This window comes from Paralichthys olivaceus, chromosome 7 (genome assembly GCF_024713975.1).
Source record: "Paralichthys olivaceus isolate ysfri-2021 chromosome 7, ASM2471397v2, whole genome shotgun sequence".
NCBI lineage: Eukaryota > Metazoa > Chordata > Actinopteri > Pleuronectiformes > Paralichthyidae > Paralichthys > Paralichthys olivaceus.
Window position 1 is genome coordinate 13997851 of NC_091099.1, and position 121125 is coordinate 14118975.

The 121125-nt window shown below is 41.0% G+C and overlaps 7 protein-coding genes across 12 annotated transcripts in view; 2 read left to right on the forward strand and 5 right to left on the reverse strand.

Moving 5' to 3' along the window:
• Window positions 1-15290: 15290 nt before the first annotated feature.
• On the forward strand, window positions 15291-36225 carry bnip2 (BCL2 interacting protein 2). Of its 5 annotated transcripts, XM_069528971.1 has the most exons (12): window positions 15439-16488; window positions 18995-19090; window positions 19233-19300; window positions 19401-19577; window positions 22105-22287; window positions 22494-22596; window positions 22675-22806; window positions 23726-23812; window positions 24270-24368; window positions 25121-25156; window positions 26879-26906; window positions 28131-28261. In XM_069528971.1, the coding sequence occupies exons 1-11, from the start codon at window positions 16121-16123 to the stop codon at window positions 26889-26891; spliced, it is 1362 nt and encodes a 453-aa protein (XP_069385072.1). In that variant the 5' UTR covers window positions 15439-16120; the 3' UTR covers window positions 26892-26906; window positions 28131-28261. The 5 variants fall into 5 exon arrangements, with proteins under 5 accessions (XP_069385070.1, XP_069385069.1, XP_069385071.1 ...); XM_069528968.1 differs by lacking the exons at window positions 26879-26906; window positions 28131-28261 and adding an exon at window positions 35361-35978 and having other exon boundaries at window positions 15429-16488; XM_069528967.1 differs by lacking the exon at window positions 26879-26906 and having other exon boundaries at window positions 28131-28748.
• On the reverse strand, window positions 29556-32465 carry LOC138410904 (beta-1,3-galactosyl-O-glycosyl-glycoprotein beta-1,6-N-acetylglucosaminyltransferase 3-like). The gene has a single exon (XM_069528972.1). The coding sequence runs from the start codon at window positions 32423-32425 to the stop codon at window positions 31118-31120; it is 1308 nt and encodes a 435-aa protein (XP_069385073.1). The 5' UTR covers window positions 32426-32465; the 3' UTR covers window positions 29556-31117.
• Window positions 36226-38250: 2025 nt separating the features above from the next.
• Window positions 38251-39418, reverse strand: LOC138410905 (beta-1,3-galactosyl-O-glycosyl-glycoprotein beta-1,6-N-acetylglucosaminyltransferase 3-like). Its single transcript, XM_069528973.1, has one exon. It carries the CDS (start codon window positions 39278-39280, stop codon window positions 38348-38350), a length of 933 nt encoding a protein of 310 aa, XP_069385074.1. The 5' UTR covers window positions 39281-39418; the 3' UTR covers window positions 38251-38347.
• Window positions 39419-42964: 3546 nt separating this feature from the next.
• Window positions 42965-44779, reverse strand: LOC109624454 (beta-1,3-galactosyl-O-glycosyl-glycoprotein beta-1,6-N-acetylglucosaminyltransferase 3). The gene has a single exon (XM_020079134.2). The coding sequence runs from the start codon at window positions 44514-44516 to the stop codon at window positions 43584-43586; it is 933 nt and encodes a 310-aa protein (XP_019934693.2). The 5' UTR covers window positions 44517-44779; the 3' UTR covers window positions 42965-43583.
• Window positions 44780-44867: 88 nt separating this feature from the next.
• On the reverse strand, window positions 44868-60610 carry LOC109624188 (proprotein convertase subtilisin/kexin type 5). The gene is made up of 16 exons (XM_069528974.1): window positions 59774-60610; window positions 57988-58191; window positions 57836-57904; window positions 57637-57679; window positions 54069-54214; window positions 52923-53117; window positions 49794-49880; window positions 49440-49638; window positions 49123-49346; window positions 48779-49021; window positions 48080-48325; window positions 47611-47806; window positions 46958-47163; window positions 46726-46826; window positions 46266-46437; window positions 44868-46192 (listed from the first exon to the last, which is right to left on the reverse strand). Exons 1-16 carry the CDS (start codon window positions 59958-59960, stop codon window positions 45810-45812), a joined length of 2901 nt encoding a protein of 966 aa, XP_069385075.1. The 5' UTR covers window positions 59961-60610; the 3' UTR covers window positions 44868-45809.
• Window positions 60611-61454: 844 nt separating this feature from the next.
• Window positions 61455-99506, forward strand: otud7a (OTU deubiquitinase 7A). 2 transcript variants are annotated; one of them, XM_020078480.2, is made up of 13 exons: window positions 61455-61589; window positions 78379-78508; window positions 81425-81578; window positions 84399-84584; window positions 84696-84914; window positions 85675-85776; window positions 87661-87788; window positions 88456-88568; window positions 90490-90617; window positions 90712-90861; window positions 96213-96327; window positions 96870-96954; window positions 97290-99506. In XM_020078480.2, the coding sequence occupies exons 3-13, from the start codon at window positions 81494-81496 to the stop codon at window positions 98844-98846; spliced, it is 2868 nt and encodes a 955-aa protein (XP_019934039.1). In that variant the 5' UTR covers window positions 61455-61589; window positions 78379-78508; window positions 81425-81493; the 3' UTR covers window positions 98847-99506. The 2 variants fall into 2 exon arrangements, with proteins under 2 accessions (XP_019934039.1, XP_069384791.1); XM_069528690.1 differs by lacking the exons at window positions 61455-61589; window positions 78379-78508 and adding an exon at window positions 81244-81320.
• Window positions 99507-106728: 7222 nt separating this feature from the next.
• The window catches only part of klf13 (Kruppel like factor 13), an 18799-nt gene continuing 4402 nt past the window's right edge, over window positions 106729-121125 (reverse strand). The window contains exon 2 of the mRNA XM_020079283.2: window positions 106729-113462. Coding sequence (XP_019934842.2) covers window positions 113140-113462 — 323 coding nt within the window. The 3' untranslated portion in view covers window positions 106729-113139. The remainder of the gene's footprint in view (window positions 113463-121125) is intronic.

Genomic DNA, 121125 nt, shown 5'->3' on the forward strand with positions numbered 1-121125 from the left:
TATATTGAAGCATGTTTTAACAGCATAAACATAAACATTACCATTCTGTGTGCTTGGGGTCAGAAATGACCCCACAATGAAGTTTTTGAAATCCAATAAAACTAAATAACTGTTGTTGCCTTTTCAAAACAGGACTCGGTTTAACACACTGTAAACTTGATTTCATTTTTTTTTACAGCCATATGGGTAATATGATCTATGTCACTCCCAGTGATATAGATCACATTTCCACAGAGAGGAACCTGAGGTGTGAAAACTCGGAACACGCTAAAATAATTCTGAAAAACTAAACTTATAATAGCGTAACACTACATACTTGCTCATACACACGCATGCATATTTTGGTTTTAGGAGACGGGGTCGTGTGTTTGCTGGTACAATGGTAGTAAACATCAGTATTTTTACATCTACTGTGGCTGTTTTTCCTCATCACGCTGACACTCACAGTACTGATGTCGGTATTGAAATGCTGATTGCATTCGTCCCGAATGAATCTCCAACTAGAAGATGACTTAATATACATCCTTTATCATCTTGAGGGAAATCATTTCCATTTTTCTCACTGAGAGTGGCAGATGTGAACCATCCCATTGACCATAATTAATCTGTGTTTAAAAGGACCAGGCCACATCGTAGTGGCGGCGTAGCCCAGGGTCTGAGGGCCTGTGTCACTGTGCTGTCTGTCTGGCCCCATGCATCTCAGTGTAATTATCCCATTGCCATGAATAATGGGACAAGGGGGATCCGAGTGATGCTTTGATAGAGATGAGATTAGTTTAATCAAGTTCATTGCTTGGGCTGGGCCACCGAATCTCATCATCCCTCCTCTCAAATCACCGGACCCTCACCCCACCCGCCAAAGCTCCCTTTACGCCTGCCACATTAGCCAGAAAAATTTATGACATCGTTAGTTTTAAGTGCTACCTCTGTTAGGACAATGCATACTTAAAGCAGAACCCTTGGTGACAAAAGGATTCATATTAGTCGGGGCAAAAGCAGGAGTCCTGGAACTGTCGGAGGTACTGATATAATATGTTCTATATAGGCACATATAACGCACAGAGAAAACTGTGTACATATCACAATAATCATAATTACACTGCATCATAGTTGTGCTGGGAGCCTATCTATAACAGTAAAAGTGCTCAATAAAACACTGTATTTACTTTCACATTAGACATGGCATATCTTACGTTCGTCATACATTCAGTTGTGTCCTTGGTCAAATAAGTGAACAAGTTAGCAGCATATTTAGATTCATTATGAATGAAAACTGTTGGTTTTCAATAGTTTAGGCACCTCTCATTAGTAAGTCAAACATGGAATTTATCATTATAATGTGTGGCACCCCTGAGGCAGATATTCAAGTGAAACAGAAAGAACATTACAGGCCGCTCTGTGTATTTGCAGACAACAAATCATGCTTGTCAAAACTGACAAACACAGTGTGAGACAAAGACAGTGGAGTCCTATAGTGATCTTAGCTCGGAGAAATCCATAAACACATGTTCCCCGCAACACACCATCACTCTGTGCAACCAGCCTGACGTCAGAGGACGGGGCTTAAACTGTCCACAGAGGACAACAACTTTGCAAACAAAACCCCAAGACCGGCCTCTTGGAAGTCTCGACTTTGACTTTCTCCTAGCTCAGTGTCAACACGCTGCTCCACAGCCCCTGTCCACAGCCCCCGTCCACTAAAATTAACACTATTGCAGCACAATTTGGGAGTCATTCATCAAATAAGACATAGGATTAATTAAGCCTGAGGACTGAATTAGCCTCCCCCTTCACTCATCAAGGTGTACCCTTGGCCTGCGGTTGGAGATGGGGGGTTGGGGGGCTTGATGCTGGTGGTGAGGGCGGTGGGTGCAGGGATTTCATATAAATAGCATGTGTTTAGACCACCGAATGTTCATGCTGGGACAAAAAAAAAGAAAACTCCCTTTATCCCCAATTTACATATGATGTATGACAATATGAAAAACTCCAGAGGGGAATGCACCGTGCTGTTCATTACATATTAGCTTTATGGCAATTTTATTTTTACCAGCCTGAAAGGCCTTGTGAAAAAAAGTTGGTATGTAAAAGACAGAAAGAAAAAAAATTCTGTCCCTGCAGGTAATTTTTCCCCACTAAAGCATAAAAAGCCATCTGTTTCGTGTATATATTCTCTGTTGAGTATCACATCTGATACATCACAATCACATTCTTATGTGAATGATCTCACATCCAACACAAGGACAAGCACGAGTTTGGGAAACAGATGAGACTTTTGTCTTTGTATTGAAATATACTACAGGTATGTTTAATGTGATGATGGCCTGTAATAAGATCCCCTCCCCTATGTGCAGATATGACACGGAGATATGTGCTTCACTCCCTGCGTTCATTAGTCCATGGCATCTTGTCCCTCACTGGAGAGGGTCATGCTTTTGATGAATGGACTGTGTACCACGTAGCTCCAGGCTAAGACTCAGCACCTCAAGAGGCAGCGAGGACCCAACTCTGGTTAGAGCGAAGAAAGAGAAGAAAGGAAGGAGGAAATGAGGGAGAGAGAGTGAAAGATGAATTTGGATTACCCAGGAGTTCTGTCTCCCCCGAGTCCTGCATCCGAGAGACATTAGGAATCTAATGCGCTATTATTCTCCATCACCCCTCTAAGCCTAAAACATCTGTCCTTGGGGTGTCTCCAGTAATAGACGAGGGCTTTCGGACCCTTCGCTAAAACAAGATAGCAGCTACTACAAGGGCCCTTGACGTCCTGCCGACTTAATCTGCATGTACTTCCACAAAATTGACATTGCCTAGAGAGTAAAGCAATCAGCAGACACAGTGGTACAGAGCATTTATATTTCAGAAGCGCTTGCAGGGACAGTATAAGCTGACCTTTAGGATGCCTGACAAAGAATTACATTTCTTGTCACTGGTTTTTCTAACTTTAAAAATATTCCTTTTTCAAGATTTGCTATTGCTGAAAGCTTTCAGGACACGTAGGATTGTGTTATATGTGTGGTTTTGTCACTTCAAGATCAGTTATAATAAGGTCCTGTGTATTTTTTTCTATATTGTCGCTAGATTAATATACCATTGCAAAGTATTGTGACAGCTGTATTTGTATAATAGGAAGGGATTTGTGCATTTAAATATACATCCAAAGTCATGTGGACACATCCATCCATCCATCCATAAGCTATAACCCTCTTATCCTGAAGGGTTGTGGCGGCCTGGAGCTGATCCTTCAGTGTTAAAGTTGCTAAAATGTTTCTTATTATGATGGGCATGGGGACTGTATGGGGACTGCATGGGTCAATTTCACAAATTTGTAAACAACAAATACAGAACTTACTATTGTCCCTAACTTTATTGTTTAACCACAAAACAATCAGATGCCATGGTTGTTTGTTAGAGATCCAGTATTTCCTACAAAATTAAGAGAGTGAAACACTATTTACTCTGCCATGTGATGCAGTATGTATACTTTTTATCGTATTATTATACATTAAAATTGATTGTGTTTCATATATTAAAACAATGATGTGATGAAGTGGACAGCACAGATCTAACTTACCCCCACCTGTGCAATTTTGGGAAATTACTTGCAAGCTTAAATTTTTTATATATCGTCACAGGGAGTAATCGTCTTCATATGGCCAAGAATGTAATATTCATGATTTTTAACATGAAAGATCGGTTAATGGAGGCATAGTATTTGATGTTGTATTTCTACTAATTGAATTAAATCTAGTCAAAGAGCAGAAATATTTGTCTTAAAGGCTTTTGCAGCCTCAGGCCCTGATTATAAATGTAAAATGAAAAGAATATATCTTGATTCATTAAATATTGATAAGAGCAAAGAAAAAATACTATGGGTACTCATTAATTTAAGAGAAATAATATCTCATCATTATGGCATAGAAACTACACGGCTGTGAGAAATACCCAATAGATAAAAGTCCCAATAATGTCCCGATAGAGCCATCACACAGGATAGTGGAAACCATGAAACCTGTTTAAGTTTCATTACTCAAGAGACCATGTGGGCTGAACAGATGGCCAAAGCTGTGCCTTTCACTACTGTTTCTGTTGAGCAATTAAAAGTTTCTGGCTGTTTTTCTCCCTTCCCCCCGAAGTACAGATTGCAAACATGACAAGAGGTCAAATATCTGCAAGGGAAAAAGGAGTGGAACAACTGTTCCACCGAGCGACTCTGGCCTCAGCTGGCGCACAAGCGGACGAGTATTCACCTGAACGAGGACTGGTAATCACCCCACACCGAAGTGAATAATTAGTGTAATAATTACCAGGCTTAAAATGAATCTGCTAGCTGCCCTCTCTCGCAATGCCATCAAGAATAACAGGTGTTGAAAGTGCCTTGAAGGGACAGAGATTAAAGATTATTTCGTTATCCTGGGTCTCCTTCAGGCACAACTGTCTCGTGTTTTATCCTGTCATCCGCAGTGAGGGTCATGTGGGGGCTCATTTTCCTCTGGCTTGGCAGTTTTGGGAGCTAGGCATTTGACAGAGAGTGAATGTTGTTTAATCTGGGAGTGTGAGCCGTCCTTGAGCTTCCTGGACTCTCCATGTCCACATAACCTCCAGCTAGATGGAGTTAGGTTGTACTAATGGCTATTATTAGCTGCCACACACATGGCTTTTCCATGGAATATAAAAAAAATAAATATGCAGAGATGCTGAAATAACATTTTTGGTGTGTATTTATTTAATGTAAACAAAATTGTGAGAGAAATGGCAGGGGTCCAATCCCAGTGATGATTATATTATTACACAATTACACTTTTATATATTGATATGAATGTATTGATTTTACACTATTTCCAACAACACATTAGCCAATATTTTCAGCAAGAATCTAAATTGCATAATTTACAGAGTGGGCACTATCTGATATCCTTGGCAGGCTGTATGTACTCCCTGTTTTGACTTAAGCAATGAAGCAAGTGAGCCTAGGGGTGTTTGTTCTTGTAAGAATTACTTAAAGACTTGTCAAGATGCCACAACTCGTGCTTCGGTTCCCAGGCTCTTTCGGTGTTTGTTATTCAGACTTCCTGTGTGTTTTTGAAATTGCTACAGCAGGTGTAACAGATCTTAGACACAAGCGAATTAAATATTTGTTTCCAATGCCTAACAAAGTGTATTTTGTGTTTTAATTACAGTGGAACTGGAATAATCCCCATAGTATTACAAAGCAATACATGGCCAATATGTTCCAGTGTAACAATGCAGCCGGGAATCTGTCCTGATGCTTCTACCACACAAAAGAATCCAGCGACATATATACAGCTCTTTATGGGATTCCTCAGTGTTTCCATTGAGCAATGACTAGAATATATGAATGTCTATGCAAAATAAAGACAAATGGATGGTTGAAACAGACATTGGTTGATTATAGTATGTATGACATTCTGCACTTTATCTTTCTGTGTGCCCTGTTGTCTTATAATGTTGTATCATTAGTTTATCTGACATTGATTTAGCATTCAGCCATCTACCCCATTGACCTGTGCTGTGTTTAAATGTAACCTTCTTTCAGCGCCGGCCGTCATTTGTCACCTCTGCGCTGTCAAACGCACACGAGCGGTGACAGTGAGACACAGAGGGGCGGCAAAACTGAAGCAGGGCAATCAGCTGCATCTATTGCATTTACATGGTCTGAGAAGGTTAGCAAGTTGTTCCTGAAAGATTACCACCTCTAATTTCTTTGGGGAGGATGGGACCTTGGTTCTGCTGCCAAGCCTGCTTTTCAGGTCAGGGCCCCCTGAATGTTAACTAAGACCCAGGAGCAGGTCAGCAGACAGGCCAAGGGACCGGAGGAGAGCCCGTGCAGTGCTCTTGCACTGGTGGCCAGCAAGTCGTGCAGAAAGTTGCCATCCATCTTTGGCACAATGCTAATGATTCATTCTGGGAGAGGTCTGTGGTATCCAGGTACGTAGTTCTCCACTGGTGCCTTCCTGCTGCTGAGTGCAACATCAACTCTGAAATCTCTGTCAGCAAGGAGACAGGCTCCCTTACCAAAAAAAAGAAAAAAAAAGAAAATCTGGAGTATTTCTTCAATAAGAAGACAGAACTGTTTGATGTCCTCACAACTGCTCATCAACCCTCTGGTTGTCTTCTTTAAGCTACGCTGCAGGAACATTTCATGTGGTGCCACAAAGGGCAACTTGTGCTTTCAGTTTTTAACTTTAACTTTGATCTAAATTATTAAACAGTTCCAACTCCATGTCAAAGTATGATGAGCACTGCAATATGAATCTGCAAGTCTTGTAACTGCAGATCACTTTTTGTGTTACTATGGTGGAGGCAGGCAAGGCTGCATAAAACACACAAGAGTATGACCAATATAGTGATCTCAAATACACCACTGAAACACACAAGCAGATAATAACAATAAGTTTGTGAAAATACTTATTACTTATGTTTTCAGACCCCTGTATGTCAAATGGAAGCTATAGATTTTGTGTGGAATTGTGTGGGAAATATACAATAATACATAATTAATCATTTTAAATAATCCCCAACCAACTCTATTTCATGTCTGAGGGAAACAAAAAATCCATGAAAAATTCTGTTAAAATTTAATTTTTTTAATAAGAATTTTTCACACAATATATTTCCTGACATATCTGAACATATAAAAATACATAACATAATATATGTGATATTATGATGAACAACTATGTTCATATAATATATAGTACATTCAGTACAGTCATGATGCCGAAAAATATCTTAAGCACACTGATGCTTTTACACCTTTAGGAAATGTATATGATTATTTGTCAGCACTGTCAGATCCCACAACCCTTTCTTCCGCCCAGAGTATATTTTAGATCATATCCCTGATGTTTGATGGGCAAAATATTATGTTATTTCAAATAAACATATGTCAAAGGTAAAGTAGACAATACTCTATCATGTTCTTCAGCAATGTGCCCCATGTCATTTTATCTAATTTGGTTTACAATGAAATGGCCAATTAAAAATAACTGCATTACTTTGTTAATAACCAGACGACTGACTCAAGGGAACATTTCATTGGCAGTTAATTATGCAGTCTGGTGTTCTCAGATGTTCTCAGCAGAATGTACAGTGAGACTATAAAAGCTGTTATTGTGCTGTGGCTACATTTCATATTTGCATAACTGAGAGAGCACCATGTGTTTTGTTGCTGCCGCCGTGTTGCAGAGCCTCAGTGTCATGGTCGGAAAGATGCCGCTGTTATTTGTATCTGTAGAGATGCATTAGCAGTTCGTCATACCTCACTGGATTCAGGTACTAATCCCTAATGTTTGATTTACAAAACATGAGTATAATTATATATAATTATGTTGTTGATGCGATGTAGTCCACAAGTACACAGTCACAAAGCAATGAAGAATTAATGAATGAGCTGCTTTAAATGTCTGAATGGTCCATCATATAAAAAAACAGATTAATAAGTAAATAATAAGATAATCTAAATCTAATTTCTATGAACTGAACTAACTGAGTTATTTGATATTTTTTACCACCTTTATTGAGTTGTGCTCTTAAACCCTCTGTTTTCATGTCTTTCTGAGGTAAATGATGCTTGAACAGCAGGGAGATCACTCACTGTTAACCATATGGTTTTGTGCGAAAGGTCACCAATGTTTCTGGGGGTTAATATCAAATGCCCAAACATGGACAAGAGGGACCCGTGCATATTAATAGCACTCTTATTCCCTTGTGCAAAGACGAGCAGGTAGATGGCAAATATGTTTTTCTTTCTTAAGACAACTGTGAATGGACAGTATTCACAGCAATGACAAATACTCTCAGTCTATTCTAATTACCTCACTGATAGATTTATATTAAGAGTATGACTGACTGCAGAAGCACTTCTTAATTAACTGTATTTGTTTGTGTGTGTGTGTTTGTGTCAGTTAATAACCAGACAACCGTTGTGTCATATTAGATTGAGATAAACTCGACTGACTCATAAACTTAAAATATATAAACTTCACTAAGAGTTACATTATTAAGTGATTTTTCTCCTAGGTATGATTTTGCCCACTTTCCTTTGTCGACATTTCTCTTTACATTGACAGCGAGTGGGATCAGTCTCCCCTAAGCCATAATATGAAATATTGGCTTTTAACAGTCACATTAAAGCATATGGACGCTCAAGGCCATACCAACATTGTGCAAAAGCCTAAAGGGATTTATACAGCGTGTAGTTTCCCTCACATATCTGAGATACGCACCAAAACCACTATCACTGTATGTGAGAATTAGCAAATTGTTATCATTTCTATGACATAAAACGGTCCATGCTAACATGCACTGAAATAATAAAATATTGAAACGCCTATAAAACATAAATGTGAATTTTTGTTACATCTGTCTCTTGCTAATTGAGTTGCTACCAAGAATGTTAGTACTCTGGAGAATAATTTGTCAGTGCAAAACATCGAATGGACCAATTTATTGGTTGCTGCAGGCTGTAGAGTTCCAACAGTCTTTGATCAACCTTTTTAGGTCAGTATCTCTCGAAATACAGAGAGGAGAATTACACAGCAGAGAAAATATTTCATCTTTTTTAAAAGACAAGGAAAAGTATTTTTGTAGTTACAGTGTTTGGCTGTAATGGTGAATAAATTCTTGAGGGCTTGAAGCCAAAGAGGGAAAAAGGAAGCTTTTGTGCACAATATTTATTGTTTTGTGTGAATGGTAACTTAAACATTTATCATAAAAAGTGACAGAAAGAGTAATTATAAGTTTTCCTTTTTCTCATCACTCACAGGATGTGAGCTGCATGCACTGACAGTTATCGGAAGGCTTTTTTGACACGACTAATTAAAAGGGAGGGTGCTTCAAATAGTTTGGTGTTGGGAGATGGGTTGATCAATCGCTTATTTTGAGAGATTCTTGGCACTTTGACAATGGATGGTTGTTTGATAGCTCAGTCGCATATCAAAATCCAATTTTGCTTAAATAATATGTAACTATGATAACTAGCATAGTGTGCTGATCACTGAGTGTCTTCAATGAACCTGATACCAAGGTGGCAAAAATCCCTGTTTATATCAATAACTCTGTTTTCAGTTATAGGCAATACCCATACCTCCTTAGGTGACTCTACCCTAAACTACAATACTACATATAGTCATACAGTAGTTGTGTTTGAAAACAATCACATAACAATGTTCCACATCTACAGTGTGTGGCTTCAGAGTACAGAGTAGGTTCTTAAAGTTTCTAATTACCTCCGCTGCGGAGGTTATTTTTTTGCCACCATTGTCCATTTGTTTTTTAGCAAGAATATGCAAAAATGACTAAACGTATTGCCAGAAAACCTGAAGGAAGGATGTGATGTGGGTCTGGGAAGACCCAATTCAAGGATTTTTTCTTTTAATCACTGTCTGTAAGGTTCCTGTAAGTATTTCTGTATTTTCTAGGGAATAATTAATGGATATTGAGGAAGAAGATTACACACATTTAGGGATCTGATATCTATGATTGAGTGAAATCTGGTGCCACGTGTCTGAATTGAAGGGAACTGTACTGAGTGCCATTCTAGTTAATTCATCAATCAATATTACCAACAGTATCTGGCAGCAGTAAACCACACATTCTTAAAACTACACGCCTCTGTGGACAGTTGAGATGGTAAAAACGAAATATGTATTCCTGTTTTTTCTGCATCTGAATTGAATTAAAGCTAATTTATTTGTTAATGAATTCACCATTGACCACCCAAGAACCTGAGCCGGTTCCTCCCTGGTAACCTTTGCTTTGGTTGTGTATAAAGAATGCGTTTGTAAAGACTCTGCTTTACCACCCAGCACCCTGGGTCTCGTTACCATAGAATCAGTAAACAAACCCTACAGTGACTTTTTATTACAGTGACAATCATTTTTCCTTTTTAGCCTCATGGTAAATTTTACTTTAGCAGATGACAGTCGGCTAAATCAAAATACATTGGAGTTGCTAATGTAGCTCTAATGCACATTGTGGCATTGTGCGTTTTCTGAAAATGTTGTAATGTGACATATTGTGTTGTAAAACGAGTACAGCTGGCCTTTCTCATATTAAGCAGATTTAGTTACTATAATGGCCAAGCATCTATCACCATCTCATCCTATTCATTATAAAGTGGAATAGTCCCTTAGTCACAATGCTGAAAAGTGCAATTATGCTGGAAGTAATAGGAAAATTGAGTGGTACATTCAAAAATGCTGAATAGCTTTAATTAATTTGGTAGTAGATTAAGTGAAGACCTTATCCTGCTGTGTCCTGTCGGGAAACTCTGCTTCAACACCAGATCACTGCTGTACACCATCAACCATAATACTATACAATTCATATTTCAACCACTTTCAAACCTTAATCAAAAAGAAATATTGAACTGATATTCAGTTTCTCACACAAATGCTAATTAATGGGGTAATCCCCCCCCCCCCCCCCCCCCAAAAAAAATGAATTACCAGTCACAATGAATTAAAATATGTTTACTTGGAATGTATCCACACTCAACAATAGTGAGGCCATATAATCTACTCAAAACATTTCAACAAGGCCCTCAAGATAAGATATCAGGTTGTGCAGCACGCAACATCATTAGCTCACACGTGCAGCATCTCAGAGGACCTTTAATTTGAGTAGGAAAAGTCTGTTCCTTCTCTATGAGGTTAAAGAGTGGGTGACAAGTGAAGAAAATCACAGAGGAATGCATTAATTAGGTAGACCTAAAAGCATATTTATCAAAGGCTAAGCCATATGGGAATTATCTTATGATCTAATAAAGAGAGGACAGGTTAATAGAATAAAAGGCCTTGAACAGAATGTGTGCTTATACATAAAATATCAACCTGATCTCACATGTAAACGAATCATTAGGATGTAACGATTAAATGTTATGGCAAGCGGATCCTTAACAAGTGAAATGACCCTCATACGTTTCGACAGTGACAATTGGCTTCTTATGCTCATTCTGATTAAAATGTCAAAACCTTGGACTTAATTCATCTCGGCATTTGTACGATTCCACGTGAAATGGCCCAATATTTGCTCAGAGTGAGAAGACTGATTACGTGGACTTGACTAAGCTGATATCAAAAATAAATATTTCATGAACTCCCTTTAATCAAAAAACAGAGCACTGGTCCAGAGAGGAAATAAACAGCCTACTGATTCTGTCTGAATCATCTAAACGGTGTCAATCACAAGTGAATACGAGGGGCTCCCGTCCCGGTTAGTGATGAATGATGGCCCTTCAGTGGCGATTGAGACAGACGGAGCAGATTGAGAGAGCTTATCTTTATGGTGGAGCCATGGAGTTGTTAACAGGATGTGATGGCTTGCATCCGCTGAGCTGAGCTGGGAAATAAAGCTGTTGGGCTCGGGCTGCCGCACCATCATTCACAGAGGTAATGATCTCTGTCTGGCTCAGAAGTAAGTAATAGTCTGCCCACAGGTTAGTAAGGGCAAGATACAGTGTCGCTGACAAAGTTGAACTTGGACAGATGAGCACAGGTCAGTCCACCGCTATATTTTTAATACACTTAACAGGCAATTTAATAATGATTAAAATACACTGTAAAACCTAAGGTTCATGAAGTTGAAGAAAGAGGTGAACTGCACTTCATTCCTAGACATGGAGGCTGCTGAGCAAGATGACTGTGAAATTAAAAAGACATATCTTAAAAAGTCTTATATGTCATTACTCTGGTATTTTTTAATACACAGATAAGTGTTTACAATGACCACATATTTGTAAATGATGTTCTTCTGCAGATCAAAAATGAATGTGTGTGTGTGTGTGTGTGTGTGTGTGTGTGTGTGTGTGTGTGTGTGTGTGTGTGTGTGTGTGTGTGTGTGTGTGTGTGTGTGTGTGTGTGTGTGTGTGTGTGTGTTGAGAGGAAGCAGTCAAAGATCCAGCTCCACTCAATTATCTTTAGCAGGATAATTAATCAATTCAGTATGCACATCCAAGTCTCAGAGGCATCTTTGAGATAATTGTTCTCATTGACTTGAATAATTATTTGTTTGCTGATTTAATTATTTTCGCATTTGGAAAACAAATGAACGTGTGCTGCTACATACTCCACATTCTGTTTTCTTTTGATGTGGGTAGGTGAAATTCACAAAATGCACTGTGGATGTGAGTTTAACACTGTGAATGTGTGATGTTCTGTTAAATCCTGCAACTGCAACCATATTCACAATTTATGTCATTATGTATTTTTTTCCCCATAACCCATAAACTCAACTTGAAGAAGGTCAATAAAGCATGAATTGTTTCTGCCTTGTGGCATCAATACAAACTACACTGAATCAAAGGCTAATATTTCACAGTGATGAGGTCAACCCTGGGTTACAGACACATTGTCTTCACACAGTGACTGGCATGTTGAAAACAATCGCAGAGTCCTCAGTTCACACCACGAGCATGAATAAGACCTTATGCCTGCTGTAGCAAATAGCACAAATTATGAGGGCCAATTTAAAGACACTCACTACTATTTATAATGCCGTTTTAAATGTTTTGCTCATTTGTTTCCATTAAATATTTCATCTTCCCTTAAATATTCATTTAACTTCCTCTTTAAATTTTTACCAGTCTCTTTGCGGTTGCTATCGTCTTGCCTCCCTTTTAGGCTTTGCAATCATGAATAATTATTCATCTACACCCAGAAAGAGATTGCATAAAACATGCACATGAATCCTTTTTGTCTTTTCTCATTAGTGATATACTTCAAGTAGCCTAAATACTTCCCGCTACCCCACTTATGGAAATTGGTTGGAGAACCTTGCTAATGATTCTGCTTCACAAATAGGTTATGCCTCCATCTCTGATCCTAACGTTCATCCCTCCTTTCATGATGAAATGAGGGGTCTACAACTGCATTCGCGCTGAGTTCTGGAGTTCACGTTTCACTTTCAAAAAGACGAGTTGGATAATTTCTGAATCAGAAAATAGCAAAAAATAGCTCTTTGGTTGCACTAGATGCACCGTGTTGTAAGGATATAACCTGAGAGCAACAATGAGAATTAATGAAACACACATTTTTAAATGTTGCATTGGCTCTTGCTTGACCATATACCTTTTTCTGCTTCTATTTTGCCCAAAAAGTCCTTATTACCTTTTATAAACATTTTTACTGCAACACAAAACATCTGGAGGAATATCATAAAAATGAAATAGAACAAGAAACATTTCAAATATAAAGTCATCATTATATGTCCACTCTATTTGTTTTATTTTTATATTTTAGAGTATAAAATGCTGTTAATTTTCTAGAAGTATTTAGGATTCTTCTATCCGTGTTTGATACGTTAATACCACAGCCTGGCTCAACAGATTCATCTCAGCTAAACAGGCAACATTTGTCTTAATTTGTTTGATAATTGCAACGACTCATTAGCAAACAGCACCATGGTGGAAGGTGGAAGGCAAGCACTCTCAATTTGACTGGATTATCCTTTTGTGATGAGGCCTAATGATCCCACAGAATAAATAGCAAGGTGTTAATTAGAAATCATGCAGAATGATCCGCTGCACACAGAGGAGGTATTAACCAAGCAGCACCATTATATTAGACCTATAGGTGTCTGTTCGGGTTTACAATGAAGTCTAATAGTAAAATGCCAATTAGCCTATAACTATCCCCAAAAGGGAAATTATAGGGCCTTTGTTAAAGTTGACTCACTTCAGTGTGGAGGCTCTTAAAAGTAAATAAAAACGGAACGGCTTCTTCTTATTGAAAATTACTATCATATCCACAATATATATCACTATTGAATAAATACTACTGATATATATTCCTCACTTAGACAGAAGACACAGCATTGCTGTTATTGCTTATTTAAGATAAATAATGTTTCCTACTAAAGATGCTTTAATTATAATTGCAATGCAAAAAATCTCTCATTACACTTCAGACCGTTTGCTTACCACAAGAAAACTCTTGTGCTCAAAGGAGCTTTGCCAAAGCCCCTGACTGCAGCATTTAAGTAAGCATTTGCCTCCATCTAGAGGCAAAGATTAGTCAATGATGGTAAGACTACAATCTATTCAAGTGATTAGTGTTACGAACAAATGAAGTGTAATCAATCAATTATTTTATATGTCATCAAGCTATTAAAATCGACATATGTTCCTCAATATATAAGTGCATATTAACCAACAACATCAGGGTTGTTTATGATGGCATAGTCTTTTGGACTGACGTTAATATAAGGCACCACTCATAGACCTATCAATAGTAATAGGCAATACTTATTGACAATTGGTGGGACAAGCACTCTGATATTTTACTTATATCATAGTGTATAAAGTCTGCTCCAAGTGAAACTAATTCACTTTTACTTCTGTAAAAATTATGTTGGAATTAGCAACTAAATTGACCTTAAGTATCAACAATGTAAGTAGCTTTAATACAAAACAGTACCCTTGCTACACTGTACATTATTTAATTTTTACTGATTAGTTGGATGTAAGCAGCATGTTAATGTTGTTAAAGCTGTGTGTGAATGCAAATAACAGTGTGTGTTGTCTTATAAACTGAGCATAGGTTTTGTGCAAACATAAAATGATGTTAATTTTGCATATTAAAGTATGCAATAACTGTCTCTGAAATGACGTCACCAAGAAAATAAAAATAACACAAATTAGTAGCCCACCTAAAAAATGTACATGTACTGTAAATGTTCAAATACTATCTTTCCACCATTGTAAGAGACAAACTACTATAATTTACAGGACATTAGGACAACATGTTTAATTATTGTGTGGAATGAAAATGATTGATGATTGATTTGCACTCTCAGCAGAGGGCAGTGAAGCCCTGCTGGCAGTGACACCTCACGAAAAGACTTGACAGGGGTGCCAGGTTTGCAGATTTTTCCATAGAGCAGTCTGAAACCTTATACCAACATACCATCTATTAAATTATGTAAAATCCTGTGACAAACATCTGAATATACTTGGGGAGCAATGCACTTTAGAAAATTGAAATGAATTGAAAATTTTAACCTGTGAAACACTGAATATATGTGAAATATGTGGGATATAGAAAACCTTGTATCACGAGGAAACTGAAAACAAACTATTATTTACAATAAAAATTTAAAAAAAAGTTTTGTATCAGAAGATGAGGGAGTTAAAAGCTTTATTACTTGGGTGGTGAGAACAAACTCTTATGTACAATGAAAATGTAAAGAATATTGTTTTGTATCGCAAGATGAGGGAGTTAAAACATTTTTAGGTGGTGAGTGCAAACTATTATATGCAATATTAATGTGAAGAAAAAATTGATTGCAATTTGAGGTTTACTCAAGTAGTGAAAACAGACTATTTTTACAATTACAATGTAAAGTCCATCCGTGAACTTTGTGCGCTGTTTCGGTAGTAAGATTAGATGGAGCTGATGGAGACAAACCTGGCAACCCCCGTTAGAAGGCTCGCTACGTGTAGCAGGAGACGTAACCACTGAATGCGTTAGTTACGTAGCTAGCGTTGTTAGCAAATAACAGTCTTCTGTTGATACGTTGCTTGTAGACCCGGTGAGTTAAATCCGCGGATACCTACTTTGTCTTGGACACAGCTCTGCGTGACTGTTGTGTCGTTGTTGACAGCTGTCTTGTCTTTTCAGACTGTAGCCGACGTCATGCGGACAACATTAGCTTGTATTTTTCTGCGGCTAAAGTAGCTAACTGTAGCGTGTAAGCTAGCGTGCAAGAAGAACAGTCTGACTTGGAGGAAGGAAGGAAGCTGATAAGTTGGATCACTGCGCAGCGCTGCTTATGCAAAGGCAGCGCACTTTTTTCCTGGACTCCCGAGTTCGCAGTGTGACGCATGTAGAAAAGGTGACTGTCTGCTTACCCCGTGTGGCATTTAACACGGTTTGGTTCATTAGAAATCGCTGTTAGATGGCGTAGCTAGCTGTCAGCATCGGTCATCCCCGGCTAGCTGTACTGCGGGGAAGAGCTAACACGCTAGCCTCAAACTTCTCGGGAAGTTGTGCAAGTCAGGCCGAGCTATCTGACTGATATAATCGACTATCAAATCGGTGTTGTAGACGTGTCATTGACGGACTCTTTCCGCTCCGACCCGCTCCAGTCACAGGACAGATTCATGGCATCGGACGTGATTGAGAGTGAAGTCGTGCTAAAGGGGTTAGGTGATATGAATTTGAACAATAGCAGCCCAGACTGTGTCACACCCAGGACGACTCACGATGAGCTGGGAAACAAACTGGCCTCCAGTCCCTCATCCTCTGGGGTGTCGGGAGAAGGCAATGAGGAGGAATTGGAGGATTCACCAAATAGCACGGTGTCACCAGTCAAAAATGGCGAAGAGGCACTTCAAGAGAGTCCAACCCAAACAAGAGGTACGCCACAGGAAAGGACGACTCCAGACAATGAGCAGAAACAGCCTGGAGCAAGAAGCTCGACCCCAGTGAGCCTTCCCCAGCCACGTTCACCACCTGGACCCATCGGAAGGTCTGTATATGTGGACACTTTCTTTTTCTTTCATGCGTGTTGTGCGACGATCTCCTCGTTGCATAAATGCTGCTCGTCAACACTCCAGCATCTGATCCAAATGACTGTGTTCAAGTGTTTTCCAATGCACTGCATGTGAACGTTATTTGACATGTCACCGTCATCCATCCTCCAGCGTTATACAAGTGTTAATTGCTAGTATAAGATATGCTGACCCCAAAAAGGAAGGACATATCCAAACCTTTCGGTATTTTCATGTCTCTAGACTGTCCAGAAGAGCAATAATATAGCGAGTTACGCTGAGGTTGGTATGATATTGACTTCTTCATCTTAATGTAGGGGGCAGAAACAAATGTGTTCATTCGCCTATAATTTAGTCTGACGAATAACATGACTAATAGAATCATATTACACTATAATGCAATTTAGTAAAATATCAACACAGGCCAGAACATCAAAAATGAAAACTTTTGGAATCAAAGCTTTAGAAATGGTGTGTTTTTGGCTTATCAATTTACTGTGTGACATTTTATAGATGCGACTTTAATTGTGTCTCTATAGGTAAGCAACATCTGTGGATTGAGCAACTTCACATATACAGCATTTGGCTGATGATGACTTCTTGATCCTAATTAAACCAGAATTACCATAATTCAGACTTTCTTTAAAGAGGTTAGCATTATATATGTTACATGTGAAATATCTTGATGTCAGCATAATCTAAATCAATGATCTCAAATCACTGATCTGCATCTTTATTGAGGTCACCATTAAGTGCATTATTCTTTAAATTTTTTAAACTGACTTATTCCATCTCTAGTCTCTAATGTGGCTGAATCCACTTCCCATGCAGCAAGGTTCCCAGCACACTTTGAGTTCAAAGCTTTTCAGGAAACCACATTCCTATGGCACTCATAACTGACTCATTTGAGTTTGAGATATAATGTGGTGTTTAGCGCTATACATAAGCAAACAGCTAAATAGATGCCTTAAGAAATGTTAAGTAGCGAATGCCCAGAATGTTTTAGTGTCTGGGAGCACAAATAACAGGCATGTGTGTGCTTTATGCATCAAAGGGAGCTCTGTACAGCAAAGATAAAGATACCTCAATCAGCATTCGTAAGGAGCCTTATGGTTTATACCTAAGCTCTTAACACAAGCTTGTAAGCTTTTCAAGAAGCCATTGATCTGATTATGTGGCCAGCAGCGAGCCTTAACTCTCGAGGAGACAACGGGAAAAGGACTGCATTTATATTGCACGATAGTCTTAAACACTCGCAGTGCTTTACACTGTAGTTACTTCGGCTGTATATGATGCTGCTAATTTACTCATCCATTCACACTATACGATGGCACAGCCGACAGGTAAATTGAGCCTGACATCCCTGTTAGTGAATGGCCCCCTCTGAGCCACAGAAAGTCAGGATTAAGAATCATGTAGTGATTGGCACTGCATCTGCTCAGTACCTGGTGCCATGGTTGTTTTTTGGAGTACTGTTCAAGGTCCAGTGTGTAAGATTTAGGTGAAAGGGAACTATTGGCAGACATTTAATGTAGAATTATCTTCATGATGTTCTCACTAGTTTGTTTCATCTAAATTGTATGAATTGTAGTTTTCTTTACCCCAGAAAAGGCCCTTTATATTTAAATACTTTATATTTACATCGAGGGGACCCTCTCTAGGGAGGCCGCAGTGTTTTTTTACAGTAGTCCAGACTGGACAAACTAAACACCTTTTGAGTTTTTATGACAACTGAAGGCTACCACAGGTTCTCGGTCAAGTTTGGAAGGGGAGGTTAAGTGAGGGGTGTTCAGCTGCAACATGCAATTTGCATTTGCACTAGATATCACAAAGTTCTACACACTGAACCTTTAAGAACCACATGCTGCTTGGTATGTTGACACAAGCAAGGGTCCTTCCTGACTTCATGTAATTTTAAGAAACGGACAGGGTTGGCCACAGCAGAATGAAAAGCAGATACTATCCTTTATTTTACAGTAGGCATCTGACGTTTGCAATTTTAGGCCAAACTTTTTTTTACATGTAAATGAGTTACACTTCAGGTAGAATTAAGACTGAGCATTTTTTAAAGTATATTATATTTATAACCAAATTTATGACCCAAAGCACCCCACTCTTGTTTGCACAGTATGTGCTTTTGTGCTGCTACAGGCAAGTGTGTCCATTATCTTTTTATATCCCATCATGTTCATGTTCATAACCAGTAACATCTTAAAGGTTTCTGTGGCAAAGAACAGAAATTGCATTTGACTCTTAGTAGATTAATAGGACTTCAGTGTTTTCCCCCATAATCCTTTTAGGATTGTACAAGTCACAAGCAAGTGCTGACAGATAACAGACTGTATAAAGATTTAGTTTGTTACAGATAATCTTTGCTTGCCCTGCTCTTGATCCTAATATATTTGTAGTACAAGAGAGGCTTTTAGTGAGTTTAGAAAGAAACCATTAAACATAAACATAACCTTTTTGTGCTTTCTTATCCAGTCTTGAGCGCCAAGAGTCAGTCGCCACAACAGAAGCCCGCTTACGCATGGAAGGAGTGGAACTTAAGGAAGAGTGGCAGGATGAGGACTTTCCACGGTATTATTTCAATCAGTAATAATGTTGTTCATTTTTTATGGCTCACGTTTCACAGCTTTTGTGTCGCATGTTTGTGTTTTAAAAATTCACATGAACAGTAGACCTACTGATGACCTGATCACACCTCCTGTTTTATTATTAGTCCCCTACCAGAGGAGGAGGAGCTTGAAGATGAACTTTTTGCTGGGACATCTGAGGAGAGAGACCCGGGTATTGAAAACAGAATAGTATCTCTCTGTTACATACAAGTGTTGTTTTATAATAACCTGTATAACAAAGGTGACTATTACTGTCTTGGTATCTACCCTAGACTATGTAATGGACCATGGCAAGAAGCCAAAGAAAAAGCTTGCAGCTCCCAACATCAGCCTGACGTTTGACCGCAGTGAGGGATCGCTTCTCTCTGATGAGTTGGATGAAAGTACAGAGCTTGACCTTGATGACATTGACACACCCTCAGATAACAGCAATGAGTTTGAATGGGAAGGTAAAGACTTCTTTATATCATGTGGTGACAATGATCAAACAGTATTAGTACTTTTAGAGTAGACTAACCCTGCTTGTTCTAGTTTGTTTAGTTTATACAAAAAAATGTCAAACAGCAAAGTTAAAATTGACGTGATGGGGTAGGAACTGCAAAGAAACCTTTAATCGTTGGACCCATAGGTAAAGTCAAAGGCAATGTCTTATTATTTATTAATGAAAAGGAGTTTATTTATTGCCAAGTAATATAAATATGAGTATCTTTTTTATGTCCCAGTTCTCTGAGCTATTGGCATTTTCCTTCCTTGGTTGTACAGGTTTGGGTAGGCAGCTGTCTGCTTAAAGCACAGCTAAAATATTCTTTGTTGTTTTTTTGTGTTTCCACAATGCTGCCTTCCTCTTTTTCTCTTGGAAGAATTGTTTCCATTCTCTGCCTGGATACAGGCTGCAGGCCAGCAACAGGTTTCTCTTATCCTTGTGGTAAGGTCTCTTGGACAGCAAATGTTTTTTTCTCTGCCAGTCATAAGTCAATCAACCTCTATTGTCCAGATTATTTTCCGTCTTCAGTCATTCAAACAAATCACGTCTCATGTCGTACCTTCTCATTTGCACTCAGTGTTTTTGTGCATGTTATTTTTCCTTTTCTTTTCCTGAAATTTCCCTGCATTTGAGAAAATAATCAAGCAATATCGACATATGGGTTAAATTGTGGTCATCAGATTGGCCTTTTTTATATTTGCTAATCTGTGCTGATTATTCGTCATTGTGTCACATTTTAAAAGGTATCGCACATCACAAGAAATGGCACAATAAATTAATACATTATCATCTAATAGAGCTATAACGATTCTTGAACCTGGTGTACCAGACATCCACGGTTTCGGTTCACGATATGTGAAGACAGCACGTGACGCATCTCCCTGCCCAATCCCACACGCTGCCACAGGTTCCTGAGTTGTTGGTTTATCAAGATCTGCGGTTGTATCTGTTTTTCGTTGTTTAACTGGATTGGACTGAACTATGTTGGGCTTGTGAGGGACACTGAAACAGACTTTGTAAATATACGGATTGAACTCTGGATGTTGGGACTATGGAAGATACACAGGCACACACACACCCACCCACACCTCTTTCCTTTTCTTTGGTTATTTTTGTTAAGGTAGTTTTATGTGAAGTCAAGTCTAACTCTTGTCTTTTCACCTTGGTGTTTTAATAAAACCAAGAAAATGTCCCCCCACTTTATCTTACGCATCCACTACAACCCCCCTCAAAAAAACCTGAGCTATGAACCGCACCATTGCTCAAAAACCGAGTTCCAAACTGAGCTGTGGATTTGAAGAATCGTTACAGCCCTATCATCTAATATAAAATTGTGCTTCATATTACATTTATCATTTTACCACTGAATCTTGCATTATATTATTTTACTGTTCAATTCAATGAAATTTTATCTGTATAGCACCAATTTATAGCATGCATTATCTCAAGGTACTTTACATAGAACTTAAAAATGATAAAGCCAACAGTTCCCGCAGTGAGTAATCACTCAAGCACTGTGGGGAAAAAAACTCCCTGATGAATCGGAGGAAACCTCCAGCAGAACCAGACTTAATGTGGGCAGCCATCTACCTCGACCAGTTGGGATGACTGGTGGGAGTAACTATCATATTTAAGTTCTGTCAGACTGGTTGTTATACTGAAAATGATATGTGATATCTACAGATGTAAAGATGTTATTAATGAAAGCAGAGAGAGAGAGAGAGACAAATTAGAATCCGATAAGTTACTTGAAAATGATTTAATAATTTTTTTTAAATTTAATTAGTACCTACTGGTAATGGTGATGACGTTACCAGTATGTCTGTCAACGCATCAATTTTTTCCCGTTTTTTAAAGCAGAACTTGAACGTCTCCTGATTACTCTTGTTATTTTCAGCTCAAATATATATACATTAACAAAGATTGTGATCTCAGACTTGTACGTTCACATACGTACGTGGAGTTTGCTCTACAGAAAAAAAATACTGATCAATGTGTGTATTCAATATATTTAGGGAATGTGCCGCTCACTTAAGAGCTACATATAAGTGTGGTGGTGTGATTTGGATGTATTTTTCCCTTTTTCCTATCACTGCCTGTTGCATGCTTTACATACATGATCATTTGAACGTAAAAGTTTATGACTTCTACATCAGAAAAGCTGTATATCCCCAAAAAAGAGCAGCAAACTCTCAGGGAGAAATTGTGGTTCCTACAATTGCTCCAAGTAAAAGGCAGAAATATAAGCATATAAGATTAAAAATAAAATAAAAAATGAAATATATACAATATAATGTTAAATATATATATTTAGTGCAAATGGATATGCATAGTATAATAATATTAATAGAAGACTAAACTAAAATTAATTTAACCACAAAGGGTAGCAATAATTTAACCAAAATAAATGGAATTTGATGAAACCAAGCAACTCTCAGATCCAGTGGCTACATTATCCAAGCTGTGTGTTTAAAATGCGTCTTCTCCTTTAGATGATCTCCCAAAACCAAAAACCACAGAGCTGCTTCAGAAAGGTGTGGAGTCGGTTCAGGAGTTATCGGCCACGGAGGAAAGGGAGGAGGGTCGACGCTGGAGGGTGTTTCGTATCGGAGACCAGGAACACAGAGTGGACATGAAAGCCATTGAACCTTACAAGAGGGTTATCAGCCATGGAGGTCAGTGGCATATTATATACATATACATTAGCACAGTCACCTAAAAACAGCAATTTAAATGTACGTTTATTTCATTTAGGTCGATTATGAATTATTAAATCTGCTCTTCTTTTAATATTAAGCAAACCTTTTTTACAAAGATTTGATACTGAAAATTGTATTTTGGTACTGGAACATCAATTTTTAACATTTGATTTTCACTGCAGGTTACTATGGAGACGGTTTGAATGCCATAATTGTGTTTGCAGTCTGCTTTATGCCTGAGAGCAATCAACCAAATTACAGATACATCATGGACAATTTATTCAAGTGAGTGTTTATTTGAATTCCTCCTGCCTTGTGAGCAAACATTTTAGAGCCATCACTAATGGGATTTTCTTGTCTCAGGTATGTCATTGGCACACTGGAGCTATTGGTTGCTGAGAACTATATGATAGTGTATTTGAATGGGGCGACCTCTCGGAAAAAGATGCCAACTGTCGGCTGGCTCAGAAAGTGTTATCAGCAGATTGATAGAAGGTGAGTCATAAGCCGTTTTCAGAGATGAACTCAGGATAGTGTCTGCACAATTAGGTCTTGCCTTTCACATAAGAACAACATAGCGTTGTTGCGAATGCTGAAACTCATTCACAACAACACAGAAATCCCCGGAGCATTCAGCTGTGGGGTGGCGGAGAGGCAGGGCGTAACAGAATCATTCTTTTGAGTAGATCACGTGTTTTTATTCACGGTACATTGACACCGGCGTCGGCTCTTATCACCAAAAGCTCTCTTCGCAACTTCATTTAAGCCACAGCCAGTGTCCAGAGGCATTCTGTATTCGGGGTTGTCTGTCAATCTGTCTGTCCATCCCTTTCTCGTGAACTTGAGATCTCAAGAATGCCTTGATGGAATCTATGTTTGATACAAACATTTACTTGGACTTTGTGGTCAAGGTCCCACAAAGCAAATTTTTTGCTTATTTGGTTTTGGTAGCCAAAGGTCACGTCGGCCTCACAAATTATGCAAGTAAAATATCCTCAAGTTCTGTACATACGCTCACATGGATTCAAAGATGAACTGATTCGATTTTGGTGCCTGGGAGGTCAAAGGTCAAGATCACATTGACCTCATGTTTCTGTGAATGTGATATATCAGTACTGCCCATAGGGAATTTCATTATATGACCTGATTGTTGGTCAATCCTTGGTTAATCCTCCAGCGAGCCCCTTGCTGTTTTCTCACATGAGCTAACATGGAAATTGTTCAGAGTTGTTACTTGGGGATGGCAGGAGAAACTCAGGAGACAGTCAGGAGCCTATCCTTCTGGATGATTTTAGGAGATTTAGGAGAGTTCAGCACATATCTGGAAAGCAGCTTTAATGGTCACTGGTCTCAACACGAAAAGAAATGGGAACATTATGTTCATGCTGTGATTAAATTTTTACTTTTTGTACAGGTTAAGGAAGAACTTGAAGTCTTTGATAATTGTCCATCCATCTTGGTTTATTCGCACCCTGCTGGCACTCACAAAACCTTTCATAAGGTAACTGTATTATTTCAGAATGATTCAATCAAGATCTATATGTGTAACCTTGAGGCTATGTTCATGCTAAAATGTTTTCATTTTTAAGAAAACCGTCTTTATCCAGATGAGCAGTTTAGCTCCATAACAAAGATGATCTCCATCCTTACTCCTCCCACCTGACAACGCATATCACATGACCATTCACGCACACTGGTCATATGTGTACTGGTGTAAACAGGAAGCAGGTTGCCTACTCCAATTGGGCGCTTACAGGGCTTGTCAATAAAACATTATCAATAATGATTGCAATTGATTTTCATCAATATAACATTTAAATATTTATCACTATAATTCTTATGCATTGTGTAAGCAAATTGAGAAGGTATAACACATAATTGATCTACCTCAGATTTATAAAATGTGTATTATTTTGAATATAGTCTTAGATTATCACATTTTCTTCTTCTCTTCACAGCTCCAAATTTAGTCAGAAAATCAAGTATGTGTATAGCTTGACAGACCTCGCAGGGCTGGTTCCTATGGAGTATGTGTCCATACCAGATTGTATCAAGCAGTAAGTATGTTTTACTCTACCACATCCACATTTTCTAAGTTTCTCTTCGTGGAGATTTAATGTACATGGCAATTAACATGTATATATGATGAATGTGAGTTGAACTTGTTTGGGTGATACAGGAAAAATATATATACTCTCGCAAACTCAGGGTGGTTCTCGACTGAGCGGTACGTGTCCCTGATAGTATCATATGTGAATCTAGTGATTCAGACCATTGTGCAGTGCTCACATGAATTAGAAATTAAAATTAGTAAAATGACAAAAAAAGATAAATAACAGAACAGGACCACAAAAGGATAGGCTGCCTTCATCTCTGTCTACAAAGAGTTTTACTCTCCCTTCTGTAAATTTAATTCACCAAACCTGCAACAAGTAATGATCCCTCTAAATTCATCTGCCTCATCACTGCCATTTTTCCTTTAATTGCTTCGCAAATTCTAGTAGGCATTGTTCCTTATGTGGCCTACACCCCCATAAATCGAAGACCTCTAATAACAAATTTTCTTTTGTAAAATAATTTATTTAGAGTGATTTAAGCAATAATCTTTGCGAATATGCACAACTATTAAAATTACTGATGCTGTATTCTTCCTTTATGTGGCTTAACCCAAGGCAGGTTTTGTTTTCTCGTTGAAAATGACCTCAGCACAAATAAATCAAAAAAGATTTTATGCTCTTTTGGATGTTTGGTTGCTGTTGGCTGTGTATTTTCTCTTTTCCTTAATTCCATTTCCCTGCCCCCTCTTAAGGTTTGACGACGAAAAAAACAGGAATAGCCGTAAAAGGTATTTGCACTCTTACCCAGGATCAGTGTCAGTTTTTTTTCTTTTCTAGAGCTCGACCGATTTACTGGTTGGCCGATGTGAGCCCTGCTTTGCTGTCAGCATTTTTGTTTGCTGACATAAACAAATATGAAAAATTAGATTTTACAGAATAAACAATGCAGAAAGTAATTGCATTTCTATTTCTGTTTAATGTCAGGAAAATTCTGCTCTAAATCAAGTTTTATATGTTTTCTTTTTCTTGTTATCTAATTTATTTATTTTCAAGCCAATAATATTTGTATCGGCATCTGTCCCCTAAAATTCATATCGGTCGGGCTCTTTGTTTTTTTGGCATTTCACAAAACTAACTATTTTTTCCATTGACTTTTGGAAAAGCACCGAGACATCTCATTCTCTCCACTCTTTTGTATTAAATGATAACTTTTGGCCAAAATCCACCTTCCTCTAATTGTACAGTATTTTGTATTGTCCAGCATTTTATTCTGAGTAGACTTAGGGCAGTCCTAATCAACAGACTGAGTAGCTGTTTGATTGCTTTTTCCAAAAATAGGTGGCTCTGTGATTGTTTAACTCAACTATTGCTTTAGCAATATCAACTCCCCGAACAGCTGTTTGAATACTATTAAACCTTACTGTTATGCAGACCTGAGGTGGGTGATAAATTGAATTTCAATTATGATTATGCTTTTGACTATGCGATTATGAAAACAAAGTAATTTACATAAAACAATTATTATCCCGTGCTTTGTTTTGCAATGAGGCCCTCCCTCATTGCCTGTCATGCCCTATAACCCGGGACACACTGCCTGCGGGAGCAGCGCTTGGCTGCGCTGCGCTCTGCTGTGTGATGTTTCTGGTATTAGGACTGTATTTCCTTTAATAAAAATAGGGTTATCCACTCAACTAAATGTTAGGACAATACAGTGACCCACCACTACAAAATTGTTGCTGCCTCTGCTGCAGGATTGCGGCTGATGCACATTATAGGCATAGTATTCATGTATCGTGCTGTATTACCATGCTGCATGTCCTCACTCCCTCGCTGACCTGCACTTTCTTACGTTAACAATAAAAACCAACACTAATCACAGTACTTAAAGTTTACTTTGCTCTAGAGTTTATGAGACATGTATTTAAACATAATGGGGAAAAACGTCCCAACATTTTTGGCATGCAATTTAACTTCCTTCCACACAACTCGAGATGAGACGTGACGCACACAACCAGGACATCAGGAAAAAAGTGACCGGAATGATCCGGTTTCATGAGCCAACATCATCGATAAATAACTAAATACACGTGATTGTCAGTTTGTGTGAAGAGCAACGGAGACGAGTAGACACACACACACACACACACACACACACACACACACACACACACACACACACACACACACACACACACACACACACACACACACACACACACACACACACACACACACTCCTTCAGACAGGAGAGAGGTTCTTCCTTGCTCACTTAGGCAGTTTAGACACTCTAATTTGTTAACACAGGCTCCAAAATGGTTTATTTCTTCCTTAAAGTTGAACAAATGTGTATTTTTTTCCAAAGTCAATGAGTTATCATGTTAAATAATCATGATAACAATGTTTACCCAAATAATCTGACTGAGTAAAATAAAGCAGACTGAGTTATTCATTTATTTCATGATACAATGTCAGTTAATTCACTTACTTGCATATGTCTTTTTAATACCAGGTTTAAAATTTGATGTTTTTGATGTTGGGTAAGTTTGATCATGCTGAATGTGGTGGACTTGAACTACAAGAAGTGGCTTGTCTTATTCACTGTGGTGTGGCATTGCACTGTAACCATATCCTCACATGGTTCACCTCAGTAACTCATCCTCAACACCCAGCTTGTTTACTCTCGCAGCTCTTTGCATGACTCACTTGCATATCCACTGCCTGTTGATGTTTGGTAATTGTCACAAACCTTTGTCACGCACACCAAGATATTCTTCTTATGACTGATAAGTAACAAATGTTCAATTGCTGAGGTTATTCATTCACAGATAGATCGAGGGATGTTAGAACATGAAGAGAGAATGATAACCGTGCAATTTTCAGTATTGTGTTTTCTCAAGGTGTAAAAAGAGCTACAGTGAGTTTCACCCCTGTTCCTAGTTTCCCGTTCCCACAGACAACGTATCTTTATGTTTCCTCTCCACGTGTCTCAGTCTCGCTGTGACAGCCCTCTCAGCTACCTTTATGACCAGAGAGAGTAATGCCACGTTCTATTACACCTCTAGCCAGCTACCCATTGTTAACAAAAACAGTATAATAACAAATTACACAGATACTAACACCACCAGGAATGATCCACCCACAGAAACCTTTGTTTCTCTGGGATGGGAGGAAACATTTGAAGGACCCTTTTAAAATGGGATGGTCCCCCCGAATTTAGACTTCGCTGGAGACTGTACATAAAGTTAACATGACAGCTCAGACAGTCTTGAACACCCCCTTCTGGCTGGCTACGGTATAGGTCATAAACCCTGCCTCCTGAAATAAACCACTTTTGAGGTGTGTTCTGCAGATAATGAAAACTGCATTCCTCTTACAAGGTTTCAAGAGAAGTGGGAATATCATAATGATATAAATTAAATAATGGTTTGTATCACCCAAGTGTGTCATTTAAAAGTGCATGAATAATAAAAGGTTGTTCAGAATGAAAAACAGACTTTTATTTTATTTATTATGTGTTCAAGAATTATCTCTGGTCAGTCAAACAAAATGAGATGTTTACAGAAATGTTCTCTTACAGAGGAAGAACTCCCTTTGTAAGGGTTGAACTGTAATGCCCTTATTTAAGGATGTGATTGTATAAAAAGTGTTTGTGGGAAGTGTAGTAGCCTGTTGTCACTGTGATGATACATGATCTTAAACCTGTTTGATATGGTGCATCCCAGCGACGCAGACATCTGATGATCTGTTGACTCTGTCTGCAGGATCGACCAGGACATGCACGGCAAAGTGGAGATTGCTGCTGCTGCTGTTCCAGAGTGACCCCCCCGTTGACACTTCGAGAGCGATGAAAAATGTTTGGTTCCACAGCCACTCTTAGGTTTTTGTTCTGGTCGACATGACTGGAGACTTAAATCCGAACGTCAGGAAAGTGCCTTTTTGAAACTGTGCTGCCTGTTACATGTGGAACTTATTGCTGAATTTCTGTGTCAAGCAGCTTGGTCTTCAGCATTTTCCCCACATGCTGTCTGAAATGGTTTTAATCCTTTTTACTTCCTGCCGGAGAATCATGTCCAACTTAGTGTATTAGTGTTCCCTAGTTACTGTTGTATCTACACTTTATTTAAGGCACTCTTGTTACAAATGGTTGATGCATGCTCTGCTTTATTACATTTAAATATATATATTTATATTCAAAAGGTGACAAAGGAGAGAAATTAATATATTTTTATGACTGCTCTGATTTTAAACTGCATTTTCGGTCTCTGACCCACTGAGTGGCATTTCATAGAAGCTTTGACGGCACCATTTTCACTGTTCACTGCTGATGTTATCTGATAAAATCCTGCCTGGGGAAAATAAAGTTTATTTTTTGCCCTTCACTTGAATGTGCCCTCTGACTTGTTGAGGGAGGAAGTTTGTGAGAGCAACAGACTAAAGCAAAGATGTAGGTCTTAACATTAGTTTACTCGTTGGCTCTGATCTTCATATGACTAAAATTATCCTGTTTACTCTCACCCATGTTATTGAGTCACGTGATCACAATTTGAGATTGGATTTGTTAATCCTGGATTAGTTATAACTGCACTTTTATTTTGAAATAAAGGCAAAATGAGTATGGAGTTGAAACCTTGATCACTGTTCCTATATAATATAATTGGCAGATTGCAGTCACATGATTTAGATGAGTCTGACTCTTCCAGCATACAATAGGGACATAAATTGCAAAAGACTTGGTAATTATTTGTTCCTGCATTTGTTAAAGGTGTAAATGTGTTCTACATTGTTTCCCGTAAGTGTTTCTGTTGTTTCAGCTCTGTGAAGCAGTGAATGTGGTTTGACTGGGTGTAATGTTGGTGCCTGATTGGTGGAGGTTCCTACTGGACATGTAAACAGTGATCATCAATGAAAAACTAAAATCTCTCAAGAAAAAGCTTTAATGCAAATTACTTGCAGGTTATTTGATATCAGCATTTAATTATAAATCTAAAGAGAGCAGGACACATTTCTGGACATGAATTCATGTTTTGATTGAATATATGAATATATGTTGGTCATGATCCAGCTGTCAGTACACTGGTGCACTGAAGGTGATTTGAGCTTAAAGACTTGTTGCTCTAATAACATTTATTTCAGACCAGCATCAAAGAACCAAAAGTCAAAGAGAACAGAGCCATTAAACCACATTGTTTTGTATTTTGATTCAAAATAGTTCCTTTTTTATTCAAATGGTGTTAACACGATGAAGTTAATCATACAGCAGCACCAAAGCAATACAGTGACCATTTCCTGAGTATGCGTGGCAGGATTTAAGTATATAAAAACACTGAACCCCATTTTTTAACAAAACTGTCAACTGGCAAAACAAGTTTATCGAATCAATCACACGGCTGGCAAAACTTTGAACACAGTTCATCTGGTTAGGCACACTTTGCAAATCTGAATCACCCATTTTGCAAAACTTTATAAACACATTTTCATTCACTAAACACAATGAGCAGTGTGGTGCACTTTGACCATGGGTGTCACACACAGGGCCCAAAGGTTTAACTTAACAACTAACACAATTTTGTAATTGTAAACATACCACCAATCAAAATTGAACACGCGTGTCCAATCATGTTACTTTAGGATCATACAACACGTCATCAATGTTTCTGGATGGTCTACCGGATCTGGATGCTTTGCTCTGACATGAGCAGAGAGGTCATGAGTGTGCAGAGCTTCCTGTTTCTGTTGTCATTTGGGACATGTGCTTTCACTGTGGTCAAAGAATATGTGAATGGTAAATCAACTAACAGAGTTTTTTCAATGTTTGCCTTTCATCATACACCCCCCTTCCTAAACTCAATGGAACCATATTTCTCAGCCAGTAAAGTGTGTAACTAAAACTCCTATAAACAGGAAAATCTCTCCAAGGCTGGATTCGACAGGCGATTGCCTGTGACGTATAAAGTCCTGTGGTCTGACCCGGCCCAGAGGCTTGATGCTGAGGCAAAATGAATGATGCACATTGCTTATAGCAGTGCAGTGCAGGTTATTTTTTACTTTTGCTTGATATTTCTGATTACATAAAAGTTTTCATAGGTGCAGGAATGTGAACATATCCTACAGTAAATATTTCAAGTCATTTTTCAGTATTTTGTTTTTCCTGCTATGCTCAGAGTGCAGTTTTTTTGCATTTATTTATTTAGTGTGTAATGATTACTGAGTAGTGTTTATGCATTAGCTGGCTTTTTGTGTTATCTGATGTAAGTGTTTGGTCCTGGGTAAAGATTAAATCGTTTTGAATTTTTGCAAGACAAGACAAAGGTTTTGTGAGTGTAGCTTGAATTTTTGTGTTTGTGTTTACTGTACTGAGAAAACAAGAGGAAGTTCCAGGAAATGTGTTTTAGCAATTCAGAAAAAAACTGTAATGACACAATTACTTCAGGTAACATAGTTTCACTCAGAATCCTCTAGATGGTGCCACAAAGCACTGAAATACTAAATAAAGGCATCAAAGAAGTTACACAAGAACCCTTGCTGTACACATTGTCTATCATATTTAATTCTGAGAACATTCTAAAACTATATAAGAAGAAAATATATATTCATAAAGTTAACATCCCATCACAATAAGTAATATTTTGAAAATACAACAGGAGCAGAATCTTTTAAGACAACCCAGTAGAAGACCCTTGATGATTTTATACTAGGCCATTTCTTAATGTCAATGCTTTAATATTATACATTTTAATGATCATTAATATTACAAAATGGTAGAAGATTCATCTGTTAGCAGTGGATCAAGACCTGAAGCTCTGAAACGCAATACTGTCTCCAAACATCTGATCGCAATCTCGTCAACCTCAACATCAAACTTATTTGCAAGAAGGTGTTTTTGACTCAGCAGCCACTGGAGGTCACCAGCTCCATACACACAAACGGAGCGTCTGTAAACACCAGTGCAATGAGGATACGGAGCTCCATTTTTTACATCACCTGCCAAATCAGCCCACTTCACCAAACGAGCGAAGGCCTGCAAGTCTGTTACATCATACTTGTGGTTGGCAGGCGTTGATCTGGGTACAGAGGGCATCCTCTGTAGAGTGGCCCACAAGTGCTCGTCAGGGCTGTATGTGTCCTTCACCCACTCCAGGAGTTTCTGAACCTCTGTGTCCTGCATCACATGTGTCACAAAGGCTCTTGAGACCACAACATAGGCATTCCCTGTGAACATCGGGCTGCTAATTGGTGGAGGACTTTTCATCACATCTGTCCTGATGACACCGTCTGTAACATTGTGATGATACTGCCAACGGCCTATCTTGTAGTCATTTCTTGCAGTTATCGACTCAGTTTCCAAACTGTTTCTTCCATTTAGAATCTTGAGTACTTTAACCATCTCTCCATTGGTTTTTATCGGGAAGTCGGTCCCACATGTGTTGAGCAGGTACCTCCACTTTACGGGTGACTTCAACAGATCTGTCATGCAGTTCAGATCTGCCTGCACACGGGACCATGAGGCATAAATCACACTCTCTGATTTACTAGCTATAAACACATTGGGGAAACAGGCAACAATAGCCTGCACGGCCTCCCGGAAATCTTTGGAGGACTTTTGGTCCACGTGCACACAGTAGATGTTCTGAGGTGCATAAAGTGCTCGAAGAAGTCGCTCAAACATTTCAATTTTCTCATGGATCACCATGGAGTAGGCAATGGGAAAATCATTCTCCTCTTCACTGAAAGGCACTGTAATGAAACCTCTCTTTTTTTTGTAAGCTGGACAGTCCTTTGTCACATTAAGGTAGAAATCCGCAGACAACAGGTTGTGCTTCGTCCTAGATGCCAAAAGCTCTTTTAATTTTCTCCTCTTCCCCTCTGTGTCTCCACTGATGATGGCTAAGCAGACGGGCAGGTCCGTATAGAACTGCTGTGGTATTACAAGATCAGCCGATGACCACCTGCCAGAGCCAGCTTCCCAAAAGACAAATGAAAGGAACATACCCATAAAGATGAGACAAAGGTCCCTTAACATAAGGCCCATGTGATGCGTCAACCTTAAAGAAGCCATCTCCTTAGATCACAGGTGATGCTGTCTTCACTGCAGGTTATTGACCAGACAAATGACACTGGCTTGTAAGAGGAATGACAGCAAACACTGTCAAGTCCTGTTTACTCTAGGTGTGTCTATTAAAGTTGTCCAAGGAATACAGCTATGATGATGTGATGAGGTTTTGTTTCAAGTTCTCTTTGTTTTCTCTCCACCTTCCTTTTCTGATCCTTATCCTGCATGGCATGTGTGTGGCAGGGGGCGTGGCTGGCTTATCGTTCTCTGCAGAAGACAAGGCACACATGCTCTTGCTCAACTCATCAACCTCCCAATGAAATTATGGTCTTGACTCTCCTGCTCAGTAATGCAGTACATGTATTTATTTTCTTTTTCAGTGAAACTTGTGTTCCCCGTGCAGAAATATTCATAGTGTAATCCTGATGTTTTTTAAAGAAAATAAAGACAGAACGGAAACTACAAAAATAATACTGGTAACAAAACTACAAAACTAAATGAAAAGTTCACCTGGTTGAAACACAAAAACTCAGCTCTGCCTTACGCAATGTCCCTTTAAGGGTTTGGCCCTTTGCTGTTTGCCTGAGTTGACTCTTCCCAGTCAGATCATCACACTTCTCTCATGGGGACCTCGAGCCTCCTCCTTTATACTGGCTGGGTCTTACCAAAAATATCTTTTGATAATTAATAATCAATTGTCTCCCAGTGCAATTACACTTAGTACTCATTACAATTATAACATTCTGTATTATATAATAATACACTCCAAACCACTTGTGGTGCAATATTATAAACTCAAAAATAAATAAATGTATATATACAAACTCTACAACAGATTCCACTGTGCACAGTCAACTGCTGTACACCAACTGTTTACAATACTGTTTGCACTGTTATACTCTTAATCCTGTTTTTATCTGCCATATTTATATTTATATTCCACTGATAATTCTGTTTATATTTATACCGTTCATTCTGTTCATCCCGCCATATCTGCCATATTCATACTCTCTATATCGTCTAGATTTGCCACTGCCTGTTTATATCGTTTAATTACTTATTTTTTTAATATTTTATATTTCATGTTTAATGCTGTTTGCACCGGGGATTAGAGGGAAACGCTTTTTCAATTCTCTGTATGTCCTGCACATATGGCATTATTGATAATAAAGTTGACTTGCCTTGACTTGAATATTAGTTCTCCAAAAACTAACTCTTGCTTCAAGTTGCAACCACAATAAACCATTCTGAACCGGTTTGACCTAGGCTTGGTTTCCCTAAACAGATGCTTGCACTAACTGTTCTCTATCAACATTCCTGTGATTCTGTGTTGCATGAAGCTCTGAATAAAATACACAAAGAAATCTTGGTGATTCAGCCTCTTTAATTTTCATGACTCAGGCAGGGTTTTAAAAAAAAAATTTCCAGCTAGGAGAAGTTTCAGGGTGAGGCAGCTACAACAGCTTAGAGAGAAGCTGGAAGAGAAAGAAAAGGAAAGTCAGACCCGGAAAGGAAAACATACATTTCAGGCAGATTGGCAGGCATATGGGATGTGGTAAGAAGAAGTGCAACGAAGGGACAGAAAACCAACACTGGCAGGGACAGAAAACTCCACACAAGTGTCTCAGTGTCTCAAACTTCAGTTGTTACGCCCGGCCCAGGAGAAACCTGAGCATAACATAAGTTGGCTCCCCTCTTTCCCCACTCCCAAGGATGACCAGTGCCACGGCAGATTTGCAGTCCAAAACAAAAGTGATTTATTTTATAAATCAGGCAGAAAAGGCACGAGGAAGAGCACAGCCAAAACAACAAGCAAAACATTTCAACTAACTTACCTATTTCAACCAAAAGTAAAGAAAATACAGGGATCTTACCCCTACAGCTACAGGGCTGCTCTTTTCAGAATATTATTCACAGACTTTTAAACAGAAGATAATCTAACAATATAGTGATCACAAAACAACTCAGATCAGAAGGATTACAACAAAGTCGACACGGTCGTGTTGGAGGAAATGCTGTGAGGAAACTGATTCGCATGGACTAAGGATCTCCCAGTATAGGTCATAAACCCTGCCTACTCCATGTCAGTTAATGGGACATGAACCCAAACTAAAAAGTCTGTGTCAAATGCCAATTTGTTGCAGTTAGCTTGGTTTTATTTGATGATATAAACATGGGGTAAACATAGATTGACATCTGAGAGTGACTTGTGTCAGTGGGATCTTGATACTGTGGGTCCACACTACGATCACTACCGCACAGAGTCTGACTCCAAATGATGTCAAAAGTGCAAGTTGACCACACCCATTTGTGAGATATTTTAGCTTAATCTAAGGAAGAAGTGGTGACATGTCTTTCACCTTTACGTATATAGTCTATGAACTTACACTATCCACAAAAAGGGACATTTTTAAGCCAAAAAGGTTTAATCTAATTCAAAAAAATAGATTACATTCCATAGTTTACAGGTTTGTACGAAAAATTACACTTGTTAGTATGAAAATTACCATTTGGTTTGCAGTGCGCTCTGCAGATAATGAAAACTGCATTTCTCTTGAAAGGTTTCAAGAGAAATGAGAATATCATAATAAAACAAATGATACAATGGTTTGTAACACCCACGTGTGTTTTAATTTAAAGTGAAAATAAAGGTTGTTCAGAATGAAAAACAGACTTTTATTTTATTTATTATGTGTTCAAGAATTATCTCTGGTCAGTCAAACAAAATGAGATGTTTACAGAAATGTTCTCTTACAGAGGAAGAACTCCCTTTGTAAGGGTTGAACTGTAATGCCCTTATTTAAGGATGTGATTGTATAAAAAGTGTTTGTGGGAAGTGTAGTAGCCTGTTGTCACTGTGATGATACATGATCTTAAACCTGTTTGACATGGTGCATCCCAGCGACGCAGACATCTGATGATCTGTTGACTCTGTCTGCAGGATCGACCAGGACATGCACGGCAAAGTGGAGATTGCTGCTGCTGCTGTTCCAGAGTGACCCCCCTGTTGACACTTCGAGAGTGATGAAAAATGTTTGGTTCCACAGCCACTCTTAGGTTTTTGTTCTGGTCGACATGACTGGAGACTTAAATCCGAACGTCAGGAAAGTGCCTTTTTGAAACTGTGCTGCCTGTTACATGTGGAACTTATTGCTGAATTTCTGTGTCAAGCAGCTTGGTCTTCAGCATTTTCCCCACATGCTGTCTGAAATGGTTTTAATCCTTTTTACTTCCTGCCGGAGAATCATGTCCAACTTAGTGTATTAGTGTTCCCTAGTTACTGTTGTATCTACACTTTATTTAAGGCACTCTTGTTACAAATGGTTGATGCATGCTCTGCTTTATTACATTTAAATATATATATTTATATTCAAAAGGTGACAAAGGAGAGAAATTAATATATTTTTATGACTGCTCTGATTTTAAACTGCATTTTCGGTCTCTGACCCACTGAGTGGCATTTCATAGAAGCTTTGACGGCACCATTTTCACTGTTCACTGCTGATGTTATCTGATAAAATCCTGCCTGGGGAAAATAAAGTTTATTTTTTGCCCTTCACTTGAATGTGCCCTCTGACTTGTTGAGGGAGGAAGTTTGTGAGAGCAACAGACTAAAGCAAAGATGTAGGTCTTAACATTAGTTTACTCGTTGGCTCTGATCTTCATATGACTAAAATTATCCTGTTTACTCTCACCCATGTTATTGAGTCACGTGATCACAATTTGAGATTGGATTTGTTAATCCTGGATTAGTTATAACTGCACTTTTATTTTGAAATAAAGGCAAAATGAGTATGGAGTTGAAACCTTGATCACTGTTCCTATATAATATAATTGGCAGATTGCAGTCACATGATTTAGATGAGTCTGACTCTTCCAGCATACAATAGGGACATAAATTGCAAAAGACTTGGTAATTATTTGTTCCTGCATTTGTTAAAGGTGTAAATGTGTTCTACATTGTTTCCCGTAAGTGTTTCTGTTGTTTCAGCTCTGTGAAGCAGTGAATGTGGTTTGACTGGGTGTAATGTTGGTGCCTGATTGGTGGAGGTTCCTACTGGACATGTAAACAGTGATCATCAATGAAAAACTAAAATCTCTCAAGAAAAAGCTTTAATGCAAATTACTTGCAGGTTATTTGATATCAGCATTTAATTATAAATCTAAAGAGAGCAGGACACATTTCTGGACATGAATTCATGTTTTGATTGAATATATGAATATATGTTGGTCATGATCCAGCTGTCAGTACACTGGTGCACTGAAGGTGATTTGAGCTTAAAGACTTGTTGCTCTAATAACATTTATTTCAGACCAGCATCAAAGAACCAAAAGTCAAAGAGAACAGAGCCATTAAACCACATTGTTTTGTATTTTGATTCAAAATAGTTCCTTTTTTATTCAAATGGTGTTAACACGATGAAGTTAATCATACAGCAGCACCAAAGCAATACAGTGACCATTTCCTGAGTATGCGTGGCAGGATTTAAGTATATAAAAACACTGAACCCCATTTTTTAACAAAACTGTCAACTGGCAAAACAAGTTTATCGAATCAATCACACGGCTGGCAAAACTTTGAACACAGTTCATCTGGTTAGGCACACTTTGCAAATCTGAATCACCCATTTTGCAAAACTTTATAAACACATTTTCATTCACTAAACACAATGAGCAGTGTGGTGCACTTTGACCAAGGGTGTCACACACAGGGCCCAAAAATTTAACTTAACAACTAACACAATTTTGTAATTGTAAACATACCACCAATCAAAATTGAACACGCGTGTCCAATCATGTTACTTTAGGATCATACAACACGTCATCAATGTTTCTGGATGGTCTACCGGATCTGGATGCTTTGCTCTGACATGAGCAGAGAGGTCATGAGTGTGCAGAGCTTCCTGTTTCTGTTGTCATTTGGGACATGTGCTTTCACTGTGGTCAAAGAATATGTGAATGGTAAATCAACTAACAGAGTTTTTTCAATGTTTGCCTTTCATCATACACCCCCCTTCCTAAACTCAATGGAACCATATTTCTCAGCCAGTAAAGTGTGTAACTAAAACTCCTATAAACAGGAAAATCTCTCCAAGGCTGGATTCGACAGGCGATTGCCTGTGACGTATAAAGTCCTGTGGTCTGACCCGGCCCAGAGGCTTGATGCTGAGGCAAAATTAATGATGCACATTGCTTATAGCAGTGCAGTGCAGGTTATTTTTTACTTTTGCTTGATATTTCTGATTACATAAAAGTTTTCATAGGTGCAGGAATGTGAACATATCCTACAGTAAATATTTCAAGTCATTTTTCAGTATTTTGTTTTTCCTGCTATGCTCAGAGTGCAGTGTTTTTGCATTTATTTATGTAGTGTGTAATGATTACTGAGTAGTGTTTATGCATTAGCTGGCTTTTTGTGTTATCTGATGTAAGTGTTTGGTCCTGGGTAAAGATTAAATCGTTTTGAATTTTTGCAAGACAAGACAAAGGTTTTGCGAGTGTAGCTTGAATTTTTGTGTTTGTGTTTACTGTACTGAGAAAACGAGAGGAAGTTCCAGAAAATGTGTTTTAGCAATTCAGAAAAAAACTGTAATGACACAATTACTTCAGGTAACATAGTTTCACTCAGAATCCTCTAGATGGTGCCACAAAGCACTGAAATACTAAATAAAGGCATCAAAGAAGTTACACAAGAACCCTTGCTGTACACATTGTCTATCATATTTAATTCTGAGAACATTCTAAAACTATATGAGATGAAAATATATATTCATAAAGTTAACATCCCATCACAATAAGTAATATTTTGAAAATACAACAGGAGCAGAATCTTTTAAGACAACCCAGTAGAAGACCCTTGATGATTTTATACTAGGCCATTTCTTAATGACAATGCTTTAATATTATACATTTTAATGATCATTAATATTACAAAATGGTAGAAGATTCATCTGTTAGCAGTGGGTCAAGACCTGAAGCTCTGAAACGCAATACTGTCTCCAAACATCTGATCGCAATCTCGTCAACCTCAACATCAAACTTATTTGCAAGAAGGTGTTTTTGACTCAGCAGCCACTGGAGGTCACCAGCTCCATACACACAAACGGAGCGTCTGTAAACACCAGTGCAATGAGGATACGGAGCTCCATTTTTTACATCACCTGCCAAATAGCCCCACTTCACCACACGAGCGAAGGCCTGCATGTCTGTTACATCATACTTGTTGTTGGCAGGCGTTGATCCGGGTACAGAGGGCATCCTCTGTAGAGTGGCCCACAAGTGCTCGTCAGGGCTGTATGTGTCCTTCACCCACTCCAGGAGTTTCTGAACCTCTGTGTCCTGCATCACATGTGTCACAAAGGCTCTTGAGACCACAACATAGGCATTCCCTGTGAACATCGGGCTGCTAATCGGTGGAGGACTTTTCATCACATCTGTCCTGATGACACCGTCTGCAACATTGTGATGATACTGCCAACGGCCTTTCTTGTAGTCATTGGCCGCCTCAGTCTCCATACTGTTTCTTCCATTTAGAATCTTGAGTACTTTAACCATCTCTCCATTGGTTTTTATCGGGAAGTCGGTCCCACATGTGTTGAGCAGGTACCTCCACTTTACGGGTGACTTCAACAGATCTGTCATGCAGTTCAGATCTGCCTGCACACGGGACCATGAGGCATAAATCACACTCTCTGATTTACTAGCTATAAACACATTGGGGAAACAGGCAACAATAGCCTGCACGGCCTCCCGGAAATCTTTGGAGGACTTTTGGTCCACGTGCACACAGTAGATGTTCTGAGGTGCATAAAGTGCTCGAAGAAGTCGCTCAAACATTTCAATTTTCTCATGGATCACCATGGAGTAGGCAATGGGAAAATCATTCTCCTCTTCACTGAAAGGCACTGTAATGAAACCTCTCTTTTTTTTGTAAGCTGGACAGTCCTTTGTCACATTAAGGTAGAAATCCGCAGACAACAGGTTGTGCTTCGTCCTAGATGCCAAAAGCTCTTTTAATTTTCTCCTCTTCCCCTCTGTGTCTCCACTGATGATGGCTAAGCAGACGGGCAGGTCCGTATAGAACTGCTGTGGTATTACAAGATCAGCCGATGACCACCTGCCAGAGCCAGCTTCCCAAAAGACAAATGAAAGGAACATACCCATAAAGATGAGACAAAGGTTCCTTAACATAAGGCCCATGTGACGCGTCAACCTTAAAGAAGCCATCTCCTTAGATCACAGGTGATGCTGTCTTCACTGCAGGTTATTGACCGAACAAATGACACTGGCTTGTAAGATGAATGACAGCAAACACTGCCAAGTCCTGTTTACTCTAGGTGTGTCAATTAAAGTTGTCCAAGGAATACAGCTATGATGATGTGATGAGGTTTTGTTTCAAGTTCTCTTTGTTCTCTCTCCACCTTCCTTTTCTGATCCTTATCCTGCATGGCATGTGTGTGGCAGGGGGCGTGGCTGGCTTATTGTTCTCTGCAGAAGACAAGGCACACATGCTCTTGCTCAACTCATCAACCTCCCAATGAAATTATAGTCTTGACTCTCCTGCTCAGTAATGCAGTACATGTATTTATTTTCTTTTTCAGTGAAACTTGTGTTCCCCATGCAGAAATATTTATAGCGTAACCCTGATGTTTTTTAAAGAAAATAAAGACAGAACGGAAACTACAAAAATAATACTGGTAACAAAACTACAAAACTAAATGAAAAGTTCACCTGGTTGAAACACAAAAACTCAGCTCTGCCTTACGCAATGTCCCTTTAAGGGTTTGGCCCTTTGCTGTTTGCCTGAGTTGACTCTTCCCAGTCAGATCATCACACTTCTCTCTTGGGGACCTCGAGCCTCCTCCTTTATACTGGCTGGGTCTTACCAAAAATATCTTTTGATAATTAATAATCAATTGTCTCCCAGTGAGATTACACTTAGTACACATTACAATTATAACATTCTGTATTATATAATAATACACTCCAAACCACTTGTGGTGCAATATTATAAACTCAAAAAATAAATAAATGTATATATACAAACTCTACAAACAAATTCCACTGTGCACAGTCAACTGCTGTACACCAACTGTTTACAATACTGTTTGCACTGTTATACTCTTAATCCTGTTTTTATCTGCCATATTTATATTTATATTCCACTGATAATTCTGTTTATATTTATACCGTTCATTCTGTTCATCCCGCCATATCTGCCATATTCATACTCTCTATATCATCTAGATTTGCCACTGCCTGTTTATATCGTTTAATTACTTATTTTTTTAATATTTAATATTTCATGTTTAATGCTGTTTGCACCGGGGATTAGAGGGAAACGCTTTTTCAATTCTCTGTATGTCCTGCACATATGGCATTATTGATAATAAAGTTGACTTGCCTTGACTTGAATATTAGTTCTCCAAAAACTAACTCTTGCTTCAAGTTGCAACCACAATAAACCATTCTGAACCGGTTTGACCTAGGCTTGGTTTCCCTAAACAGATGCTTGCACTAACTGTTCTCTATCAACATTCCTGTGACTCTGTGTTGCAGGAAGCTCTGAATAAAATACACAAAGACATCTTAGTGATTCAGCCTCTTTAATTTTCAGGACTCAGGCAGGGTATTAAAAAAAATGTTCCAGCTAGGAGAAGTTTCAGGGTGAGGCAGCTACAACAGCTTAGAGAGAAGCTGGAAGAGAAAGAAAAGGAAAGTCAGACCCGGAAAGGAAAACATACATTTCAGGCAGATTGGCAGGCATATGGGATGTGGTAAGAAGAAGTGCAACGAAGGGACAGAAAACAAACACTGGCAGGGACAGAAAACTCCACACAAGTGTCTCAGTGTCTCAAACTTCAGTTGTTACGCCCGGCCCAGGAGAAACCTGAGCATAACATAAGTTGGCTCCCCTCTTTCCCCACTCCCAAGGATGACCAGTGCCACGGCAGATTTGCAGTCCAAAACAAAAGTGATTTATTTTATAAATCAGGCAGAAAAGGCACGAGGAAGAGCACAGCCAAAACAACAAGCAAAACATTTCAACTAACTTACCTATTTCAACCAAAAGTAAAGAAAATACAGGGATCTTACCCCTACAGCTACAGGGCTGCTCTTTTCAGAATATTATTCACAGACTTTTAAACAGAAGATAATCTAACAATATAGTGATCACAAAACAACTCAGATCAGAAGGATTACAACAAAGTCGACACGGTCGTGTTGGAGGAAATGCTGTGAGGAAACTGATTCGCATGGACTAAGGATCTCCCAGTATAGGTCATAAACCCTGCCTACTCCATGTCAGTTAATGGGACATGAACCCAAACTAAAAAGTCTGTGTCAAATGCCAATTTGTTGCAGTTAGCTTGGTTTTATTTGATGATATAAACATGGGGTAAACATAGATTGACATCTGAGAGTGACTTGTATCAGTGGGATCTTGATACTGTGGGTCCACACTACGATCACTACCGCACAGAGTCTGACTCCAAATGATGTCAAAAGTGCAAGTTGACCACACCCATTTGTGAGATATTTTAGCTTAATCTAAGGAAGAAGTGGTGACATGTCTTTCACCTTTACGTATATAGTCTATGAACTTACACTATCCACAAAAAGGGACATTTTTAAGCCAAAAAGGTTTAATCTAATTCAAAAAAATAGATTACATTCCATAGTTTACAGGTCTGTACGAAAAATTACACTTGTTAGTATGAAAATTACCATTTGGTTTGCAGTGCGCTCTGCAGATAATGAAAACTGCATTTCTCTTGAAAGGTTTCAAGAGAAATGAGAATATCATAATAAAACAAATGATACAATGGTTTGTAACACCCACTTGTGTTTTAATTTAAAGTAAAAATAAAGGTTGTTCAGAATGAAAAACAGACTTTTATTTTATTTATTATGTGTTCAAGAATTATCTCTGGTCAGTCAAAAAAAATGAGATGTTTACAGAAATGTTCTCTTACAGAGGAAGAACTCCCTTTGTAAGGGTTGAACTGTAATGCCCTTATTTAAGGATGTGATTGTATAAAAAGTGTTTGTGGGAAGTGTAGTAGCCTGTTGTCACTGTGATGATACATGATCTTAAACCTGTTTGACATGGTGCATCCCAGCGACGCAGACATCTGATGATCTGTTGACTCTGTCTGCAGGATCGACCAGGACATGCACGGCAAAGTGGAGATTGCTGCTGCTGCTGTTCCAGAGTGACCCCCCTGTTGACACTTCGAGAGCGATGAAAAATGTTTGGTTCCACAGCCACTCTTAGGTTTTTGTTCTGGTCGACATGACTGGAGACTTAAATCCGAACGTCAGGAAAGTGCCTTTTTGAAACTGTGCTGCCTGTTACATGTGGAACTTATTGCTGAATTTCTGTGTCAAGCAGCTTGGTCTTCAGCATTTTCCCCACATGCTGTCTGAAATGGTTTTAATCCTTTTTACTTCCTGCCGGAGAATCATGTCCAACTTAGTGTATTAGTGTTCCCTAGTTACTGTTGTATCTACACTTTATTTAAGGCACTCTTGTTACAAATGGTTGATGCATGCTCTGCTTTATTACATTTAAATATATATTATACGTTTCTTTTATGGGGAGGACTACACATAGCATTTCAGACACCACAATATATTTATATTCAAAAGGTGACAAAGGAGAGAAATTAATATATTTTTGTGACTGCTCTGATTTTCATATGACTTGGTAATTACTTGTTCCTGCATGTGTTAGAGGTGTGACTTTGTTCTACATAATTTCCCGCAAGTGTTTCTGTTGTTTCACTTCAGTGAAGCAGTGAATGTGGTTTGACTGGGAGTCAACTGGCAAAACAACTTTATCGAATCAATCACACAGCTGGCAAAACTTTGAACACAGTTCATCTGCTTAGGCACATCTTGCAAATCTGAACCACCCATTTTGAAAAACTTTATAAACACATTTTCATTCACTAAACACAATGAGCAGTGTGGTGCACTTTGACCAAGTTGAAAATATATATTCATAAAGTTAACATCCCATCACAATAAGTAATATTTTGAAAATACAACAGGAGCAGAATCTTTTAAGACAACCCAGTAGAAGACCCTTGATGATTTTATACTAGGCCATTTCTTAATGACAATGCTTTAATATTATACATTTTAATGATCATTAATATTACAAAATGGTAGAAGATTCATCTGTTAGCAGTGGGTCAAGACCTGAAGCTCTGAAACGCAATACTGTCTCCAAACATCTGATCGCAATCTCGTCAACCTCAACATCAAACTTATTTGCAAGAAGGTGTTTTTGACTCAGCAGCCACTGGAGGTCACCAGCTCCATACACACAAACGGAGCGTCTGTAAACACCAGTGCAATGAGGATACGGAGCTCCATTTTTTACATCACCTGCCAAATAGCCCCACTTCACCACACGAGCGAAGGCCTGCATGTCTGTTACATCATACTTGTTGTTGGCAGGCGTTGATCCGGGTACAGAGGGCATCCTCTGTAGAGTGGCCCACAAGTGCTCGTCAGGGCTGTATGTGTCCTTCACCCACTCCAGGAGTTTCTGAACCTCTGTGTCCTGCATCACATGTGTCACAAAGGCTCTTGAGACCACAACATAGGCATTCCCTGTGAACATCGGGCTGCTAATCGGTGGAGGACTTTTCATCACATCTGTCCTGATGACACCGTCTGCAACATTGTGATGATACTGCCAACGGCCTTTCTTGTAGTCATTGGCCGCCTCAGTCTCCATACTGTTTCTTCCATTTAGAATCTTGAGTACTTTAACCATCTCTCCATTGGTTTTTATCGGGAAGTCGGTCCCACATGTGTTGAGCAGGTACCTCCACTTTACGGGTGACTTCAACAGATCTGTCATGCAGTTCAGATCTGCCTGCACACGGGACCATGAGGCATAAATCACACTCTCTGATTTACTAGCTATAAACACATTGGGGAAACAGGCAACAATAGCCTGCACGGCCTCCCGGAAATCTTTGGAGGACTTTTGGTCCACGTGCACACAGTAGATGTTCTGAGGTGCATAAAGTGCTCGAAGAAGTCGCTCAAACATTTCAATTTTCTCATGGATCACCATGGAGTAGGCAATGGGAAAATCATTCTCCTCTTCACTGAAAGGCACTGTAATGAAACCTCTCTTTTTTTTGTAAGCTGGACAGTCCTTTGTCACATTAAGGTAGAAATCCGCAGACAACAGGTTGTGCTTCGTCCTAGATGCCAAAAGCTCTTTTAATTTTCTCCTCTTCCCCTCTGTGTCTCCACTGATGATGGCTAAGCAGACGGGCAGGTCCGTATAGAACTGCTGTGGTATTACAAGATCAGCCGATGACCACCTGCCAGAGCCAGCTTCCCAAAAGACAAATGAAAGGAACATACCCATAAAGATGAGACAAAGGTTCCTTAACATAAGGCCCATGTGACGCGTCAACCTTAAAGAAGCCATCTCCTTAGATCACAGCTGATGCTGTCTTCACTGCAGGTTATTGACCGAACAAATGACACTGGCTTGTAAGAGGAATGACAGCAAACACTGCCAAGTCCTGTTTACTCTAGGTGTGTCAATTAAAGTTGTCAAAGGAATACAGCTATGATGATTTGATAAGGTTTTGTTGCAAGTTCTCTTTGTTCTCTCTCCACCTTCCTTTTCTGATCCTTATCCTGCATGGCATGTGTGTGGCAGGGGGCGTGGCTGGCTTATCGTTCTCTGCAGAAGACAAGGCACACATGCTCTTGCTCAACTCATCAACCTCCCAATGAAATTATGGTCTTGACTCTCCTGCTCTGCCAGATAATCCCATTTAGTTCCTTAGTTGCTTTACCTGTTAAATACTGGTTTTCAGTCAAAAGCCAGCCAGCTCTCTGCCTCCACTCCCTGCCCCTTGTTTCTTCTTTTTGAGCAATAAACTCTTATATTTATCCACACCTGTATTAAGTCTCTGCTTTGGGGTCCGAGCTAAATCAGAACATCACAATAGCAACAAGTCAAGTTTAACTGAGCGCATTAGTTGGACTTTATTTCATTTATATTTGTATGTACAAGTCGTACAGATTTTAGTTGTTTAAGTTACATCATCCGTCCACTGTTTCACAAATAAATATCAAAGTAAAAAAGGAAGCCATGTACACACATACTGTATACACAAATATATGTATTTATATCTCTTTTCCTCAGTCACAAATGCCTCATCTAAGAATGTGTATAATAAAGACCCAGGCACTTTGTAGGATGAACACCAGAATAACAGAAGAAACATACCACCACATTCTCATCTAAGGATTAACTAACTATTTTCAATTCACCTGTCAATGTTTGTATTTGTGTGCTTCACAATACATTCCTCACTTACTGTCAGTTCCAGTTTGGATGTATTTAAGATTGGTTGAGACAAGTGCTCTCATCCACATCCTGGTCTGCATCAGTGTCCTGCTCATGGATGAAGCTGTAGCGTCGATAGACTGATCCACCTCTGCTGGTGTACACCACGTCTACCTCATCACCACTGTCTGGCTCAGGTACACCGTGGGGCATGTTGACACTGGCAGTGCCGCTCAGTCTTTCGTAGCTCTGGCCCCAGCAAAGCCTTTTCCAAGAGTGAGCTCTGACCAGGGCAAAAACGGCCAGAGCCAACGCCAGAGCCAGCAACAGGGAAATAGGTAAGGCGACTGAGGTGTGATTCAGAGGTCTGGAGGACATATTCACACCTGCTCTCTGGTCATCTCCTGACTTGGGTTGGGGGGCCTCCACACACAGAGCTAGAAAGAAAAAACAGCTTAAGCAAATTGTATCCAAAGAATCCTGTGTTTCTTATGATGGGCAGAACTCTACCTGAGCGACTGTCACAAACACAGCAATCAGTGTCATTCCCTCCAGCCTGACAGCAGCGGGCACAGCGGCTCTCCACAGCGTGAAGAGCAGAATCACGGTGACAAGTCAGACACTGGTCTGTTCCGGGGCCAGTACAATGCCAACATGAGCTGTCACATGGCTCACAGGTTTCCTGGATTGAAAAAGAGCATTGGGTTAGATATTAGTCAGGCACTGACTGCACCTGAAAGATTTGATATCTGATCTTAAGTATTTCTCAATGGCATCAAATATTCATTATAAGCTGAAAAACAACCAGGGATAGCCAGTTTTTGTTTGTTTTAGCATTTACTCTTTTTTCCATGGTGAAATTAATGCATGTTATTTTGCGATTTGGTTTGATTAGAGGGAAACACACAGATTTTGTTATAATAATTATAATAAACAATATATGGTACATGACTCGTAGCTCAGACTGCACCTCATCTGAAAAGTATCGTCCCTCCTCACAACGTGGATAGCAGACTTTATCCTTAAGAGTGCTGCCCCAGTCACACGTCAGGCAGCTCTGAGGTGAGGCATCTGCAAATACACATATACAGTAAGTATAGAGTGTCAACTTATGTAAATTGTAACACAAATTGCTCTTGTTGACAAATTTCTCTTGTTGACAAATTTCTACTTGGCCAGGTCTAAATATCCTTTATATGTACCCATGCAGGTCTGACAGCTCATGTGGCACTGTTTGCACATGTCATGGAGCTGATAGAAGTGGTGAGGGCAGCTCTCAACACACAGCTTGGTGCCTTGCAGCTCCAGGAGAGGAGGTGGACATGCTCTGCAGGAATTGGGCCCTGGTCCTGTACACAGCTCACAGGACTGGTCACATTTCTCACAGTGGGATCCGTCTTTGTAATACCTGAACAAATGCATCAATTTCTGAGTATTAACACGTCAGACACATACAACATTTTTTTAATTCTTGTAGATTTAATGTGATTTATAAGGTGAACTGAAAATTGTAAAAAAAACTCCATTTCACCCTATAAATAAAAAAAAGCACAATACAACAAAATAAATAGAACTTGAAAAGAAAGGGAATATTATCTTCTGAAAAAACATAAATACATGTCTTTTTGGAATCGTTTATTATGTAAAATTGTCTATCGATCTATCAACCAACCATAAATCTGTCACCTCTGATATTAATGCCAAAACTAGATCATGCCACAATAGTTCCAGAAAACATTTCTCTGCTGCTGAGAAAAATTATGGAGAAGCAGAGAAGTTGGTTTTGATTCAGTGAATGGGGTGTGAAAACCATTTATAAGGGGAATGGGTAATTGTTAATCATAAAAGTCATCACCCTGTGGGACAATGAGTGACACAGAGATGAAGGAGCCGCAGGTGTCCCGGAGAACAAGTTACACAATCTCTGGCTGATGCCCCAGTGCAGGTGGAACAAACATGTTCACAAGGCAAACAGAATCCAAGCTCCTGTCCATCAGCTTCCTGCCTTGTGTTGTATGAACCAGCCGGACACTCGCTCACACAGGTCCTGTCTGGAAAGCAGCACACAGATACAGAAGCCATCATTCTCAAAAAAGCCATCATTCATTAGCCAGTTCTCAAGGTCCATCAACTGCAAACACAAGTCTGAAAAATCTACAGTGGATTCCGAGAGGAATCAGATTTTCACATGTTGCAGCCCTGTGATAAAATAAAAATGATGTTTTCAAATACAAGGAAATATTCCATATTCCGTCTCAAATACCATACATACATCGAGATAATTATAAGACTGTTATCATAGTATGGAGATCTGCAAAGCTCACTGTGTAGGTATTTGGGGACGAGACATGTCTGGCATTCATAGTTGTCTGGCCCTGCACAAGAGTAGCAGTGTTGGTGGCAACCCATGCAGGTGAACTGGTTATCATGCAGGTAGGTCCCTGGTGGGCAGTCTGTGTCGCCTGTCACGCCACACAACAGTGTGTTTGGATCCAACACAAGTCCCTTCTCGCACTGTGTGCACTGGTTTGCATCTGGGCCGGAGCAGCTCATACAAGTCTGGTGGCATTCTGCACGTAATCAAAAGATATGTGTGAGTGAGCACGGCCATGTTTTAATGGTTCAGTGTGTAAGATTTATGTTACAGGGATCAATCGGCAGAAATTGATTATAAAAATAATCCTAGCAATGTTTTCACTTGTTTGTTTTATCAAAATTATAGAAATTGTTGTTTGGGCCTTTATATTTAAATACTGTATATTAACATCTGGAGCAGGTCTTCTCTGGCCGCCATGTTTTTTACAGTAGCCCAGACTGGACAAACTAAACACTTTTTGAGTGTCTATGACAACTAAAGGCTGCCACAGGTTCTCTTGAGTGTTTGGAGGGGGAGGGGGAGGTGAGGGGTGTTCAGCTGCAACATGCAACTTCACTACTAGATATCACAAAATTCTACACACTGAACCTTTAAAGGTAGATAGTGATCATTTTAAACACACAGAAGTGACACTGTTGTGGCTCACCTTGACATTCCAAAGCTTCAGTTTCATAGTAAGTACCAGTGAGGCAGACCTTGGAGCAAGCACCCTTGTAGAGTTTTGGGCTAAATGTTGAGCAGGTCTCACAGTCATCTGCCAAGGGCCCTGAACAGCTGGCACAGGTAGGATGGCACTGACCGCACCGGCCCTCCTCCATATCCTCATAGTAGCCCATGGGACAACTAGCTTTACACACACCATTCAGCATCAAGTAGAGGAAACTGCATTCTAAAATGATATGGAGGACAGGTAACAAGAGATTTGAGGATTTGATCCGAATATATTTTAAAATTAAGGATAATTAAGGATATTTTAAGATGACAACTCACTGAAACAGGTTCTGTCATCTGAGCAAACGTCACAGTGCGGTGGACAGCGTCTGCATGTTCCATCATCCGCAGGGTACGTCCGCAGTGAGCAGTTAAGTCTACACATACCGCTGCCTAAGTAGTAGCCATCAGCACAGGACAGACACTGTGACTTGATCCCATCACATGTCAGACAGGAGCTGTCACAGGCTTCACATGAACCCTCAGCTGTCCCAAAGAAACCTCTGCAAGTGACGGCAAGATACAGTTTACAAGAAATAAAGAGACAACTACAGTAAAAAGTACCATCATTACAAAACATCATTACAACAGCTTACTCTGGGCAATTAGACCAGCAGCGACCCTGGTGGAGAAAAAGTCTATAGCTGCCTTTGGCGCAGCTGACGCAGTTATCACTGGTGCCTATACAGGCCTCACAGTTTGGCGAGCAGTCCTGACACAGCTGAGATGCTGAGTTTGCATAGGAGCCAGATGGACACTGCGTAACACAAGAACTGTCCTGGTCCAAGAAATACCCTGTGACACACACACACAAACACACACACACACACACACACACACACACACACACACACACACACACACACACACACACACACACACAATGCCCAATAAGACCTGGAATAATGATTAAACCAAATGTCATGACCGACAAGAGTAAAGATTTGTACCTTTGAAACAAGAAGAACAATCCTGTGCTTGAGGACCAAAGCAGATCTTACAGGATGCATCACACGTGTGACATTCACTATTTTCCCCTGAAAGTGAAATAATAAAGACAGTATCCATCATGCATTTAATACATCTGCAACTCTGCGTGGGGTTTTGTAGTTTCTCAAGTAACAATGGGCCTCATTCATCAACTGATGCAGTTATGCAGTTTTACGAGGATTCTGAAGTCACCAGTGTTTTCTTAGGTAAGAAGCATAATTCTGCACTGGACTACTGACTGCATCATTTTGCAAAATAATCATTGTTTTCTGTAATTCTACAGTTGTATAATATGGGTTTTTTAAATTACCATAATATTTCATCGTTTTTAAAATGTTGTTAGAGTGAGGTTTTTTATTTACTTATGAAGAGATCATTTAAGCTTTTCTTCTTTTGTGTTTCATTGCACTGTTCCTTGCCACCTCCTGTCCATAGTTGCCAATGACCTTTTAAATTATATTATGAGATTTTAATATCTTATCTTAATTAGGTTTAAGATTAAGATACTTAGTATGTTTTAATGATTAACTTTTCATTTATTAATTTTTTTGCCTGATGAATGTGAATACTGCTGCTGACTGTACAACAAATTGCTCCTAGAGACTTCCTTGATCTTACAATTCTGATGATTTTATGACATATTGTTTGCTGTCATAACAGCTGCCTAGTGAAGCACTTTCTAATTGAAATTTTGAATTTTGATAGTGCTCCATAAATTGATTAATTAATAATAAATATAAGGACCCTGTATGATTGGACTATACTGATGATTTCTTAACACAGACGTCAAATTCTATGATAAGGTGACATTCCTAACCAGCTTTGTCCCTGGTTTGTCTTTGTTCCTTTGTTTGTCGATGTGTGTTTGTCTGGCTGGGTGTGTCTATATGACTATAGGTTTATTTGAACTTTTACAGTTTTGGCATTTGCATTATTCCTCACCCAGCACCTGACTGTCTATATTGTGTCTCTGTTTTCTTTAATCTTCTGCCTCAGCCTGCATTGCTCCTCCGTCAGCTCCGGCTCAACTTCCTGTACTCCAAGTTTACACTAAACCAGCCTCTCAACTGCTGGAGATAACTTGTCTGAGTGCTTTTGATTCAAAAGTGAAGATTTGTCATTACACCAAAGGGGTAAACAGGTGCTCAAGTCAGAGAAGCCTTTAGAAAGTGCTCCAAAAAAACGACTCTTGAATGGAAGGTGACGCAGTACAGTGGAAGGGTGACATATAGAGTAGTAGATTGTCCTTCAACCTATAGGTCCTAAAAACTATTGTCCAGATAGACACAACAAAAGAAACGCAACAGATTGCATCAATCTTTTTTGAGTTAGGAAAACTTATAAAGAAATTACCTTTAACCAACGATCAACATTGAGTTAGGGGAATTATCTTTTCCTCTGCAATCAAAGGTATTTTTAACTATACTTACTTAAGAATTGTGACAGTAAAAACATATTTTTAAGTGGATTACTCTTTAAAATGAAGTTGTTTAAACTACTTTTTTCACATTATTGAAAAGGAATTTCAAAGGTTTTGTTCTTAATTTGAATAATCATGAACACAAGTTTTTAAGCTCAAGCAAGCCAGTAAGTATCATTTGTAATGGAAATTTCTATCTATCCTTTGAATTCTTCCTGTGATTTCTATGACCCTCTGAGTTGCTGTGGCCAAACATAAATGCAATGAAATATATCTTTTTAAATTTCTTAAAAAATAGAATATTAAAAAATTCAAACCCCAGAGATGCTGGCCATCCAGAGAGTTTGGATTTGTACAAGAACTGCAGGCAGAAAATGTTCCATGCAAAGGCACTATATGTTTCAAATCAAGCATGATCTTCAATGAAGAGTCTAAGAAAGATGTGGAACCACTTGTTCTGTGTCACCTGTTCTGATCTGTCTTTTTCCCTCTGGTTTTGGATTTGGGTTCTGTTTGGTTATTCTACACTGAGTTCTCTGTTTCCTGTTTAATTTTGAAAAGTTGTTTCTTGTGTGTCTCTAACTTTATTTCCTGCCTTTGTCCCGTTTCCTCGCCCTTATGATTGTCTGCCCCTGTTCCTGATGTTTTTCACCTGTGTTCAATTCTCCCTGCCTCCCTTGTGTATGCAAGTCTCCATTTGTCAGCTTCCTGTGAGTTTCTCTGCATGTTGATTACTGGACTTATTTTGTACATTGCTTGTTGGAGCTGCATTCCTGTAGATCTTACTCAGCCTTAATAAAAAGACATTTTTGTTTTTTGACTTGAGCTTGTCTCCTGCTCTCCACTCAGTGTGGTGACAAATGCCACATGAAGAACTGGGGCCGTAATACGAAGCAAGTTCAACATACCCAGGATATCTTTCTGATATCCGGTTGAACTTAAGCCAACAATCACAATCAGGGTAAGCAGTCACATGAAGGTGGTTATCATTTCGGTAAGTCAACTGTTTAGGGAGAGTGTGCACCGCGCTACAGTGTAGTGTCATTTGGTGAGGGCTGTTCAAGTCTCAGTGAGGGAAGCTGTCAAAAGTAAATCTGTAAAATATCTATCCCCTATTCCAAATACATATTACATTTCATAGGATAAACCTACTTAAAGGGAAGAATAAAAGTATAAAACTATATCTGGTTATCCTGCTGCTAACACACCCAGTAAATCAATATCAGTAACTCCCACAAGTAAAGAAATGTCGATCAATGTGTTCAGTGTTACTGTGAGCACATTGCTCTTAGTGTCAGGTTGGTTATATTCAGCTCCAGCAGTTAACAGAGGTTTATCGTTCCCTCCTATGAGAATCTATATCTTTAATAAAGTTACTCATTGGAGTTGGCAAAAATAATTGAGTCGGTTTCTGAAGATGCTTGTCGTCCACATCCAGTTCCACAGGATCCTCATCATTTTTTTTTTGCTCCACAGGATCCTTTAAGAAAGTTGCTGTTGTGTTTCAGTGGAATTGAGTGATGATTGGGCTGTGCTTTTATACTGCTTGATCTCTCATCTCCAACTTGACCTGCTCCGGAGTGTAGGCCACTCACAAGCCTGTACATTTTATAAAAACTGTTTTTTTTTAGATAATTCAACAAAAGCTTAAAAAGGTTGTTCCTCATACCGTCAAAGTACTGTCCCAATGGGCAGTTAACCAGAGGGCACTGCCCGTGCAGAGAAGGGTTCCCACCAATACATAGCTCACAGTCTGTTGATCGGGGTCCATAGCATGTCTGGCATGAGCTTTGGCAAGGCTGACAGCGCCACCCACTGGAGTCACTGAAGGTTTGCTGTGGACACTGTTTGATGCACTCACCTCCTGACAGGGCAGAGCAGTACACAGAGTAAATTATTTTCCTTGTACAAATTGATTCATCAAATAGTATTCTTGGAAAACCCAGCAGACACTATATGGAAGAAAATATATAATTTATTACTTATTAATCTTTTCAACCTGTATTTCTAAGTGGTTTAAGAAAATATCTGATTTCCTCTTCATCCATCTCTCCTGTTTACCCTGCGAGGATCTCACTCTCTGTGACATATTAGCTCTACAGAGAGTGATTACATCAGCACAGAACATCAACAACACTCAACTACCTGCTCTCACCAACATATACAGAGTCTGATGCCAGCGTTGGGCCACAAACATAACCCAGGACTCCTCACACCCAGAAGGGAGGTGCTACAGGTGTATTAAGAGCTGCACCTCCAGATTCTTGAATAGTTTTTATCCATCTGCTATAAAAGAACTGAATTCACAGTAGAACTGTGAACTGAGCTCAGGTCTGTGCAGTATCACTGGTAATGTGTAATAATATTATATTATCCTGGTGCAAGTACTATACTAATTTATCTTATCTATGCAATATCTCTTTATTAACAACTGTTTTTTACATGATGAATTGTTGGTCGATCTTAGATCTTTGTTTTCTTTTAACTATTTTTATGTTTTTCTTAATTGTCTTTTTGTACCACTGAGAGGAGTTGCACATACGTTTTGTTGTACAGCTGTTCAATGACAATAAACACTTGAATTGAAGCCTATCTCACTGACTAATCTGACTAGCAACACTACTCATTCCTTGTTAACATAAACCAAAGATGTGCATACCTCATCTTATGGATTTGCTGACCCAGAATACCATCACTAAAATTACTTTAAATGCAAACTCATTTTGTTAGAGTATATTCAACAGAAAAAACATTGGCCATCTGAACCCTGTGATATGGTTGTAATATATATATGAAGAAGTGACTATTATGTTACCGTGGAGGAAGTAACCAGGCTGGCAGGCAAGGCAGCGTGTGTTGCTCCTGCAATCTGTGCACAGAGCTGGGCAGGATAAACACTCGCCCCTGCCCCAGTCCTCATAGGTGCTCTGGGGACAGTGTCTGCGACACTGGTGTCTGAAACTGAAAAAGCAAAGGTCTAATTCAAAACAAAAGCCAAGACCGTTCCCCAAGTCACTGGAACAGCTTCCAAGAGGAGCTCAGAGGAGCTGGATATATTTTTATTTATGTTTAAGTGTTATTATATATATATATATATATATATATATATATATATAAGGCACTTTTAGTTGCATTTTAACTGATTCTTCTTTATAAATATAGATTGATTGATTGATCTATTTTCCATTTGCAAATCGTTCAGGCAGAACTAGGTCTGTGAGAGTGAGAAATTCTAGTAAGGTGTGGACTCAAGCTGGACAACACAGTTAACAAAAACAAATAACTTTTTTATTTGGTTATCATCCAGAACAAAGCTCCTACTGTGATTTATAGGAATGCTATGTAGCTTTTACTGAGCAACAGCGACCTCTGCAGCCACAAGTGGTAATTTATTCTGTTGGCTCTGATGATTCCTGTCTTCCTGAATCAGAAGAGCTGCATGCTGAATCAAATATACCAAACTCAGAATTTTTAGTATTTTAAAGGTTTCCTTGCTGAATATCAAAGATAAACGCTGGGACTGATTCTGGCATTTAAAGCCATCAAGCTGCTTTCAAGATCCCATTCATGTGTGAAAGGCAAATATCGGAGAAAGTCTGGATGCCATTGTGCGGACCTTCTCCGGATGTCACACAGATCATACCTGCTCACGAAAGTTACATACAGCAAGAAGTGATAAGTGCATCATTCTCCCTGTTGCAGGTCAGTGAACCATCAACCTAATCTACTATTTCAAAGTAAAACATTGCATGATGCTTGAAGGATGGTGTTGCTGAATGAATCTTCTGCCCAAATGGATGAAAACAAACAGACATGCAAGAGGCAATCCCAACATGCAATGTGTCCGTATTGTTGGCTTCATTGCTTAAAAGTGCACTTAATCAATCATCAGTAAGGACGGCAAACAGACATAACAAACTGCTTTTCTTTCAGCTTATCACACTTCTGTGCTCCTCTTAAGGCAGAAAGTTAATTGGTGTTGTATTTGTAGCCCAGAGGCATGGGGGAGATTTAACCTGCCGTAACAGGCTTTTAGGGTTAACTGAGCTATTAAACAAGAGCTGACAAAAAATAATCTAGCCTAAAGCAGCTGAGATATTGAGTTGCAAAGATGTCACACATAAAACATTAAAGCAAGAATGACCTCAACTTTTAACACTTTAAACAAAACAGGCTGAACAGCCATAAGCTCCTAAATGACACAGTCCAACACCCTATGCTGCCTCCTCTGCCGTCTTTCTATATGAGAGAACCTGATCTGCCCCTCCGCCTGCGTTGCCGTGGATTTGGTGCTAGGATGTGGTGGTTGTTTGAGCAGGCGCAGCTGGAGGCGCCACACAGCATCCATCAACTCACTCACAATAGCAGCTGGCCTGGCAACACTACACAACTTAAGAATCTGCGGGATGTTTAAGAATCGCTCTGTGCAAATATCAGATGATCCATTCCAGGGAAGCACATCAGCATTTCCAAAGCAACTTTTGTTTGGAGCCTTTAATCCTTGAATTTGCTATGAAGAGGTGAAAATGTGCCTTTACTTAAGAACGCTTGGTATGAGCCATATTGAGAATGAATCACAGCAATTTATTTTTGATTTAGCTGAACCTAGCTCCTTGGAGAGGGAGCTAAATGTCAATAAATACCAAGCATCCATCATGCTGTGACTCTTTTCAAAAGGCAGTGTTCTATGCCAGAGTAACACTGGCCGAGTCCATTCACAGTTATGCCAGTGCTTTCTCATGTTAACATTTTTCAACCTCAAGGAGCAGAATTTCTGCAAGTGCTGAAAACTATCAAGATCTATCACAGTGAGGCTCTTCCTGCAGTTAATGATCAGCCCGTGCTCCGCATCGGATCTCTTTTATTGGTGTTTGCCTCTAGTGGAGGTTGAAAAGAGCACTGCAGCCACAGAAATGATTGAGACTACCTGTCCCTCCACATCTTTAAAATCTTGTTTTTGAAAACAGCACATTGACACCAGTGTTGGCCCTCATCCCCAAAAACTCTCTTGACATCTATGTTGATGTCTTCTACGTGTATGGTGCCACTTATGAATCCTGAGGTATTTGTATTCTTTTTGGGGTTTTTTTATTTTTGCAACTGTCACATGTTAAAAATGTCATCAACAGAAAGTCTCCAGAAAGTCCAGAGGCGCTCACTTAGATATTTGGGTTCACACATACAGCCCCTCTGGAGGCATGTGTGATTAAAATATCCATCATAACTAACAATTTACTTGAGGGGGTGCAGGCTATGCACAGTCATGCATTGTGTGTGTGTGTAAATGTCCGGAGGATCCCTGAGTTGAGTGAATGTCTGAAAGCAGCTTATTTCACTGCACTGATGGACAAGCAGTGAAGTGGTGTATTTTCCTTCAACCCCTCCTCTGCTGTGATTCAGAGAGCAGGCAGAGAAGTCAAGACCACGCACCCTATATAATTACACTTCTGTTCGCTGTGTGGCATTCCACTTATACTCGCTCTCTTCTTTCTCTCTCCTCCTCACATACAACATGGATCACACTCCGCTCAGTATCTCTGTGAGGCAGCCCACTGGTCTGTGCTCAAACCAGGGCTCAGGTAACAGGGTATGACTCAAAATTGAGGGTAACCTGAATCACACAATACCTCTCAGCCCTAACTCAAGGGAGTGGGAGCACAATTGGAGGTCTGTTCTTGCTCTGCAGCCGGCTTTACACACTGGGTCTAAGCGATAAGCCGGCATAAACAGGGATACAGGTGAAATGTGGCTCCTTGCAGTGTGGAGAATAACATACCAAATGCTGCTGTGCAATTGGTGGTATTATTCCACAAACTGCATATTGTATTACCCAACTCTTTATCTACCAAGACAATGGCAATGAAAAAAATAACAGAAAATTACAAGGTCACTTTGAGGTTAATTGTGTCCTGGCAGCATATTTAATGTCCATAAATTAAAACCGCTGAAAAAAATGTATTGAATAAATCAAACTTTATTCATTCTATTGAATTAAATAGACACTATCACTCAATTGACCGGCAATTCATCTGCAACATATTTGATGATTGTTAATTGCAAGTAATTTTTTAAGCAAAAATGCCAAATCACAGATACTGCATGTTTGTTTTGCTGAATGTCTTAATCTTCTGTGATTGTAACTTCAATGTTGTTGGGTTTGGAGCATTGTTCAGACAAAACAAGCATTTTGTTGTGCACGGTAGGACAATATAGGTTCAGGAAAACTGCAATTGGCATTTTGACAGAAAGATTAATCAGAATAAGTGAAGCTGCTTTCTGCAGCCTCATTACTAAATGTTAGGTTTCTAAATGAATACCTGAGAATACATTTGATAATACGGCAGTCGATAGGGGAAGACAGAATAATAAAGCAAGAAACTCACAGGAAGTAACCTTCAAGACAGCTGCTGCAGATCTCAGGGTCGTCTGTGTGCAAATGAGAAAAGGTGATTAATTAAAATTCATGGTGAAACAAAAAAACAGCAATGTGCATAATTTTTTCACTGAGGTTTTGACATACATTGTTGATTCCCCTCACTGTGCAGTGATGTTAGTCTGATACAGGAGTTATATGAAACGTACCTGTGGAACACGTTTTACAGCCCATCTCACAGTCAATGCACTCTCCTGTATCAGGGTCCTGCACCTGCCCTGAAACACACGAGATCCACCATAAAGAGCCTGAGTGTCTCTCAATTTACAGCCTATAGTCAGAAACTCTGTTTTAGATTTACCCGTGTTACAGGATGCCGTTTGGCAGACCCCATTCTGGAGTTTGTAGTTTTCCCGGCATTTGGCACATATGTTGCCATCTGTGCAGAGTTCACAATTGGTGATGCAGGGCAGGCAGGCATAGTGACCCCTGTCAGGATAGAGTCCCCGGGGGCAATGTGTTCGACAGCGACCTTGGTGGAGGAAACGTTCCTGTCCATCTTCATCTGAGGAGGAGGAGGAAGAGGGGGGCACAGAGGACTTGTTACCATACAGCCTGTTCATTTTCTCCTCTGATTAGGATGCCATTGACCATGTGGAACTCCTGCAATGCTTTTATAAAACTGAAAATCAATGAGCTTCTCTTAATAAATAGTGAGGTAGAGCTTGATGATTACATGGGATGGAGAAAAGATAAAAGAGCCTGCTGTCCGCAGTGTGAAAGTTCAGGGCCCAAAGTAAAGACACATATTGCAGAGATGTGGATCAGCACAATTATAACAATTATGAGTATTCATACAACATTTTACTGATCGTGCGTCCTTGACGGAAAAAACTGAAATTGTGGCAAAACGAGTGCATGTCAAACTCATGAACAGCATCATTAACTGATGGCTGCGGTCCAGCGTGTTGACTGCAGGGCCTGTAGATGACAACCTCGCCATGTGAGATCACCGACTGATGATGCTCCAAATAATGTAAACAAGGGCAGTCAGAGGCAGATGATGGATCAGAGCTGTGGGCAGAGACAGGGGCTTGTGTTGGTCCTGGTGATTAATATAGTGCCACTTGTCCCTAGCCTAGCTGTGGCACCTGAGGCACCTCTGGAAGCCGATGAGTTGCAGCATTGTCTCATCCACTCAGAAGATGTGTGAGACAGGGAAGAAACCTTTAACAGCACATACAGATAACTGTGGATTTTATATGACAACACAACACAGAGCATGAGGAATAGGGTGCAGATCTTTTTTTATGTGCCTTCACACAGGACATTGAACAGGTACACACACCAGGATCACACACTCTGCACAGAAATCTCAACAGCAGTGTACATTGAATAAGAATCAGCAAAAATGAATGTCTGTGGCTCAGTCAAAAAGAAAGGGATGTGTGGGTGAGGGACAGAGAGAAAAAGGGACTTACAGGTTCCATGGGTTGAGCCCAGTGAACTGCAACAGTAATACTTCCAGCCCGAGGGGATATTTTTTCCCTTTTTCCCTCAGATTAACAAAGGCCCCATTCTGACGTGATCAGATTACACGGGAGAAAATGATCACACCTTGATTTCAAAAGGTGCCCCTGTGACCCAAAAAAAAAAAAAATCAACAAGTTCTAGAGGCTGCACTCATGATTGTTTAAGAGTAAATGATAAACCAGAGCTGAATGCCACTCCTCTCATTTTAAAGCCTTTAAACAACTTTTCTTCCAGTACAGTGTTGCTTTGAAAGGAAAAACTCCACCTCCCTTTCAAATGGATTAAAGAATATTTGACAGGGTTTTGTTTTAATCTGCCATCAAAGGGGACATTAGATCAGCCAGTGGCCATAAATGAAGAGACAGACACATGAAATCCATCGTATGAGGATAAAAATGTTGTAAAGCCTTGCTGATTTATTTGTTGCTGGAAACTAAACAAAAACACATTTTTGAAACCCTATCAAAAGCATTATATTATATTATGAGCCCCTATGATTAAAATATCCATCATAAGCTACAATTTACTCGAGGGGGTGCAGGCTATGTATGCACGGCCATGCATTTAGGGTTGAAAGTGTGTGTGTGTGTGTGTGTGTGTAAAATAATGCTCACCAACTCCACAGGTAGTACATTCAAACAGCTCATGTCCGACGCACTCGGAGCAGGTGGGATGACAGAGGACACACTGGCTCTTCAGCATGAACCGTCCGCTCGGACAGGAGGGCGACGAGGCTGGTTTACCCACAATAAATCTCGCAGAGCAGAGGACGAGCAGCAGACAGGCGATCACCGACCTCATGGCTGTGCCCGAAGACTTTGGCTTGAAGTGAGGAGGAGAAACAAAAAACAGGTTTGTCCCCAAAGAGACGCAGTGTCCGTGCAGCAGCCTGAGCAGCAGCAGTGCTGGTCCCTCCTGATCCTCTGCGCTGCCAGCTCGATATGTGAAAGGCTACACCACACACCTGCCCAGAGAATAACTCGCAGGACCAGTTGGTCCGAGTGGAGACTGAACAATGAACGTGGACTGCGGTCAGCAGCAGCATTCAGCAAGTGATCCTGAAAGGAGTCCAGGAGCGAACAGCCACTGTCTGTGTCCCCGAACATCACAGTGTCTGCTTGCAAGGAGCGTCTGATGCCAGTGAATGAAAACAGGGAGGCTCCTGACCAAACACACTTTGACAAATATACCACCTGGAAATCTATAATATCTGGGAGGGGGAAAAAAAACATTTAAAAACTATAACAACCGGAAAACCAAAACCCCTGAAAGACCAACACACATGGAAAACCAAAAGACCAGGGACAAACATACTACCTGGAAATCTATAACACATGGTAAACCAAAACAGCAAGAAGACCAACACACCTGAAAAAAAAAAAAAAAAACACTTGGAAAACTTAAACAACTGAAGACCAACACACATGGAAAACAAAGAAAAACCCTCTAAAAACACCAGGGACAAAACACACTACCTGTAAATCTATAACACCTGGAAAAAAACATATTTAATACTACTACACATGGAAAAGCAGGACATTTGGACAAACAAAAAAACAACACACCTGGGAAACCACAAAACCTAAAAACCTTAACAACTGGAAACAAAATAAGCATTAAAACTATAACACTTGGAAACCCATAACAACTGGACAGACAAACAAAAGACACATAAAAACCAACACACCTGGACCAACATTATATATATTATATATTGGAAGTTGGACTGGTAGCTGAAGAGGTGCCAGTCCACCTCCTGGGCACTGCTGAGGTGCCCTTGAGCAAGGCACTGAACCCATCAATTGCTCGCAAGGCACTTCTCCGGGGCTGCCCATCACTCCACCATCTCTCTCCACATTTGCATGTCTGTGAGCCCTTTGTGTGTGTGGGATTGTGTTTCAGGGTGAAAAAATGCATGTACAAAAACGAGTGTAAAACGAATTTCCCCTTGAGGGATCAATAAAGTATCTGTTCTGTTCTGTTCTTATTTATTTTGTGATGAAGCGGCTTTTGAAAGTCTGAGGAACAAGTGCGGAACCTTAAACACTCCCTCTTCATTTCTTCATTTCAAAAATGTTGAATTATTTCCAGGTTTTCACGTGAAACTATAAAATATAAGTAATTAAGTATCAAGAGGCTCTGAGCTGTGATCCCTTTTTCTTCTCTTTTTCAGTCACAGTGGCCTCTAGCGGCTCCAGGCCGCACGTCAATGCGAGGGCGTGTGCACAACCAACGCTGCTCACCGGCTGACGTCACGCGGCTGTGACTGTCGGAGGGGGCGTGGCTTTGTTCTGCTGCAGCGGAGAAATATGACATGGGGATGAGCGAGAGAGAGAGAGAGAGAGAGAGAGAGGGGGAGAGGAATTAACGGTTCGTCAGAGGTCTGGACTGAAAACGCTACGATGGGGAGCAATGAGTGAAAACACCACGGTAAGACACTGAGCTGCTTTTATAAACACACTTATTTATTGCATTTCCCCACGCACGTACACACACGACAGGCCGATGCATGGCTCAGTGGACAGTGAACACAATAGGCTGCCGCTGCAGACAGGTGCACCTGCCTCTCTGTGCGTGTACGTGCCTCGATGCAATTCAACTTCAGCTTCCGTGCGAAAACCTGTGATTTAGGTCGAAGGCAAAGAAAACATCCAGGCCACATATCATCTCATCGACGGTTTCTGCTGAGACGTGAGCAGTGTCACATGTTATATGCTGTAAACATGGATGTGCTCTAGTATCTGTGTGCTTAGTCACAGACCTTTGTGATGTAGTATATATATATATATATATATATATATATATATATGATGTGATGGTAGCATATCCCAACAAAATGTTCCTTTAGCTTATTGAGGCTGTGAGGGCTGTAGTTCTTTTTACTGATATGGAATATTAATCATCACAGAGTATTTCGGGCCAGATGGTTTCACATAGCTGGAGAGGAAATCATGCATGTTTGAGTAAATCTCAGCAGTGTCTCTATCACCTATACGTCCATGATCAAATGTAGGAAGCCTTACAAAAGCCTCTGTCCGATTTCATTTTTTATTGCTGGCCTGGTTCACAGTATCTCCCTATTGTGTTTGTGTTGCAAAGGCTCTGACTCCAGCCTTATTGACATCGACATAATAAATCCTTGAATGTGTCAGGCATATCAGCTTATATTTGATCTGGGTATAACACTAGTGAGGTCTCTCTCGGTTTCTTTTGGGTCATTTGTTGGTCATTTATAACAAATCAGCCTGTTTGCTGTGTTACCCACACAACTTATTCACTCCACCTATTGCCCCTGTCTAAAGTCTTTGCTTAGGTCTTTGAGATGGGCAGCCGACAGTTGTCGAGTCTAATTTGGAGACGGCTCCAATAGACAGGGCAGAGCTACAAAGCAGGGCCCGTGGCTGCCAGGCCCCTGGCATGGCCTGGATGGGCCAAGCCATGCCAGCTCCACAGAGGGCTCCGGTGCAGAAAGGCACTGGGGAGAGGGCGCTTGGCACCTGATCAGTTACCACAGTGAATTCTGTTCCTGTCACTGGCATTTAGCTGCAGAAAAGCAGAGCAGAGATGACGGTTGTTGTTGAACTCAGTTGGGCTTTCATGTCACTGCAGCAGTGCCGCTTTATTGAAGTATTTTCAACTGATGCAAAATGACAATCCTTTGCAAACATCTGTGCAATTGCAGAGAAATTACCCTCATTATCATTCATTGGGAAAAAAAGAAAAGGAAAAAAAAAATGCGTAATCGAAACATTTCCCGTTTACATTTCTTCACATATTGTACCAGGGCAATGTGTTTTTTCCACTGATGCATTACTCAAAGAAATATCGATTTAAATCACCCCGATCCTGAAATGCACCTGTGAAGGGGGCTTAAATCTCCTATTTCCTTTCAAAAGAATTCCACATCTCCATGCCTGATTCCCCAAAAGTTTAGTCCTTCAGAGGAGGTGAAATGAGTCAAGTGCCCGTGGTAATCACGGCCCAATCACTGCAGGGCTTTGAAGTTGGCCCTGTTCCTCAGACATCTCTACAGGTGGGGAAGCAATGTTAAGTGTTCTGTCTGCAGGCGGAGGGAGGTCAGCTAGAGGCCATGGAGGCAGGCAGAGGGGCTCCTCCACATCATATTAGACGAAGGTGGAGGGCGACAGGTCACCTTCCCAGAGTCACTGCACTGTGGTGGTCACAGGCATTGAGCAAACCCATTCCTAAATTTGCGTTTGAATGGAAATATGAAACTGCACCTCCAAATCACAGACAAATGTAGTTGTAAACCTTGCACCATAAAGATGTAATAAAACCTTACACCAGTATTCCCTTTCAGGCTGCAGCCGCAGACACACTTTACACATTGACTGCAAAAACCATCCAACAATGATTTATGGACTTTTTTATAGTAAAGCTGGATTTGTGTGTGTTTATCTGCGAGGCTTAAGCTTGTGTTTCGATTCGTCTTATTTTGATACGTGGGTTGCAGGAGAGGAACATAGGGGATCTCCCTGTGGCTTGTGACCATATAGTCTTATTTGGATGACTAGACATTACCTGGCTCATATTGAAGCTAGAGAACCTGTGTTATAATCTGGATGGGCAGAAAGACATTTGGAAACGATGACCCACAAGCTCACAACATCTTGCTGATTGGATCTTTTCAATAACGACGTGCCTTAGTTGATTTGTCAGGTTCCTATCACATGACCCCAATCATCAATAGCCTCTGCAACCAGTGTCAAAGCAACATGGATATTCAACTACAAGTTGCGGACCCCGCTGTTATTCTTTCCATATACCCTAACACCAAACAACCTGTGTATGTGTAAGTGTATGTGTAAGTGTAGATGAGTGGTCATTGGATATGCGACAGAGATTGTTTGGATATAGGAAGGCTGAGGTAGGATAAAGAGGAGGCAACCAGTGTGGCCAGTGTGGCCAAGTGTGAGAGGCTGCAACATCTGTCAATCATTAAACAATAGCAAAAAAGACCTTTAATACTGTTCTAATGAAAGGAATGTTTTTTAATACAGTTGTCTTAAAACAAACATCTCACATTCATCCGATGAAATCTGTTTAAAGCCTTCAGCATAACAGCTGCTGTTGGATTTCAGATGTTGATGATGAACCTCTCAGAGCCCAGTCTGATCATCCTCATCTGATACTTGAAGATAAAGTTGTTGCATCCAGATGCTGAGGCAGACACATACCAGTGTAACACACAACTGAAAACCATTGGACTATAATTTAAATCTCATGATTGTGCTTTGCTATTCTTGAGCAGCTTTAATATCATATGTGAAGATTTGCTCTTGAAAACAATATCAAATGATATTGAGACTGAATTAATGTAAAAACGATTGTCATCGATATTGATGTCATCAGAATCAGAAATACTTTATTGATCCCAATAAAGTATTAATAATGTGTGACCATTATTTTTAATATAACATTTATCAGGAAACACCAGTCCTGAATTTAACAATATTGGTGAGTTTTAACAAAAGTTGGTGCTTGTTGGATATATAAACCATTTCAGTTATTATAGTTGCATACATAGTCTGATATTGAAGTTTCATCACCAATGAGAAAGTGTTATTGAAGTTAAGAGTGTGATGTTCCAATACCAGTGTTGGATATGCCTGCGATACTGATAAAATATTGGTTTGGGTATCGGTCAGTTCGCAAATCTATGCAAAGATCTGATAACACGTCATTAAACTATATTCATTCACCAAGATAAAACCAGAAATCTCTTCTTCCTCACTGCTCCCAAACAGCAGTTGCACAGTATAGCACAGCCACTGGTACTGTTTACAGAGCAGGAAGTCATAGCTGTACTGTTAGTTGGAACTAGCTACAATGTTAGCAATTTGGCAATATTTCACTCTGGAAAGTGCTTCAAGAAAAACAACAACAAAAGACTTCAGTTTCAAGATATTTAAAGGAACTCATTGTTGTGTATACCTCGATTTATTTTGTTCTTTCTCATATATCTGTGTTCTTTTTTAGTAATGACTGTCAAGCTAGATACTAAAAGAACTTCATTCATTTCATTCAATTCATTCTCTGTATGAATTTTCTTTTCAAAGGGTTTAACCCTGAGCCAGGCCAAACAACAATGATAGCAATCATCACTTCCCTAAAGCATACAGCTGTTAAAATACATTTTATTATATAAGTTATTATTTTTAATGCACTGGTATGGGATCAGCTCTCATTATTGACCAAAATACAAGGTCCAGGTTTTGGAAATGGTATCGGAACATGTTTAGTTGACACTCAAAGAAAGAGAGACCACAGGTTGTGTGTGCTCAGTCTGGACTGGCTGCTTGAGACGCCATTGTTACGTTCTCCCCACAAGGCCCAGTGGGCACAGCCATCCCCCTGTCCTTTCTTGAATCAGCAGGGGAGCAGTTTCCCAATCAAACAGAACTCTGTTGCACAGGATACCCTTGGTGACTCAATTTAGATTCATGCAGGTCCACTGTGTAGGTCATTTTCATTCATTCAGGAAAAGAGGTCGGTCCTCTTTTTCTTTGCTAAAAAGAAAAGGTTGGGGGGAAACTTAATTCGTTGTATCTCCATTTTGTCTCGCAGTCTATTTTTGTTGAAGGAGATTTTAAAAAGGATATGCAGGTTAGGCACTTCATGGAGAAAAGAAGATCAGTAGTGCCGTTCAGCTCGCCTTCTACGTCATTCATTTCCTTAAGTAGAGAAAGTAAATACTGTGCTGTCTTTCACTGCCACTGCACTTTCTTTCATTTTTACTCCATGAGATACAACACTTCTCATCAAGTATCTAAAGAAAACATGCATTTATGGAATATTGGGGAGTCATTGTGCCCTTTTCATCAACTAGTGATGAATCTTCCATCTTTGTTGTCTCCTTTCTGGTGAAATGAAGAAGAGATCTGAGATGACTCAAGAGGGCCATGAAGTAGAGTTGTTGAAGTGGACTAAATTTATCTTGTGAAGTTTTGCAGGGTACCTATTTGCAAGTTGCTCCCTGTTAGCAGTCATACCGTTGTATACATTAAGTTGTATTAATTTACACAAGAATATGAGCCAGGGGGTCAGCTCTGATAATTCACCCTGCTGCTGCTTTCCTCAGAGTTATGGTAAATGGTAAATGGACTGCATTCATATAGTGCTTTCCCAGTCTTATCGAAGCCTGGAAACTCAAAGCACTTAGCAGTGCAAGTCACAATCACACATTTATACAGCGCTTGCCATTCATGAATGTGGAAACATCAGAGGCTCAGGATTTTCTCCGGAGTCAGGGTGAGTTCACGTGTGAACACAGCAGGAGATCGTGTTGATGACATTTCTAACAGGTGATAGACACAAAACTGAAAAAACTAAAAGAATACAAATATGTCAGGATGAAAGAGAGGTGTCAGACATGTAGATGAAACAGACAAAGATGTCAAATTAGACAGACAGCGAGACTTGAGGTTTTGGTTATTTGGGCCGATGTGGTGTAAACAAAACATGTAATTTCCAAAGTGCAATTTATACACCCCTCCTGCATGCTTGTTCTAATCTTAACGCTCTGGAGATTATCCTGTTGCTTTGAACGCATCTGGCTGGAGCATCTCCTGCTGCGTTCTTCATATGTGAAAGAAAAAATCGAATAAAAGTCCCTTCTCAATTGTGTGGAACATCTCAAAAGTTCATGTCTGAAAATGGCCCTAAATGCTGAAGGTTTCAGTCCTGGTTTATTTACATTGCTGATTGTTGTCACTAGTTGTAACAGCAACTGCAGTTAAAGGGACAGTTCCCTAAAAATTGGAATATTCACTCTTTATTTATTCACCACTATGCTGATGGAGGGGTGGGTGAAGTGTTTGAGTCCACAAAACACTTAAGAAGTGTTAGGGTGTTGCAGCCAAGGTGATTACAAAAAACAAAAAACAACATGCCTCCACACTACTCGTATTTTTGCATGCCCGAAAAACATATTTGTCTCAAACGGCGTCATTTACTCCATGTCTTAAGCCTAAAAGTCCCCTACTGGAAGTAGCTATGCTGTGTGTGTGCTGTTTTCCGGTGTGGTGAGAACCTGAACGTGTCACCAAGGAGGACATCAGATGGCATTTAGGCTAAAAACATTGTGTAAATGACGCCGTTTCGAGTCGAATATGAATCTCGGGGCTTACGGAAACTTGCATGACACCACAGTAGCAATATGGAGGCGTGTTGTGTTTTTTTCTGTTGTTTTTTTACATCTAAAGAAGGAGTCACCAGTTGCTTCAATTGAATTGGATTTGGCTGCGACGCTGTTTACCCCTGAAACTCCAGAAGTGTTTTGTGGACTCAAACACTTCACCCACCTCTCCATTGTCATAGCGGTGAGTAATAAGTGCATTTTCATTTTTCAGTTAACTATCCCTTTAAGGTCTCCAACTCCTGCAAACAGCTGAAGTAGCTACTGGCACTCGAGCACAGTAAAAAGCATCACAAAGAGATTTAGAGCATCCATCCATCCATGATCTAAACAGCTTATCTGGTCGAGGGTCGTGGGTGAGCTGGAGCCAATCCCAGCTGACATTGGGTGAGACACCCTAGACATGTCACCAGCCCAACACAGGTCTGACAAAGAGAGACAAGCAACCTTTCACACTCACACTCACTTCTTGGTACGGACTGTCCAGATTTATGCCAGTATACATTTTTTATTTTATTAAAATTTCTCAGATCATAGGTTATACAGTGAAACATCTCATTTGGGTGTGAAACACATTCCTATAGTGAACATCCTTTAAACGATGAAGGGGAAACATTTTGCATGCTCACATTATCAGTCACCGCAACAATAATCACTCAAATGTCAGTTACTGTCTGGGTATGACACATCTTTCCTCCACAATGCAACCCCGCCCACCGAATGCCCCCCCCTTGAGTACAATTTTGAAGCAAACTTACTGAATCTTTCCAAGAGGATGATGCAAAAGTTCCTGTATAATACCTTTGTGGAGTTTGGATCCATTAACTTCTGAAATATTTTGTTTGTTTTTGGGCTTCAAAATCAATGGTATATGGCATGGTGGTGCAGCGTTAAGCACTGTCGCCTCAAGGCAAATGAGGTTCTTGATTCTAATACCAGTTTGGCCGGAGTCTTTCTGTCTGTCTGGGTTTTCCCATGACGTATGCTCACACATGCTGTTATTTTTCCACAGGCTATTGCATGCTCACGCTATGGTCCATAACATTTTTTTGTCCATGCAGTCAGACCTCATCGTTTCAGCTGCAATTGTGGCATGCAATTTCATTATTTCATTTGTTTAGCTGTCATTGGGAATTTGTTTAACAGGAAAGTGACCTTCATGCATGTGCGCCCTCGTTACCACTAAAGATTGAATAAATTCTGTGGGAAATGCAGTCATGATGTCACCGTGAAGCTGACCACTAATTTTTGTCAATCAAATTTTATTCAGTTCCTGACTGCTGTAAGGGACTTGTAAGAAGAAAAGTGAACACAATCACAGTGAGGCAGTGAGGATTTAATTGGTCAGTGTCATACCTGTCCTTCTGTTGACTGACAGGAGTTGCACAAGTGCATGGAAGCAGCCTGAGCATGGGGGGTAAAGACTCAAACTGAATCACAGGACATTTGTGCAAAAAGCTGGATATGTGAGTGCAGACAACAGTGTTGTGCAGAAGCAGAAAGAAATTTGCACACGAGCGGTTGCTGTTTTGAAGAAAGGGCAGCGTTTTGAGGGAAGGCACTGCAAAATGCAAGCGTGAAATGAGGAAATAATCCTCTCAAAATGAAAAACCAGGCTGTTGAATAACAATAGGAGAGAAACTCCATAATATTGCTTTCTCCACCTACTTGAATGTACACACACACAAACATGCAAACACCCACGCACAGAATCAATCCAACAGTGGTGCCATTTTGGACAAAACAGGTAGTGTGAGATATAACAAGCATCAACACATTTTAAATACAGTTTTATTTTCAATGGTCATAATAGGACACTCTGGCTGCTCTGTGATTAAAGCAGTTTCAGCTTAATACAATTATAACTTTACATTTTGGATGCTTGTTCAAAGCTGCAAATGGGAGTATCCTTGCTGAGATGACATTATGCACTGCTTTGCTCTAAATGCAATTTTTCTTGGTAGCAAAATTAAGTACTGTGTAGCTGCTAAGCTCACAAAAATGTGGTCGTATGTGTGTGTCTGTGTGTTTCATCTCCGAGAGTAGGCATTATAACCTTCTATGCTTAAGGATGGGATCTTGATTTAAATGATCCCGCATCAATTCACAAAATCAGTCTTTTATCGTATGCCTTTCACAGCAGCCATCTGTTTGTGTTCCGTACTTTAAAACTACGAAGACAGTGAAGAGGTGGACAAAAACCTTATCATCAGTTACATCTTAAATATGCAAGGATATAGACCTTTACAGCGTTATTGGAAATTATGGCATCTGAAGCCTCAGTTACACACCAGAACTACACCGCAAAAGACTTTGTGTGTTCATCACCTGAGAGGACACCCTCCCTCAGCACAAACTCAAATAGGAAACACCAGCTGGCTCCAGCTAGTTGGTCTGTTAATCTCACATGGGATCAGAACATTCAGATTCAGATAACAAGCAGTTCTCCATGTCTCTGTTCTTACGCTCGTCTTTATTACACCTATATGGCAAAGGATGTTTCCACAGTTCTCTCTCTCTATAGCATCAGCTTCAAACCAACAGAAAGTCAGTAACCCTCTGCTTTGGTAAGGCCTCAGTCTGTGGTCACAGCTGACAGCTTGTGGCGCACTGTCGAAAGGGCCCAGTCAGGAGAAGGGGCATCGGGGGAATGAGGGGGGGCTGGAAGGATTGACATTTTAAGGGGTTATGATCTTCTTCTGTGCCCTTCAGCAACCCGCTCTTTGTTTGGGTGCATGCTGCACACACAGCTGAGCTGTGTCTGCGGATCTGTTGGAACCAGAGATTTAACTTGACCGTCAGGTCAGACAGAAACCGTTACTTTGTTAAAATGATTTATTACTTGTTTTGAAAACACTGAACACATTCTAAGGGGGGCTATAAGATTCCTGTCATTTTCTAAATAATTAGTGTGTTGGCAAAGCAGTAAAAGTTATGGCTGTGATGGTCAATTAAAATTCTGTCTGATTCATATGGTTTATAGGCTGGGCTTTTTAGCTTTTTTAATGGAGACATATTATGTTGTTTAGTTTCTTTTGGCTTTTCTTATTCCTCTAGTGTGTCATTAAGTCTGCAAAGATTAACAGCCCGAAGTCTGTGCAGAGGGAACTCATCTCCTCCACAGAAAAACACTGTTCCTGAAGCTCCCAAAACACCTCGTCAGAAGTCTGGACCATACTTCCGCACATTTGCATAATGCACGCCTAGCAGCTAGTCCGGCATGCCTCAGGACAATGCCAGGTAAAGTAAGAGCAGAGGCTGACATGGTTGACCAATCACAACAGACTGGGGTAACCGGCCAATCATAGAACAATGGGCATTATCGGGAGGGGGGGCCTTAAAGAGACAGAACTGAACCATTTCAGTCAGAGGCTGAAAAGAGGAGCTGCTGCAATTGCCTCTATGAGGTTAGTGATTGTTTTCTGAAATTTTTCAAATTAAAATAATAAACCCATATTTGTCTCCTTAAACTAAAATAGAAAGTTTTCTTGAAACACCAGTGTCCCGCAGGTATATACACAGGCTGGTTGTGCTGGCCACTGCAGCGTTTATCAAAATTGACCTCAAATATTAATGTGATGATGCATTTAGAGCAAATTGACAACAACCCTCCACTCCGTGCACTGCTGTGCTAGCAGTGTGCAGTGCAGCAATGAGATGTAAAGTGACATTAATGCCTCCAGCAGCATCTTTCCCACAGCATGTGGAAGGCTGCTGCACAGAAGTTGGACTTCTTTTAAGTTTAGAGAAGGATTAGAGAGTGAAAGAGAAATTATGTGAGTGTTTGTGCACAGCCTGAGAAGCCCTTGCATGAACATGTTGCCCCTGGCAGTGATTGAAACACGTCACTGCCTATCATATTGTCTAGCATCTGTGTACACATGTAAACATTTGCTGCCACATGTAACTAGTGATGCACGTACACAATCACCATAAATACAAGTTTATCGTTGTGGCTGCAGGAGGAGGAGGAGGAGGAGGAAGGACAGGGATTGAGGCTGACTGACTGATATGAAGGCTGAATAGCGAGTGGTATGTCCACTCCCCATTGAAATCCACTCATTAAATCTTCTGCTCTCAAGCAGGGACTTTGAAATAGTCGAAGGACTTAGTGTGTAGTTCACTGAGACATTGTGGTGTCCCATTACATGAATTTCCCATGCCACTTAAGTGTGCTGTGTGATGAAGCATGCTAATGCATTGTGTTGATTTTTCCCTACTAATGCAAGGTGGAAATGAAAACTCAGTTTGACTGGAATTGTGCTCATTTATTTTATAACGTGCAATTACCCTAAAAGTCTAATATATTATTTAATAGTGTTTTCCATTGGTGTATCTTGTTTCTGCCTTTATTCATTGAACTAACATCAACTAGTGCAGTGGTTGTTGTAAACATACCAGCTTGGAATGGGATGTTCTATGGCCCTGCGTTATTGCTCCAGAGCTACTTCAGAATTATTCTTTGTCAATAGTGAGTCCTGCTCTAACAGTTCTACAATATAATTTCACTTTTTTATTGTTTCTGTGCTGGACGTTGTGTGCAGAGCTTTTTATAAACAGTCTATGGTGCAGAGTGAAGTTAGAAAACCTTTCATGTGTTCATCCTTCCTGGTCAATGTTTTTCATCAACTGAAATTGAATTTGCTTTATTACTGTTCACATAACTGGTGTTATCCTTTCATATATTTCATGTCAGCTATATCAGAGTCTGTTAAACAATTGCCATGATCTTCAGACCCAAGTTCAGAACTTTTTAATAAAAGCTCTCAAGCTCCACTCAGTATAAAGCATTGCTGCAACGTTGTACTTTCACTTTGAAAATAAATTGCAATGAGGAGGAAGTGATTTTATGAATTTTGTTGACATGACAGAAATCAGCAGCAGCCACTCCCATGAATGTCTGTCGAATTCTGATATGGTGAAAAACAAAAATCTAATTATTCAAATGATCTGGCGGTACAGTATTAATGGCCACAGGCTGCCAATTGCTAACCAGCTGTATTTTATCTCCGGACATAGAAGAAGACATGTTCAACTCCACAGACTGACACACTACCAGGCAGAGTGCCGGTTGCTTGTTTATTCAAATTGTATTAATATTGAACGTATCTCATGTTCAAATCGCACCAAATTTGACACTGCACTTCCTCAGGCAATTTAAATACACATGCCAAGTGTCAATTTGGTGCACGGTTTGCGAGATGTGTGAGATGGACATAAGACAGACAGACAGATGTTTGTGGAATTAGTAGGTTGATAACAGCTGTGCATCAATGCCATTCAGAAACTGTCTTGTGGTTTTAGTGTTTCCATTAAAATAGCAAAGCTGCTTCTATTGTTGTCGGAAAAAAACAGGCCCTTTTTTTCCTCTGGCCATAACTGAGAGGGTGGGTTGACATTTTGCTGTAAACAGGCATGTGAATAAGTTCTGGATAAGAATGAATCACATCTTTTATTAGCTGTCTTCAGTGTGTTGGCAGTCCTTGGTAGAAGCATGGATATAGACCTTTACCAAGGGCACACTGAATGAGGTGGAGGGTTTTTTTACACACACACACACACGCATGTTTATGTTCTCACGCTTGTCAGGATGTTGAACCTAATAGTTTCAGCCTGATGATGCTTGGCCCCTCTAACTGCAGCTCAGCTCACACACTGGCAGTGAAGCCACATTTGACCCGATGGAGTGTTGAGATTTGTGTTGAGATCCAAAATATTCCATCGATCAGGAGTCTTTGAGGATTCAGTAACTTCATTTGTGTTTAACCACAAGCTCACATCATATGCAAAACTATTTTGTAAACCGGGCTCAGGTTTCAGGTCTCAGACATCCTGTTGACACTTTGGATTATTGCCACCTGCTATACTGGAGCTGTGAAGAGAGTTAGTCCTCAAAAAGCAGGATGCATTGAATCACTCAATGAGATTAGGTGTCTTATTCATATATTTAGTCGAGCCTGACCAATTTATCAGCTGAGCCTTTCACAGATAACAGTATCTGCATTTATGTTTGTGATATGCACCATTATGAAAAGTTTTATTTTAGAGAATATACAATGCAGAAAATATATGCATTTATTTGTTTTTTTCATTAGTTATCAGGATTATGTGAAAACTACAGAAACTGTGTTGTTCCATGAAATTTTGTGAAGGAGTGGGACATCACCCAAGGAAGAAATCATTAGATTTTGGTGCTTTGGATCTAGGATTTTATTCACTTCATTGTGAGAGCGTGTTTTTCACCCTTTTTCTTGATTTCTCAGAGAATAGTTTCTGGATCTTGATGAAAAGTTTAGAGTGTGGGAAATTGATGCAGATCCAAATAAAAATCCAGATCTTGTGAAATTTTACGTGGTTTCAAAAGGGGACAGTTCTGAGTTCTGTTCTAGTTGTGTGTGTTTTCTTTTTATCTATAGTTATTTATAATGAAGTTTATAGTTACATTGTAAAATATCAAGCCTCGATACATTTCTTAAGCGTTTGATAACAACATTTTATCAATCGTTGCCAATTTTTTAAATATCTGCATTGACTGATATCAGTATTGGTAATTTGGCAGATGTGGCCCCAAAAAACATAAAATCCCTCCATACTGCTCCTGTCCGTAAGCACCGACATTCAAATTCAACTCGAAACAGTGTCACACACAATGTTTTTAGCCTTTCGTTTTTCGGTGAACTATCCCTTTGATGAGAACACATTAGTGAATTATGTGTCCATCATACAATTAATGATTAGATATTATGAAGATAAGCAGATGGATGTGTTCTTGCACAACAAATTGGCCAAATCAAATTGGCACATCAGAAATAAAGCTAGGCCTCCTCTCCTTTCCTCACCTCACCTCACCTCCCCTCCCCTCCCATCCACTCCTCTCCTCCGGGCAGGAGGTGGATTGGAGGCTGACACCAGATGTTCTGCCACTGGCAGATTCAGCAGCCGCTCGTCACAGTGTGACATCCAGTCTTTATAAAAAGGTACAATTCATCCACTATCATCAAACTAATCAATTTTACACTGTGTCAAGTCAAGATGGTCCTGCAGCAGGAGAGCTGCGTGATCAGACACCTTTATCATGAAAGGATTTACTTTGTATTCAGTCCGAGATTGTCTCCTTTTCATTCATCTTCACATTTTATACTTCAGTTACAGTCTTTTTACTCAACCAATGTGGATTGGGGATTTGGGGGCTGGAAGTTTGAATAACAATATTTTAGGCAAAAAACATAAAACCAAATGTAAAAACTTGAATGATTTATGTAAAATGATTTCTGCATTGTTTATTCTGTAAAATAAAAGTTTTGATGTTGGCACAGATTGGCAAACATAAACACAATTTTGGAACACTTTATTTTAAACTAACTTCCAGTTAGTTTAACTTTCAGGAATTATTGGCAGAAATTTAATGTAGAATCATCCTCATGATGTTTTCACTAGTTCATTTCATCTAAATTGTATGAATTGTAGTTTTCTTTACCCCAGAAAAGACCCTTTATATTTAAATACTTTATATTTACATCGAGGAGGGTCCTCTCTACGAAGGCCGCCATGTTTTTTACGTTAGTCCAGACTGAACAAACTAAACACCTTTTGAGTTTTTATAACAACTGGCTACCACAGGTTCTTTTTCATGTTTGGAAGGAGAGGGTGAGGTGAGGGGTGTTCAGCTGCAACATGCAATTCCAACACTAGATATCACAAACGTCTACACACTGTACAGTTAAGGTGTAACTTGATAAGTTTTGCAGTGAATTTAATTATTAAACAGTGTATTAAATAGTCCAATATTGATGTGTTTATGTTGCACAGTATACTCATGTTCTCCTTTTGAAGCAAAATAAGGTTGTTGAAAGGGGTCTGTGAAATCGAGGAAAATCAGAAGTAGAAGCAGACAACGCAGGATTATGGAAGGAAATGTCTTTATGAAACTGTATCATTTTTATTGCTCTCACTAAAAGCCAAAATAGCACCAGGTTTTGAAAGCTTATAACTACAGATCTAGTATAGGATTTACTTCCTGACCATTCTTCAGTTCTGGGGGAGCTGCAGTGTAAGAAAGGGTAGAGTGTAAGAGTGTTTGTACAATATATTCACCTCCCACCTGCTTGCTGTGTATAGCGGCCTCACATGTGGGCGATCACCGCTCACTATGGAGACAGTTATCTCAGCTATAACTCATCCTATTACGGTCAAACTGCTACGTACATACATTCACTTCATGGAAATACAACCTGTGGCACATTTGCATGGAGAGGAGATTCTGTGTTAAATGACAAATAAGCTTCTGTCTGTGGGAAAGAAACTGCATCATTGTTCCTGTGATTGTGTGCGTGGCACTCTGAAGTGTTCACAGAGTCGAATCCTTCATAAAGTTTTATAGATTCACACTTTCTAATCAGCCCACTGGTTTACTACTTGCTGTTCAAAGTAGTGGCGCTTCTAATAATGTTTAAGAGAAAATAAGAGTAGTGGGTGGGGAGCTGCTGTGCAGTATTACTATGCATAGTGTAAGGGGATTTTGCATTTAATTATAGTTTGAGTTGAGCTGCTGTATTTATAAGCTTTATTTATTGTTCCACAGGTTCAGAAGAGGTACTGTATTTTAAATTAAAAGGTAAATTAGATTTGAACATCTATAAAGCCTCATCTAGAGGAATTCTCTAAGGTCCATTTATTGTCCTGTGATTTCATGATGCAGTGTTTTGATCCAGCACTGTTTTGTTTTGAGATAACAGAAGCAGAGCTGGACGATTGAGAAACTACTGTGTTTTTTTCACGGTCTATGTGTTTTCATAAATATGTAGGGAGTGCTGGTAGAGCGCTCTTGGGTCAGTGGGTCAAAAGACATAAACAATGTAGTGTGTGTGTTAGAGTGTGTATGTGTGTGTGTGTGTGTGTGTGTGTGTGTGTGTGTGTGTGTGTGTGTGTGTGTGTGTGTGTGTGTCTGTTTGCTCAAGGACATTACAGAACTTTACTCTGTTGTGTTGCTGAAATGTCTGCACCTGAGATGCAAAATTATAAGAGACAAGGGTGGACAAACTTTGTATTTCAGAACTTCAGCTTGATTATTTTTCAACACTTGGAATCTCACTCAGTTAAGTAACTTCTAAAGTACAACCGGCTTAATGGTTGGCTGATAAAAGTTGGAAGATTTGAGCCTTTCACAGACATATTAAAATCAGTGTTTGTGTTTGTCGATATTAAAATGTTTATTTTACAGAATAACAAATGCAAAATATACTTTTTACTGTTGGACATTGTGTTTGTCCATAACAAACGTTATTATTGTTGTTATTATTATTATTATTATTTATTATTCAGATATTTGCAATGATCAATACAAGATGTTTATAATTTAGAAACAAATTTAGTTTACATTTTACTTGAAATAATCATTCATGTTTATTTTCTTTTTAAAGTTTTATATTTTTGGTTGTATTAATGTTTATTTTTGATGATTTATGTTTTAAGTGTTTATTTATGGTTTAGCTGTATATGTATATCCTTCTCAGTTATCAGCATCATCTCGTCGTTTATTGTTCCACAGTTGTTTTTTGTTAAACTTACTAGTTAAGGCTAAACTACAGCAACAAACATGATTATGGGTGTATCCACTAATTTTGAACCCCCCAGCGATGTGAATCACGTTGCTGTAAGAGATAATGTACAAATTAACAGAGGACACATACAGTAAATGAACCTTTTAAAGCTCCATGTGAATTATGCATGACACTGAGGGATACTTCAGCCCCACTTAGAGGGGCTTTGACTCCTACTGCTCAGCTCTTGCCAGTCTTCTACTGAAAGTGTGGTGCAATCCAGCGGAGGATGGCAGAATATCCACAGAGCTTCCATTGTGGTTGCTCTCACACATACATACATAATCACATCTGTGCCTGCTGCGTCATGCAGGATCATCCTGGAACACAACAACCCACCGGTGACCTTCTTTGCCTTACCCCCGCATCAGCATGTTAGCGTTTCATTACGTAAAAGCACAGATCGTGAGGCTAACGCTGCACTTTTTTTTACCACGTTGGTGGTGGTGTCACATTCACACCTGCATCTTTAGTGTGAGAACATGAAAAGTGTAGGTAGGATCTTGGGGAAGAAGCTATTTCTTTAAAATGTTGATACTATATAAACTCTAGGTTGTTTTAGTTTAAAGAAACTAGTGCAGTGCAGCTCTCTTTTTGTTCATCCTACCAGGTTTGTCTTCAATAAAGATATTATAGTCAAATGAAACTGAATTGACTTTGTTATTGTTCACATGTGTAGCCTATATATAAGTTTGAATGATTTACCCAACTGGTGTTATTTTTCATACATTGCATGTTTGCTATTGAGTTCAGCACCTCCTGTGCATGTCTGTGTCAGTCCCATATGGTGAAAGAAAAAAAAAGTGATCAAAATGATTTGGTGGCAATTTTCACCCGCTGTTTGACCTCGTAGCTGATCACTGCTGTAGTTTATCTTTTAGGTTGTAGGTGATTATTCAACTCAGTCCACAGACTGACTATTAGTACTCTGGCCCCACCCCCACTGGTTGCTACAGAGCGCTGGTCACCTGTTTGTTCCATTTTTATTATTATTGAACATATTTTACACTGCAGTTCCATGGGCCACTAAGAATACAGATGCCAATTGAGAAGTCCATGAGATGTGCGTCTCACAAACAGAGAGACAGACTTTTGTGGAATTATCGTTAGATATATTTGAGAAGAAATGATGATTCACTGTGACTATTCACCCACTGACAGGTGTCGTTACACAGATCACAATGCCACATTTTCTTAAAATAGATGGAGACTTAGGAAATTAATCTCTGATTTATTTAGTCACATAATAATGTGACAGCTGACAAACGGGCCTCTAAGTGACACATAATGAAAGTAACAGCTTGAGGGGTCAGTTTGGATAAGCGTATGAACACTGATGCAGACGCACTTCCGGTACAGTTGGGTGTTTTAGTAGCTTTAAACTGAATAGGCTAACCAGAACAAAGGGCTGTAACCTTCTGTCTCAGGATGATAACTTTCTCTTCTTCTCTCTGTGCTTCAGGGTCCTCTGCATCCCCAGGGTCTTCCTCTGCACTGTTGCCTCTGAAGCCATGGACTAGAGCTGTGTCTGGTCCTGACAGTCCTGTGGTCATCAGATGGCTCCTCAACCACACTCAGCGATAATACAGAAAGTAGGTTTGACACAAAAAAAAGTTCAATTGCAACCATCTGCTGCACATTTTCACATTTAAAGGCTGGAGGTATTCTCAAGTTTTCAGAGCAAACAATGAATGAATCCTGTTGTCAAGCATTGCTTATGTAGCCAAGGCCTGATTTACAACCCAACCTCCATTGTCACCCCAAAAAACCTTATTAAAAACACATAAATCAGCATCACTGCCACACTGAGTAACATCTTCCTTCATTACCATGTTCATGAGCACTGTAGTTTATTTCAGGTCAACCCTGTAACACCCTCCTGTCAGTATTCAGATGTTCAGCATTAATAAAAGAAACAATACAACGGTGTAAAATTACTCTATTATAAGCAAAAGTATTAGATTCAAAATATAGTAGAAGAAAATAATGTATAAAGTATTATAAATAAGTCATAGTTGTTATAGCAGAGAAATGACATGCACAATATCATATTATTATTGATTATTGATGCTGTTTGGGGCTGAGGGCCTCCAACATATCTGATGCAGGTGAGTCCGAAACTTTTATTAGAACTATTGGCATCAGTAGAATCACTTTAAAATGTCGGGCCTTGTCCTTAAAAGGAGTTCGTTTTCCCGTCTGATACGTGAAATGTGACAAATATGCTAATTGTAATGAGTAACAGGAAGCCGGACAGCCTCAGCTTCCTCTGGCTCACGTGGCTGTATGTCAAATAGAAAAACATGCATTAGTTTGATTCTGAGTCAAAATTACCTCTCACAGGGACACCGATCTAAACAAGGCTTTTCATGAGGGAAAATATGAGGTCATGGCTTTTAATATACAGCCATTTCTCTTACTTGCTCCACACCACTGGACTCAAAGCATTTTGCCCTGCAAAGCGATATTGTGATTTTCACTTGCAACCTATTATTCTGTATTAGGGATGGAGCTGAGTGTCCATCCTTAGAGGGTGTAATTATGCACATGTTGTCTCTTTGGTGCTTACAGAAGGCTAAAACCTCACAGAGCCACTTTCAAGGATTCTCAATTTCCTGCACAAAATTTACAACAATTTAAATAATCAATGCAGTGGCTGTTTTTAACATTCCTTTTTGTTTGCCCTGTGGTGATGCTGTTGCAGCTTTCTTTCTGATATTGTAAAGTGGCCTGCAGTATAATTTAGCCATGGCGAGCAAAGACCGGCTGCTGGACTTAGTCTGCAGGACCCTGAAGCTGCCACTGCGGCATGAAGACCTTTTGGCCTGTTTATTCAAAGTTCCTTGAAACTGGACTCAGTACACAGAGCCCCGAACTAGAGAATCAGTTGTTGTTGCCATTGTAGTGAATGCACTGTTGTGGTGATCAAAAATGTCACATATGCTGATGAATCCCAGCAGTCACTGCAACAGAGCGGTGGTCACCCTGTTAATTTTTATCCATTTTGAACGTATCAAGTGTCCAAATCGCACCAAATTTACTCTTGACTTTCTTAGGCCCTGAACAAAACACAGGCAGTGTGAGACCGATAAGACGAACGGTTCTGGAGCCAGACAGACAGGAAATTTTGGAATTAGGAGAGAGATTACATTCTCCTTGTGATATTAAGAGTGTCGATATCCAAATAGAGACAAGAGTCAGAAGCGAGAGATCCGCTGTGGTTCCCCTTCAATCTGATAACTTCCTATTTATCAAACATTTTCTCATGATCTTATATAAAGTCTGGTTGTAGCTGCTTGAACTGACCACCCCGTGTTCCCTGTGTTGAAATGATTCTCTCCGTACAGTAAAGCACATGCAACACAATACAAATGGCTGACAGTAAGTAGGTCAGCTAAACTACAGCTTAAGTGTGCTTTGGCTCATTAATAATACATATGATAAAGACTGAAGTTGCTGGGTTTTTTTTCTCTGATACTTTTCATATCTGAGATTGTTCCATCATGGTTAGAGGAAAATATGACATGATATCCTCCTGCTACAGTAATGCATAAATATTCCTCCACGTCAGAAACTGGAAACAACGGTATTTGTTTGGTGTTGGGCTCTATTTTCAGAGCGTCTGTCACTTCACAGTGCTGAGCCAAAACCTGGGCAGTCGTGTCATGAGGCACACTGTGAGCGGGGAGCCTTTCCTTATGTTTGCTGCTCAGAGACGTGGGCGGAGTTCTGTAGGTCTCCAGCATGGAGGTCAAATCCACAAACCTCTGGTCCGCACACAGAAGGCTTGTGTCAGAGCTGCAAACTTGTGGGTGTTTGTTTCTTCACGGACAATTCTGCGACCTCTGTTGCTGGAATGAAAGCTATGCGTGGACTCATTCATTCCATGGGCCGAGGGAGTGGATGCATGTGCGTCTTAGAAGTGCTGTTGACCTAACAAGGCGATGCTTGTTTATTAATTAGGGCCCTGGTGTTATATAGCCATGATGTAAACATGCTCTTCAGCTTGCATCACACAAAATACCATCACACTGAATCGGCCAGCTCCACAAGCAGTCACTGGCTGTGCTTCCTTGCTGTCCAGCTCAGAGTGTCGCTGTGGTTGAGGATTCTGGATCATACCCAGAGACCTCTGGTAAACACAGAGTCGCAGGAAGAGGGTCAGCGTTGTTATGATGGTGGGCGGTGGGCCAAACTCTTTAGAGATAGGCAGGTGTGTCCTGGTTACGACTACTGGCTGTGTTGTTGATATTACATGTGTAGCGCTGGATGTTATGTTATGACTGTGAGCAAGAGCAGGGAGGAGCACAGGGGAGTGGAGTGCTATTCACAGAGCTATGAACTATCAGCTCCATGAAGCATTGTACATCAGTACCAGCAGGGTGGGGACACAAAAAGAGAGAGGTCAGTGGAGTAAGTTTTCTCCCGGGGTTAGTGACTTTTTAGACTTTGAATTGTTGTGCTTAAGGCCTGTTGTGTTTCATCGTTGATGCAATTTTTTTCTCCAGATGAGAACGTGAAGGCTGGCGTCCACCAAGGCCTCCGCTGCACCTTGGGCAGCGCACACACATGATCACATGACTCTGGACATGGACGCGGTCCTGTCAGACTTTGTTCGGTCCACGGGGGCAGAACCGGGTCTGGCAAGAGACCTGCTGGAAGGTAAGAGATCGCTGCAATCCTGAGAGACGCTGGCCTGCTTCTTCAAAAGATCGTCAACTAAACTTTTTATTCAATACAAGACAACAAAGATGTTTGGGAATTTCTGTTTTGATCATTTGCTCCCTGTTGTGCCATGGCGAACAGAGGAGGAGAGGAAATGAGAGTGGAGGAAAATAAAGGAAATAAAGACGGGAAGGAGAGGAGTGGGGGCTGCAACAGTAGGCCAGCTAGCTGATTTAAAGGCCAGTGTGACGGTTTTACGAGTGCACTCCCCAGGGAGAGCTTTGTGCCCATTCATTGGAACTCATTGAGGAGCAGAGTGCTACTGGCACTTGTATATAGAGTACAAACAGTGCCACTTGGAAAAAAAACACAGGAGAGCAAAAGTGCACACAGCAACAGAACGCCAGGTCTGCTGGGTTGGCTTCAATATAGAGATGATAATATAGAGTTATGTTTTTTTGTGCTTTTTTGGCACTTTGACGTCCAAACACAGATACAGTTTGAACTGATTTTAATAAAAGCATGCACCACGCAGTCAGACTTCCATTTGTGGATGAAATCCGTGTAGAATGTTTGCAGCAACCTATGTGAAAACTTTTCTTTCTCTGTGTGTACATAATGCAGCTGATGTCTGGTCTGAAAAAAGAATTAAAGCGTTGGGTGTCTGCTTCTTCCTCCCACTCAGCCTCTTTTCCCCCCCTGATTCTGCCTCGGTATCGAGCCACAGGGGCATTCATGTGACAGACACCAAACAAGACACTGCACTCAAGACAAGACAGACAGTGGGCCCGGATGCCCTATTTCAGTATAACGCCCGCTGCTTTTATCCCATGTTAGCATTGCTTTCCAGATGAGCATCAATCAACTGCTCTGTTAACCTCTGCTCAGACAGGTGTGTTTGTGTGTGTGTGTGTGTGTGTGTGTGTGTGTATGTGTGTGTGTGTGTGTGTGTGTGTGTGTGTGTGTGTGTGTGTGTGTGTGTGTGTGTGTGTGTGTGTGTGTGTGAAGTGAGCAAGAGAGAAGTGTGAAAATATGACAGTGCCATATGTAGTGCTTCCCTCTAGAGGCTGGTTTGTGTACTGCAGCACTGAATGTACCTTGACCTCTGTGTTCAAATTCACTGAGACATTGAAATACAACATTTTCTGAGGGTTGTAAATAAATAATTTATATAAAATAATTTTATATAATATAATGAAATTTATATTTTGTTTGATTTTGTATTGTACATATATACATATATATATATATATATATATATATATATTTGTTTTACTATTTTACTACCTTTACTCTACTGAGTATTTCATTTCATTTTCCCTTTTGCTGCTGTAAATTTCCCCTTATCGTATTTATCTTAACACTGGGACTCTTGAATAGAGCAGAGCCATAGTTATGTTAACAGGAACATCTGGGATAAATAGAAATGTCTGCTCTCTCTACATGGCTGAGGGTTTTCCATTTTCATAGGAATTAATAGGAAGGAAAAAGAAGGCAAAACAAGGACTTTTTAATATTTGCGTTTAAGTGAAGAAAGATTTTTAAAGTGAAGCATGTTCACTAAGATTTACTTCTACTGTTCCTATATGTAAATCCTCTGAAAATGGTTTAATCCTATATGTTGTTATGCATAGTGTCTCTAACAGGGATAATATATGTTGATACTGCAGATGAATTCATCAGTGTTCCCTGTGCTGACAACAGCCATTACAGATGAGGGAGAGGGGATGGTGCTTTCCTTGCCACAGTGTAGTAGCAGCCTGATGTTGAGGCGTTTTAAAGACGTGCATTATGTGCTGAGTGGCTGTGTAGCTGGACCTTAAGTCATGTTCCTGGATGCATGTGTCTAGAGCTGCTGAGATCCATACAGTGAAATCAGTTTTGCATTGATTGGCTTGAGATATGGTGATTAGTGGTGCTGCGTTTCATGTTCAGACCGCCTAGAACCACCCATGGACAACTTCCTCCAGGTCTCTTACACAGGGAGTCCATTAATGGACCCTGACACAAAAACATGCTCAGGTTACACGCAGACAGACAGACCCGGCTTTCTTAATGTTTGCAGTTGAGGGCATTTAGGTGGGATTTATAAAGAGTGTTTTGCAGACAGATCCTGTGGCATTAGGAGAAGGCAAGCTTAGATATAATAAGACTGAGGTTTGACTTCCGTCTCATAAACGGGGATTGTGAGAGACAGCACCCAGAGGACAACTGTGTGTCTGTGTTCGTGTGTGTGTGTGTGTGTGTGTGTGTGTGTGTGTGTGTGTGTCCCTCCTGCACATCAGGATATTGTTGTCACTCTTTTGAAGTATCTGTCTCCTCTCACTATCTTCATTTTTCTGTGGCCCCAACCAACCTCCACCTCTTGTTATTCACGTTTCGATGCAGCACATTAAACACAGACAAAAGCACAGTAGGGCATTGTTTTATTGTTCTTTTTTTTATGATTGTTAAAATATCTAGAGATTTATAGGTATTTATTCAAAGGATTGAGGAAGACAGTTATCTTAAGATCTCGTTGAAATTTAGATTTTTCTTGTTGAAAATCATAAAATACCAAGTGCACTGTTTTTGTTTTTAGGAATTACTAGGAGGGAATCTGGCTCATTTCCCTCTATACTCTCTGTTGAGTAGTAATGTTGTCTCAGGTTTTCTCCAGGAGGCCATCATGTGTACACTAAACTCTAGTGAACACTGTCTTGTTGCATCAGGAAAACAACTTTTTGTGTGGGAACATAACAGAGATCCAATATCATTATTTCTCATCATTTCTTGTGTCTATGAACAATCAGCCTGACCTTTGTTTGTGTCCCACAGGTAAAAACTGGGACCTCAGTGCTGCTCTAAATGATTATGAGGAGCTCAGGCAGGTCCACACTGCCAACCTGCCACAGGTCTTCAATGAGGGCCGATACTACAAGCAGCCAGAGATACGTGACACGCCCACCCATGTCAGCAGGGTCGACAAGCCGTGTGCACAGAAGCAGGAGGACAATGCACAAGGTAGCAGGACCACCATCTGGAACATTGACTTGCCACCACCAATCACAAGTTCCCTTTGTCTCCACACGCTTCCCACTCATCCGTTCCATTCATCCCTCTTTTCCGCTGTAGAGAAGCGTCTGTCCCGAGGGATCTCCCACGCCAGCTCTGCTATCGTCTCCCTGGCGCGGCTGCAAGTGGCCAGTGAGTGCACCAGCGAGCAGTTCCCTCTCGAGATGCCCATCTACACATTCCAGCTACCAGACCTCAGTGTGTACAGTGAGGACTTCAGGAGCTTCATAGAGAGAGACCTGATAGAGCAGTCCACCATGATGGCTCTGGAGCAGGCTGGTGAGTACTGCTGGATATAATACAATACATTCATTTGTAGTACTCTCCAAGACATGTTACAGAATCATCACTGTACCCTTTATTCAGATTACATTGAGGCATGAGGCCAACAAAGCAGCAACAACGAGAGATGCCAGTGAAAGTGGAGACAGAGAAGTAGAGCATGAGACTGAGAAGAGACAGAGTAGATCAGACCAGCAAGACAACAACATCTAATTCAAACATCCCGGATCCCAAAGGGATTCATCTCCCTGCTGAAGCTTTGAAATAATGAACAGAAACTAGTTAGTGAAGCTTCCAAACTTGCAGCAGACTTTTTCCCTCACATAGACTGCAGAGTCTGCCAAGCCTTTCTCACCTAATTCTGTTCAACATCCGGGTACTGTTGAAAAAAATAATATTAAGTCAATTAACCATTAAAACATAAAATCCAGATCCACATACATGCACCATGGCAAGCAAACAGTTGGAAGGATGGATGGATGGAAAATGTTATAGTTCCCCAAAAGAGGAGAAAATGTTGAAATAATAATTCCATAGGCCCTGGAAATAATTTTTATTTTTGTTTCAGTTTGTGTTGCGGCCTCTTTCTTGTCGATCATATGCTTCTCTTCTGAGATGTTCAGCTGCATTCGAAATCGATGGCACATTGATATTGAGAGATAATATTTAACATCCAATGGAAAATGCAAAGAGTGTGTTTTCCTGGGTTTTGAGCAGATTCTGTGCATTTATTATTGTACTGTATGTGTGTTTGCAGGTCGTCTGAACTGGTGGTCCACCATGTGCACCAGCTGTAAGAAGCTGCTTCCTCTAGCCACCACAGGGGACGGGAACTGCCTCCTGCACGCTGCCTCTTTAGGTGAGCTACTCATGTACACTTCAGTATATTCAATACACCCTGTAACCCTAATTTTAAAATAATTTCTTGAAAACAACTTTAAAGTCCCCACGAAACAGACTTAAGAGTGCAAGTTGATTCTGCATATTTATGTGTTTCAGATAAAAACTACTAAAACTATGGTAGGTAAGCTTGATGTTTACAATAGCCGATGTACATGTGCTTTGTGCATCAGCGTCACTAGATGCTCAAAGTCATGACGATTTGACGCCTGCTCTCTGTTGGGGAAAAAGTCTTGCCACCAATTTTGGGTAACCCTGCAGATTTACCTGATGAATAGGAAACAAGAGGAAGTCGACGACTGTGATCAGATCACTTGATATAAGTGTTCGAGTCCAGATCCAAACCCGGCAGTGTATTTTAACTGGAAATAATAAAATAAGTAAACACCCCTCAGTGCAGAGTGAATCATCAAACAAACAGATAACACTGGGGATATACAGTATATTTGACAAATAACAAGGGATACATGAAAAATTAACACACAATCAAAAACATGTAAAACTTATTTTTCTAATCATGAAGCCTTTAAACATAACGGTTGGCGTGGAACAACTGTGCGAGCCAGTGTCACGGGTGTCAAATGAAAGTGTCAATGATGCGTCAGCGCTGCTGAATCCAGAGAACAGAGTGAGAGAGAAGTTAGAGAGATGAAGGAAGCTGCGGGAGGAGGGATGGAGATAACTGACCTATACATTGCAGGAAAATGAAAGCCGCAGCGTTAGCGGGGTTCAGGGAATGACAGAATACACAGGTCTGCGTTGGAGGAGATGGCTGACTCCCCAGTGTGAAGACTTGGAGCAGCAGAGGGTTAGAAGCACCACAGCTAATGTGATCTGCACTGACAATCAGACGACTGAGGCCCTCTGATGAGTGACAAAAGACATTTTTAGTTTGACAGCTGAGGTCATCTAGGAACGACTTATCAACGAAATTGCATCTCTTTTATTATGCCTCCGCACCAGCGACAGCCAGTGGCCCATTCCCGGGAACATGATATCTTAAGAATGCCTCGACGGAATTTCCTCAAATTTGATAGAAATATTCACATGTACTCAAGGATGAACACATTTGAGTTTGGTAACTAAAGGTCAAGGTCACGGTGACCTCACAAAGCACATTTTTCGCCTTTTGAAGGGGATATCTCTGGAAAACCATCAAGGAATCCTTTGACATTTGGAGCAAACGTTCACTTGGACTCAAGGATGAACTAATTTGATTGTGATAACTAAAGGTCAAAGTCACGGTGGTCTCACAAAGTATGTTTATGTTTTTGTTGAAGGTGATATCTTAAGATCGGCTTGAGGGAAAGTCATCAAATTTGATAAAAAACATTTACTTTGACTCAACGACGACCTGAATATAATTTGGTGGCCAAAGGTCAAGGTCACTGTGGTTTGCCTTGTGAATGCAAGATCTCCAAAACGACTTGAGGTAATTATTTCACATTTGGCACAAACCTTCACCTGAGCTTGGATTTCATCTTGGTAGCCCAAGGTCAAAGGTCAAGGTCACGTGTGCCTCGCAAAGTATGTTTAGGTTTTTCTTGAACATGATATCTTAACATCTGCTCGAGGGAATGTCTTCAAATTTGGTGCAGACTTACACTTGAACTCAAAGATGAGCTGGAGGTCACAATGACCTCATCTTACTGTGTTTCAGTTGTCAAATGTAAGTGACGTTTACTGTATATGTAAGAGAGTGTGTAGAAATATGTTCACAGAAACTGCACTGGTTGACAAAGGCAAAGAAAGCAGTGCGGTAATTCTAGTTTTATCTACATGCAATGGTGGTGTCATGTCTTTGAGCCTGACTGGCAGTAATGTTGTTGTTTGTGTTGATCAGGGATGTGGGGCTTCCATGACAGAGACCTGATGCTGAGGAAGTCCCTGTACACCATGATGAAGAGCGGAGCGGAGAGGGATGCTCTGAAGAGGAGGTGGAGGTGGCAGCAGACCCAACAGAACAAGGAGGTCAGGGAGAGCGTACATTCCAGCACACTGCACCTTCTAAAAGCATCACATCCTCTTTCACTAATGACACTTTAATAAATCCAGGGATGAGCCACTGGTAACCTCTGCTAATAGCACTGATTTTAACTTCCTTGCCGGGCCTCACATTTGGATTTTTGCTGCAAGGAAAAGTGTCTTTTTACGATACCAATTGTGGATTAGCAGCACTGCTTCTAATACTGTGAAATCCTCTGCACTTCCTCTCCGTTCTCTTGATGTCCATGGATTAAAGTATTTGTCTATTAAAAAAAATGTGTCACCAAAGATAGCTCAGGCAAAGAAGTAGTACAGATGCTCATGTTTTAAAAATGCCCGGGGCATCCTGGTGGCCCAATGATCTAAGATACAACCCATGTAACTGCAGTGTCCCACTTTGAGTCCAGACAGGGACCTTTGCTGCATGTCATCCACGTATTCTCTAATTACCCATATATCCTGTCAGTCTCATCCATTAGCAAGAAAAACATGCAAAAATTGCAAAACGAAAGCACGTGCCGATGCATAAAAATCGGGGCGATGACCCTATAGATGCAGATTGAAATAGTCAAAATGACTAATAACAGGGATTGTGTGGGTGAGCACCAGCACATGTTCATGAGAATTTCTATTTCTGTGTATGTTTCTGCAGTCAGGGCTGGTGTACACTGAGGAGGAGTGGGAGAGAGAGTGGAACGAGCTGCTGAAGTTGGCCTCCAGCGAGCCTCGCACTCACCTCAGCAAAAACGGCAACACCAGTGGAGGGTAAGCTGTTTGACTCACAGACTATACACAATTACTACATCCTAAAAAAAGCATCTCCCAAGACCTGCATATTACACTTTTTAAACATAATGCAGCAGCTTTTGCTCTGTAATTATCGTGGAAGCTGGAGGCCAGAGTGAATCACAGCAGCTGTACAGGTTGTGCAGATCGTCGCACATCACACATTACAGCTCTTGTTTCAATGTTTTGACCATTGAAATTCTGCTGAGGGCCAAACTGAAAGCAAAAGTCTCTGATTTAATAACATCGCTGAAGCTCACAAGTGAGACTGTGCCATCTACTGGCTGCCTTCAGCATTAATCACTTCTTCCTTAAAAGCCTCCCCTGAGCGGTGGGTTACTTTTAGCTGCTGTAGGTGATGTGATTCACACACACACACACACACACACACACACACACACTCTTACGCTGAAAACTAGTGTAAGAGTGGGTTTATGTCAGGCTACAGAGGCACCATGGAAACTAACCCTGGTTTCTTCCTCCTACGCACAGAAACCTTGTGGTTTTCTCTGTTTCCATTTTCTCTGAAATAAACATACAAGCGTTTTCATATCGTCGCTTCATGTAGCAGCACATTTGATGGAAGGGAAACTACGCTCTGTCTTCAGACTGAAATATCAGTGGTGGTTAGCAATGTTGCCTCACAGTGAAAAGGTTCCCGGTGGTAATCCCAGATTGGCACGACTTGCTCTGCTGTTTGCAGAACATGGATTTTCTCCAGCTTCCTCACTCACTCCAAAGTCATACAGATTTGGGTTAGGTTAATTGGAGACTCTAAATTGACTGCATGTTTGAATGTCTCTATGTGTCAGCTGGGATTGGCTCCAGCTTCCCCTTGACCTTCACAGGAAAAGCACTGTAGATAATGGATGGATGAGAATGTGAAGTGTGCAAACCTCATAACAATGGTATCATCTGAAAACAACAGAATTCATTTTAGATTTAGATGTCCACCCAAAAAGTGTTTTTGTGGACTCACACACTTCACCCACCCCTCCATCGGCATAGTGGTGAGTAGATAATGATTGAATTTTCATTTTTGGGTGAACTACCCCTTTAAATATCTCGCTGAGAATATCCCATTAATGACCATAATTTACTCATTTAGTCTGGTGGTTTTAACCTCTCATTGAGTCTGACTGTAGTACAGTAATCAGGTCAGGCATGTTTGATGGTCCTAGTGTGAGATGAGCCACTAAATGGGATGAGTGGGATTCACATATTAAGAGGCTCTTTATTAGAGTAAATGTGGCAGCATGGCTGTTTGTATGGCTGACAACTTAATTGTTGCACATCCTCCAGTTCCCTGGTGGTTGCATTCCTGAGAGCCTCTGCCTCTGTTTCTCTCCATCGCTCCCTCCCCCTTTCTCTCTCCCACTCAGTTTTATTCAAATATATGTATGTACATATGGATTATTACCAATACCTCCACCAAGGAGTCTGCATTTTTTTGTTTGTCTGTCTGTCTGGATGTGGTATTGGTGAAGGAAGCATCTATTCCATTTTGGTGCAGATCCAGGAACCCTTTTTTCACTTTCTTTAACATTAAGCAACATTTCCATTGCTTTCTCAGAGAATAATTCATGGATATGATGAAAAAAATCCATATATAATATACAATCAATGTGTGCAATCTGGTGCATATCCAAGTAAAAACCTGTATCTTGTTAATTTAAATGTGTTTTCACAATGGGACTGTTGGGTTCATGGCGGAGGTTTACTCTCTACTGAGTGTCACTCTAGTTTTGCATTGTTGTCCTGTTTGCAAAATGTACACAGTAGGTGTCAGTTGGATTAGATTAGGTTACACCGGCACATGCAGATGTTATTACACCAGTCAAATGTCAGGATCCTATCCCAAGATCCCACAGTGTTTCATGTGTTCCTTTCATTTCCTCAGTGTGGATAACTCTGAGGATCCCGTCTACGAGAGTCTTGAGGAGTTCCATGTGTTTGTGCTGGCCCACGTGTTACGCAGGCCAATCGTAGTAGTGGCTGATACGATGCTCAGAGACTCAGGAGGAGAAGGTAGGCTGCCTGCATCGTCTAACGATCCTGTACAATACAGTAGCAAAAGCTGTGGTAACTGACACTACATATTGTGTTGTGACTGAATCTCCAGCGTTTGCTCCCATCCCATTTGGAGGACTCTATCTGCCCCTGGAGGTGCCTCCAAGCCGCTGTCACTGCTCCCCTCTGGTCCTGGCATATGATCAGGCTCACTTCTCTGCACTGGTGTCCATGGAGCAGAGAGACCAGCAGCGAGAGCAAGGTAAATAACCACTTATCATTACGAAACCCCCGAACACTCTTAGACCGTTTTCAGACAACACCGGTTAACACCGATGTCGACCCTCATCGCCAAAAGCTTCTCCTCCATGTGTATGGCACTGCTTTTTCATGAAGCGATATTTTTTTATTTTTGCATCTGTTGCGTGCAGAGGATCTCCTGCTGTGTTTTCACATCAGCTCCCCCGGATTATCTGAAGACTTTACATTAGGAGCCAGTCTCCTCTCTCAGTCGGACATTTGAGTTCACACATTCTGCCCCTCCAGAAAAGGTCGGTAGGATCTCTGGAGCTCAGTGCATGTCTGAAAGCACCTTTACTCTTGGAGACAATAAAGCTGGTGATGTCTGCAGGTGTAAATCTGGGATGTTACCCTTTGGTTGACCTCTTGTTTTCTTTTTAATCTAAAGTGTCACCCACTGTAATGTGCAATAGTTAGGCAGTTTTTGCTTTTAACGTAAGTGCGTGGATTGTGGGAGTGAGGGCGAGAGGTCTGCCTGTCCTGCTAGAGGTGAATAATGTATGAGACAGCAGTCTAATTACCTGTGATCCATTATTAAAACTGGCTGGTTGGCAGCAGGGACCAGGGAGTGGCTGACATGGAGGGGGAGAGGAGAGCAGGCTTCTTCTTCTTCTTCTGCTTTTTCTTCTTCTTCTTCTTCTTCTTCTTTTTCTTCTTCTTCTTCTGACTTTCTTAATATTGAGCAATTCAAGCCTGTATGTTACATTACATATTTCCGTTTCTTCCTCTGAGGTAGAATTCAGCCTGTCTTAGAGGGTGTGTCTGTCTGCTCTTCTCACGCAGAAGTCTGTGATATGGTTCCTGTGCAGAACATTCTGATTGTGTTATGTTGTGGTCAGTCAGTGTTGATTTTCCATTGTGTTGAGTGACTCTTGTTTTTGTCTTGTTGTGCCCGTTCTGATGTTACCACTCCAGATGCGTAGCTTGTTTTCGAGGTCAGCTTAATCCTCACATGCAGGTCCTCTAATCGACAAATAAAGTGCTTCTCCTTGACAACCAGCGTTAGCAGTCACGGCACTCTTCTGTATCTGACTCAGTGGGTGGAACTCACTTGTCATTTGCGTGGGCAGCTAGCCAACTCTTCTCCTCTGTGTTTTTTCTCACCCTCAAATACAGATACACTTACGCAAACACTCGTTTTCTTCCTCTCCCTGTCTTCCTCCTCCTTCTCTTCCTCTCTTGTGCTTGTCTGAGTATGTACTATTCTCAGCCCATAAACACCAACCTAGTTATTAAGGCAGGGGTATGATCACTGCAGACTAGCAGACAGACATGATCACTAACCTGCCTCCCCTGCCCTGAGGTCATTCCCTTTTGTGCCAGTAGCACATGAAAGCCAAGCTCCTCCACTATTCTGCACTCCTACTTTTATATTGGTTGTTATCATGTGGCAGAGAGGGTTCTCCTTTTGTCCACCAGATGGTGCATATGTCCAGAGAACTCGCTGTAGCTCATACACAACACTACTGCATGACTGTACTTAATTATTCTGGTACACTGTGTCCTTAGACAGGATCAGAGTAAGGTTCTGTCTGCAGCCTGACTCCAGGACGTCATGAATACACTTAGGTTGATGCATGTGTATGTCATGTGATGTATCCCATGACACACTAATGATACAAGTCACTGCTGCTCTACATAAGTTTATCTGCAGTTGTAAGCATTTTAATATGACTCTTTATGACTTGATTAGAAATGGGTGCTCCTTATTAAATTGAACGAAAATTACAGTGTTGTCATGCTGCCTCATATCTCAGAACAGATGTCAGCCATACAAGCAAAGGGTCAGACAGGCAGACCTAATCGTCTACTGCCAATTAGGGCAGAGTAGCCCCTGTCTGTCTCTAAGCTCTCACGACATCGCCACATATGGGCAGGGTCCTGGGCCGCTGGGGCCCCAACAAACCAACCCTCTCTACTGACAGTCAGGTCACTGTGTGGACGTCTCAGGTGGAGGGCTGCTCTCAGTTTTCCCCAGCACAGCAAAGAGCATCCGAGGGGCATCTGGCCTGTGTGTGTTCAGGTGCCAGAGGCTGGGTTAGAATACTGGCTCTTTCTTCAGCCCTCTGTATGGAAGATTATAGCTGAGTCCCTCCCAGTAACCTGATTCTAAATCACACTGACACGTCATGCTACTGCCCCTTTTATGGCCGGCCTGCATGGTGGATGGTGAAAAACAACAAGGGAGGGGTGACTGAAGTCAGAGGTTATTGCTTATGGTTAAAACTTTTTGTTTTAGTTCATTAGGTGAACCCAGAGTCCTTGTGCACATGACTATACTTTCTATCAGCCCACTTACCGCTCACCTGCTGTGTGATAATGATCGGCTCCTCAGCAGATGCCGTTGGCCGTGTCTTTTATCAGCTTGTTTGTGCTCCTGTGGTTAAATTACGTAAGGAGTGGAACTGGCCCTCTGGAAAACTCTGAAACGATTTCAAGCTCTGGTCCCAGCACCAAAACACTTCCAGGTTTTCGTTGGCATCCCATCACCCACCCTCTGACACCCAGGTGAATTAAGTAAATGTTGGTATCTTTTTCACAAAGACTCCTACAGTACATAACATCACAGTGTACCCATCCAGCTCTGGCAAGCCCCATCCTCTATCTATTAAAGACACCCAGTGTATTACTCACCATGCACTCATTGTAATTAAACCAACATGGCAATCACAATTAAAATGTTATGTGTTGTGGTTTTATGTGTTACTTCAAATGTGATGAAATTACCACCACGCTTCCGCTGCGAAAAAGCTTGGGCTTGTTTATATGCATGACTGCTGTTTACTCTGGTGAATTGGGCCCCTTTAAATCTGCAGCTGTGCAGAGTGACCAAAGTCAGGAATTCAAATTTGTGTGTTTTCCAGACAGTACAAATTGTTCTTGAATTGCAAAACATAGGAAACATTGGCTCACTGTTCTGCTGTGAATCAAAGCTCGTAACAGGAGAGTTCGTTCACAGAAGGGAGTGAACGGGGGATTCACTCTCATTCTGCGCTCATGGCACATATAACTGAGGGGCTCATTTTGCACAGTAAAAAAAGAGATATTAAATATATATATATAATTATATATCATATCCAACCAATTCATGTGAGTACATTCGTAGAAAGGATATCTACCTCATTTCCAGCAGCTGTTTCCTCACTGAGTACACCCCCCCCATCGCTCAGACTGCAACCCCTCGAATCAGAGATGCAAACTGAGCAAGGCGAGGCTGGCTAGCAGCTATGTTGCTGAGTACACAGCTCACATACCACAGAGGGCTATGATGTCATCCATAAGCTATGGGAGTTGGGTCATTCAAGGACAACACAACAAGGCTGCCAACAGGGATAGTAAATACATTACAGCACACTTTAGTCCCCCAGAGCTCAATTGGCAGCGTTGAATATGTGAATCTGGACCAGGCCCAAAGCAGGAACAACAGCACACACAGCACTCTGGAATGGGGAGAAAGGAGGACAGCTGCAATGTGGGAGCTGGGACACCGACTCACAGACCTCCGCTGCCTGCTGCATGACCTGAGTGGGAACTGAGTGGGAGCTGGATAACTGCCGTGTGTGTATGTGTGTGTGATTTTGAATTAAACCGGCCTTGTGCATTCTAGGAAAGAACCTTTCTCCAAAAAAATCCACTTCTTATCCCTCCCTCTTTTCAGATTTTCCCCACCTATGAACTTATTCGTGTCTGTGGCTGCAGGTATTACTCCCTCCCTCTTTTTAACTAGATGGTATAAAAATGAATTGTCATTTGGCAAGTCTAGCATTCTAGGGCAGATATCTCTCTCAACAAGTCCAGTCTGTTAGCAGTGCCGCTAGCGATATGTGTTTCCTTCTCCTAAAGCAACTGATGGTGTCAGATAAATAATAATGTTGACAGTGTTAAATGTGCTAGCCCGAACGTGGCTGTTCGTAGAACAAAATACATGCTGCACCAGTATTTTGACAATGAGCATGCTTCATGTTGTGCTTTGCACCCAAACACAGGCCGTCAGAAAGAGACACGAGGGGGACAGAGAGGGGCTTTGACCTGCAGTTCCACCGGGGAAACAGTAGGGGCAGGTGTTGCTGCTATCCATGTCTGTGTGAAGCCTGCAGAGCAGCCTCTTGGAAGTGGAAGAATTGATGAGGCAGGGAGGAGACTGTATCTTCCATCTGGGGCTGAAAGGGAAGGCTGGAATGTCCTCGGCCTGAACAGCCTGCCCCTCTGCCGTCATGTGGACAACGGCCCCCACACTAGGAAGCCATGAGAGCAAGCCTGTGTGGGTGTATGATTAATGCTCTCCAGTGATTAGTGATGAAAACCTCTTCCTCCTTGTAAAGAGCCGATCATATCAGCAGAGGATGAATGAATTTGTTTCACATCTCCTGCTCTTAACCTGTACTCCTGTGTCTGATTGCACACTATTACCAGACCAAAGCTCCGATCAGCCGAAGACATACTCGGTTTCTATAAATCTAAGCTGCACTCTCATCATGCCAAGTTTAGATACATTTTTCCACTACCTCTGCCAAGGAGGTAATGTTTTCACCCCTGTTTGTTTGTAAACAAGATTACACAAAATCATTTGAATGGAATAATAGGTGTTAGATATATTTACTGTAGGTAGGTCTTGAATATAGTTTTTAATGTCTATTTGTATTGCAGTTCTTTCTTGATGATACAGATATCAGCATTCTGTAATAAAACTACAAACTAGACCAACGTGGAACTGATAACTGGTAGTCTGCACAACACCAAGGTCAGAATTTTTTGGAGTTCACTCTCCTTGGATGGAGAATGTCTCTGACTGTGGGGTTGTGAAATAACATTTCAAGGGTTATTGGTTGTGTAAGTCAATCTGGGACTCCAATATTCCTTCATATCTGTCATCTTTGACATATAGGGATGACATTTCATTCATTATGGTCTCAAAAGGGTCTTAAAAAATCTTAAATTGAACTTGTGGAAACCTGCAGAAAGCCTGATGACACCTAATCAGTTGTTTTTCTCACACTGACCTGACAAACATTCATTCACCCCAAAGAGACAACGTGAAGGACATATTGTCTTATTTTCTTGTCATGAGAATTGTTTTGTATTACTGACGCAGGCCGTATATACGGGACGGGGGCTGAAGGTTGCCCACCCCTGCTTGAACCCATACTGACAGGCATCTGGGATAATTAATGTGGCATCATTCAAGTGTGGCCTCATGGTGTCACCTCAGCCCTGACACCACAACGGTCTTGTGGGAGAGCGGGTTGCATGCGATGTAGTCTCTGTTGGTGAGGCGACACCAAAGTAACCTTTTGTTAATCTCATCTCTTCCAGCTGTTATCCCTCTGACTGACTCGGAGCACAAGCTGCTGGCACTCCATTTCGCCGTGGACCCTGGCAGGGACTGGGAGTGGGGGAGGGACGACAACGATAACACCAAGCTTGCTAAGTAAGTCCTGTATAGTATATCACAGCGTGTTGATGCTTATCAACAGAGCAAGTGACTACGAAAGCAACTCGGAGAGAAGGTGAGAGGGTAAAATCCGCAGGCGATGGCAGTTCTGTTCAGTCTACACACTCAAGGCTGTATATATGTGGGGGTTTAACTTTGATTATGGGCTCCAGATTCAGGTTACTTCAAAGAGTGAGCAGAGAGAGAACAAATTGTGAGTCACGTCAGTCATCCATAGGGTTTTCCAGGAATGGCCCCACTAAAGCAGCAACACCCTCTCTGAGTTTAGCAAAGGCTTTGTGTAAGGGTTTCTGTTTCACATTCCTGCCGGTCAGGGGGTTAGCTTATCCTTATACAAGCTGCACAATGGAGAATACAGATATACAGAGAGAAGATGCTCAAACTACTTTCTAAAGCCAACTCTTTGTATCACCTTCAAAAATCTAAAACTTCCCAAATAAAATATTGCACTGTTGATGCCATGAAGACTCCTATATGACACTGCTGGCTTATAATCATGAATACATCTTCTCCCACAGTCTCATCTTGTCTCTGGAGGCCAAACTCAACTTGCTGCACAACTACATGAATGTAACATGGATTCGAATTCCATCTGAAACAAGGGTAATTTTATTTTCTTGCTTGTGAGTCGTTCGTGGTGGTTAATTTAGCTCGGGAGAGACTCCTCCATTCCAGATGTTCTTTAAACCACAGAGTCCAATCAGTCAGTGTTGTTTACTGTCAGAAGGCAATAAACCTTAAGCATTTGTGTGTGCTGAATATGAATCTTCAGAGTACAGAAAGAGCTCTTTTGTGTGAATTTGCATTAGTTATAGACTAGAAATATTTTAGAACTCTCCAATAATCAAAATTTCATGAAATTGTCCCAGAAACATCATCACCTCTGCTCTGATCTGTGTTTTCTTCATTGCTGTGTGTGTGTTTGTGCGTCTCTGCAGGCTCCCTTGGCTCAGCCAGAGTCTCCCACAGCCTCTGCAGGTGAGGATGTCCAGTCTCTTGCAGAGTCCATGGACTCTGACCGTGAGTCTGTCGGCAGCAACTCTAATGTCAACACTGGCAAGCCCAGCAAAGAGAAGGACAAGGACAAGCAGCGCAAGGACAAAGACAAGAGCCGAGCTGATTCTGTAGCCAACAAACTAGGTAGCTTCAGCAAAACCCTGGGAATCAAGCTGAAGAAGAACATGGGAGGTCTGGGAGGCCTCGTGCACGGTAAAATGAACAAATCTAATTCTGGCTCAGGTCGTAGTGGGGAGAACGGAGGGGAGAAAGCAAAGAAGAAGGAGTCTAAGACTAACAAAGCAAGCAAGGAGGAGTCGGGCCAGTCAGCCAGCTCCACCTCCTCTGAAAAGGCCACTAGTCCCTCTCCGACAGACAGACCCTCCAGCTCCTCCCCCACCGAGAGACAGGACAGTGCAGGTAGAGTCTCAGGGGACAAGATCATGGAAAACTGGAAATACAGCACCGATGTCAAGCTCAGCCTCAACATTCTGCGGGCCGCCATGCAGGGGGAGCGCAAGTTCATCTTCGCAGGCCTCTTGCTCACCAGCCATCGACACCAGTTCCACGAGGAGATGATCAACTACTATCTAACCAACGCCCAGGAACGATTCAGCCAAGAGCAGGAGCAAAAGAGGAAGGAGGCAGAGAAGAAGCCTCCCACCACTAATGAGGTGGTCGTGAAGAAGCCCGAGCATGAGAGTGTCTTCCAGAGGGAGAGATCGGACAGCTCGCCTCCGGAGAGCTGCTCTCCTGTCCTGCCCCACCACACACACACCTACAACCACAACTCACAACCCCCATTGGGTCTCAAGATGCAGGGCAGGAACAGTCCCATTCCTGCAGCCCCCCTAGTATCTGTCCCAGTGCCTCCCCTCACACCGCCAACAGCTTCACACCATGTCTCCCACCCAACCCCAGCGCCTTACTCCTCCCCCAGTATTGGTGCTAAGAGACCTGGGCCTGTTCCTGTGTCTGCCCACTACAGCCATACACCGCCCATCCAGAGGCACAGTGTGATTCACATACAAGATGTCAACATGCAAACCTCCATCTTCCAAGACGACCCCTATAAGCCTGTGGTGGGCACCCTAAAGACATGCGCCACCTACCCTCAGCAGAACCGCACACTCTCATCGCAGAGTTACAGCCCTGCTCGCCTGTCAGGGGTCCGCACTGTTAACACCATGGAGACCCTGGCCTACAATATGCCTGGCGAACACAAGTCCCACACCTACACCAATGGATTTGATGCGGGAGACATTCAGGACTGCCTGGAGTTTGCTGATGAGAACAACTCGTCTCACACCTGGCTCAACCAAGAAAAAACCAAAGGGCGGAGCTCTGGAAGCCCTTTGTACTGCTTTCAGCAGCGCCGCTGCAAGAGGGAGAACTGCTCCTTCTACGGCAGGCCTGAGACAGAAAACTACTGCTCCTACTGCTACAGGGAGGAGCTAAAACGCAGGGAGAGGGAGTGCAAAGTGCAGAGGCCTGCGTAGCCATCACCGCCACTTCAGCCACTTGTCAGCAAGGCCACAGGAGACTTGAGGGAAGACACCATCTGCACTCTGCATCAAGAATAACATGATGGCAAACATTTTCCTATTTTGTTGAAGAATGCTCTTGTATTCCTGTCACCCTTCCCTTGTTGGTAAAGATTATTCCTTTATTATGGGGGATGCAGAACTTGAAACAGTGAGCAGCTTTGGCCAGATATTGTGCGATTGTTTTTTTTTTTTAATTTCTGTCTCATTGAATTTAGTCTTTTACTTGTTTTAGAGTAAAAGTCATCTCTGTGATGTAACTCTCTGTATGTGAGGGAAAGGTCTTTATTTTTCAAAGTTTAAAAAGATTTGCATCTTATCTGGAGGGAACATTTAGCTCTTTTAATCAGTTTTAATGCAATACCTCTGCTAGGTTCCTCAAAATCTCTGTGGACAATTTGTAGTTGTTTTGCAATCAAAATAAATTTAATGGGAGATTGATATTAGACTTTAAAGCAATAAATTGGTGATTTTTGCTACACCTTCTCCCAGTTTTGTCTATGCACCAATAATATAATTACTGTAGGTTATCTGTGTCTTGTAAATTGTAAAGGATTGTCACGGTGTGCTTTTGTAAACAATTTGAACTACAGGAATAAAAACGTGTAAGCATCATAGGTTGTAATGTTGGATTAGGATGACTTGTAAAGCTCTCATTTGTTACGTGTTAACCTTTGTTGTTACCACAGTGCAAGAGATTGCTATATCAGAGTTGGACGCAAAATATTGTGCAGGATTTCATTTCATATTTTTGCCCATAGTTGACCTCTTTAAGACCACAAGCACTGCCAAACTGGCTTCTTTAAAAAATTAGATTCAAATTTTCCAACTGTTTATTGTGCCAAATACTGAACAATGTGCATAGGACAAATTGCTTCCCAAATATGCAGTGTTTTCTGGTGTGTGTGTCTGTGAGTCGCCTATTAACTACTTTATTCAGTCGATGTGTTAGATGAGAAGAATTGTGGGTAGTGAGAGCAGGCCGATGCGTATTTGTCTGACGTGTGATTACGTGTCTCTTCCCCCTCTACACACGCCACACGATGTGCAATCATGCTATAGGCACTATGTGGTGACCTGCAGTATACATGTGTCACCCATCCAGTGTGAGACCGGTGTTCTTCCTCCATATCTAGAGGCCGTTTAAAAGAAGCACCCGCTGCTACGAGCACCTCAAGCCTTTGTGATCATCAGTGCTTTAATCAATCAGTGGGTTTGTGAAGCCCCGGCCCTCCAAGTGCTTTCTGCTCATTCGACATGACTACTGTAAAGACGCAGTGTTTGTGTTGCTGTTTGTTCTGGTGATGCTTGGATAATGTACCATGCTGTCCTTAACTAAGTGTGTGTCCTGGCCAAGGATGTCCACTGCTCCCTCGGTTCACTTCTGTCTCTCTCCTGTACACATTTACAGTGATGCTCCTCTTTGTTCCTATGTGACCAGTTCATGGACTCCCACCATGTTAGGACTGTAAGATATGATTTTGTATTCCGTTAAGAGTTTTACACTACTTTAAATTATTAATTTGCACATTAGGTACAGATGTAAATATGAAAAAAATAGTTTATTGTTACAAAAAAGGTGTGTCTGTGTCTTTTTTTTACATATTGTTAGGATTATAAGTAATATTTTTTAATCAGCACTGCACTTTGAGAGTTTTAGTGTATTTTATAAGAATCCAGGAAGATGTAAAAGCACTAGAATACACTTTTTACCATGGTCTTCTTCCCATCTCTAGCCTTCTTTTCTTTTTTCTAGCAGGGCTCTAAAGCAGATAATTATGGGAGACATTACTGTTAGAACTTTACAAGACACAACACACAATGAAGCCTGTAATTTTAACTGTTGTAATCAGGTTGTTTTACCCATAACAGAGAGTAACACAGCCTGTGAAAATAAACCAAGTGAACATCAGCGTTATCTCGAGGTGGATTACAGACATTATCTTAAATCATTGGGCATGGAGTTTGAAAGATAAGTTATTTAACAAGCAAGGACTGCCGTATAAAGGATGCCATGAGTTGCATATGAGGAGCTAATGAACATCTCACCCCCCTGAAATAATGGCCAAAAATCAGCTCTAAAATTCCAAAAAGGTTAAATCTCACAATTCCTGTAATGACCTTCTGAAATAGTGATGCCTTTTAAATGACCCACCTTCATTTTCCTGATGCAGGCTTTCCACCGAAAGTCTCTGCAAGCTGCGAACTTGTGTACACTCATGACATCACTATGACATCACTGGGTTTTTCTGTCAGACTACACAAAGCTCCTACTGAGCTTTAAAAGATGCTATAACAATGTTTTCACAGGCTGTGCAACACTCCCCCAGATGAAGAAACTGGGCATCATGTGTAAAATTTGGGCCAGGCCCCTTTAAGAGGCAGTCTGAAGTTTTGAATAGGACACTGATTTATAAGACTCAGCTTTAATGGGAGAAGGTAATTAATCTTTGGTTGGCTTGTTGAATGAGACAGAACTCAATGAGGGGAGAAATCCCACCAAATCGGGTCTGAGGTTACACAGTTGAGATTCTTTGGGTTTAACTGCCAAGTGGGACAGCATTCCTGACCGAGAGCTGCAACTCTACCTCATTCCTCCATAGATGCTTGTTCACCGACAAGAGGATTGACGCCTAGTCGAGGAACCAGCCTTTGAAATGTCCTCTTCTTCCCTCTGTTGGTTAAATCTAGTGAGGGCGTGTCTCACATCGAGACAAATGGAATGAAGCTTAGCATAAACACGATTCAGAGAATATTCATAGAGAGGTTTAGTGTATGTATTTGTCACTGTAGATATGTAAGGATTAATTTACTCAAAGCTTCATTTAATCTTCTAACGTGGAGAAACGAACCGCTCATGAGAATAACTCAGTAAGAAAGGTTTCATCCCGGTGCATTAAAGCTGTTTCCAAAGGCTTCCAGTCCGATTATCATCCCTGGTTTTGTACAAGGAACCATAATTTTATAAATATGGAAGGTCTGTATGGTGAGAGCTGTGAGGGATGTTTCAGTGCACTTTTGTCATGGAAATCTACCTTCTAATTCCATAAATGTCTGTCTGTCTGTATGTGTAACGCATTTGGCATATGTATTGTTATACGCCCTGAGAAGAGCAGTGTCGAATTTTGTGCGATTTGAACACGCGGTATGTTGAATATTAACAAAAGTTGAATAAACAATCAACCAGTGCAACAGTCCGTGGGGGGTCAGTCATACGTCCTTTGATAAACTACAGCAGTGGTCGGCAACTGGGTCAAACCACAGTCAAAATCACAGCAAGATATTTTGATATTTTTATTCCACCATATTGGAATGACAGAGACATTATCCGGTGGCTGATCTCCGTCAAGGCTCTGACCATCATAGAATCACTTCCTCTTTAGCAATTTCTCAACAAAAATTTAATTAAAAGCTGCAGTGCCTTATATCAGGCTGAAATACAGAATTTTATTTTAAGTGCTGAACTTGAGTCTAAAGAATGTATCTATTGCTGATATGTCCTCTAAAATAACTTACCTGTGCAACCACACATGTGAACAGTAATAAAGCAAATTCAGTTTCATTTTATGAAAAAGATTGACTGATAACATTTTCATTGGAGATAAACAAGATAAGATGAACACAAAGTATTCTAACTTCACTCTGGACCTGTTTATAAAAAGTTGAACCTGTCAGCCACATCTCTCCCTTGTGCTTAGCACTAATTTGCATTATGGTGAACAGAGTAAACATTTTAGTTGCGCCACATGTTAGCATGCAGATGTTAATGGTATAGTTCACCCAAAAATGCAAATTCCCTCATCACCACTCTGCTGATGGAGGGGTGGTTGACGTGTTTGAGTCCACAAAACACTCTGTTTCAATTTGAATTTGAATGTCGGGGCTTACAGACACTTGGATGACACCACAGGAGCAGTATGTTTGAAGAAGTGGTCACCACTTACTTCAATTGTATTGGATTGGGATGCAACGCTATTTACCCCTGAAACTAAAAGTGTTTCTAGACTCAAACACTCACGGGCCCCTCCATCGGCATAGTGGTGAGTGAACTATCCCTTTAAGTACTTCCGTACAGAGCTGCTAGCTTGGCTGTGGACTCTAAGGACAAGTTAAACAATAAAGCAGTTGCATATTTTAAATGTGAGGAGAAACAATGGTTAGAACACAAATACACTGATTAGCTCTAAAAAGATCCTCATCTCAGATTTTCTTTGTCTTTTCCAATAAAAAGAAAATGAGTATGAGGTAAAGATTGAGTGTTTACTTTGTGTGTCCACTGTCTGTACAGCAGCTTCAGGCTGAGACGGTGAAGTGAGAGTGAGGGGCGGTTTTGCTCTGTGGGCAGAGGCCTGTTATGTGTGAGATGACTTGCATAGCTCTGACTGAGAGTAGGGTCTCGTGGGTTAGACTCTCCTCCCCAACTGTTGCCCCGCGCTTCAGGTCACGGTTCTGGCTGCTAATAATACGGAGTGACTTGTTAAGTTTTGAAGATGAATTACAACTCCACGTGACACCTCATATTAGTCACACAATGGAGCACGAGAGTCTTTTTCCTCACAGCAATATGGGCCGAGCTCATGTATCCTGCATCTTCTGAGAACTGAATGGGAGTACATTGTCTAATTTCTTGGATCCCCTTTTCTCAGAATTTCCTTTGAATTTGCATGAGGGGACCTCCCTTTGCTTCTCAAGGCAACAAAGAGCTCTATCAGGCGTACAGCGACCATTTGGCAGGCCTCATGCTCCAAAACAGGATGGCGGAGCCGTCGTGTTGTCAAATTCTCACTCAGTTTTCAAGTAATACTGGAATTATGCAGGATGCCGCGGTTCTTAACTGCCTTCCCTTTCAGATGCATCTCTCTCCTTCCTCAAGTAATTAGAAGACATTACAGACCTTGACATAACGGTTCATAAATATTGATTGTTATGGTGAGCAGTTGGCTCATTAAGACGAGGAAATTAAAATGTGGGACAATTATGCCTAACCATGGGTATGTAAATTGAATATTCACATCCTCCTTGCACTATTCTCAACAAGCTGTTCTCATCAACTCGACTGTAAGCAACTCTACCTGACAGTATTTACAGTGCTGTCGGGTTTTAAGCAGGATTGCTGTGTTTTGAAGTCTGTGCTGCAGCGAGTGGTAATGCCAACCCCCTCCCCACCTCCCAGAGCTAAGCCTTGTTCTCAGCCAGTGCCAGCCTCCAATATCTGAGCTCATCCCACCCGCTCTGCAGGATCTAGCGCCAGCCCTGCCATGCACTGCACTTGAGAGTGGGTGGCATCACATGGCCCTTCAGCCTGCCTTCTGGGGCTTGGCATGGATGGAGACGGACACACACACACATGCACGGGCCTCTGTGTGATTAGGACCACTGCTGCTGCCTCTGCTGAACACATCTCTCTCTTCTTTTTCTGTGGATTAACTCCACTGAATCTCAAAGTCAGTGATGCCCACACACCCCAGTGGAGCATAGACCCGTTTTCCAGCCTGCAGAGCCTCCCACGCTCTAGACTGTGAGCGTGTCGAGCTTGCGTGCACCAATCAGCATTGGGTAACACCTCCCACCGGCCCACCCCCCCTCTTTATCTTCCATCTCTCTCACACACCGTACTGTACTTTCTCTGAGACAATGCCTTCAAAATATCTGATGGTTGAGGTCCTCGATGCTTCCACGTAAATATCTGAGATTGCTCTGCGTGGTAAATTTCACCTGCAGATAAATAAATCAGTCAAAGTGAAACCACCTCCTCCACATCCTGTCTGCAGGGTGACACCAGCAGAGATGAGCTCTCTAGGTTTTGTACTTTGCTGTGCATCTGGAGCGATGCAACTCACATGAAAGAGAACATGTGACATCTTGAAAATACACACATGATTGAAAGACATGCAGCCCAGACAGAACAAGTATCTCACATGCAACCAGTACAAAGATCTCTCTTGTGGTATGACAAGGACAAGGTATGTGCTGGTGAAACTCGTGACCAGAGGCTCTGCAGGATTTGTATATTTAGCATCTCGGCTTTCCTTGACAACAGTTCCCTGCCACTGTTCAAAATGGGTTAAATAGACACACATTAAAACTAACTAGGCATGTTAGCACACAAATATAAAAACAAGCTCTGGGAACATGCTGGCTATGATGGCACATCAAATTGTGGCAATGCCAGGGGCGGCAGCTTGTGTGTCTATGCAGTGTGGTGTGCTGGTGGCCTCAACCTGCCAGGAGACAGGAGGTGTACAGATTGAGCAGGGAGAACACCACGCAGGCCTCCTCATCAAGAATTTTAAAGCTGTCGTTCTCTCTCTTCCTTCCTGTCTCACTTCACATTGCATGGTTCATTGTGAGCAGGATAGGCCACGCCTGTGGTCTCTGCTGGTGGTGGGGGGGACTATAAGCACATGTCGGCTGCTGAACATGCAGATGAAAAAGTGCAGTTTTCAGGGTGGAGGCTGTATTTGTGGTGAATCGTTCATTCTTCTGCTTGCAAAGGCAGTGAGTATGTACAGGAAACTTCACACAATTTATCTGTTGATTTGACCTGAAAACACAATAAGGAAGGAAGGAGTACCCAGCACTACAATGCCCCACCCATTGTTGATACCCCAGCAGTTACTGTAAATATTTGCATGGGGGAACAAGGTGCACTTCCTCTTTCAGGAATAATACTGAAGTGAAAGGCAGGCTTGTGAGAAAAGGCTCTCTAAATGAGAAATGTCACCATTTCTATATAGTTCTCTGGTGTAACTGTGAGAGCACACTGCAAGGTTTTAAATCATCAAGTTAAAGAAAGATATATGAAGCATCGCGTTAGTTCATGCAGGACATAGAGTCATGAACTCAGCTGTCATAAGCTGTCAGCTACTGGTTTATGGGTGCTCGTCAATCACCTACCGATCACAGCTCATTCTCTCAACTAAGCTGTCCCTTTAAAATATGACCTTCTCCTCAATGGGTAAACCATGACAAAGTGTTGACTGAATTAACTTAATAAAATATCTTCCTCCAAATGTCCCAGTTAAATTCATAAGTAATAAAACACCAATGCTCAGCTCAGTGCAGTCAGGGATATTGCTTGTAGCCCTTTACTTGACTTGACTGAGGGCAGGTAAGATTATGGGAATGCCATGCACACCTGCCTCCCCCCAGGATTTTTTTGAGCAGTCCACCATAAGGCAGACCAATAGTATTTTATTTGACACATCTCATGTTTTGAATTCTGAAAATGTACAGATGAAGAGGTACAGAATCCCTCTGTGCAACCGGTACAGACACTCATATGGAGGATATATAGTGAGTGCGTGATTTTGCAGTGGTGTCTGAATGTTTTAAGATTTTTATTCCCCGTGGTGCACAATGGAAGTTGAGAGGGCAGCAGGAACAGCCCGAAGAGTCAGACAAATGTAAATAGGAGCAGAGCATCACAGCACAAACTGAGACTAGCATGTCTATTCCTACATTTATAGATTGTCATGCAACATGTTTTTTTTACCTAAAGGTATTAATACAAAGTGAGAAATAAACATTTGAAATGAATTGTGGGATTTTCCACCGGCCGATTTTATTGTCGTTGTACGTCATAATCCAGTGACAATGATGTCATTACCAGCGCAGAGAAAATGGAATGTCTCTGTCCCTCTGTCTGAATGATCTTGGTCACAGCCATGACATCAAAACTCAAAGATGGAGAAAAAACAATCGGCCAATGACTCTCATCTTCTTGCGACTAGCCTATGTTTTAGCATTTCTCATTGTCCTGTCATGTGTTCGTTCCTGTTTATCGTGGCCACAGTAGTTGTCACATAAACCGAAAAGGAATAGACCACAAATCAAATTTTTGAGCTGCTTATTTTATGAATTTATTTCCAAATGTAAACTTCACTATTTCATGCATACAAGTTATGACAACATACATTATTCAACAATCTGTTATTTTTCATATTTGCATAGGACATGGTCACAATATATTGTCTAACATGTAAAAAATAATGCCATAAAAAGGTACAGCAGAGCAGCTAAGACCAGCACATTAGAAGTGTGTAGAATCCAAGGAACTGTACAACTGTAATACTTGAATGCATGATTTTGGTTTGCTGAGAGAAAAAACAAAAACAATCAAAATGACACCTGAAGGTTAGAGTGAGGTCATATGTGAATGTACTGGCCATAGCTGAGTCGAGAGTTATTTACAGATTAGATTTTGTTGGTGCTGAGAGGGAGAGCAGCACCATGGAGTCACTACAACAGGCAACTGATGGTGATGGGCAGAGGAGGAACACACAGAGGTATCAAGAGAGCAACAATACACAAAGGAGGTACGTTGAAGACAAACAGGTTCGGAACCAACAGGCCCTTTGTAACCAAAGGGAGGTCATTGACAGCACTGTGTGCTGCGTAACTTAAAACAAGACAAATCCTTTAGGGGCAAATCTATCCAACGTGTGAGTGAAAGACTCAAGATCAACCTGTTTTTCAAGAGCAATTTCTGCACAGTGTCAGCTGTGGCAGTTGAGCGAGAGCTCTCGGTCAGTGAAGGGTACCGACAGATATGCTCTGCTAATCTGCCACGCTGCACGTTTCTACTCACTCAGTCTCTTTAGTCACTAGTCTTTTACTCGTTCGGTATTCCTTTGCTCTTGTATTTAAATGGATTTTGTTCATTCAAGTTAAAAGAAAGTTGAGGTGCAGAAAAAGGTCCATATGAAGCACAACATCCATTGATCAACACTTACAGCATGTAAAGTTGAACCCAGGGGTCCATGTTGGGTTGGGTTCAAAGTTACTGCAACATTCATCTTTCCCTTCAAAGCCTTTGGTAACAGTTTTTAACTGTGGAGCCGCTGAGAGAACTCAGAGACTCCTTCGCACCGGTCAAGAACCACTTTATCCTTTCATGGCTGCCGATTAAACATGATTCCCACCTTAAAAGCCTCAGGCCTTTGCCATGAGGGACGACATGCTCTGTCTTTACATGCTCTGTCTGAACGTTTAAATATTGCATGTTATGTTTGTTTGAATTGGCTTAAGCCTGCACAAGGAGCCAGCAGATAGGAAAGGAGAGATTAAACCCGGGAAATGTTGACAATGAGAAAAGTACCTTGTGCACAACTCACAATGGGTAAAACCTCACAGTCAAGACGAACTTCTATTCAAAACCTACCAAGATGCATCAGGTAAGCAGCACATTTATAGCAAATGCAAAATTTTCAATCCTTTGGAATGGTTGGGCGTTCATTATCATTAAGATTGTTTATGTAAAAAAAAAATACCTGTAATAAGCCATTATACATTGCTTGAGTATTGTACAGCAAAAAAAAGGAAAAAAAAATTAAATAACAAGAACCAGGAAAAACAAATCTACACAGTCAAAAAATGTTTACATTAAGCGGAAAAAGAAATATTTAACTTAGAACAATTGCATATTAAATATGCAGAGTTGCTTCATTAAATCCTGTACATAAAGTAAAAAAACATGTCACACTTTATAAAACTGTACACCTTTGTTAAATGTCTGATAGTAGCTAGTTTTTAATTTTTTATCCTTAACATTTTTTATGATCGTTATGAAGTTACCATTATGGTTTTGGCACACAATTGCATCAATCATGCTTTTGTATTGTGATCAGTCAACAGGATTTCAGCTGAGATGGTCTCATCAGTGAATATATTCATGTCATTAATATCTACTTCTTAAATAACATTTAATGTTAGTTCTTTACATACTCGTCAACAATCAATTCTCTTTTAATGTATTTTATTCATACATTTAGAAGAAAACGACGCTGACAATTTGTAGAAACATTGCATTTCCACTTGGTCAACGTCTAAAGTTGTTTTTGACAGATGTTGAAATCTCTGATCTTACTGGGATTACAATTACAACCATAAAGATGGATTAAAACAAATGCTGAAATTGAGTTTTATACGAATTTACAGTTGATATCATCCCAAACACAGTAAATATTTAGACCGAGACAAGGATGTGGAGCTCAGTAGGGAAGGGATGGTTTAAATATTTTTGTAAAAAAAAAAATATAAAAAAACCCATGTTTTTTTATATTTTCCCAGAAAGATTACTTTTTGAATCTACATGTGCAGGACCCTGACAACGTGGGATGATAATATAAAATGTAGCCCAGTGTTTTTGTTGTTGTTTGTTTTTTGTTTACAAAAAAGTCTCTCTTTCCTTCCTTATTCAAGTAGGGACAAATAAAACCACCAGTTAATTGTGCTACTCATCAAGCAAATGTAAGCTACATGATGGATGCTTTGAAAAGATATGAAGGTATGACAAAAGTCAAATATTTCCAGAGGTATGATTTTTGAAAATTATACAAGCTTAAAACTTCTTACATGAGACAAAAATAATAACAATAATAATAATAATAATAATAAAAAAATGTGACTACATTGCTAACTCACAATGCTGTGGTCTCTCTATTCTTATGGAAAACTAGAAAAAGAAAATAAGTAATCAAGAAAAAAAGTCACTAAATGGGAAATCAACCTACATAGAGGTCAGGAAGTGTCCATCTCTCATCATGACCCCAATCACTCCCACAATGACCCTTTCAGTTTCCAACGTGGAGGAACTTTGGATAACAGGCTCACTGGAACAGCCTGCATCCTGACATCAACAGAGTATTAAGTGTATCTAGTTAAAGGGGTGAACCCCAGTTAAATAGGGTTTAAGTTGTGTTTCTGTATTCAAGAAAATATGGTGCCGTTACAGCCCGACAAAACAGTCAACTTTAATGCTGTGATAAAGTTAAAGGAATCTCTGAAATGACCTGAAGACAATGGAAAATCTAGAAAAAAAGAAATCATCAAAAACAGAACATATTATTGTATATACATTTCTCCAGAGGTTATGAATTATTTGACAACATATGCGAGTACAGTAAAAATGGACATGTACAAAACTGTGTTCAATGGCCTTTTGTGTTGTGTTATTCAAGTAGATTTGGTACAGTGAGAATAAAAGTAATGAGACACTTGGCCTGTGGAGGCCTGTATGTCACTGGTGCAGTATGGATGGATCTGTGGATGGATGGATGGATGTCTACACTGTCGCAGTCAGTTTATTTTCTGATGTTATGAGCTTTCGGTTGCCTACTGTACAGCACGTCCACCGGCGCTAATGGTCAAAGGTCTTTACAGGGGCATTTCATCATTGTTGCCCGGTGCTTACTGAGGCGTATAGAAGGACTGTTGAATGTTATGCAGACATAGGCAGGAGCTGGGCCCGTACAGAGGCGTTCCTGTGATTCCAGTGTTGGTCGGACACTGACCGGCAGTGAGCACTAAGAACCCAGGAACACTGCAAGAGGCTGGCAGAGACATTTCTGTGCAGCCATGGATGTTACAACAAAATCAACAAACTGTCCCATTTCTGCTCTGCGGATGTCGACCCTGAGGTAAATGTGCAGATTATGGATTAAGAAGTGATTCATGAAACCTGCTTAAGGGTGAGCCACTCAAGACGTTTTTTTTGTTTGTTTTTTTTTCGCAAGAGAAAGTTACACTACAAATCAAGTCAAAAATTGACTCTACAAAAAAAAAAAAGCCATGGATAGATACCACAAAAAGCTGCTCAACAGCAATTAGAAGAAATTGTTTCTGAAAATCCGAGGTCTTTTTGTTTTTTTCAGAAATGTTGAAAATAAAAACCCTCTCAGTGCGTCCCTCACTGGAAGCGACTGATTAGTGGCATTCAAAGTGTCATCTTGCAGCCTGGAACCTTATTAACATCTCACAGAGGGTTTTTTTTTCTAACATGTTGTGTTTTTGAGGAAACTACTGCATTCGGTCAAAATAAGGGATGGTTTTTCCTTCTGGAGGATGTGACCGAGCTGATTCTTTACGACTTTAAAGAGAGATGGCCGCTATGGCGAGTGAGGGACAAGGCCTGCCATTCATGAGCTTACACCTGCCACGCCGCCTCAAGTAAGACCCTCCACGCTTTCAGGGCGAAGTTGTTAACATGCACACAGTGGACCGCAGGGGTGAGGGTTGAAATGGTAAGATGAAGCGAGCGCACAGGATTCACGATGACTGGAGTCCGGACCAAACTACATGCATGAAACTATTTGCAGCCATAGTACTGAAGCATTAAAAGAAAATGTATGCATAACACAGACAGGCGGGGCTGCAGCCGTTTTGATAGTGGTGCCTGTTTGCATGGAAGGTTTACTGTGCCTTTTGCCCGACTTATTGAGGCATGTCCGTCTAGAAAACACAAGTCAGCTTTCTCACGGGGACATATGAGCTTCACAGGCAGGACAACGTGAGACTGGCAACGCTGCACTTTGCTGATATGTTCATTTCGGTTCAGATGTTTTTACAACAGTTTAAAATCCTCCTTGTTGCGAGAGAGAAGTTTGAAAGCAGCTGTTTGACGGCTCCGGTTTTACTGGTGGGAATTTGGTGCAACGTTTTCTTGGCATTGTAAAATCTGACAGGAGGACCAGAGGATTTCTACCTGTGCTTAGGATGGAGTTGGGTACATCCAACACACACTGCCGGCATTGTATAGGTAGCACCGTTGTTCATATTCTTCTCTTTCTACTCTTATCCTACAGGTTGGATCAACCCACTAATTACAGCCTTTCCGCTCACATCTCCTACAGTTGGAGGAGGAAGGGAGTCGCAGGAGGAGGAGGAGAAGATGGGGTTGTCTGCAACTGGGTGTCTCCTCCTCAGTGCTGCTCAGCTCACGATAAACCTCTCCTCTTTTATCAGGGCCTGCCCTCTCTTGTCTGCCTATTGCAGATAGCAGCTTTGTTCCGTCTGCGCCACCATGTAGCAGCCCAGCCTGGCTCGGCCCAACAGAAAAAGCCCAACCCCGCCCTACATTTGACCCCCTAGTTAGGCGCACTTATGCAATTTGGCAGTCTTTGAGTCTCTCCGCTCCCTGACAGGACAGGTAGAGCCGGATGAGTGAAGTAGGGACTCGCTGAAAAATAGCATGATCGCACTCCTCCTGCGGGCTGTGAATAGCTTCTTGTGGGATGCAGCTGTTTCCTTCAGGGAGGCCGCAAAAAAGTCAGAGCCAGGAGAAGGGAAGTGAGCAGGCTGTCTGGTTCTACCTGTGATACTGCCAACCACTAGCCCCGAGCCTCGATGAAGGGCGGCTCACAAGACAGAGTAGAAAGCTTTCTTTCACTCTTGTCTTTGGTACTTTTTCCTATGTGCTTGAGAGAGGGATAAATATTGTTTCAACCACAGTCCCTCTGTGTCCATTTTGTGTAAAATACTGGCAGATGATACAGCACTTTTACTTGAAAAAAACGTATGAACAGCTGCTTTGAAACTTAACTGTGTCTATTTAAAGGTTTCTTCAACTGAGTGCATTTATAAAAAACTGTTCACTCCGTATAATCTCAGTCCTCCCACGGTGCAGATTTACACAGTACACGCTGCACGCTAAAAACATGTTTAACCCAGTGTTACGGCAACTGACGGTGGACAGATTTGTTAACTGAGGTGACGGTATGGAGATATAGATTTCTTAATACACGGCATTAACATCACATATGAATCCCCAGAACACACGTGAGACCAGAGCATGAGCTTTGTGTACGATTGACCGTATGACCATAGGGATAGTTTCCTTGAATGTGAAAACCAACAAAAGAAAAAAAAACAACAAAAAAAACAGAGTGCAAATTGTGTTGAGTGTAAGGCTGCTATATATGTACTGTATGATTCTCTTTACTGTGTTCATTCTTTCAAGCTAACAAGGCCATCCCTGAGCAGGGCGTAAAATCCAACCCCTGTTGAATTTCAGAGTAAAGTGATGAGTATATTGTGCAGTCAATGTGAGTACTGTTCAGTACTGTGGTATTCCAGAAAAAGTAACTGTCTTCGATCCTGAGGTGTGTGTAAACCCCTTCTCCTCACCGGTTCAAAAAACAAAGAAAATCAAACATGATGAGACTTGTCAGGGCGTCTGTGTTTTGTTAAGCTGACTGCGACGTATATTGGACAACTAGCCATCATTAGAAGCTAAAAAAATACAGACATATGGTACAGAATGTAAATATTGCCATCTGGGAAAGGCATTACCTTCTTTTAGGATCACACAAGTAATTGCACTACAATAAGCAGTTATGTACAGTATGGTACACCACAGCAAGCGCAGGAATAGCAAATGGGGGGGTTGCTGACAACTGTGCAACACAAGTGTTATGATGAAAACACAGGCCTCGTAGGTTAGAGGCGGAAAGTGCGACTGGTTTTCAGTTTAAGGCGAGTTGGCTGGGCTGAGGGTGGGACTGAGGGTGGGGCTGGAGGCATCTGAGCGGCTGTAGTCGCTGAGGGAGCTGGGGCGCGTGGTGTTGCCGCCGCCGCCGCTGCTGCCATGAGGCCTCTTTAGCATGCCGGGTTGGAAATCTGAGTGGCGCCGGGCGTGCTTCATCAGGTGGTCGCTGCGCATGAAGCGCTTGTCACAGAGTGGGCATCCAAACTTCTTCTCCCCCGTGTGGGTGCGGTAATGACGGGCCAGCTCGTCGGAGCGAGCAAACTTCTTACTGCAGTCTGGCCAGGTACACGGGAAAGGTCGTTCTCCTGAAAAAAGCATAGAAGGAAGAGAAATGTTGTATAAATCACTAAAGAAGCACAAGACTACAGCAGCATGGCTATAACCACCAGTGTCATTAAATGTTTTTATCTCATGTACCAATAATGATGATAATAATAATTACCAATTTAGGGTAAAAATAGGAAGACATTTTATTTTAATAATTTGATGATCACACAGCAATGGAGAACAATGAAGATGAGAAAGCTTAAAAAACTACAAACTAACTAAATAAAACATTATAAAATGATTCAAATAGTAAGGTCAGAACTAGATTAAAGTAAATAAATACAAATAATTCGTACTACAGATCATATATACTTAATATTAAAGCCATTTTCCAACGCACAGCACACTCAAATATAAACATCCCTGTGTTTCAGGCCAAGATTAATTTTTTTCACTTTTTTAAAAACTTTTATTGGACAAATGGTGGGCAGTAATGGCAAGTATGGACATTTGTGTTATAATGCCAAAATGTGCTAAATCCACTGTGCATGCTTCAGATTTAGTACAAAGGGAATTCCTTATATGCACTAAGCCTTTTCAGAAGTCCTGAAAGTGTCAGTTAGTGTAACATGGAAAAATACAAAGTCACGCCTACTCATACATCTGCACTGTGATAACAACTCTGCTACCACAGTTAGTGACTCATTGTGAGGTGTTTACAGGTTAACAACCCATGAACACTGACATGAACAGCAAACACTCTTTTTCAGAGACGACAGGTCCGGCTCAACAAGACTGTGCTGTTTTCTGTACAGAGTCAACTCTGAGTCATCCAGGGATAATGATCTCAAGGTTACGGTTGTGCCTCATAGGTCAGTAAGGGGAGGGATGTCAAAAACCACAGAAGACGTCTTCAAAATATTTTTTAGAAAGTGAGACAAAAAGTCTGTGGTAACTCAGAGGACTTTGGGGGTAAATTATGTGGAAATCGTTCTGTAGGAGCAGACACAGTTTAATTATCTAAGCTCCAGATGCTAATCACACTCACAATGGTTGCCCTGCCCATTTTCCTACATACAACTATCTGTGACTCGGCACATGGGAAATTACACCCTTCCCCCCTCCATCAGGCAATAAAAGTGGGCTTTGACACAAATATACTCAAAGCCAGATGGCACTATATATCTTGTGGTTTCCTTCTATTCATATTTGGAAACAGAGAGTGTGGTTCCTAAATGCAGCGCTGTGCGTTCCCCGGCCATTATGTGTAATACTGTTTTCAGTTTAGTTACATTTCACTGAGTTTCTGCCTGACAATAGCTACATCCAGCATTCTAATTTCACCCGTGTGACTTTGCATGAACACAGCAAAGAACAGGACATATTCTTTTAATGTCATGGTTCTTTCAGGAGAATAAGAATAATCAATCATCATGTTTAAGTGTATATGCCAAGGATTTGAGGTACGAAAGGGAATAGATGATGGGATGCGTTAATGTTTATGGGTTGCATGACAAATAAGCACATAAGAGCAGGTCTGCCAAATGCTTTCTTTGTTCTGTGGTTTCCCGGAGGGCCACAATGGAAACAGTGCTGTTCAGCATCAAACACTCATATGCTACCTGATGCCAGTGAGTCTCAAAAACAAGAACTTGGTTCACTATAGTCTCGATCCCTCCCCCCATACTGCATGGTTACAAAGCATGCAGGCAGACAGAGCAGGTCTAGACAACCCAGTCTGTGTTCCTGCCTCTGACTCCTCACCTCAGCTCCAGACAAACTCAGTCTGCCCTGCCCACTACGGTTCCTGAGGGCTCAGCGTATGTACTCTGTAACTGACATATAGACATTTGCATATGCTCATTGCATACCACCTTTTTTCTTGCAAAATCTCTTTATTGTTCTCACTCTCCTGCAAGAGTTAACACAAAATTCAACATAAATTGAACACACTCATTGGAACCCTAAACATGCCTTTTTTTCCCCTTAAGATACATTAATTATTTCCTGGGAAATCAGTAAAAATGTCAACAACAAAAAAAGCCTGATCTCGCAATGATAAAAACATTCCTATATCTGCCCCATTAATCAAATCTGCACCAAAGTTTAATGGCCTCTACCCTGGCTCATACTTTCCATACCGTCCACTAAATTTTGTGCTAATCTTCCCGTCTGTGTTTAAGATACAAACCAATCAACAAGAAAGGACAGGGGTGAAGACATAACCTCCTAATCTGTCCTGCATGAATCTGGCGTTACCACTTCTCAAAGATTCAGGATCATCTGATTTCAGACCTTAGAAGCAAGAAGAGCGGCCCATGCTGCCACATGGCCCCGCAATATGAGTTATTGGCTAAAAAAGAAGAGCTGCGCTCCACAGGCAGCTTAAGGCTCAATAACCAGTGTAACGGATCCAACCACATTAATATTTAACCAGACACCAGAGAGCCGGGCTGAAATATCCAGTCTAACTGCTCTGATACAGTAATGCAGTCATAGTGGAAGCATCAGGTATCCAACAGCAACTCATGGAGACGCATCAAATTATGTGGAGCGGCGTGACTTCTTAGAAAATACAGAATGAACTCTACAATGACCATTTTTGTCTGATGCTAAACTGCTTTTGGCATTTGAGTTGACAATATGAATATGCATTAAAATCCTGCTGCCCTAATGTTAGCCTTGGAAAATTCTCTTGCGTGAAGAAAAAAACATGCAATGCCCCAATTGGTTGTTGCCCTCGATTCATACTATGAGGAGGGATAAGGATTGGGAGGTTTAGGGAACAAAGACTTTGAACCTGAGTGGAAATGGTGATAGGGGCTACTACCCTGTTGTAGTAGGAGGATGTCACTCTACAAGATATTTCAATTGACTGCAGCTATCACTCAGCATCTCTGTTGAAACACTAATGTGGCTAGCTACTCCCCTTACCCTGCTGTTCTTCCCAACTAGTCCCAGCGTTGTCACAGCAGGGCACTGTGGCCGCCATGACGCCAGGCCCCACTGAGGCCAGGCACCCATTTCTGGCAGAGCGCCATTTCCAGGGTGGGGTTTGTCTTTCTCAGAATGTGTCGGTTGCAGAGGGGAGTGAAGGGGGGTTGTACAGGGCGTAATGAGGGAAGCTTTTCCCTAACGAACAAAGTGACCCAGTTACCCGTAAAGTGAGTTACATCATGCATGCAAACTGTACCACTGCAAGGCATTAGTGTCCCCCCTCTAAGGCGATGCAATTATGTCACAGGTACTCTTGTTATATAACTGTTCTCTCGTAGGCCACTGGGTCAGTAAATAAACCGCTCATCTCTTGCTTGTCTCCCTTCATCCCCGTCTCATTCATATCTAAGAAGTTCGGCTCCTCGGTTTCTGCAGAAATGGCCAAGAGAAACGGAATCTGTCTCCCCGTGTAAGGGATGCGGTCTGTGAAGACGAGATCAAATCTCTTTTTGACGTGAGCAGCTGCAGTGGCACAGAAACTCAACTCAGTCACCTGCTCCAACAGCGGCTACCAGCATTTCAAACCGAAGGAGATAACATTCCTGGTGTGTCCTCAGGCATGGGCCAAACTCCCACAGCTAAAACCTCCACGTGAGCGTGCCATGAGAGAGCTCGAGTAAATAGCTCTTCAGGGTGAGAGAGGGGAACAAACTCCAGCTCCTGTGGATACATGTGAGATCACTTTGAAGTTAACTTTGTTCTGGCTGTAAGAACTAGAGCAGGAAATATCTTTTACAGAGCTCATGACAAAAACAAGGTGCACACACACACGACCTGCACAGACTTTTACAAGCCTAGACAAAGGGAAAGTAAGACTGGAGTCAGACAGTAGATCACAGCTCATTAGATTTGGAGCTACCTCATCTCACTGCTGGCTTAGCGCCACAGCCAGCTTGGCAACATGAAATGAGAGGGACACCACTAACTCCAGTGGCAGGGCTCCGCAGAATCCTGTAATTTGGATGCATGTTTACAACATGCTATGACCTGTAACCAACCAGGAGCCAGCCATTCTGCAAGGAGACAAGCATTCATGTGATTTTGGGTAATACTAAAATGACTGGCGAGCCCCTCATCAGCATAAACCACTGAAGCAGACGGGGTAACCCAATTGTGCCCGGCCTCTCCCTCCACACCCACCCTCACATGCCAAGATGTTGTAAACACAAACATGTGTCTGCAGAACAATAAATATACATTAAGGTTTTTGCAGTGCCTAATTTCTTTGTTCATGCAGCGGAACATACACAGGCTTCACTTCACAAAAATAACAACAAAGGATTACAACGTTCTGCGGTCTGAGAGAAGAAAAAACTTGATTTGAAACACATCTCAGATCAGAACAACTGTTCACGTGGCTGTTTGTCTATGAAAAATTAACTCAGTGGGAGAGGAATCAAATTTCCAAGAAAATCTGCCACTGCAAACATGTTTTGCTCTTTTCAGAGTTTGTTGCAAAAAATTAAGAATAAGACCTCCCTGCAGGAACTGAGCACCCTTGGGTGGGTCAGGTGCTCGTGATGAGGACCGGCTCCAACGCGGAAGAAAGCTCCAACAACAACGAGCATTTGATCTCTTATCATCTTTTGTCTTTATTGAGGGGGACAGTGCTCGCCGTTGAATAGCCCGGTTCCCCTCATGGGCCTATAGCTGACAGGTTGTGAACAATAGCGGCAGCCTCGCTCCCAGCAGGAGACGCACTCCTGTAATGCATTTCAATCAGACAGACTGTGTGTACTAACCGTAACTCACTCGCCTTGGTCTGCACTGCACAGGGCTTATTGACATTCACCCGGAGACATGCAGCGGGGGTCGAGTGTGACAGTCTGATTCCGGCACACTCTCAGCCATACATTAGTTCATTCCCTCAACTCTTTGAGAGAATGGCCCGGGATAACTTGCATTGACTAGCTCATCATATTTGCTTCAATTAGTTAGAGTGGGCACTCTCTTTCAGCCTTGAGTGAATAGTAAAACAACCTGCAGCCTTGATGTGTTGCAGGCAGTCGCCTCCTTTTTTAAACTCTGGTTAACTAAGGACATGCAGGCAGCTGCAGCTACTGTATTAATGTGTGTCTGCAGTTGGTCTACATAAGCAGGTGGGAGCAGGGATGCCCCATCACCCACTCTCATGGGACAATGCAGGCTCATTCAATTGATGGAGCCTGACATTATAGCTCATATGAGATAGACATCCTCACGGCCCGGTGCCAAACAAAGAGCCATAGCCTTGCTAGATCCTGGGAGGCCTCATCACACACGCAATAAGAGCAGATACATGCTGGGGATAGTGCCAGCTGTCCCAGTGTTATACCTGATACTCTGACGGTGAGTGGGAGAGAAATATTTTCATGTTTCATGAGGGAGATGATTATGCCCTCCTTCCCCCAAGACTGAACAAAATACTCCTCGTTCTGTGCAGAGGGCCTCACCCCAGTGTACCGTGGTCTGCCACAGTCTGATTTATCACGCAGAGAAAGGGGACACACCTTACATGCTGTAGGGAACATAAACGGCTCAGCTGGAGAAAACACTCCCTCTGAAATTAGCTCCACAGCAAATTTCAGGCATTTCTCTTTAATTCGTACTGTGCTGAACAGAACAGGGTGGACCGGGTCCGACTCTCAGATAGGACCTTTCGAGTGCCGAGCTGACAGGGGTGATCTCTGCTGCAGAGGTCACAGCCCTTCAACGTTAATCAGATTAGCTGCAGATGCATGCAGCTGAATATATGACCTACATCAATGGTATTGACAGTGACTATCCTGGTATCTAACCCCACCCCCACCCCACCACACTGTATATTCTCTGTCTCTATACTGCAGAACCCTCCATCGTCTGCGTGATGTGGCTGGCAGTTTTTGAACAGCAGAGGTGAAAAATGCACAGTGTTCCACAGGTCTGTATCCCTCTCTTCCTGCCGCTGGTAATCAACACCACACCACAAGCCGTGGCCGGGTCTTGGCCTGGGAACACAACACGCTTCAGCACCTATTTTGCTGTGCAGGCTGGAGAAGCGTGGGAGGGGCTGGTGGGGGAACAGACAGAGTAGCTTTTATAGTAGTACTCCAGAGCTAACTAAAGAATACATGAGCCCCATGGGCCATTGAAGCAGCAAAGCCAGGGAACTGCCTGACAGGGGCCTTTCAGTATTATGAGTGTTCGACATGCATGCTAAATCACGGCTAAATCAGGTTTATATCCTGACATTAGCAAAGAACTGTCCTACAGTCATCTTTATATGTCCATATGTAGGATAGCATATGGGCAGCACGTGCACAAAAACACATCCCGCCGTGGTGGGGTCTTTCATAGACCAGAGGATTAGCACAGACAAGATGGTGGATCCACTGGTTGTATATGCATCCCAAGGATCAAGTAGATTTAACTAATACCTTGTTTCCATTGGACATACTGTACTGGTACATATGGGCCAACCACATTTCATCCAGTCTTATCTTACAGTGAGACAAAATGTATTCTTCTGTAAATGTATAACAGCCATGCTGCAGACTCAGTGGGGCTTTGAGCGGAACTGACACCAGCTAACATGCTCATGATGAGCATATGTGCCATGTGAAGCATATTGATTTAGTGCTTGAGCATGCTAACATTCACTAATTCCCCTAAACCCAGTGTGCAGCTAAAGTTAAAAGGGATGTGATTAACTCTGCAGGTATTTGGTCATAAATGAGACGCTGCACATAAACCTGCAAATGTCAACCTGCTGGTGGAACAAGAGAAAATTCAAATGATAATCAGAGAGTCATTAGGATTCATGGTCGAATACAAAACCTAACTGCAATGCATTTCATAGTTGTTAAGATATTTCAGTCTGGACCTAAGTAGTGCACGACACACTGCCAGCATGGCTTAAAACCGACATTTAACTTGTAGCATCACCAGAATGGAGGTCAATGGAAAGTGTTGGGCATCTCCTGACTAAGGAGTCATCGTTATTTTGTTTCATGTCAGGAGAAATATTACTCAAGTGGGTGGGATGGTGGAAATCCTGCCATGTGGCAGGTAAAGAGACTAACCTCTTGTGCCCCAGTAGTTTTTTTTTTTGTGTGCATATTTCTTCACCAAGGTCAGGCTCAGGAAAGAGCAGGAAAACCCCATCTCCACCCTGCTACCTCATCACTGCAACCAGCCACACAGGAACACTGCACTCTGTGTAGCCCTGCAGTCAAATATAAAACCACTGGCAGAGATGCAGTTTATATAAAATCAGAGACTCCTGCTTCTCTTTTTCCATACCGAATTTGGGATAATTTCACGTTTTAAAAGAGTGTCATTAACCGCAGTTATTTGACCGAAAATAGAAAGCATGCATGAATAACTGGAGCTACATGATGGTGGAACTGTGCTGCCAGGTGGTGCCACTTAGTTTTTAGGACAGACAGTAAAAGGCTTTACAGCAATCTCTTGGTATTAGAGGTACCCCCAGCACAACACAAAAGATGTCTAGACAAAACGTCAAACCAACTGTAAAATATGTCATTAGGCTCTTTGTCTTTGAGAAATATTGACCCTGTTCCTCCCGGTGATTCAAATAGTTTTCGAATAGATTTTATACACTGACAAGATGGCCTTTTGTGAGGCCCAGCTGTGGGGGGCAAAGAGGAGCCGGGCTGTTCTTTCTGAAGAAGACATGACTTGTAATGAGCTTGTCAGGGGCCATCTCTCCTTTGGACGTGGCCG

Excerpts from the sequence above, each read along its gene's own strand:
- bnip2 (XM_069528968.1), top strand. The coding sequence starts at position 16,121 with ATGGCATCGGACGTGATTGAGAGTGAAGTCGTGCTAAAGGGGTTAGGT. Across the intron at positions 16,489-18,994 it reads CCACCTGGACCCATCGGAAG|TCTTGAGCGCCAAGAGTCAG; the intron begins GTCTGTATATGT and ends TTTCTTATCCAG. Across the intron at positions 22,597-22,674 it reads ATCATGGACAATTTATTCAA|GTATGTCATTGGCACACTGG; the intron begins GTGAGTGTTTAT and ends TTCTTGTCTCAG.
- LOC138410904 (XM_069528972.1), bottom strand. The coding sequence starts at position 32,425 with ATGGCTTCTTTAAGGTTGACGCATCACATGGGCCTTATGTTAAGGGAC.
- LOC138410905 (XM_069528973.1), bottom strand. The coding sequence starts at position 39,280 with ATGGTGATCCATGAGAAAATTGAAATGTTTGAGCGACTTCTTCGAGCA.
- LOC109624454 (XM_020079134.2), bottom strand. The coding sequence starts at position 44,516 with ATGGTGATCCATGAGAAAATTGAAATGTTTGAGCGACTTCTTCGAGCA.
- LOC109624188 (XM_069528974.1), bottom strand. The coding sequence starts at position 59,960 with ATGAGGTCGGTGATCGCCTGTCTGCTGCTCGTCCTCTGCTCTGCGAGA. Across the intron at positions 57,680-57,835 it reads CTGTAAAACGTGTTCCACAG|ACGACCCTGAGATCTGCAGC; the intron begins GTACGTTTCATA and ends ATTTGCACACAG. Across the intron at positions 47,807-48,079 it reads CGTCCCCAAATACCTACACA|ACAGGACCTGTGTGAGCGAG; the intron begins GTGAGCTTTGCA and ends GCTGCTTTCCAG.
- otud7a (XM_020078480.2), top strand. The coding sequence starts at position 81,494 with ATGACTCTGGACATGGACGCGGTCCTGTCAGACTTTGTTCGGTCCACG. Across the intron at positions 84,915-85,674 it reads GATGGCTCTGGAGCAGGCTG|GTCGTCTGAACTGGTGGTCC; the intron begins GTGAGTACTGCT and ends GTGTGTTTGCAG. Across the intron at positions 88,569-90,489 it reads AACGGCAACACCAGTGGAGG|TGTGGATAACTCTGAGGATC; the intron begins GTAAGCTGTTTG and ends TCATTTCCTCAG.